Here is a 144,179-nt window from a genome sequence, read left to right on the forward strand (position 1 = left end):
GCATATGTGCAGGCAGAACACTTTATACCTAATAAATAAATAAATAAATCTTTAAAAAAAAACAATGAGCAGGATGTGGTCAGTTAAGATGCCAGGGAAGCCGGGCGGTGGTGGCGCATGCCTTTAATCCCAGCACTCGGGAGGCAGAGGCAGGCGGATCTCTGTGAGTTCGAGGCTGGGCTGGACCGACAGCCTCCAAAACAATACAGAGAAACCCTGTCTCATAAAAACCAAAAAAAAAAAAAAAAAAAGATGCCAGGGAAACTAGATGTGCGGACAAACAGCAGGTAGATGATCACAGGTCAGACAGTGTGGTCCTTCTGTCTTTCTTTTTTTAATTATATTTTTTCAGTAACTTTTATTTATTCACTAACAGTCATACATGTACACTATACATTTGGGTGATATACACCCCCAATTCCTACCAGAACCCCCAACATATTGGCCACCTCCTAATTTCCTGTCTTATTTATTTATTTATATGTTTAGTTTGTAGCCCACCAAGGAGTAATTAGCCTTATATGCTGGGATGTTGGCTGACATCGCTGGCTTGATCTTCGGTAGGCCGTATGCAGTGCGTTGATGTACAGCAGGTATGTCATGTCCAGAATACAGCATTTCACCACAAGTGCCCCCATCCTCTAGCACTGTCCTGGTTAGATCTTTTCATCAACTTGACTCAAGGTAGGGTTGTCTGGGAAGACAGAAGTTCAACTGAGAAACTATCTCCACCATATTGGCCTGTAGGCAAGTCTGTGGGGCATTTCTTGTATTAATAATTGGTATGGGGGACAGCTCAGTGTGGGTGGTGCTATGCCTGGGCTAGTGGTCCTGGGATCTATAAGAAAGCCTGCTAAACAAGCCATGGAGGGCAAACTAGTAAGCAGCACCCTTCATGACCTCTGCATCAGCACCCGCCTTAAGTCCCTGCCTTGGTATTCCATTATGAACCAAATAAATCCTTTATTCCCCAAATTGTTTTTGGTCCTGGCCTTTATCACAGCAATGGAAAACAAACTGAGACAAGCCCTTACATTCTTCTAACTAGCATATATTAGTTGTACAAAATAAAGCATCTCATGACATCTCTATATAAGCATGTGATGTACTTTGATCATATTAACCACCTTGTTCATTCTTATCCTTCTTTCCCTTTCCCTCTTCCTCTTCTATAACCCTAGTAGTCCCCCTTTTATCTTCATGTCTTTTTACTGATAGTTTCTACATGTGAGAGAAAAACATACAGCATCTTTTTATGCTCCTGGCTTATTTTATTAACAGGATGCTCTCCAGTTCCACCCATTTTCATGCAGATGTTATAATTTCATTTTTTTGAGCTGAGGACTGAAACCAGAGCCCTGTGCTTGCTTTGTTCTACCACTGAGTCAAATCCCCAACCCCATGATTACATTCTTTATATCTGAACAAAACTGTTGCTAAGTACCATTCTGATTCCAGAACGTGTCTGTTGTGAATAGCATGGTGATAAACATGAAAACGCAGGTAACTCTATAGGAAGCTGACATAGATTCTTTGGAGGTATATACCCATATGGGTATGTCTAAATCATATGAAATTTCTACTATTGACTTGAGGGGAGGTACCTCCAAGATAGAAAATCAACATACAAAAAAGTGTTTTTTTTTTCCAGGTCGACTCGCCCAAGAGAGATGACCAAGGACCAGGCGACCTGTAGAGAGAGCAGGTCCACTTCTGCTGGCACTCAGGACAGAGAGCAGAGAGCAGAGGCCAGAGAGTATTGGATTTGCTTGCACTCACTGAAAGGGAACCCTGGTCGCCTACCCACCAGGAGAGAAAGAGGCTCTTTCTACACCCACTGGAAGAAGTGATGGAAAAGAGACAATATAAGAACACACTCAGCAACTGAAAAACAAATAGGACACCACCAGAGTCTAGAGATTCTGCACCAGCAAGACCTGAACACCCCAGTGCAGATGAAAATGATAGAGACCCTCAAAGAGAATATGAAAAAATACCTTAAAGAAATGGAAGAAAAAAAAAACCAAAAAAATCCGACAAATGCAAGAAAGGGAGGAAAACACGAAGCAAAAATTACAAGAAACAATTCAAACAGTGCAAGGGTTTAAAGCTGACATGGAGACAATAAAAAACACAGCCTGAAGGAATGCTGGAAATAGAAAAACTGGGGAAATGGTCAGGTACTACAGATGCAAGCATAACCAACAGAATACAAGAGATGGAAGAGAGAATCACAGTGTTGAAGGCACACTAGGAGAAATAGATTCATCAACCAAAGAAAATCTTAAGTCCAACAAATCCCTAACACAAAACATTCAGGAAATATGGGACACCGTGAAAAGATCAAACATAAGAATAATAGGTATAGAAGAAGGTGAAGAAACCCAAATCAAAGGGGCATAAAACATATTCAACAAAATCATAGAAGGAAACGTTGCCAACCTAAAGAAAGACATGAAAATGAACGTACAGGAAGCTTACGGAACACAAAATAGAGTGGATCACAAAAAAGTCCCCTCACCACATAATAATCAAGAACCCAAGCATGCAGAATAAAAAAAGAATACTTAGAGCAGCTAAGGAAAAATGCCAAATAACATGTAAAGGCAAACCTATCAGAAATACACCTGACTTCTACATGGAAACTCTGAAAGCCAGAAGGTCCTGGATAGACATTCTATCAACACTAAGAGACTATGGATGCCAGCCCAGACTACTATACCCAGCAAAGCTTTATATAGGTGGAGAAAACAAGATGTTCCATGACAAAACCAGATTTAAACAATACATATCCACTAACCCCGCACTACAGAAAGTTCTAGAAGGAAAACTCCAATCCAAGGAAGTTAGCTACAACCAGACAAACATAGGCAATAGATAATCCCATTTTACAAACAGCCAAAAGAGAAAAGGAATGGAAATCTACACACAATTCCACCACCATCAACCATTCCAAAACAAACAAGAATAAGCAATCAAAGGTCATTAATATCTCTCAATATTAATGGTCTTGACTCACCCATAAAAAGGCACAGGCTGACAGAATGGATTGGAAGAGAGAACCCATCTTTCTACTGCTTACAAGAAACACACCTCAGCCTCAAAGACAGACATTACCTCAGAGTTAAGGGTTGGGAAAAGATTTTCCAATCAAATGGCCCCAAGAAACAAGCAGGGGTAGAAATTCCAATATCTAACGAACTAGACTTTAAACTGAAATCAATCAAAAGAGGTGAAGAAGGTCATTTCATATTCATCACTGGAGAAATCCACCAAGATGAAGTCTCGATTCTGAATATCTATGCCCCAAACACAAAGGCATCCACATTCGTAAAAGAGACATTACTAAAACTCAAACCACACATAAAACCTCAAACACTTATAGTGGGAGAATTCAACACCCCACTCTCACCACTGGACAGGACTACCAGACAGAAACTTAACAAAGAAACAAAGGAACTGATAGAAGTTATGACCCAATTGGGTTTGACTGACATCTATAGAACATTCCATCCAAACCCAAAAGAATATACCTTCTTCTCAGCGCCACATGGAACCTCCTCAAAAATCGACCACATACTTTGCAACATATAAAACCTTAACAGGTACCCAAAAAAAATGAATAACTCCATGTATCTTATCAGACCACCATGCTTTAATGTTAGTATTCAACAACAACACAAATTGCAGAAAACCTAAAAACTCATGGAAACTGAGTAATGCACAATTGCACCACTCCTGGGTCACAGAAGAAATTAAAAAAAGAAATTAAAGACTTCCTAGATTTAAATGAGAATGAAGACACAACATACCCAAATTTATGGGAAACTTTGAAAGCAGAGAATGGAGGAAAGTTCATAGTACTAAGTGCCCACATGAAGAAACTGGAAAATAGTCACACTAGAGAATTAATAGCACAACTGAAAGCTCTAGAACAAAAAGAAGCAAACTCACCCAGGAGGAGTAGACGCCAGGAAATAATCAAATTGAGAGCTGAACTCAATAAAGCAGAAACTAGGAAAACAATACAAAGAATCAATGTAACGAAGAGTTGGTTCTTTTAGAAAATCAACATGGTAGACAAACTCACCAAATGGCAGAATGAGAACATGCAAATTAACAAAATCAGAAATGAAAAGGGGGACATAACAACGGACACTGAGGAAATCCAGAGAATCATCAGATCATACTGTGAAAACCTGTACTCCACAAAATTCAAAAATTTAAAGGAACTGGACAACTTTCTGGATAGATATCACATGCCAAAATTAAATCAAGAACAGATAAGCAATATAAATAGACCTATAACCCCTATGGAAATAGAAACAGTCATCAAAAGTCTCCCAACTAAAAAAAAGCCCAGGGCCAGATGGCCTCAGTGCAGAATTCTACCAGAAAATCAAAGGTCAGCTTATACCAATTCTCCTCAAAGTATTCCATGCAATAGAAGCAGAAGGGTCTTTGCCAAACTCTGTTTACGAGGCTTCAATAACCTTGATAACCAAGCCACACAAAGACACAACTAAGAAAGAGAACTTCAGACTAATATCCCTCATGAACATTGATGCAATAATACTCAATAAAATTACTGGCAAATCAGATCCAAGAACACATCAGAAAACTCATCCACCATGAGCAAGTAGGTTTCATCCCAGGGATGTGGGGATGGTTCAACATACGAAAATCCATCAATGTAATCCACCATATAAACAAGTTGAGAAACAAAAATCACATGATCATCTCACTAGATGCTGAAAAAGCCTTTGACAAAATCCAACACCCCTTCATGATAAAGGTCTTGGAGAGATCAGGGATAACAGGAACATACATAAACATAATAAAAGCTATATACACCAAACCAACAGCCAACATCAAACTAAATGGAGAGAAACTCAGGGCAATTCCTCTAAAATCAGGAACAAGACAAGGCTGCCCACTCTCTCCATATCTCTTCAATATTGTACTTTAAGTTCCAGCCAGAGCCATAAGACACCAATAGGAGATCAAGGGAATACAAATTGGAAAGGAAGAAGTCAAACTTTCACTATTTACATAAGTGACCTGAAAAACTCTACCAGGGAACTCCTACAGCTGATTAACACCTTCAGCAAAGTGGCAGGCTACAAGATTAACTCAAGAAAATCAGTAGCCCTACTATATATACAGACAATAAAAGGGCTGAGAAAGAAATCAGAGAAACATCACCCTTTACAATTGCCACAAACAACATGAAATATCTTGGGGTAACGCTAACCAAACAAGTGAAAGACCTGTATCACAAGAGCTTTGAGTCTTTAAAGAAAGAAATTAAAAAAGACACCAGAAAATGAAGAGATCTCCCATGCTCTTGGATAGGCAGGATCAACATAGTAAAAATGGCAATCTTGGCAAAAGAAATCTACAGATTCAATGCTATCCCCATTGAAATCCAAGCAAAATTCTTCACAGACCTTGAAAGAACAATTCTCTGCTTTATATGAAAAAATAAAAGACCCAGGATATCCAAAACCAACCTGTCCATCAAGGCAACATCTGGAGGCATCACCATCCCTGACTTCAAGTTCTATTATAAAACTATAGTCCTGAAAACAGCTTGGTATTGGCACAAAATAGACAGGTAGACCAATGGAATCAAATAGAAAACCCTGACATTAACCCACACAATATGAACACTTGATTGTTGACAAAGAAGCTAAAATTATACAATGGGAAAAAAAGAAAGAATCCTCAACAAATGGTGCTGGCATAACTGGGTATTGGCATGGAGAAGACTGCAGATAGATCCATGTCTATTGCCTTGCACAAAACTTAAGTCCAAATGGATCAAAGATCTCAACATAAATCCAACCACACTGAAACTCTTAGAAGAGAAAGTGGGAGATACTCTTCAACGAGTTGGTACAGGAGACCACTTCCTGAACATAACACCAGTAGCACAGACACTGAGATTGACAATTAACAAATGGGACCTCCTGAAACTAAGAAGCTTCTGTAAGGCAAAGGACACAGTCAACAAGACAAAAAAGGCAGTCCACAGAATGGGAAAAGATATTCACTAACCCCACATCTGACAGAGGGCTGATCTCCAAAATCTACAAAGAGCTGAAGAAGCAAGTCTCCAAAGCACCAAAGGATCCAATTAAAAAGTGGACTACAGAACTAAATAAGGAATTCTCAATAGAGGAGACTAAAATGGCTGAGAGATACTTAAGAAAGTGCTCAACATCCCTAGCAATCAGGGAAATGCAAATCAAAACAACTATGAGATACCACCTTACTCCTGTCAGAATGGCTAAAATCAAAACACCAATGATAGTTTATGCTGGAGAGGATGTGGAGAAAGGGGAACTCCTCCACTGCTGGTGGGAGTCCCAACTTGTGCAGCCACTTTGGAAATCAGTATGGAGATTCCACAGGAAAATAGGAATCAGTCTACCACAATACCCAGAAATTCCACTCTTAGGCATATACCCAAAAGATGCACATTCATACAACAAGGATATCTTTTCCACTATGCTTATAGAAGCACTATTTGTAATAGCCAGAACCTGGAAGCAACCTAGATATCCCTCAACTAAAGAGTGGATAGAGAAAATGTGGTACATTTACACAATGGAATACTATTCAGCAGAAAAAAACAATGGGATCTTGAAATTTGCAGGCAAATGGATGGCACTAGAAGAAACCATCCTGAGTGAGGTAACTCAGTCACAAAAAGACAAACATGGTATGTACTCACTCATATATAGCTTTTAGACATGAATCAGGGGAATGCCAGTCTACAATACCACTGCCAAAGAGGCAGGGAAACAGGAAGGACCCTAAGACTGACATACATGGTACCCCAGAGAAAATGGAATGAAGCAAGATCTCCTGAGCAGATTGGGAGCACAGGGTGGGGGAGGGGAAAGGGCCATGAAAAAGAGAGGGGAAGAAGAGGAGGGGAGAGGAGGACATGGGGGAGCAGGAAGGTTGAGTTCGGGGAAGACTAGAGGAGAGCAGGATGAGAGATACCATAATAGAGGGAGCCATTCTAGGTTTGAGGGGAGATCTGGCACTAGTGATATCTCCAGAGATCTACAAGGATGACACCAACTAGCAAACTAAGCAATAGTGGAGAGACTACATTAAATGCCCCTCCCTAATAATGATTTTGACGACTGACTTGCGTACCATCCTAGATCCTCCATCCAGTGACAGAAGGAAGCAGAGGCAGACACCCACAGCTAAACACTGAACTGAACTCCTGGAATCCAGTGACAGAAAGGGAGGAGTGAGGAGCAAAGGGGTCAACACTGGGCTGGTGAAACCCAGAGAAACAGCTGACCTGAACAAGGGGGGAGATCTTGGACCCCAGACTGATGGCTGAGAGGCCAGCATGGGACTGATCCAGACCCCCTGAATGTGGGTGTCAGTGAGGAGACTCAGGCAATCTATGGGGCTTTGGGTAGTAGATCAGTATTTATCCCTGGCACACAAATGGATTTTGGGGATCCATCCCACAATGAGGAATGCTCTCTCAATCTGGACACTTTGGGGATGGCCTGGGCCCTCCCAGGAACGAAATGACTCTAGAGATCACCCATAGAGGGCCTTACCCTCCCTAGGGAATGGAGTGGGGATTGGGTGGGGGAGGGGAGTGGGTGTGGAGGGGAGGGAGCTGGGACTAACATGGGAAGCAAGCTTGTTCTGAATTTAAATATATAATTAAAAAGTGTAATAAAAGTGGCTTTTTTATATATCAGCAATTAGCTCACTGAAAAATAAGTCAGAAAACTAACCTTATTCACAATAGATTTACCTAAGCACAAACATAGCCAAAAATGTTAAAGATTTGTACAATGAAATCACGAATGCATGAAGAAAAATGGCAAACTGGATGGCACAGGCTGGTGAACCCAGCTATTTGGAGACAGAGGTAGGTGTACCATATGTTTAAGGCCTGCTGGGTTAAAGAGTGAGTTCAAGGCCAGCCCGTGCAATATAATGAAATTCTACCCTCAACTGAATAGAAAGAGAAGAGAAGTGGATGGGTAGGGGGAGGCAGAAGGAAGGTGAGAGGAGGGACTGGGAGGAGAGGATGGAGGGGAAACAATTGTCAGAGGATCTAAAATACATTAATTAAAAATAAATATATTAAATTTGAAATAATTACAAGACTTAAAAAATATCTAGGGATATAATTCGGTAGTTGTATATTTGCTTACCATGTTTAAGGTCTGAAGTTTAATTCCCAATACCAAAATTACGTTGAAAACCATTAGAAAACCGGAAGATATTCCATGTTCTTGTACCAACAAAGTAAATATTGTTAAATTGGTCACATTGCCAAAAAGTATATATATAATCCTATCAAAGTTCTAATTACATTATTCACAAAAAGCTATAAAATTAGTATGGGAACATGAATGGTCCCTGAACAATCAGAACAGTCCTGAGCAAAAGAGTAATCACGATGCCTGGTTTCAGACTACACTACACAGCCACACAATCAAAAACAGCATGGGGGCTGAAGAGATGTCTGTGTGGTTAGGAACACTTGCTGTTCTTGCAGAGACCCAAGTTTGGCTCCCAGCACCACATGACAGCCCACAACTATCAGTACCTCTAGTCCCAGGGGATCCAGTGCCCTCTTCCTGTCTCTGTGGACACTGCATGCACGTGGCACACAGACATGCAGACACTCATAAGCATAAAATAAAATCTTTCTTCAAAATCAATTTGGTGCTGAAACATAAACAGACACGCAGAGCAATGGAATAGACTAGAAAAACCTTTAAATAAGCCCAAGCAGCTTTAGGTATCTGATTCCTCACAAAGGTGCTGAAATGTCTTAGTGGTGCTGGGAAAACTGGATATCCACGTGTAGAAGACTGAAACTTATCTCTCATTGTACATAAATCAGTTCAAAATAGATCAAAGACCTTAACAAAAGGTCTAAGTTGCTGAAGCTACCAGAAGAAAACATGGGGGGGGGAAACACCCCAAGACGTAAGCTTAGGCAGTGATTTTTCTAAGAACAACTCTACTACCTCAGGAAATAAGAGCAATGGTTGATGACTGAAATTGTACAAAATTAAAAAGATTTGACACAGCAAAAGGAACCATCAACAGAGTGGAGACATCTTGTAGAACGGAAGAAATTATTTGCTGAATATTCAACCAACAGAGGAGTAATATCCAGAAAAAATATGAATAAATCAAAAAATTAAACACCAAAAAGCAAAATATGCAATTAGTCAGTGGGCAGGGTAAATGAACAGATGCTACTGCAAAATGGACAGTAAATGCATGACCAGAATGTTCAATTGCATCAACCATCATGGAAATGCTAATTAAAGCTCCATGAAGAATCCATCTCACCCCAGTCAGAAAATCCAAACCAACAAAAGCTAGCAAGAATGAGGGTCAAGACCCTTACTCGCTGCTAGTGGGAATATGAAATTAATTCAATCTTCTACTTGAAATATTTTTAAAATTTTTTTTATTTATTAGTGTGTGCATGCTTATGCCCTAGTGCACACATGGAGGTCAGAAGACAACACTCAGTAATCAGTTCTCTCCTTCCACTGTGGGTTCTGGGGATAAAATTCAGGCTACCAGACTTGCATCCAAGTGTATTTACCTATGGGAAGCCATCTCACTTTGCCTCTTAAGGAACAGCAAACATACAAGGGTTAGAGTTGGGAAAGATAGGAACAGATAGCCTCAAGATGAGACATGGAAAATAGGCAAAAAGGGACCACACTGGTAAGGCTTCACATGCCCTGGGAGTGTCTTAAAAATATCACAGGGCCCCAAAAATTTGGGGGTGGAAATTCTAGATAAGGTTTTTACTTTCGTCCGAGAATATACTGGAAATGGGGAAGTTGTTGGGAAGCTACCAGAGTCCTTTAGGTAGGAAATGATAGTTAAGGCAGACAGCAGTGTGCATACAGAGTCCAAACTATTTAGAAAGTGGGGTGTGATGGATTGCCTGTAGAATTTGGGGGTTGGCAGACAGCTTGTTCTCATCTCATCTTCTGCCGTAGTCATGAGAAGACATGGGAGAGAAAAGTCTTTACAACCAAAGGCTTGATTAAGACTTATGGATGTCGAGGGTATTATTGTATATGAGAAAAAGCCTATTTCCAAAAGCTACATAATATATTCTTCTGTGTATTGAACATTTTTGGTGACAAAAGTATAGAGATGGAAGACAGTGATAGCCAGGGCTTAGGGCTGTGAGGTTGAGGACTAAAGCAGATGGAATTATATGAGAGTAGCTCATGGGAAGTTTTGCGGTGATGGGGTAGTTATACATATTGATTAGCTGGTACTCAGCTCATAAAATGTGCGTATATTAAACCAGTGTCAGTTTCCTGGTTCTGATATTGTCCTGTAGTTATGTAACATTTAACCCTGGGGACAAATGAAGGCACATGGGAAACTCTATTCTGTTTTCATGGCTTTATGTTAATCTATTCTTTATTATTTTGTTTAACTTTATAAAATATATAAAACGTGATTTCTGGTATATAGAAAGCATTCAACAAAATGCTCCTATAATTAAAACCATATATGTCCCCTATGTTTTCAGGAAGTTTTTTATTTTTCTTTGTAGGCAGGGAAATGAAGGACCTGTACTTAGGGTGACTTGTGACAGTGACTTGGAAAAATAATGAATACTAAACAGGGGACTAGAGGAAAGAAACAAATTAATAATGCAAAAGAAACTAACTAGAAGTTGGAGTAACAAATGGAATACTATGGAATGTCTTTGAAAGAGTAACCTGAGTATTTGAATTTATTCAGATTGACACCAGCATACAAAGAATGACATGGAAGTTTATTACTAATTCTGGAAGTTCAACCGTAGCTTAGGCTTGTCCCACTCCCTCTTACAACTTACATTAACCCATTTATTTTAATCTACTTTCTGTTGTGTGACTTGTCACCTCGTCTGTCCACACTGCCCATGCTGCTTCCTCTGCCTCTGGCTGATGACTCCACCTTCTTTCCAAAGTTCTCTCTCTGCCCAGAAATCCAGCCTATACCTGCTGTCTAGCTATTGGCTGGTCAGATCTTATACCAATCATTACAATACATTTTCACACAGTGTACAAATATCCCACAACACAGTGAGAAACCCTTCAATGCACATCTGTGTTCTTCTAGTAGGTCATGCCTCCACTTCTGAACAAAAGAACTTTTTTAAGGTTAATAGAATATTTGGAGAACAGATTTAGTTTTACAGCATGACTGGATAGAAGATCCGGAGGTTTCACATATCATCCCCATTTCCCATATAGGCCCAATCTCTCAAGATCAAATCCTCACCGGTGATACATTTAAGTTGGTGAATCCACACTGACACATCATTCCTACAAAAAGCCCATAGTTCTCACTGGTGATATACAAATACACTACAAAACATAGGTACTGCATAGTATCACGCAGGGTAGTTTCACTGCCCTAAAAATCCCTCATGTTTACTTGACCAAAAGAAACTTGGGGACAAGGTGGTTTCAGTTTACAACTCTTAGGTCATACTCCATCACTGAGTAAATTCAGTTTAGGAACTCAAGGCAGGAACTAAAGCAGAAGCCACAGGGAAATGAGAGTTACATGCTCTGTTTGCTTTCTTATACAACCCAGGACCAGCTGCAGAGAGTGGTATCACCCACAACGAACTGGGCACTCCCATATTAATTCTCAATCAAGAAAATGCCCTACAGACTCCCCTCCAGTCCAGTCTTATAAAGCACTGTTTGCAGCTAAGGTTCACTCTTTCTAGATAACTATATTGTGTGAACTTTGAAAAGAAAAAACTGACCGGGCCAGGAAGTCTCAGAGAAATATTTATGTTTTAAATTATTCCTTCCAAAGTTCTAATAGATAGTATGATAAACAAAAACGAGTTTCTGTTCTAAAATTGAATTTCAAGTCTTTATACAGAATAAATATTAGATTTTGTGCAAAAAAATCCCTCATGTTCTACCAGTCCATAACCACCTTACATTTAGCCCCCAGCAACCATTGATCTCTTTGGTGTCGCCACAGTTTTGCATTTTCCCAGAATGTCATTAGTTGGATCTATAAAGTAGTTTGTCTTTTGAGAATATTTTTCCACTAAGCTTCCTCTATGTCTTTCCATGGCCTGACACCTGTTTTACTTTTGAGTGATGAATATTCCATTTTCATGATAAGCCCCACTGCTTATTTATCCATTCGGCTTTTAGAATACCTTGGTTGCTTTGAGGTTTGAACAATTATGAAGAAAGCTGCTATCAACATTCATACGCATGGTTTTGTGTGGGCACAAGTTTTCAGGGCATTTGGAACAACACTAAGATATGCACTTTCTGAGTCATATGGTAATATATTGGTTTTGCAAGTAATTGACAGACTGTCTTCTCCCAAGGCTACCCACTTTGAATTCCCATCAAACAGTGAGTGCCGGTTCCTACTCCACATTCTCACTAGCATTTGCTGTTGCCAGTGTTTTAGATTTTGGCTTTTCCGATGAGGATATGGCATTGCCTCTTTGTTATTCTAACTTTGGGGGTTATTATTTTTTTTTGCAATTCTGGGAATTAAACCCAGGATCTCATACATGCTCAGCCAGCACTCCACCACCGACATAGTCGCATCATCTGTTAATTTGCCATTACCTAATGACATCTGATGCTGTATTCTTTGTTTGTGAATCTTCTCTGGTGGGTGTCTATAGAGATCTTTGGACCATCTTCTATTGAATTGTCATTTTGGGCTTGCTGTTTTATGAAATCATATATACTTCAAGTAACAGTGTTTTATCAGACATATCTCTGAAAATATTGCACCCAGTCTGTGACTTGTCTTCACATTCTCTTAGTCTTTTACAGAAGAGAAAATTTTTACTGCAATCTGATCCAAGTCAGCAATTCTTTCTCTCATGGTGGCCTCCTTTGCTGTTGTATCCAAAAACTTATTACCATAGCCAAGACAGCAGAGATTTTTTTCTTTTATGCTGTATTCTGGGAATTGTATTGTTTTGCATTTTACATTGAAGTCTATGATCTAGTTTGAGTTTATTTATGTGAAATGGTGTGAGGTTTGTGTCTAGTTTTTCTTTACATGGAAATGTCCAATTTTTCTAGCCCTATCTTTGGGCTAGAAATGTATTGTACTGCATTTATTGCTTTGTTAAAGGTCAGTTTACTATATTTACGCGGCTCTGTTTACAGGATCTCTAGTCCATTCAATTCACATATTTTTTATGTTCCTTCATTAATACCACACTGTCTTGATTATCATAGCTTTATTGTATCTTGAAATCAGATAATGTCAGCTATTGTACTTTGCCCCTGTTCTTAAATAGCAACTTGGCTCTCTTAAGTCTTTCACTTCCTACAAAGTTTAGGATCGATCTCACAGCCTTCCTTTAGCTTCGGGCTCTCCCGTGCCTAGTGTGGAGCAGGGCCCTGGTAGGTCCTCATAGAACACCAGGTATGGTTCACATGCCATGGCGTTTTCCACAGGGAAGTGCAAGTGTATTCCGTTTGGATAGAGACCTTTAATGGATGCGGGGCTGAAAAGAGGTGAGTAAGTTTCAAGGGAGCGAGCCTATTTTCAGATGAGAAAAGTGCCGAGGAGCGAGCCTGTGCTAAGATGAGGGAAGTATTGGAGGCACTCTGGATATGCTACTTTTGTGAAAGGCTCAGAGAGGTAAAATTGGTCTCTTAAGATAACCAAACACAGCACTCGGGAGGCAGAGGCAGGCAGATCTCTGTGAGTTCGAGGCTGGGCTGGACCGACAGCCTCCAAACAATACAGAGAAACCCTGTCTCGTAAAATCAAAAAAAAATATAACCAAACAAGTTATAGCTCTGTATGCAGAGAAAAGCAATAAATGTAAAGCTAGGCACTGAATAAATGACTAGAAGTCAGACTAGCTTGTTGATTCTGGGTTGTGAGACTATAGAGAGGGATGAGGGAGGGTGGGAGGGAGGGAGGAAGGCAGGGTGGGAGGAAGAGGAGGAACGGAGACAGAGACAGGGCGGGGGTGAATCCATAATCATGTCAGTAAAGATTAACTGTGAACTTTATCCAAACCACAGAAATGGCTAAACGTCGCCCTCTCCTGGTTAATATGAGTGACTGCTTCTTCTTTGCCGTTTGCCAATTGCCCCTTTAAGGTTGCTCTCATTCCAGACACTTCCTCGAAATGCCCTGTCAGAACTGGCCCTGGTTGCGGATAGAATCCAAACTAGAGCAAATCCAGAATTTGTTAAACCCTCCCCAAATCCCAGAATGAAAGCCCAGCTTCTGTGCTTTCAACTGGCCTTTTCTTGAAATGACCGTGATTGCTGCTGGTAAGAGGAGAGAAGGAGGGTTTGGAGAAGGGAAACTGTTTTTCTGCATGATTTAGTCTTAGTTTCAAATTTGTCTCTTGACATAACAATGAAGCCTTGGTTGGATCTCTGAATGACAGTGACATCTCATAAATTGAAACACACACACACACAGAGAGAGAGAGAGAGAGAGAGAGAGAGAGAGAGAGAGAGAGAGAGAGAGAGAGAGAGAACCATAACCAGAGAATGTTTTTTACAGGCAATTGTCCCAAAATAAAGTGAGCAAAGTAGGAAGCTGATCGTCTGAGTAACGCTGGTGAGGAGGCAGTTTGTTTAGTTTAAAATAGCTTTGGTTTTCTAATTATGTACTAATTACTTTGTCTTATCTATTCATTAACAAAGGTCAAGGAAACCTCTAGTTAGTCATAGCCTGTTAGGTGTTTGTGCAAGCTTAATGTTTTACTTGAAAATGACTTAAAGAAGCATATAAATCAGACTCCTTGCTATTTTAGGAAGGGCACAGTTTGAGAGGCGAGGAAAACAGCTTCTGATTTCATGCCACCAGGGGTCTCCAGCTCTGGCTTCTGGGTTAAATAGTTGGCCAAGAAGGTAAATGGAAAATAAGAATATAGTTTGGTTAGCAAACTGAAGGAGGAAAATCCCAGGAGGTGGTGGAATTCTTAACCGAGGCTGGGCGGTGAGGGGAGGGGCCCCAGAGGGTATGGAAGTAGAGTCAAAGAAAGAAAGACAAATGAGAATTGTCAAGGCAAAGGCTGCCCTGGACTGGGTGGAGCTAGAGCCAGTGAGGCGAGGGTCTAGAACAGCTAGATGAAGCTCCATGGTCTGTGTGTGGCAGGAGGTAACAATTCCAAGTTGTTAGGTATTTCCCCAGCTTCAGGAGTGGCCCTGCAACTCATGCAAGCAGAGCAGTAGATGGGGCCTTGCTCATGAGAAGCTGAAGACAGTATCCTTTTTGAAAGGTGGCTTTTAGCCGGCCGTTGGTGGCACACACCTTTAATTCCAGCACTTGAGAGGCAGAGGCAGGCGGATCTCTGTGAGTTAGAGACCAGCCTGGTCTACAAGAGCTAATTCCAGGATAGGAAGGCTCCAAAGCTGCAGAGAAACCCTGTCTCAAAAAATCAAAAAAAAATGTAGCTTTTAAATTGTTCTTTGAAAATTACACACACACACACACACACACACACACACACACACACAATATGTTTTGGTCAAACCCGTCCCCCAGTCTCTCTCCTCCAACTCCAATCCTCCCAGTTCCCCCCACCGTATCTTCCCCCCAATTCTATGTATTCCACCGTTTCGAACCACAGAATTCAGGCGGTGCTTCTGGTATATATATGGGACCATTAAAGATGGTCTTGCTTATCTTGAAGGACTGTGAGTCATGTAACATTCCCAGAATGCCACATTCCCTTGGATTGCCACATAAACAAAATTCACTGGGTCATAGTATATCATCAGTGAGTTTTGAACCTTCATTCAGAAAGGATTCAGCCCAGTAGTTTTACTGATTTGGTAATGTTTAGGGTTGTCTGGCTTTGTTATCCAGTGAATGTTGCTCTCATAAGTGAGTTGAGAAGTATCAACACTCCTTTTTATGAAGGAAAATAGGTAGAATTGGTATTTTCTTCTTTAAGTGTTTTAGTAGATTTCACCAGTGAAGTCATTTGGGCCTGAATGCTTGCTTCATTCAGTGCTTCAGAATGCCAAATCAATTTCCTTTATAATAATAGTGAGACAGGATTTTTTAAAATAGAGAAAAGTAAGGTGGCATGAGGAGGGAAAAAAGCCCTTAAAAGCCCTTCAGTCAGGGTTAGAGAGATGGCTCAGTGGTGAAGAGTATTGGCTGTTCTTCCGGAAGTCCTGAGTTCAGTTCCTAGAAACCACAACCATCCATAATGATGTCTGATGCCCTCTTCTGGTGTGTAGGCATGCATGCAGACAGAATAAATAAATCTTATTTTAAGCCCTTCGGTCTCTTAGGTCTGATTTACATACCTCAGTAACTTAAAGTCAAGACTTTTGATATAATTGATCTAAACATTGCAAAGATGCCCTGTAAAATAACTATATATTTTTGAGAACTATCTCTATACTTTTGAGAACTATCTCAAGTAAGAGTTTGAGCACAGCTATGTACATGTATGAAGTTTTCATAAAGAAATTCATTATTATGCATAATCAATACTGGCTAATACAACATTAAAGCAACTCATGAATGATACTTAAGGCCAAAATATATGTCCTTAAACCCTTGTGACCTTTGATTTTTCATATTGACAGTACAATTTTATCAACCATAAATCTGTTCAATGTACCTTATAAACCAATTTACAAACTCATTTATGAAGAAGTTTCTTAAGATAGAAGAAAAAGTAAACTAGCTCACTTATTCTTAATCTTTACAATTGGCTGTAAATTACATCCACAGAGTAAAGTTAAGCTTGTGCGTTTACTCACGCCTACACTCTCTTCCACTTCCTTGAGTGTGTGCTTGCCTTTCATTAATAAACCCTAAATATACTTCAAACTGACTTGTCCTAATTTCTTTTCTGTGACATACAAGGTCCCAGCTGCAACTGAGTAGAAGCCTCTGGAATGAAATCCTCAGAGCAACATGGAGCTGTAACTCCTTCTGTTGAAGACTGTTGGCCTACTCAGAACACTTAATTCATATTCAATACATGGGAGCAGCTTGTAGTCTGAAGTAATTGACTCGATTCATTTAAATGGTCAAATATATGTGCAGAGCAATTATAATTAGTCCCTACTGTTCCTTTGGTATATACGTTGTCCAGACAGATATAGTCTGCTTCATTTATTTATCTTTTTCTCTGCTTATCTTGAGAGAGTGAGGAGCTTATGTTTTTCTTGGTTCTTTAAACAAATACTTGGGTCAGGCCGTGGTGGCACACGCCTTTAATTCCAGCACTCCGGAAGCAGAAGGAGGTAGATCTCTGTGAGTTCAAAGCTAGCCTGATCTACAGAGTGAGTTCCAGGACAGGCAGGGCTGTTATACAGAAAAACCCCGTTTCGGGGGAAAAATTGTTTGTTTGTTTGTTTTGTTGCCTTTTCCTTTTGTTTTCTCTTTTTCATTCCATTAATTTTTGCTCTTTATTCTTTCCTTCTTGCCCCTTCATGCAGGTTTGTTTTACTATGTTTTTTTGTAGCGTTTTAAAGTAGAAGCTTAGTTTGCTGGTTAAAAAGCTTTCTCTTCTGGAAGCACCTGATGATGCTAATGTACATCTCTAGATGGCTTCCAGTGCAGCCCCCAAGCTTTTCTCCTTTAGAGTGTCCTCGCCACTAAAAATACCCCAGCTTCTTTCCAATGTTTGACACATGACTTACTGAGAAATAAATACACTACTCACTTTTGAAGCACAGGGTTTGAGGGTTTCAATTGTCTTTCTGTTATTGATTCTTAGTTTGATCTCATCAGAGTCAGAGAACACGCTGTGATTTCAGTTCCTTTGGTTTATTGAGACCCGTTTTATGACTCAGTATATGGCTTCTTTAGCAAATATTCAGGTGTACTTGAAAGGGCTGTCTTTGTAGTGGGTGGATTGTCCTTTAAATGAGCATTAGATCTGCTTGGCTGGTGATACTGTGCTCACTATAACCTGGCTGATTTGGTCTCAGCTATGTTTTGAATCAGATTCCTGGAAATGCAAGGGCTGATGAAAACTAGACTTCAGAGACACCAGCTACGAAAGTTCTTCATAATCCCAAGTCTTTCTCAGACATAGATATAAAACTTAGGGGTTTTAGTCACCCAAAATTCATGTTCACTGGGAGGAACGACCTCAAAGACAACATATTTAGCCGATTCTTTTGCATTCATAGAGTAGGCTGTTGAGAAAAACTGGCCTGCAAGAGTGTTTAGATAGGGAAGACAGGAGGGAGGGCCCAGACAAAGAAGTGGGGTATGGAAGCGTCTATTACAATTGTTTCCTTGCAGTCTAGCTTAGGGCCAGTCTCCAGTCTTGTAAGTCCTGGGGGCTTAGCATGAGTGAAGATTCTCAGAATGTTGGAACCTCCTACAGAACTCATGAAAACAAAGGAACCCTTAATACCCCTCCTTTTGCAAGGATCTAGCATCTTCTCCATGTTGATCCTACTCAGCCTTATGATCATCAGCGCCTGGGCAGTTTCCTTAGAGGCAGACAGCCATGAAGATCATCAGAGACCATGTTTCACTCCCTGGGGCATCACTGGCTGCAGCTTCCTGCAGACGTTCACTTGTCTGCTCTTAGCCAGAGGAGCACATTGCCTTCTCCGCCCACCTACACCTTCACAAGGCTGCTATATGTCCCTAGCCCGCTCTGTCTGCCTGAAGTGTTCCCACTAAGAAATCAGGTGGGGGCGCAGATGTGAGGAGGCATTGTGAGGGGATACATGAAACCTCCAGGTTCCTTGAAGCACATCTTCTCATTCCTCCTCTCCCCTCCCTACAGAACAGCTAGAGCACAGGCAGCTGGTCCCAAGTGGGCTGGGAAGGGGAGATGAGAGAAATGGAAAGCAGTCCAAGATGGTGGTTCTTCATCCCCAATCTTAGGCATTTGATAAAATGGTTTTGATCATCCTTCCCAGTTAAAAAAAAAGAGCCGGGAGGTGGTGGCGCATGCCTTTAATCCCAGCACTTGGGAGGCAGAGACAGGTGGATCTCTGTGAGTTCGAGACCAGCCTGGTCTACAGAGCGAGTTCCAGGACAAAACAATACCAAAACCATACAGAGAAACCCTGTCTCGAAAAACCAAAAAAGAAAAAGAAAATAAAGATGCCCTTAAGATGGTCTCGCAGTTATTCCTTCAGTTTTAGGGGTGTTTGAAACCTGCAAAGGAGAAGCCCTTGAGCCCCATTTTTAAGACCATCTCAATTAGAAGCAACAACCTATGCAAAGCGTCACCTCTGGTTTTTGGTTTTGTTTTCTTTTGTTGTTGTTGTTTGAAAGATTACACTATGGAGCCAGTCTTGCATAGACCTCTCCATCTTTCCTCCTCAGTCCCCAGAGTGTTGACTACAGGCAAGTGTCTTATGCAAAGAAGAGACACAACGACAACAAATACCAGGCAGTTAGGTCATAATACTAGATCTATTCATATTTGCTTAGAACTAGATCACCTCTTAGCTTTTTACCTTTGTATCCATTACCCCTCACTGGATCTCATTGATTTATACTTCAAATCTCTAGCAATTTGGATTATCCTGAAGGCATAAAAATCATTGATTTTTCTGAATATAATTATGTCTAGAAACAGAGTGTAATGTCTAGGCATCTTGGGTGATTGCCACTTTATGCAAAATATAGGAGATAAGTCACAAGGGCAAGAGACAGCTATAACAAAATATTTTACTTGGCTCTCCTGTTCCATCTAGTCAGCTATCCTGGAAAGGGGTGTGTGTGTGTGTGTGTGTGTGTGTGTGTGTGTGTGTGTACACGCACGCATTCCTGTCTGTACAGGGGTGTGTGCACATGAAGGCCTTTAGCATCATTCCTCAGACATCTGACCTATTTTTGAGATATGGACTCTCAATGCTTTGGAATTCATAAGTGATCCCAAAGAAATACACATCTCCACTTCCCTAGAGTTGGATAGTTAAAGTGAGACTGGGCCAAATTTGCCTTCATTTCTTAACATGTCTGTATCCAAGGGCATTCAGCACCTGTTAACCCAGACATGAGGCTGGTGCTAGGCCCCAGCCTCCGAATGATGGTTGACAAATAATTCCAGTTCCTGTGTCTACAGGATACCTCTTAAGACCATAGATGAATCCACTTTTCTGAAGATACACTAGATACTGGGTCAGATCTCTGTCTGTGTATTTCCACCACATATGGGTTTCTGTGCTCTAATGACAAAGACTAGGGTCACCTTAAGGGAGGCAGCTGGATACTGAAATGCCTTGGAATGACTAAGACATATGCTCAGCTCCTTCAGGTCCTGGTGTTAGGCTCTAGAACAACAGGAAAAGATGCAATAGACTCTGTTTCATAGGGTACAACAAATGAAACCTTTTAAGGAGGAAAACAGCAACAAGAGAAAAATCATACCCACCTATATCTCAGTCAGCTATGCAATTTTTCTTCTTCTTCAAAAAAGCTTCATTTGTTTTGTAAGTTGTTAAAATCCTGCCACAGTCCAAACTCAAAAGGTACAATAAGCCACTCAGGGGTAGACCTCCCGCCCTTATCTGTTCCCATCCATCCATATTTTCCCTCTGCATATTCTGTTTCGTTCTCTGTTTTATTACCGCCCTCTCAAAGTTTGGATTTGGATTTTTGCAGTGTTTGTGATCTTCTCCTGCAAACACAGAAGTGTTTATTCTTCCCTTAGAACAAACGGATTGCAGAAGAGCTCTTACCGCTCCAAAGAACAAGGCTTGGTGACTTCTTAGCATGCTTAAAAATTCTGATTCTATCTCACTGGAACTAATGCGTTCCATTTGGGGTTTTGTGTGAGTGTCTCTTGTCACAGCCCTGTGGCAACCTCTTTGTTATTTAGGAAAACACTACTAACCCATCTCGAACAGATGACTACAGCAGATGTAGTGCAGGGAGAGTTTGGGAGACTGCCTTATGGAAAAGCTTTAAGTGTCAGGAGGGAGAGTTTGACCTCAGTACAGTAGCTCTTCACCTATCCGGTGGTTCAGTCTCTTTCTAGCAGAGTATATCTTGGCTTCAATGCAAACTCTGTCCCTTGATCAATTCTCTTTAATTCCCCAAGCTCTCTTCCCTCCCTTGTTATGTAAAGATACTTACTTCCTCCCAGGAATTAGATGCAGGTGGTGACCATGACAAGGAACACAATACCTTTACCATCAGCCATACCTTTGATTACCCCCCCTTAATACTGCCTTGTAACAAAAGTTCTGGGCCATTCTGTTTAAGTATTAAGTAATACTGGGTGAATAACTGGAGCTGGGCTACATGCTGATGGCTGTGGATATAAACTGGGAGGCTTCCGCTGCACCGTACTACCTGGTAAACAGTAGTCCCAGGGTCTGCATCATGATTCCAATATCCCCCTGACATTCTGCTGGGCACTGAAGCCTAGATCTGGGGAGAAAGTCATGCCCTTAATTTATGAATTTTCATGTTCTCATACCTCTGGTCTGTTCCCAGCTTCTCTGTTATGATGGCCTCTTCTCTTTTATTTGTTTCCTAGGAGATAATGTAGACAACAGTGCTCAAATAACAGGGCACATTGCAGGTGCACCATTTAGAGATCAAAGAGACCACATATATTAGTCCACTGACATGAACTGCAGGCAAGCACACAGAGATGGAAGACAGATTAGTGCTTGCCAGGAGGAGGTGGAAATGGAGAGTGATTGCTAATGGGAACAATTTTCTTTGGGAGTGACAGAATGTTCCAAAATTATGGTGCTGATGGATGAATAACTCTGTGAATAGACTAAGAAATCCAATGTATTATACACTTCAAACGGTGTGAATGCTATGATGTGAGAATTGCATCTCAATGAAGCTACCATTTTAGAAAGTGATCAAGCATATTTCTTCATCCATGTCTCTCCTATGAGGCATGAGCATGCACACACACACACACACACACACACACACACACACATACACACACAGAGGAAACCACTACAGGGGCTGTAATTTCATTGAGGAACTGCTCATATTATTTAGCAACAGCTTTCCATCTCCTAAATCTTTGTTTTCTAAGAATACACCACATTGGAAATGAGGCAAAGATGCGTGTGTGTGTGTGTGTGTGTGTGTGTGTGTGTCTGTCTGTCTGTCTGTCTGTCTACATGCAATTTTTTCAGATGATTGGGTTACAGGGTGGAAAAGCCTACTAAAGCAAAATATAAGAGCCAAATCACCCCCATGAAAAGAGGCCAGGGCACATCTTTCAGATAACCCAAAGTTTTAATGCACTGCTTGGGAGCCGTAGCATTTGAAGAAACTATGCTTATGGCATTTCTTTTAGATTCTAAGTGTGGGCAAGTTTTTGCTCAACATTTGTTAGACATTCAATTCATCTTCCCATTTTGAATGAGCTATGAAGGGAGCTCACAATGCACGGCCCAGAACACATCTTCTCCCACGCTTCAGTGAATCAGTTCCCTTCACAGATGTCTAAAATTCAGTACAATGAATGTTCATCATGTGCCCACCAAACACAGTCACCATAAAAGAACAAGACAGCCTCTCAGGGAGTCTCTCTGTTGTTGTGCAATTGCTCCTGGGAGCAGGGTTTTGTTGGGTGTCAAAACACTCCAGGAAAGGGAAAACGTATGCTGAGTATTGTCCAAGTCCAGCTTCATTTCTGCCCTGGGTTAGCTCTGCTGCTGAGTCACACTGAGAGGCCTTGACAATCAGTGAAGCAATTCCTTGTCATGTTTTCCAAGCTCCATGACGTTTTACATCTGCACTGCCTGTGTGCTCTGTCAACATTAGAGCTGGTCTGCCTAAAGGATCAAGAGAACTAATGCAGGACTGTATCCACAAAGCCCCTGAGTCCTAGGCATGGCTCTGTCACAGACTCAGCCTACCCCCTGCCCTCTCTGAAAAAGCATCTTTTGTAAAAATAAAGGAATGAATGTGACCTATTGTTATGTAAGACACTTTCCAGTTTGGCTATCTTAGAGTTTATAGGAATGTACCTAATGGAGTGCATTAACTTGGAAGGACAGATATGGGAGGAGGAAGAGTAATGTGGAGAATCAGTCAGCAGGATACTGTCAGAGGCAAAGAAAAGAGGGCTCTATCGTGAGAAGTCATGGGCAATTCTTTTTCGAAGATGTCAGTGATTTGTGATTTGGGGAGTGTTAATGCCTTCCCTGAGTTAGGAAGCAAACCAGGGGACTAGATAGATAGATATGTTGACAAACTGCTTGTCATGCAAGCATGAGCACTCAAGTTTATTCCATGTGAAAAGATGGACATCGTAACATACATTTGTAATCCAAGTGGGTCCCAGGGGCCTCACTGGACAGCTGATCTCAAGTTTCCAGTTAAAAAAGGGGGTATTCTAAATGTTGAACTGTGTGCGTATATGCACATGTTCGCAAGTACATACACACACACCTGCACATGCACACACACATAATTTTAATGAATTAAATACTTTTTAAAGATTTATATTTTTACTTTATGTGTGTGTGTGTTGTGCCAGCATGAATGTCTGTGCACTATGTATATATAGTGCTCAGAGAAGCCATAAGACAGCATCAGAACCTCTAGGACAGGAGTTACAGGCACTTGTTCACCACAATATGGGTGCTGGTACTTGAATCCAGACCCTCTAGAAGAATAACTTGTGCTCTTAACCACTGAGTCATTTCTCCAGCTCCATAGATGAATTATTTTTAAAAAGAAGCCAAACATGAAAGTAAAAGGGGGACCACAAGGGAAAGAAGGGGTGTTGAAAAGGGGGGAGGGTAACCCAATAGTTGTAACATGAAATTGGAAAGAGGGCTACTGGGTGTGGAAGGATACAAGGAAGTGGAGGCAGGATGGAGAAGAGGCCAAAGGGAGTCAACAAAAACAAATTCTGTTTGAAAATGCCTATACTGACCTCGACCTCCTGGACTACGTCTTAAGTAGCCATGGCTACATATTTGAACCACTACATCTGACTAAAATTTTCTTTTTAAGCTGTTCCATAACAAAGGAATGATTTTTCTCTCACAATTTGTGGATGACATTGAGAACACCTTTAATAATTTTGTCATGCTTCCCACAAAGACCATCTTTACTCTCTGGAAAGCAGAAGGAGAGCATGTGACTTTCTGTGCCCAAGCCTCTTCAGTGCCAGGCTATGCCAACAGTGTAAACAAATGGGCAACTTCTCTAGAGAATACACACAGAGACATAGACACACAGACACAGACACAGACACAGGCACATGCACACACACACACACACACACACACATACACACACACACACACACACACACACACACACGGAAGGAAGGAAGAAATCAGTGTGGTCCAACCTGCCCCCTCTTCTGCTGGAGCCCCAACCCCAAACACAACCACTGCAGACTGCCCAGCCTTCAGGCACAGAATGTTCTTTCCATGACTGTGCCTTCACACCGACTGTTGTCGTGGCTTCCCATCCTCTCCCCTGTCTCCATCAGATAAGTCCAATTCTGCCAAGATCTAAATCAAATTCTGTCATTATGTCTTATGAACATTCAACCCACATGGAGTGGCCAGCAGAATTGATTTCTTTCATTTTTCCCTTGTTACCAAGGGCAACGCTATGGTATAGCACGGCATAGTCTGTTGATGTGTGACAGATCTCTGGCTAGCTTTATCTCTTCAAGTATGCAACGCACATTTACATCCTGTGTGACGACATCTCATAAACATAATAGAGTATTGTGATTAGGGAGATGAAGTCAGGATCCAGACCATCTGGTTTCCAGTCCCAGCTTTGTCACTAACTGAATGAACAGGTCCTTTGGAAAACATGAAAACTGTTACTCAGCCATCTCTGTAAAATACAGACAATAATAATCATCTCAAAGGGTCATTTTAGAAATGAGGTGAGCGTGCCAGCTCACAGCACAATGTCTGATATACAGCAAAATGCTCAGCATGTTGGTAATACCTCATATTAGTTCACAGAGCCTGGCGTATAGCACACTGATAATTCATATTTGGATGACTATTTAAATGCAGCAAGGCTTTTGGGGCTCAAGTTACTGGGAAGTTGAGACCAGCTAGGTTAGTCAAGGAAGCTGCTGCCCTTGGCCACATCATTGCCTCTCACTGTATCCTATTTTTTTCTTTTAGGACGTGGCTCACTACATGTAATTTTACATGTATTGTTGACTTATTTGGTATTGGTGTTTCCCAATAAACTAAGTTCTGCAAGTGGGCATTTGAACACTTGGTTACCAGTTGGTTGTGCCGTTTGGGGAGGTTTAGGAGGTGTTGTTTCACTGGAGGAATTATGTATTGGGTGTAGACTTTGAGAATTGAGGGTCTTACCCTCTTAGATGTTTACTCTCTGTGCTTCAGGCTCGCAGGTCAAGATGAGAGGTCTCATCTTGCTGCTCCAGCTGCCACTCCTGCTGCTTGCTGTCATGTTTCCCCTCTGTCATGGACTCCAAGTCTCTGGAGCTGTACACCCAAATCAACCCTTTCTTCCATAAGTTGCCTTGGGTATGGTGTTTTATCACAGCAGGGGAAAATAACACAACAAGACAAGAAACTGCACATGCTTTTGCCACGCCCCCAACCTGGACCAGTGCCAGCAAGGAGGTGGTCAAAGAGAGTCAATTAACAAATGAGTGAGAGAAAATTCAGAAATAAGGACACATTATTTGGGTGGCCTTGAAGGATTTTAAAAATTGAAAGTGAGGGGTAAAATCACAAGCCTTTAGTCCCAGGCATTTAAGAGGGACGTTGAGGTAGGAAAGTAATGAGTTCAATGCCAGCCTGAGCTACAGAGTGAAAATTTGTCTCAAAAAAATAGTCCATGAATTGATTGAAGAAGTAGACCAAAAAGTGTCTAAATAAGAAAAATCCTGGGTAACTCCAGCTTGAACAACACACTTAGTGACAGGCTGGAGAGGGAAGATGGTAGCCAGCAAGTAGATTTGCTTGGTGAGAAGAACGATTTTTTGTAGCTCAGTTTTCAGGAAAGAGTACTGAGAAGACTTATAGACACAGGTGGTGAATCCCTTGAATAACAGGCCACTTAGGAATCCATACTATTAGTTGTAGCTTTTGCTTCTACTATTATTAGTAACGTGCAAATAGTGCTAAAAAGGTATATATTCATAGTCAAGTATAATTGAGAAAAATTAACTGCTATTTGCCTCACAGAAAATTCTGCAAAAAGGGAAAGTGACCATTCCAATGGTCTGCTAAAAGGAGAAAAGGGTGCCCTCGAGACTGTTAAAAGTATGTCAAGAAGAAGATGGTGAAAAGCCTTACCCATCTCCAGTGTTCCTGAACCTGAACTCCAAACTACTTAGAGTTTGCTGCATTCCAGAGATCTACAAGGATGACACCAACTGGCAAACTAAGCAAAAGTGGAGAGACTACCTTAAATGCCCCTCCCTGATAATGAGTTTGACGACTATCTTACATACCATCCTAGAACCTTCATTCAGTGACTGATGCATGCAGAAGCAGACACACACAGCTAAGCACTGAACTGAACTCCTGGAACCCAGTGACAGAGGGAGGACTGATGAGCAAAGGGGTCAAGACTGGGCTTGTTTAACCGACAGAGACAGCTGACCTGAACAAAGGGGAGCTCTTGGACCCCAGACTGATGGCTGAGAGGCCATCATGGGACTCATCCAGACCCCCCTGAATGTGGGTGTCAGTGAGGAGGCCTAGGCAATCTATGGGGCCTTGGGTAGTAGATCAGTATTTATCCCTGGCATACAAATGGACTTTGGGTGCCCAACCCACATGGAAGGATGCTCTCTCAGCCTGGACTCTTGGGGGGGGGCCTAGGCCCTGCCCTGGATGAAATGGCAGAGTCTGGAGATCTCCGATGGAGGGCCTCACCCTCCCTGGGGAATGGAGTGGGGATGGGGGGTGGGGGGGAGCTGGTGAGGGGGTGGAGAAGGAGGGAAGGGAGAGGGAGCTGGGATTGACATGTGAACCAAGCTTGTTTCTAATTTAAATTTTAAAATTTTTTGAAAATTAAAAAGGAAAGTATATGCTGTAAGTGTGGATGTGTGTGGTATGGGAGGGGTTTGGATCACTGTTCACATTTCTTTGTAGGTTTGCTTATCTTTCCTATGTCTATTTGAATCACTTGGGTAATACATGTTTTACCTACTTCAACCCCCTAAATGCTGGGACACCAGCATGCACTATCACACCCAATTTGTCTTTATCATTTGTTGCATTGAGTTCAGGTGTTGGGGCCTCTAGGGGCCCCTGGGTCGAGGTTGGAGAGGGTTGAGGCTGTCCTGTAGCCTCCCTGGAACCCAGAGACAATCAGACGCAACAGGGAGTCGAGTCAAGCATGATCTCATTTATTGTTTAACAGTGAAGCCCCCTCTTAAAGCTAAAAAAAAAAACCCTACAGGTCGGGAAAAGTATTACCCAACAGTTTTAAAGGTGTTTCTATTATGTATCTAGTGTCCTATCCCCTCTTGGGCACAGTCTGTTAGTGTGATGACCTCATCTGGTGTGAGTTTTGGCAGCCAATTGCTTTTAACCTCTGTAGCTTCCTCCCTGTGTCATCTTGTAATGGCACTGGTCGTCAGCTTGGGCCACTCCCCCTGGCAGGACATGATCCGTGCTTCTCCACATTCAGGGAGTGATTTCCCCATTCAATACTGTTTGCTATTTCTTAATGTCCAGAAGACTTAAGTTTTATATAGGTATGCCAATCATTTTCTTCATTCATGGCTTCTTTGAAATACCTTCTCAGGTAGATAACCATCCTTTAAAAACTTAACCTTTTATGCATGTAAATTTTATTTCTATGTACACTGTGACTTTTTTCCCAATTGAAAACCATTTTATCAATATTTATTGAATAATTTTTTCATTGCTTTGCAACCTTCCTTTTACCTCATGTTTTCATGTATGTGATTACAATCTCGGTGTTCTGTTTCTAGGCTATCTATTCTCTTCTATTGATCTGCAACATGATGCAAAAGTGTTTTAAAGTTATCCCACAGTACATTTCAATGGCAATACTCTTCTTTTTCAGCTTTTTCTTGGATATTTGTTAATTTTTCCAGTATAATCATTTGGTAGGTAGCTTCTTCCTCATTCAAGTTATACCTTTTGGGGGCTAATTCCCCAAATTCAGTCGTGAGATAAACTTGTTTTAATTTTTTTATTTTATGTGTATGGGTGTTTGGCCTGCACATGTCTATGCACCACTGGTATGCCTGGTCCCATAAAGAATCCAGAAGAAGGCATCAGATCTCCTGGAATTGGCATTAATGTTGGTTGTGAGTAGGTATATGAGTGCTGGAAACCGAACCTAGGTCTTCTAGAAGATTATCAATTTTCTTAACCACTGAGTCGTCTCTCTAGTTTCAAAAGACAACATCTTTATAAAGAACTCCTGACTTCATAATAAGTCAATATCCTGTACTTTCATACCATTATTACCTCCTAAGGAGTAGATAAAGAGGGAAACTATTTTGGACGTGTTGTCTGAAAAACTGAAATAGAAAGACATTATTCACCATACCAACCATGCTCCATCTCTATTTTTCCATATCTCCAAAGTAGAGTTACTCTGTAAGGTGACTTCATTATTTTTATCTATTTTTTAACATTAACATCATGGAATTACATTTTGAAAATTCTTTCAATTTTGTCTCTGTCTGTGTATGTGACTAATTACTTAACCGCTCTGTTCTTCACTTCCCTCGGATGAAAGATGACAGTAATGACTTCATTCTGCAAAATGCCTGGCTCTGAATCTAGTTCACAGTAGGTAATCAGTAAATGAAAGCTGTATCATAGTTCAGAGAAGCATAATTGCCACAGCCAGTTTTCTTGGTTTTAAATCTTCATTTAGTTTGTTTTTTTTTCTTGTTTGGTTTTTAATAAAGGTCTTGCTTTGCCGCTCCAAACACCAAATTCTCTGAATAAGAAATACAAATAGCTATGAAACATTTTGAAAAGTGTTCACCATTCTTATCCATTAGAAATGCAAATTAAGACTGCTTTGAGACCATCTTACCTGAATCAGAATGGATAAGATCAGAACAAGAAATGAAAACAAATGCTGATGTGGGTATGGGGGATGGGGAATAATTATTCACTGTTGGTTGGAGTACATATTGGTCTGTCACCATGGAAATCAGTGTCAAGGTTCCTCAGAAAGCTAGAAATAGATCTCCTGCATGATACAGCAGTGCCACTAGCTGTGGGATAATGCTCTTTTTCACTGTAAAGATTTGTCGCTCATATTGTTTTAATAAAACACTGATTGGCCAGTAGCCAGGCAGTAGCCAGGCAGGAAGTATAGGCAGGGAGACCAGACTAGGAGAATTCTGGGAAAAGGAAAGGCAGAGACACAGTTGCCAGCCAGACACAGAGGAAGCAAAATGAGAATGCCTTACAGAGAAAAGGTACCAAGCCATGTGGCTAAACATAGGTAAGAATTATGGGTTATAAGAGCTTGTTAGCATTAAGCCTAATCAATAGGCCAAACAGTTTATATTTAATATAAGCCTCTGTGTGTTTATTTGGTACTGAAAGCCCACAGGACCAGGCAGGACAGAAACCTCCATCTACAAACACTCCTGGGCATGTACCCAAAGAACATTATTGACCTGTTCATCCATGTTCATTGATGTTCTATTCACAATAGCCAGGAAACAGAAACAACCTAGATGCCCATAAACTGATGGATGGATAATGAAAATGTGGCACATATACATAATGGAATTCTACTCAGCTGTAAAGGAAAGTGAAATTATGTCATTTTCAGGCAAATAGATGGAAATGGAAAACATTATTATACTGTCAAGGTAACTCAGACTCAGAAAGACAGAAGTTACATGTTCTCACTCATGTGGCTTTGTGTCAAATCTTTATATGGACACTAGAAAGAGACCATGGATGGGGAGGAGGAAGAAAGATCTTATGAAGGGAAAACTTTCTTTTAAAAAATAGTATTTTCTCCTCTAGGGTCCATGGCCTTACCAGTCACAGTTAGTTGGCTAGGTTTACAGTACATACCAGAATTCTCTCCTCTTAAATGAACCTTATGGCCAATTAGACTGTTGTTGGCTACCCCTGGGATATAAGCACACTATTGAACCTTTTTAACATATCTTGATATTCTGGACATTGTTGTGGTTTGTAGGCTTTATATTTGAGTAGAACTGCTGATTGCTTTTCTCCTTTGGCAGCTTACATAGCTCCTTCTGGTATCATTAAAGCTAGTATTTAGGAAGGAGGTGTCCAGGCCAGTTTCACCTTGATTACCTCCAAGTTCTGTATCTGAAATGTGTGGTCTTTAGCAATAGGGTATTACCTTCAATTTCTGGGAGGCAACCAAGGGCAATGGCAATAACCTGTATGTTTTTGAGAGTCACTTAGGCTCACCTGACCAACAACAACTCAACATGTTTCCCATGCCTGACATTAGGATTTTTGTTACACAGTCTATGGCTTTAAGGAGGGTAGCACTCTGTCTCTCTCTGTCTCTGTCTCTGTCTCTCTGTCTCTCTGTTTCTCTCTCTGTGTGTGTGTGTGTGTGTGTGTGTGTGTTATATGTTCCTGTATGTGCAGATACAAGTGCATATGTGTATATGGAAGCCAAGGGTGATTGTCAGGGTGTCTTCCTCCATCTCTGATCATCTTAAAACTTTTGAGACAGAGTCTCATTGAACCTGGAATTCACTGAGTTAGTTAGACTGGATGGCCAGCAAATCCCCAGTATCCTCCTAGCTCAGCCTCCCAGTAATGGGACATTAGGCATACCTGACTTTTTAATGTGAGTTCTGGGAATCTGAACTTAAGTATTCATGCTTCTGTCAAGCACTTTGAGTGTTCCATCTCTCCAACCCCAGGGCCTGATTGTTTATGGACCTGTAAGTTACTGAGATATACTTTTCAGCCAAGCCCAGAGGATGGTTTCAATAAACCTACTAAAAAAACATATATGTGTATTAAACAGGCACAGACTTTTGTTCTTGTCATTCTCCCCAAAATCAGTATAATAACTACTTAGTATACATTACAGAGTTATTATTCATAAAATAAAATAGAAAATAAGCCTAATTATGGAGAATAAATCAAGGTAGACACATATAATGCTATATTCTGCAGTCATTAAAATTATGTTTATGAGTAATTTTAGTTACCCAGAAAACTCTATCAAAGAAATGTTCAGAGATTAAAATGCAGGATAGATAATTACATGTGTAACTTACTAGTTGTGTAACTTACTGGGCTGTTTGCCCAACTCTTCTCTACCTTAGTTTACTCATTTGCAGGATGGTATAATAGTAAGGATAATTTAATAATTGGACTTGGAATAGTGCCATATAAACATAACATATATTAACTGGCATGAGCATATGTATATTAAACATATTAACTGGAGTGTGTGTGTGCACATGTGCTCCTGTGTGTGTGCTCCTGTGTGAGCATATTGGTGAGAGAAAGAGGGAAAGAAATGCCTGTGATCTACCCTGAAGTTACCACATCTCATCACTCATGTCATGACTATTAGGAGGCAGTTTATGACCACAGTGGTGGGTCAGCTTCTCGGGAGTGCAGCTCTGGCGTTCTGCTCTGGAAGTCAGTAGACTCCTGGTTGCTCAACTTCCTGACTGGAGACAGAGGCTACTTTGGGACCACTTAGGGACAGAGCCCTAAGGATCATTTGTAATATGAGTTCTAATAGGTTTTAATATAAAAGTCCAGAGTCAGATATTAGGGGGTGAAAGCTGAAAGATCAGAGAAGCAGAGCAGCCAGCCACTAGAGCTCTTATTTCTATGAAATCCTCAGATTGAAAAGAGACTGAGCTCCTGTCTCCTCCAGCCTTATCACTTCCTCTCTCCACCCAGCCATCTCATTTCCTGTCTGTCTGTACAGACTTCCAGACCTCTATGGTTGACTAGTGGCTACCTCTGCCCTCTGATCTTCGGGCAAGCTTTATTTGTCAGATTATAAACAAGATATCATGGCAATCATTCCTGCATCCAGAAGATATAGTTAATTTCCCAGCCCCTCCACTAATATTTATTTCTATTTATTGATTGATTTCTTACGGTACAGAAGATCTAACTCAAGTCCTTGCACATAGCACCAACTTTTGTAAAACATTTAAGTCTCTATACTACATCCTTTTCTACTTGAAATAACCAAACAGTTTATTTCATACCACTTAGGTCTAAATGACAATGTTAACCTCCAAGCAAGGCAAGCACCTTCAGGAGCAACTTCTTCCACTGACTCAACTTCATGGTCCTTTCTTTTTCTTTTCAGCTAAAATTTTGACATGGATACAAGTTGAACATACCCATAGGTATTCCTATGTGAAAAATATGTGTTCCATGCCATTTAGTAAGCATAAATACACATCTGCCATCTTTTCTTCTTAAATAATGACCTGAGCATGCTCAGGAATGGACCCACCCCTGAAATATTTTTCCTATATTTAAATGTCTAGCCTCCCAAAATAAAAACCCCATGCTTCCTTTGTTCAGAGAGAATATTGTAAAAATGACTCCATGCTCTCCTTACCCAGTGCAGGTAATAAATACTCCTCTACCCTTTGATTTCAAGATTATCCTGGTTTCAGCTTTACACTCACCAAAATGTGAACCTGTTGCCTTTATTTTCAATAATTGGGATGAAACAAATCATTGTTTGCTATTTGTAAAATCTTGATGCTTTTTGGTCTTAAGTGTAAGTGATGCATTTAGGATATGGACCCCAGTAGTAAGACCTGGGCAAAAAGTTTAAGTAATGACTCATACATATATGAACAATATGCGAAGCCACAGAGACAAATGAAATTACCTAAAGTAACAACCAGAAAAGACGCTGTCCATTAAGGTACACCTGGGCCACTATAACACTTGCCAGCCTAGAAAATGAAGAGGAACTTGTGGAAGTGGTTAATGAGAAGTAGGCAGAGAGAAAAGAGAAAAAGATTCCAGAATGTGGGTGCCAGGAATCAACGAAGGAAAGCACTTCGAGGCAGCATGCTCAAATCTTGCCAAATGATCTTGAGAGACAAAATTAAAATGAGGCCCAGGCGATTGAAACCTAAAGAATACTTGTGGAGAGGCAGCAAGAGAGCAAAAGCCTCGTGGCAGTGTGGGTGGAGGGAAAATAGGAGGACAGGTGTGGAGAAGATACATATACATGTCCCTTTGTAGACATGTGGAACAGAATAGTGGAGCAGCAGCTGGAAGAAAGACTTGGGGGTCAGAAGAAGGTGTTTTTAAAAGAGAAATACTTGAGCATGTATCTGCATATAAATTTGATGAAGTAAATATGATGGAATTAATATATGGAATGGAAAGAGGATACCCTTGGGGCCATGACTTTGAGCATATGTGAAGCAAATGAATGTCATGGAAGGAGATCATTCCCTGTAGTGTGCCCAGAAAGAAAACAGAGATCATGAATACAGATAGAGTCAGTAGTTTGGGGGGGAGGGAGATACTAGAAGATCTTAATGAAGGAAAATCTGAGGGGGGGGCACAATTGGAGATTTGAAGATTGTGGAGATGATGCAACAGAGTCTTCTTGCAGAATGAGGATGAGAGAATGAACTACAACCATAAAGTACAATTATTAGACAGCAGAATCCACTTTTGAATTATGGTCAGATATTTTCAAGTGAGTCTGTCTTTGTTAGGGTTTTTTATTGCTTTGAAGAAACACCATGACAACAACAACTCTTATAAAGAAAACATTTAATTGGGGTGGCAGCTTACTGTTTCAGAAGTTCAGTCCATTATCATCATGGTGGGAAGCATTAACATGCAGGCAGACATGGTGCTGGAGAGGCAGCTGAGAGTCCTACATCTTCCAGGCAACAGGAAATCTACTCAGACACTGGATGGTATCCTGAGCACAGGAAAACCTCAAAGCCCACCTCCTCAGGGATACCCTTCTTCCAATAAGGCCACACCTACTCCAACAAAGCCACACCTCCTAATAGTGCCACTCCCTATCAGATAAACTCATTCAAGCTACTGCAGAGCCCCTCTCTTCATTTCTTATTCCTGCGCAGTCGCTGATCTGCCTGGGTAATTGCTGATGTGCATCCTGGAAATTTTAAATGTTTTCAGGTCCTTTTGTGTATGTTTTACTATTTCCTTGTTTTAAATGGTTATAAGATGTGTTGTGGATATTTTCATGTAAATTCTATTTCTTTTATTAAATTGATTTTTACGTGTACGAATGATTTTTGCCTACATGTGTCTCTATGCACCATGTGCATCCTGGTGCCTACAAAGGCCAGAAAAGGGCATTAGATCCCCTGGGACTAGAGTTACGGATGTTTGTGAGCTGTCATGTGGGTGCTGGGAATTGAACCCGTGCCCTCTAGAAGAGCAATCAGGGCTCTTAACTGCTGAGGCATGACTCCAGCTCTTTTCTTATAACTTTTAAATTAATTATTTGAGAATATCATATGTATTTTGCCCATATTAGCCCCACTGCCCAATGCCTTCCAGGTCCATCCCCTTTCCCTATACACTCAGCTTTATGAACTCCTATTCATCCTCCTACTTCTTCCAAATCTAAACCCATCAAGGACAAATTTGTGCCAGCTGTACATTCTCAGATGTGTGCCCTTCCACTGGGGCAGAGTCAGCTTACTGGGGGGTCATACTCCTAGTTAGTTAGTTAGCTAGTTAGTTACTTAGTTAGTTTTTTCAAGACTGGGTTTCTCTGTGTATCAGCCCTGGTTGTCCTTGAACTAGCTCTGTAGACCAGGCTGGCCTGAGGCGGTAGGTGTGGCCATACTCTTAAAGAAAACTATATCTAGCTTTTTGAACCTTCACACTGATTTCCATAGTGGCTGCAGTGATTTGCACGCCCACTAGCAGTGAATAAATGTTCCCCCTTGCCCCACATCCATGCCAGCATATATCATCAGTGTTTTGTTTGATTTGTTTCTTATGTTAACCACCCTGACTGGGATAAGGTGAAGGCTTAAGTCGTTTTAATTTGCAGTTCCCTGATAACCCAGGATGTTGAACTTAAAAAAAAAATGTTCCTGGACTATCTGTATTTTATCTTTTGTGAACTGTGTAGTTCCATGCAGCATTTTTAAAAATTAAATTTAAATTGTTTTAAAACTTCATATATGTAAGATGGTGGTCCATATCTTTAATCTCAGCACTCAGGAAGCCAAGGCAGGCAGATCTCTGAGTTTGAGGCCAGCCTGTGCTACAGAGCAAGTTCTAGGACAGCAAGGACTGTTACACAGAAAAATCATGTCTCAAAAACAATCAGAAATTTCATATAAGTGCACTGTATTTACATTTTTTCCTCATTTCCTCTTCTTTTAAACCCCTCCCAACCTGACTCCCACTCCCTCCAATTTTTAATTGAGTTGTTTGTTTTCTTGATATTTAGTGTTTTATTTTGTTTTTTGTATATGCTGGATATTAACACTCTTTCAGATGTAAAACTGGTAAGGATTTTTCCCCTACGTATAGGCTGCACTGCAGTCGCGGTGTCCTTTGCTGTAGAGAAGCATAGCATGAGGTCTCATTGTTGGTTTAATTCCTGTGCCATTAGAATCCTGTTCAGAAAGCCATTTTCTGTACCAAAGAGTTCAACTATACCTAATTTCTCCTTTATCAGATTTAGGGTATTAGGCCTTATGTTGAGATCCTTTATCCGTTTGTACAGGGTAAGCAATCAACAATAAAGGAAGCAATAAGCATTTTATTGAGTCATCTATTCCTGAGCTGTTTATACCTGTCTTTCCCTAGACTAATGAAGATACTCACTGTATGCCCAATGGAATACACTGTATCCAGTCTGACCATTTATTGAACACATTGTCTCTTCTCCAAAATGTATCATGGGCTTTTTAGTAAAAAATAATCAGGTGGCTATAGGGGTGTGGGCTTGCATGTGGGTACTCAGTTCTACTCCATTGACCAATGTGTCTAATTTGAAATCTAGGATGAAAATTGCTCCCATGGTTTTTTATCTTGCTGTTGTTGTTCAGTATTGTTTTGCCTATTCTGAATCTTATATGTTTCCATAAAATATTTAAGTTTCTTTTCAATCTCTGTGTTGACTCTCCCCCAACCATGTTGGCATGTCAATGGTATTGTCATTATGTCAGTCTTGTTCAGGCAACCATAATGTTGAAAGTTCCTGGGTACATCCTCCCTGTATTTTCTGGGAAAACTCTGCACAGCAGCAATAACTCTATAGCAGAGAAAAATAGTTGAGAGTTAACTAGGTGCTTTGGTGATCCAGCCACAAAAAAAGAATCAAGAAGAAATATTTCTCTTCTCTTAACGCTAGGTGTTTCCAGTTGGTGGGCGTATTAGTCAGCATTTTCTTGTTATTATAACAAAATACCTAAAATAGGCATCTTATAAAGAAAAGATGTTTATTCAGAGGTTCAGAGCTTGACTACATCACATAGTGGCAGGAGTGTGTGTGTGTGTGTGTGTGTGTGTGTGTGTGGTCTCTCCCTCTTCTCATGGAGTCATAGGGTTTCAATTATCTGAGCTCTAACTCAATGACCTTACCTTAATTACTCCCTAAACATGGGGGGAGATAAAGTTTCTATCCTTTTAATACCTTAAAGTGGGAATTAAATTTCAACAAATCAACCCTTGGGAGACACTCAAATTGTTTACAGTACATATGAGTGAAATTGTGGCATCACGTATATGCATATGGTATAGAGGCACACTGTCTCTGTGTGTGTGTGTGTGTGTGTGTGTGTGTGTGTGAGTGAGCCTGCATGCTTGCACTCATGCATATATGCGTGTACCTGTAGAAACTCACAGAAGCACTAGGGAACTGAGAAATTTGTCTTTGCACCATACTGCCTGCTACTTCTTTGATGTTTTCTCTTGTTTTATTTAAGTCACCTATTCCTAGGCAATTCCTACCTGTCTCTTTCCCTTAGTCTACAGAAGATGCCCACTGTGTGCCCTATGGTACAGAAATCTCTATACTTGCTTCACTACCTACCAGTTCTATTTTTGATAGCAATGGATATGAATGGGTTAACATAATTCAAAAAGGTCCAGTATTGCTTTAGCAAACCGCTGTGTTTCCTAGGCAACACAATGCCCGCATTTCTCCTGTTTGTTCTTGTTCATAAAAGTCCCTATGGAGGGAATGGTGAAAATATTAACATTGGCTACCACTCAAGCTCTTGCTCTTCCCTTCCCCCTCCTCCTGCAATTGACCTTTGCCTCCTACTGCACAGCAAATGTTGAGGCAGTGAAGTGTGAATTCTGTAAACCTTAGGGATCTCTCCTTCATTGGAGGATAATCTATAATCCTTTGTCTCATCCTTTGATTTCTTTCTCTCCTGTCACATTTTACACCACGGGGCTGAACATTACCTCCCCCGCCCCTTTTCCTGTGTATTTAATCTCTAAGCTTCTAGAAGCCATGCTTCTGTAGCCTAAATCTATTACAGCTTTCCGAAAAACAAAAATCAAACCACAAAATCTATCTTCCCTCTCACCCCTACCCACCCCACCTCCTTTAGTTAAGAATGTAGTTCATTTATGCTGCTATAACAGAAAAACACACACAGAGTAATGTATAAATGACTGCAATTCTGGAGGCTGAGAAATCCAAGACAGAAAAGGTCTGAGTCATCCCATTGCAGAAGGGACTCAAAAAGAATCCTGTGATAAGAAATCCACTCGAGTGGTAACATTAGTCCGTTTGTGAGAGTGGCACTGATGTGATCTAATTACTTCTAACTAAATCCCACCTTCCATCACCATTACATTAGGGATTAAGTTTGGGGCACACATTCAAACCAACATATCAAGAAATAGTGTCTTCCAGACATGGCAGGGCAGGTGCATCCATGAACTCCCAGCAGCTGTGTTTTCCTACAATGTCAAGCCAGTCAACACTCCAGCATGGACAGGGAAGGTGCTCACAAGACAGCTTGTGAGTAAGTAATGAATGTCTATTGAGGGGAGGTAAGTCAGATGGCTAGTGCTCCAGTGAAAGACCCTACATCCATTCACACATGCGGTGCTAATTGGACTCTGTGGGCTATTTGTAAAAGAAATAAAAGACATGATGTTGGAAGGAAGATGTGGGAGGATCAGGAAGGAATTGAAGAGAATGAATATGATCTGACTATGACCTATTTCTGTATGGGATTACCAAAGAATGTGTAATGATAGCAAGATGATTTCTTTAAAAATCACACTATCAGACTTCCCCAACCTAAGTTTTAGATGCAGGTCTCAACCTTTGCTTTCCACTCACTCCCAGAGTCCCCTCGGCACCGGGCTTTTGTCCATCTCATATCACATGAAAATTTGACTTTGACACAAGTAACCTGGGCTTCTTAACTACCTAGAACATCCTTTTCCGGGCCATCTTTCTTACTTCATTTGCACAACACTTTGTTTCTGTCAAACCACATCTCCTGGAGATGGCTCAGTGGTTTAGGAGTACTTATACCTCTTGCAGAAGCTCCAGGTTTGAGTTGCAGCACCCATGTACTGACTTACACCCAAGGATCCTACACCCTCTTCTAGCCTCCATGCACACTACATAGAGAACAAAGACAAACATGGAGGATAAACATCCATACACATAAAATAAAAGAAATCCTTAAAACAAGATGTCATCTTGGTCCTTTTGTGTCCACAACCCACTAGCAACCTAGAAATGCCTGATAATGGGCATAAATAATGCAATCATGATACAGTGTATGCTGGAATTCACAAAGAAATAAACCTGTCTTTTTGAGACACTAATCTTGTTCTCTTTCATTTTCTATTATAAACAGTCCTGAGTACAAAACAAAAGCAAAAACATTTGAGTATCTACTTAATTATACTATTAACCAAACAAAGGAAATGCAATAAAAGACAATAAAGATAAGTGAAATTCCTTAGGCATACCTGGGAAAGGAAGCAACTGTTGCCATACATTAATATAGCAGCAGATTCTGCATCTCCCACCGCCATTTTATTCTGTTGAAATAGGGGTATGCTGTGTTGTAGCCCAGGCTAGCCATAAATAATACTGCCTCAGATTCCCAAATGCTGAAATTACAGGTATGGTCCAGCTCCATTTTTAGGACACATTAGAAATACAGGTTTTCTGAAAAGATCTGAGGTTCACATGTTTATGTAAAGATGTGCCACCCCAAACTGTTGTATTACTTAAAGAGGAAACTACTTGAGAACTGTAAGTCCAGAAAAAGGCCATCTGACCACTTGTTTTCCTTCATGCTGCAAGCCATAAATGTTCTTGAGGATGTTGTGAATGGTGGTACACACCTGTGATCCCAGCACTCAAAAGGCAGAGAAGCAGGAGGATGGTGGCAAGTTCAAAGCCAATTTGGTCTGCATACAGAGTTCAAGGTCGTTCACAGCTAGAATAAAACTTTGTCTCAGGAAAAAAAAGCAGGGGACTAGAGAGATTGATTAACAGTTAAGAGCACTAACTGCTATTCCAGAGGTACCAGGTTCAAGTCCCAGCACCCATGTTATGACTAACAACAGCTTATGGCTCCACTTCCAGGGCATCCGACACTGTCTTCTGTTGCAGGCATCACACATGCAAGTCATGAATGGTTATAAATGCAGGGAAAACACGATACACATAAAATAAAATAATGTTTAAAAGCAAAAAGAGCAACAAAATCTTTGCAGAATGGTGTCCTTCCCATATAAAGGCCAGAAAATAGCCTTGATCACCAGAGACTGGTGACTGGGGCTGCAACAATTCGGAATTAATTTTTTAAGTTACCTTTATCTTTCATTCCCCAAGTATCTGCAGTAACAACCCTAGAATTTATTATCCTAACCCAGAGATTCATTTGTCCTGCCATTGTGTCACCCATTTATTCTATTTATTCTTTTTGGTGTGAAAACAGACTTTTGGTACTCACATTCATGATAGTCCTCTTGTACAATTCTCTGACCTGAATGCCCCTCCCTGAGGACTAGCTTTTGTGGTACCAAAGAGTATCATGCAAGCTTTCAAAGGAGGGAGTCAACCAACAGTCCTACATAAGTACAATTCCATATGAAGCACATCAATGACCAGCACGCCGTGATAGCCCTAAGGGTGCAGTTGTGGAACATATTCTTTGAAGACAATCCATAGCTCTCTAATTGGACTTAAGACACACACAGCAAGAGGGATACCACACCTGATACTGGAAATCTAACTAACTACAGAGCGCTAATGAAATCAGGGGAGAATCTACAACTGATTTACTAAACAACATAATCCTTAACTGAAATCTAAGCATTTATCCTTTTACCCAAGGATAAGTTCAGGCTTCTCCCCTCATCAAGAGAACTCTTTACCACAGACAGAGACCACTACAGAAAACCACAACCAATCAAAATGCACCCACAAAGCACTCCTATAGGGAACATTACAGAAGAGGAGACAGAAAAAAAAAGTAAGAGTCAGAGGATCCGGTCATTTGCTGCAAGATTGTCTCCTAGCAACATCAGAAGCTATACACACAAAGTCTTTCTAACATGACTACCTACCTAAACGTGAGCTGAACAAAGAAAACGCCAATGAACATGCCAAACTGAATGGTAAAAAGCACATAAGGTCTCAATCCTACACAAAGAACTCTAGGCAACAGAGCAAATCTGGGAACAGGAGAAGTAGTCCTCCCCAGAGAAAAGCACACCAATTAAGTTATCCAGTGCTAAATGCTCATCCCAGAAAATATACATACAAGTAACATTATGTGGAGTGAGCAAGTTATACATAGGAATATATATGGCTATATAAACACATATATGCATACAATAACAATAAGTGAATAAAAAGCCCACGGATTTGAAGTATATGGTGGATATATGGGAGGGTTTGAGGGGAGGAAAGGGAAGGAAAAATGTTGTAATTAATTATAATCTTAAAAGTGTTGCTGGGAAGGAGAGGTGCCTTGGAGGTTAAGAGTGCTTACTACTCTTCCAGAGAACCCGAGTTTGGTTCCCAGCATCCAAATTGGGCAAATCACAATCACCAAATTGGGCACTTAGGATTGACACCCTTTTCTAGTCCCTGTAGTCACCTTCACACACATGGTAGCCTCTCTCTCTCTCTCCCACCCCCCATCTCTCTCTCTCTCTCTCTCTCTCTCTCTCTCTCTCTCTCTCTCTCTCTCTCTCTCTCTCTCTCCTTTTTCTCTCCTCTCTCACCTCTCTCACACACACACACACGCAGACAAATAAAAAGTAAAAAGTCTAAATATATTAAAATAAAAGTTTTATACCTTTTCCTTTTTAATCAGCTCTTATATTAATTAGTTTTTCTAGATACAGATAAAAATCCCATAAAAGAACTAAGGAAGAATAACACAGGATCTTTCTGTTTCCTACTTATTAATTAAATCCTTTTTGTTAAATTCAAAGAACTCGAAAGTCAAATAAACACATGTTGATTCAGACCCAGCCACCAAGGCCAACAGTTTTCACCCTTGACTTAGCACAGAGTGCAATGAGCCTTGGAGAGACCTCTGCCCTGTGTTCTCTTAGTTCTTCCAGTTCAACACCATTGACTACACCTACCACCTACACAGGCTCCTAAGACCTATCTTTGTTTCTCCAAACCAGACCTGTGCCTGAGACACAGCCCAAATACCTGCTTGGAAGCCTTATTAGATGTCTTCACCAGGATGCTCCTGCTGTGCTTGTTAAAGCATGAGTTTATACGTGACTCGTCTCAATGCTTGGTTAAAATGGTTATTCGATTCAGTAGGTTAGATATACTACACCAAGGTCTTGCATCTCTAGTAAGCTTCCACATAAAGCCAATGCATGCCATTGGTGGCCCAGGAACCATGCTTTGAGATACAGCTCCACTTCATTACAAATTCCCTTCTGAAAGTCCCTTGTGTACTTTCTAAGTCCATTCTAAGCAGCTTGTACCTTAGCTATCATGGACTACAGATCCCCCACTCTCACAACCTTGATGTGAGCCTTCATTCCTGCCTGTGCTAAGGCTCCTCACTAATGTCATTCTCCAGTATCTACCTCTCTGATTGCAGCCTTAGCTCCTGCCAGCATGACAGTTCCAAACAGGGAAAATGATCTGAGAGGCAGGGAACACAGGCTCTGGAAGTAGACTACTAGAGTTAAATTCCTCTATTACCTCCCACTAACTATGCCATTTAGGGCAAGAAAGTCCTTCATAGCCGGGTGTTGGTGGCGAATGCCTTTAATCCCAGCACTCGGGAGGCAGAGGCAGACGGATCTCTGTAAGTTCAAGACCAGTCTGGTCTACCAAGCGAGTTCCAGGACAGCCTCCAAAACAATACAGAGAAACCCTGTCTTGAAAAACCAAAAAAAAAAGAAAGAAAGAAAAAGAAAAAGGAAGTCCTTCATATATGATATTCTCACTTGTAAAAAACCAAGATGGTTGTGAGTTCGAGACTAGCCTGGTCTACAAGAGCTAGTTCCAGGACAGCCTCCAAAGCCACAGAGAAACCCTGTCTTGAGAAACCAAAGCAAAACAATAACCAAGATAGTAATGTAACCTAACCTGTGAGAGGGGCTTAGATAAATAGAGTGTTTATAGCACTCAAGAGCTACACATTCTCTGGGATGTTGGAACATCGAGTGTAAAAAGGAAGTAGAAGAGAAGTGAACAGGCCCGATCAGGAAAGCCTGGCTTTCCTGGGAAACTGATGGAAAGCAGCACATAGGAAGCTGATTGATAGGTATCTTCGGCATCTACACCTGACAGGGAAGGAAAGAAAACACTAGGCAGATGAAGAAGCTTGTCCCGGAGTGGGGGTAGAGAAAGAGGCTGCATACCTCAGTTTTAAGCATTCATTACCTACAGGCTGCACCGAAAAGGAGGTGCCACTTGGGTAGGAAGGTCTCTTCAAGCCAGTGCAATCTCAGAGGATCAGTTTTCAAACTCTTCAGCTGCCAACACTTGGAGCAGTTGAGCAACCAGAACCTGAGTGCTTAGATCCTGACTGGAGGTTGAAGGTGAAATCCGAATAGGGCACCAGTTAGGTAAACCTTGTTTCAGACTTTGGACTGAGTTTCACTGTCAACAGAGTTTTTCCAGAATGGGGCAAGCTACGTCGTCTCTTTATGCCTTCACTCAAATAATATCTTCTACATAATTTCTTTAGAAATGATTTGAAATCACATGGGGGTGTTTTGCAGTTGTTAGAAAGGAGATATAATAGCTCAATAGTAAACAGATAACATTTAGATCCAGGCTGGCTGTATGTTGAATTATGACTTACCAGTTGAGTGACATTAGGGAAGTTCCCCCTCTTCTCTCTACACAAGTATCCTCAGTTGTGAAATGGGGATAATATAACCAATATCCTTATGGTGTTTCATGAGTAGTACAGGCGCTAATCCATAATGTATTTAGGATATTACATGGCACCATAATCCATGCTCAGACAATGTTAGCTATTATTAAAGATGCCCAATTCCCAGGCTGTCCTAGTTTGTTTTTTCTGTTGCTGTGATTAAACACTTCAAAGTCAACTTGAGGAGGAAAGGGTTTATTCCATCTTACAACTTCTCAGAGGGAAGTTGGGGCAAGAACTCAAAGCATGAGTCTGGCAGCAGGGACTGAAGCAGAGGCCATGGAGGAGCACTGGTTGATTGCTTGTTCTGTATGGCTTGCTCAGCCTGCTTCTTTACACAACTCAGGACTACTCGCTCAGGGGCAGCATCACCCACGTTAGGTTGTACTCTCCCTCATCAATCACCAGTCAAGAAACTGCACCACAAACTTCCCTACAGGCCAATTTGATAGAGACATTTTCTCGATTGAGGTTCTCTCTTTTCAGGTGACTGTTTAGATAGATAGATAGATAGATAGATAGATAGATAGATAGATAGATAGATAGACAGACAGACAGACAGACAGACAGACAGACAGACAAATCCCCAACCAGCACATAGGCTTTATGCAATATACATTCCCAAACTTTGGAGGGAATAGAGATTTTAAAATGTCTCCTTTTTGGCAGATTCTGTTGATCCTCACAAAAAATGAAACACCAGTTCCCTAGAGATGCCATCTGTAGCCACATGATAAAAATGAAGTCTATCGAAATATGGTTTTCTATATAAAATCTCCATAGGTCACACTTTCCCCAACTGCATGTCCACCTCCTCCTTACTATATCTATAATGAGTTATTTCCTTTAGAGATAAGGGCTTTGCATCCTAGCCAGGACACAGCGCCTCACAAGAAGCGAACCTCAAAAGAGACTAGTCAAGTGGAAGGAGTTGGGCAGATTCTTTTGGGAGTCCATCATGAAAGCAACGACTACTGCTCCTGTCTAGAGACTCAGTACCTAGCTAGGAGCTGCACCATTTTGTTTTCTGTTCTTTACATTTTCAACTTTTCTTTCACTTTTTAACAATAATAAAAATAATGTATGCCCACTAATTATGAATAAAGCAAAAATAATCTCATGCTCAAAGACAACTATTATTAGCCTTGAGGTGTAGCTCTTCAAGTTTTCCCCCCATGTGAGGTTCTATAGTCAGATAAATTCAATTTGACATTTACTGAGTAACTATTATATTTCTGGCACTGTTCTAGCTTTTAAATTTTATTTTATGTGCATGGTGTATTGCATGTATGTATGTCTGTGCACCACTTGTATCCCTGGTGCTGGGGGAGGCCAGGTGAAGGTTGTAATGTGAGGTCTTCTTGGCCCAGCTAGGTCCTGCCACCCTTCACTGCCCCAAAGAAACTCACGGACGCTATATTAGTATAAATCTGTTAACTGCCGACCTGGGTTTCTTATTCTTTACCCATAACTACTACTCTATGTATTTTCATGTGGTCTTGGTTTACCAGACCTGTAACTCCTTTGCCTGCTACATGATGACGGCTGGTTCAGTGGCTCCACAGAGAAAAGAAGAGAAGAAAAGAGGTGATTTCCTGTTTGTCCCTGCTTATATTCTGATTCTCCACAGCTACACCACTTCCTGCCTGGCCAATCCGTGTTTTATTCGTTAACCAATAAGAGAAACATATACACAGAAGAACATTCCCCATCAGAAGGTACTAGATACTCTGGTTGTAAGCCACCATGTGGGTTCTGGTAATCCAACATGGGTTGTCTGGAAGAGCAGTCAGTGGTCTTAACCACTGATCAATCTCTTCAGTCCCCAGGTACTGTTCTAAATACAGGAGAGACAGCAGTAAAGAAAATGGACATAATATGTGTTCCTGCATAACTTATATTAAAGTCAAAGAAATTAACAAAAATGAGAAAGGGCACTAATATTCTTAGTAAGTGATAAATGTGATGAGGTAAAGTAAAATGAAACTCAGGGGTAATGGAGGACATTTCTAATTCCAACACTCTAGAGGCTGAGGCAGAAGGATAAAGAGTACAAGCTCAGTCTGGGTTACATAATGAGTTCTAGGCCAGCCTTGGCTACATAGCAACACTATGTCCCAAAATGAATGAGTGAGTGAAAAGAGAAACGAGATGAAGAGTGGAAGGGAATATTTCAAGAATGGAAACTGAGGGTGTGGCCTATGATGGAATCTGGAAAAGAACATTCCAGGCAATAGGAATTGTGAGTAGGATCTCTGACTTAAAACTGCACCCAGTTGTTTAATGGATATTGGAAAGGTCACTATAGCGATGCACAAGCATCTGAGGAGGCAGTGGTAAGTGAGGGACTAGAGCTCTAAAGGCAAGTGTGGCTTTGATGGAGCAGATTCTCCTGAGCCTTGCATGATACTGCTAGGACTTTTTTCTATGAGATGAGTAAACCTATGGGGATGTTTAGGTGGTTTGCATGTTTCCAATCATATATCATGCTTTCTAATTTTCCTACATCAATCTGTGTCCAGGTTTTTGAACATGACCTTAGGAAAAATCCCTAGAAGTTATTGCCTTTATAAAATGTTGGGAATAATTTGAGGCATTTGTTGCCTATTGCCAAGGGGCTTTCTAGAAAGTCTATACCCAGTTACAACATAAGTGAATTCAATAAACATTTGACTGCCTACTATGTATCAGACATAGACTAGGGACTTGAAATAGGTTAGGGAACAAAACCAATCTTGCATTCTAGCATATTCCTTCTTGCCAGCGCATGTCAAAACACTTGTCACGCTCTATGCCTGCCAACTCCAAGTATTTCCATTTTTTTAAAGTCCAAGGGAAGTTTGAAAACTGATACACTGCTCCTTTGGATTTGATTAGCACTGTGGTTGAATTGTTTCCTATACATTTTCTAACTAATCAGCCAATTGCCCTAGCTTTCTTCAAAAGTTCTTTAGAACCATTAAAGATGATTTACTGGAGGAAGCAGTTTGAAATGGTTAAAAGACTTAACACGTATCTTGGGTCAAGTACACAGAATCTAGGGATTGCGTCCCAGTCACAATCACATACAATGGAAGTCTGATGCTATGGGGAGGGTTTTTAAAGTAACAAACATCCTTGGTTATATCTAGATAACTTGAGAACTGCCATCCTGAATGATGCCTGTCCATCCAGAACCAGTTTGAACAAAAGCGAGAAAGGTTGGGTACTTTTGAACAATCTCAGTGTCTCCCATGTTACCAGTAGCCAACTTCATTTAACATTAAATCAATGCATGCATATTTTAAAACTGTACCACTAGAGGTTTTAGAGTGCAGGTTTTCCACCCTCCACATAAAGCAAAACTTATTTCCTGAGTCTGGAAGACAGCTGCAAGGTTAAGAGCACATGTTGTTCTTCCAGATGACCCTGGTTCAGTTCCCAACATACACATGATAGCCCACATCCATCTGTAATACCAGTTCTAGGGGATCCAATGCTATCTACTGTATCTGTGGGTACAAGGCCCGCATATGGTGTACATAAATGTGGGCAAAACACTCATATACATAAAATAAAATAAATATTACAAACATTTTCTTTTAAATTTAAAAACCTCATTACTTTTAATCCATCCCTTTCCAGAAGGACACTCATGTGAATAGTGAATCTCCAGCCTCCATACAATTCCTACACCTTTAATAGTCGTCACCTTGGAGGAAAGAGAATGGAGAGTGAGGAGAGGGGATTTAGTTTTCTCTATGGTTTTCCATAGTTTGAAGTTTAGCAGTCTTGTTAACGTCAAGACAGCCTAGGATCGTCTTGAACTCAGATCCTCCTATTTCTACCTAAAGACTGCTGGGATTAAAGGATGTGCCACCAAAACTGGTGCATAACCAGTTTTTTTCTGCCCCCCCCACTGTGTCTCAGTGTAGGTGCACACCTTTTGATTAGCCAACATTTTAGGCATGTTCTCCCTGCTTTCTTTTTTTTATTATTATTTATTTTTAAGTTTAAATTTAGATTAGGAACAAGGTTGCTTCACAAGTCAGTTCCAGGTCCCTCTCCCTTTCCCTCCCCTCCTCCCGTGCCCTCACCCCAACCCCCCCCCATTATCCCCTCATTTCCCCAGGGAGGGTGAGGCCCTCCATGGGGGTGTCCATAGTCTATCATTTCATCCAGGGCAGGGCCTAGACCCTCCCCCAAGAGTTCAGGGTGAGAGTGCATCTCACATTGTTGGATGGGAGTCCAAAGTCCGTGTGTATACTCGGGATGAGTACTGATCTACTGCCCACGGCTCAATAAATTACCTAGGCCTCCTCACTGACACCCCCATTCAGGGGGTCTTGATCAGTCCCATGCTGGATCCCCAGGCTGATGCCTGGGATTCAAAAGTTAACCTTTGTCAGGTCAGCTCTTTCAGGGGGGTTAAAACAGCCCAGTCTTAATCCCTTTGGTCATCAGTCCTCCCTCTCTGTTACTGGCTTTCTTGAGCTCAGCTCAGTGCTTAGCCGTGGGAGTCTGCCTCTTCTTCCATCAGCCACTGAATGAAGTTTCTGTTTCCCAGACTCTCTGGCCATGGGATTGTAGGCTGGCACTCCCCAGATCTATGTCTAAAATCCATATATGAGAGAGTACATGCCATGTTTCTCTTTTTGTGACTGTGTTACCTCACTCAGGATGGTTTCTTCTAGTGTCATCCATTTGCCTGCAAATCTCAGGATTCCATTGTTTTTTCTGCTGAATAGTACTCCATTGTGTAAATATACTGCATTGTCTCTATCCACTCTTCGGTTGAGGGGCATCTATGTTGCTTCCAAGTTCTGTCTATTACAAATAATGCTGCTATGAACATAGTGGAACAGACATCCTTGTTGTATGAATGGGCATCTTTTGGATATATGCCTAAGAGTGGAGTTGCTGGGTCTTGTGGTAGGGCATAACCAGTTTTTAACCTCAAATATAAACTTTTAAAAGTCCTGGCAGGAGTTATCTGTGGCACCTAATGCCTTACTTTTTTGCTTTTAAAAAGTGGTCTTTATGGACCTCTGAACATTTCCCTAGTGACAGATTTCCCTTTAAACCTATAACAGCTCCCTCTATTAAGGTATCTCTTTTCTTGCTCTCCTCTATTCTTCCCCTGACTCAGTCTTCCTGCTTCCTCATGGCCTCCTCTCCCTTTCTCTTCTCCCCTTCTCTTTTTCCTAACTCCCTTCCATCCCGTGCTCCCAATTAACTCAGGAGATCTTGTCCCTTTCCCCTTCTTCTGGGAACTATGTGTTTTTCTCTTAGGGTCCTCCTTGTTTCCTAGTTTCTCTGGTGGTGTGGACTGTAGACTGGTAATCTTTTGCTCTATGTCTAATATCCATATATGAGTGAGTACATAGCATGGCTGTCTGTGACTGGGTTACCTCACTCAGGGTGGTTTCTTCCAGTTCCATCCATGTGCCTGTGAATTTCAAGATTTCATTTTTTCTGCTGATTAATACTCCATTGTGTAAATGTACTACATTTTCTCCCAACTAAGAATCTAGACAGGAGTGGAGAGGCCATGTTTGATGCCCTTCCCCTATAATGAGATTGATGACTGCTTTAATTACCATCCTAGAGCCTTCATCCAGTAGCTGATGGAAGCAGAAGCAGAGATTCACAGCTTACCACTGATTCATACTCCTGGAATCCAGTTATAGAGAGGGAGGAGGGATGAGCAAAGGAGTCAAGACCATGCTGGAGAAATCTACAGAACCAGCTGACCTGACCTAGTGAGAGCACAGAGACCCCAGTGGTAAAGCTGGGGAACCAGCATTGGACTGAACCAAACCCCCTGAATGTGGGTGCCAGCTAGGAGGCCTGGGCAGTCTATGGGACCTCTAACAGTAGAGCCAGTGTTTATACCTAGATCACAAATGGACTTTGGGAGCCAGGTCCCTATGGAGCCCTATTGCAGCCCAAATACATGGAGGGGACCTAAATCCTCCCCCAAATGATGTGACAGACTTTGATGATCCCCAGTGGAAGGCCTCACTGCCCTTGGGGAGCGGGTTGGGGAGTGGGTTGGGGGAGCTGGCAGGGGGCATAGGAGGATGGGAGGGAGAGGGAACAGGGGGATTGATATGTAAAATGATTGTTTCTAAATAAAAAATTCAAAAAAGTGGTATTTGTATTAGAAAAGTGTAGTTCAATATTTTGTTACTTGAAATTTCTTCCAATAAAATTTGTGTGTGCCTGAGTTTCATTTTTGTTATTGTTTTTACTCTATGTATTTAGGTACTTCTTAAGTTTGTTATAGGGAACATGTATAAGCATTCTTTCTTTCTTTTTAAAAATAAGCCATTTTTCCCAGTGCTTAATGTGACATGTGCAGCCGGACTTGGTGGTACAGAGACAGGCAGATCTCTGAGTTTGAGGGATGCCTGGTTTACCGAGAAAGTGTCAGGACAGCCAGGGCTACACAGAGAAACACTGTCATGAACCACAACAGAGAAGGGGGAGGGAGAGGGAGAGGCACAGAGAGAGACAGAGAAAGAAAGAGACAGAAAGGAGGGAAGAAAAGATAGAAGGAAGGAAATGTGTGCAGCTTGGGAAAAATTAAGAATAGCTTTATGTTTGTTTTCAGGCTTCCCTTTATGCGTTTTTAGGGATACCATCAAATTCATACTGTATGTAGTTTTGCAAGCTATTTTCTCTCCTAAGACTGAAGAATAAATATTTTCCCATGATGTGATAATGTTTGCATAGTCTAACTATGATTTTATCACAATACAAAGTAAATTAGTCACTTTATTTGAACTTGGACATTTGGGTTGTTTCCAGTGTTTCAGTAGTAAAAACAAATGTGTGATGAACATCTTCCTAATGAAATCTTTGTCATCATTATAAGCAGGATGGATTCCTAGAAATGAGATTACTAAGACAAAAAAATTGTACTTCTATAAGTGGGTTTCACAAATAGAAAAAACATTTATGGATGACAAATAAAATTTATGCCAATGTTTACTACGTCATTGATGTGTGGGAATATCTCCACTTTCTTACCAGTATGTTATCCTTTTCTGCTCTTTAATCCCTCCTATAAAAGGTGGTAGGTAGCAATGTCATCTCCATTTTTTAATTAATAGCAAAACAACATTTTTCATATGCTTCTTCACCAATGACTTTCTTTCATTTTGACTAGAGCATTTGACTAACCACTTTCTTTTCTTTTCTTTTTGCCATATATATATATATATATATATATGCATGTGTGTTATGTGTACAGGCATACAGGTATGTGTGGGAGGATGCATTTGTATGGATGCCGGAGGTTGCAGTGTAGTGTCTTCCTCAATTACTCCCTACATTAAATATTGAGATAAATGATAACCTAGCTAACCTGTTTCCTACTCCCCAGTTCTGGGATTAAAGGCCAGCTGCCAAACCTTCCATACTGGCCCTTGTATGAGTGCTGGGGATTGGAAATCTGGTCCTCACACTTGCATGCCAAGTGTTTTGCCCACTAAGCCATTTCATTAGCCCCTTAAAGATTTTATCAATTAAAATGAACACTTAAAGAGAGAATTTTTGTCATATTAGTTTCAAATGAAAATATTTTTCTTAGGTTTGCTTTTTTAATGTTTTTGTTGCTCATAATTCTTTTTAAGGGGAATAATTGGGTTCTAACCATAGCTGAGTGCTCTCAGTTTGAGCTTCTTTCATGATGATTAAGTTGAAGAGTTCTGACAAAAGATCTGGAGGGGCCGGTTCAGCTAATCCTAAATTTAGCTCTGGGAAAAAAAAATGTGTGGGCTGGATATAAAGATTATTTCCCTCATTACACCTTAAGAAAATGCTACAGAAGGGATTAAAGCACTTTGCCAAAAAATTTTCAGATTTTAGCCAATTCTCTGCACAAATTGCTTACATGGTGGTGGTGGTGGTGGTGGAGGTGGTAATGGTGGAGGTGATGATGGTGGAGGTGGTGGTGGTGGTAAACTGTGTACAAGCAAACAGAACTCTATGGAAAAGTACTGCTCTGGTCTGCAGATGTGTGCATGGCTTGGTTTTAATTATTCTCCTCTTCTGTTACCCTTTCCCAGTAACAATAAAAAGGGTAGCCAGATTAGTTCTCCAAAAAGTAGGGACAAGGCTTGTTACATATAGGTTGGTTCCCATGCATCTCGTTAGCACATCAGAGGCCTAGGTATCTAGGAAGGTGAAAGCTAGGATCCTTCCAAACTCCAGCATTTGTCAGGGGTTATGCTCAGGGTTACTATGACTGCCAAGGGTAGCTACGACAGACTTCAAATAGAAGAATACTGCCAAGTGAAAAAACTTTGAACATTATTCTGGTAATTTTATAAGGAAAACAAAAAGCTCAACAAGAGAATGCAATTTGCTGATACCTTGTGACTAAGCATAATCGATGGCTGCAAAAGGAGGAAAAATTAAGAACAAACACAAAATCTGGCGATCTGAGCCCCAGATTTTGAAGAGTTAACAGGCCTGTGACCTGACTGCCTGTTTTTTGGGTGTCAGCCCCTCAGCTTTTAGCCAAGAAGTGGAGGACCAGGCCCAAATGCATAGTCTCAAGTGAAAACAAGGGGTCTGTAAGGAAAAGGAGTTGAAGGCATGATTTTTCGAACAACTAAGTCAGATTCCTGGTCCTGAGGGTACTGCCAGGGGAGGTTGTATGAGGGGCTTTGAAAGCGGGAGCAAAAGAAACAAGAAGCTAGAGAATGGCGGCCCCATTTTAACTGACGTCATTTGCGCCGAGGAGCGGGCCTCAGAGGCCTTCAGAGGCAAGGCTCTCCCAAAGGGTCGGCGGGAAGCCACCCACGTTACCCTGGCGACTGCACTGTGTGACGTGGAGCCGCACTACGTTCTAGTTCTAAGGGAGCCGTGAAACTGAGGCAGGGGCCCAGCAGGTACTGTTGAGAGGTGGGCTGGGCTCTGTGACAGGTCATTGAGGGTGAGAGAAGCCGCCAAGACCCCGCGGCTACTTGGGGGGGGGGCCTAAGCCGAGGCCACGCCCATCAGAGCGGGGCGGGGTGCTTAGGTGGCCGCGTAGGGGGTGGAGTGAGGCTCCGCCCCCTCTCGGCCCCGCCCCCTCGCGAGGCTTTTCTGCCTCCGCCACCGGACACCACACGCCACTGTTCGCTCAGAGGGAGGAGAAAGCGGACTGTTCCGGAGCTCTGTGTAGCCGGGCCCAACCTTTGCTCCAGAGATCATGGCTGCCGAAGATGTGGTGGCGACGGGCGCCGACCCGAGCGAGCTGGAGGGCGGCGGCCTGCTGCACGAGATTTTCACGTCGCCTCTCAACCTGCTGCTGCTCGGCCTCTGCATCTTCCTGCTCTACAAGATCGTACGCGGGGACCAGCCCGGAGCCGGTGGCGACAACGACGACGACGACCCGCCCCCGCTGCCCCGCCTCAAGCGGCGCGACTTCACCCCTGCCGAGCTGAGGGCTTTCGATGGCGTCCAGGACCCGCGCATTCTTATGGCCATCAACGGCAAGGTGTTCGACGTGACCAAAGGCCGCAAGTTCTACGGGCCGGGTACGGAGACAGGGCCGGGGGGTCCCCCGGAGACAAAAAGGGGGGACCCGGGCGTGGAGCGGGGTACAGGAAACACGGAGGGAGGTGGGACGCCCCAGAGGGAGGGACACAGGGAAGGCGGGCGGTTCCCTGAGGGGACCCGGGGCGCTGTGGGGGAGCCTACGGCGGGGGGGGGGGTGGCGGGGGCGTCTGAGGACGCTGAGGCTTGGAAGCCGCCGGTGGGAGGAACAGCGAGGCTCGAAGGCCCGGGATCTTGGGGAAGTTTTCGAAGGTAGAGGGCTTTGGCGGGTGTGTGGGTGAGGGGAGGGGGATCCTGAAAAGACGGGGAGACTTCGGACTTGAGAAAAGGAAATGAAGGTGTCTCCAGAGAGGAAGACCTGGAGGCCGAGGACGCCGGAGGAGCCATTGTGGAATGTAAGGGTGTGTTGAGAAAGTGGAGAAGGGGATTAGTGTCAGGTAGAAGCATTGTTCCTGGCAGAGGGGCGGGGGGGACGACAGACAGACACAGAGAGACACAGAGAGACAGTGTGTGCGTGTGTGTGTGTGTGTGTACACTGTGTGCATGCGCGGTGAGTGCGTGTTTGCTGGGCACCGTTTGGCTGGTGGGAGTGCGCTTGGAATGTGACATGTGTTTGGTATGTGTATGTGCGTGCTGTGTTGGGTGGACTGAGAGGCTGGAAGATGAACACGCGAGCCAGCTTGGTGGAGAGGAGACGAGTTAAGGATGCATTAAGAGCAGAATGGTGGATCACAGTAACATGGCAAGCTAATCAGAAACACCATATTTAGTGTATGATGGGGAGGAGGTACTGGGAGGCAAAAAATATTTTTTTTAAATAAAAATAAATGAAACCAGGGGTGGGAGGGAGAAGTGGGAGGGTCCTGAGAAACAATAGGTTAAGGCTGTGAAGCCCGATGGGTGGGGGGATTTCAGGAAAAAACAACCAGAGGGAAAACGGTATGGACGACTGCTGAAGTCTTGGAAAGAATCCCTACAGATGAGGTTTTTACAAACCGGATTGCCTGTCAGAATCACCTGATGCTTATGAAAAAATTCAGATTCCTGGCCTGACCAGCCATAGCCACACTTACCTGGGGGTGGGGGGACAAAAATCTACATTTTAATACTCTCCTGTAGGTGAACTTGGGATCAGCCAGATTTGTTAAGCCCTATTTTCTAGAACATTTGGAGAGGAAGAAGAGGTTTTAGCTCCTCCAATATGGATTCCTGTAAGCACTAGGAACTCAGGGGGGTGTGTTCACATGCTCATTGGTCTGAGAAAGAGAAGAATAGCCAGCACTAATCCAAACCAGACGGTTCCCACTCCTTTAAGTCTCCAGAGTCCAGCCAATCAAAATCACATGTGCAAAAGGTTCTTCAAGAATGCTCACCCTTCATTTTCCCTTTCAGACATTTTAGAAAATCTATTTTCTGTAGGCATGTAACTGCAAAATGATATGAATCTATATATTTGTCACTGTAGTAGTACATTATCAATAACAATCATGTAAATACCTTCAATTATTGAGTGAAACCATAAAGTAGTCAGAACAAATGTATGAGGCATCATCATGTGGTTGTGGTTTGCAAAATCATCACAAGGAGCCTCCATGCTTTCACTGAGCACAGCTGAGAGTCAAGCTGCCTCCATTCCAAACCAGGTAGGTCGTAGTTTGCAGAGTCATCGTGAGGAACATCCGATGTTATGCACAGGAATAACTACAACTACGAGACAACCTGCATTCTATATTCTAGCTTAGCTGTGGTCAGCAGGTCCTACAGCAGGCTGTAGGACCTGGTACAATGCATGGTTATTGAAGGGCCTGTTTTCCCTTGGAAAAAAAAAGCAAACACAGCCTGATGTTTCCAAGCCACTGCTCCCCATTATTGACTGGGCTCAGGAACAGTGATGATATATATATATATCAGAGTGGAAATATTTTCTGTTAACAGAGTACACCTAAAAATTATTCATTTGAGTGCCTGGGCTAGCAGGTAACAGTGAGCAGAACACACAGCATCTAATTAATATGCTTTGTAGTGAAAAAACCATTCTCCAAAGACTATTAATATTTGCCTCACAGTTAAGTATACATTACCAGCCCAGGAACCATAATTTCTAAAATGGTGGAGTCCAAACCAAAATCATTGGTTTTTAAACATAAGGTGCTACTATTACCATTAGCAGTACACATTTGTGGAGAGCATGTGAAGTTATTTTTTTAAGTCTCTAATAATGATGACTAAAACAACCCATGTTTTAGAATCTTAATTGCATTTACAAGTTGACCATAAGGGTTTGAAGTATGTCTCAGCCGTAAAAATCCCCAATCCTACCAAAAAATGGATCATAAAATTTATATAATATGTAAAAAAGAAAAACAGTTGTGTCGATTAAGGTTTCAGATGACCACACTGTAATACAATATGGTTCAGTCTCCTCGTTGGCATAATAATTATAAAGTCAGTTATTATCCAGCTTACTTTTGGGAAAACAAGGCATTGTTTAAAAGTGCACCGAATTCTTTTTATTAGCGTGTGCAATATTTAAGTCTAAATAATCACGTTAGGTGAATACAAAATGATCCACTGCTCTCAGACAAATCTTGGTATGATGTTATACATAAGAGCATTTTCCAGGTTTTATAGATTATTTGGAGACACTAGTGGTAGCCTTTATTCAGTGAAAATGTTAGTGTTTTCACAACTCTTTATTCTTTATATTTAAAAACAGTACCAAAACTGGTCTCCTTTGGTTTTTTTTTTTTTTGACAGTGGTGGTTACATAACGTGTGAATAGATTTTTGAACCACTGATATTTGTAAAATGATTTCGTCTGCAGATGCCTCAGGGTTTGAGTCTTGCAACCAAAGATCATTTAAAACATATCAGAATACATTGATAAGGAATGTTTTCTTTACACATTCCTTAACCACATTACAGTGGTTAAGAAACTTCAATTGGCTTGGCTCAAGCACCTAGAATAGAGCCAACCTGTAGATACAAAGTCCTCAAACTGAATTCTAACTTACTGACTGTATAATTACTCCCTACGAAGGCCACCCCTAAAAGAATCACTTATGCTTATATTAGCTATGTGAAAGTCAGGAGATTACAGATGCTACACATTTTTATTTAATTTTCCTTATCGAAGTGACAGTCTTTCGGTGTCCCTTATGTAATGATCAAAGTATCAGAATACTTGTAGCTTAAGAATGGAATTTGAAATTTAAAAGGACGCTCTCAGTGCTGAGAGCAAGGAAGCCATCTTCTGTATATGAGCCACAGTGAAATGTATTGTCTAGTAAAGAATCTATCTTTGGTTTCATTTTGTTTTTCAAGAGGGGCCATATGGGGTCTTTGCTGGAAGAGATGCATCCAGGGGCCTTGCCACATTTTGCCTGGATAAAGAAGCACTGAAGGATGAGTATGATGACCTTTCCGACCTCACTCCTGCCCAGCAGGAGACCCTGAGTGACTGGGAATCTCAGTTCACTTGTAAGCATTTCTTTATATTTTACTGGGATCAAATTTCTACCAGTAATGCAGATTCATGATCAAACAATAGTTATTCTTAAGCACCCTGAAACATGAGTGCATTTTAATAGGCTCCTAAATCTTGGATTGATCAAGTTTATGGCATAAAGTAATGGTAGCAGTGCTGAGCCATTTGTTATGATGGCATATCAATATTTAGCTTGTCCTCTACATAAACTTGGGCTTCTGATTTTGATGTGTAAGTTTTCACATAAAGGTATATAGATTCCATATTTCCATATTGGGTGTATAGGGGAAATGACAATGGCCCTCTTGCCTATGGGAAGAGAGATTTTCATAAGCCCTCTCTTGTAGCCCTTACTGTTTAAAAACAGCCCACAGCTCAGTTGAAGAATCGGAATCTTGTGTTCTTCCAAACAGCTTCTTATTGAGTCTAATTTAGCCTAACTACAAATTAGGCCTCATCTATGAATGCTGCCTATAATCTGCCTGGCAACAATGGTGCCTGCATTTTTTTAATTAAAAAAGGAACACTTGTTTCAGGCTTATGCTGTGTATGGGAGGGGGTAAAGTCTTTAAAATTAAGGTAGAAATAAGGGGTTAAATTCAAATAACAATGCAGGGGTTAGCTTCAATAGTAAGTTCCAAGGGTTAAATTATCATTTTACTTCACTGCCACAGATTTGAACTATAGTACACTTTGCCAGATCTTATGAAATGTAAGTGAAGATTATGGTCACTCTGAGGAAGATATTTTGGGGTGGAGGGGAAGTTTTTTATTTACTGATCCCCACAATCAGTTAAATAACACATGCTCTTTTGGCTATATCCAACCATATTTTTCAGAATAGCCCAAGAAAGTTCTTGGTTAATAATTAACCAGATGTGACACTACCTTTTGAGTTTGGATCTCGGTTGGACAGACCAAGCATAGCTTTGAAGTCAGTACCAAATCTTTGGACTTTGAATACAACCTAGCTGCCTGACATTGTCATTAGATTTGCACCCCAAAAAGCCTTTGTAATCATAGTCTTCTATATGAAACTAATGAGTTGTAATTTATAATCCACCAAGCTCTGTGTTTCAGAGCTTTCTGCCATCAGTGAGAAAGAGGTGATTATTTTTCTTTTGCCCACCACCCCTTTCACCTAGGACTAACGCAAGATCCTACTGTGACGCATCAGCTACACTCAAAGTCATTGTGGATTCCCCTTAGGTTGCCACTTGACTTTTATTTATCTTGCATTACCACCCGCTTTATGCTATGTTCAAATAAGAGGAGTTTCGGGTGTTCCCTATGACTATTTCACATAAAAGCAGCTTTGGTTACCTGTTTAGGCAGGTTAGTTACCCCTGTCATTCCTCCCATTTCAGAAAGGGAATGGGCATTAGCCCTGTAATCACTTGCTTATACTGGAGCTTGCCCATTCTGATTTCACACCTAGCTCTCTTGCCTCCAACATCTTCAACCCCCCCCTAGTCCCTTGCCATTCCTTTAACTACCCATAGCTTTTTCCCATTCTGGAAAAAGTCTGTCTCCTGCTGTCCTGCCTGTCTACTTAACCATTATTCTACCCCATTACTGTCAAGCACCCACTTTCTGCCCATCCTCCTATAGTGACCTGTCCACACCTGGATAGAACCTGATTCTTCTCCAGTGCTAATTTCTCATCTCTGACTCCTGTGGGTCTCCTGTCATGTGACCCTCCAGAGTGGCTCCCTTTTTGCAGTCCTCATTTGGGTTCACAAGCTGTCCACTTGCCACTTCATTAACAGGTGTTTCCAGTTTTGTTTTGTTTTGTTTAAAGCTATCATCATATCCTTCCCTTTAATTCCTAAGGATCTTACCCTACATCTTGCTCTCTTCTTTCACATCTGGTTCTGCATACCAGCCTCCTGGTCACCCTGCTCAACTGCCCTTACTGAAATCTGCCCTTCATATCTTACTGATAACGTTGCCAGACTACTATTTTGCTGTGTCATTCTTTCTCATAAACTTTCAGTACCTTTGCCACTTACAGGTGAAGTTCAGGTTTCTCAGGCTGGCTTTTCAGGTCTTTCATAATATTCCCACACACTGATCAGTCAGACTTATCTCCTACTATTTCCAAATACCTGTTCTACTCCTGATGACATGTTCTTACTGGCTTCCCAGATATGTCCAGTCTTGCCTATGTACCTTTGAATGTGTTTTCATTTTTCTGGACATATCCTTCACTCGAAGTCCATCCATACATTTTCCAAAGCATGTCTCTCTTCCATGAAGTGCTCTACAACCCCCTAATTCATAGTAAGGTCTTACTACAAATACTCCCTCCAGGGTGCTCAGTTCATTTTGATACCACCACATATTGCTGTTTTATATTTTTCTGTATTTTAAACAGAACTCTTCATTCCATTTTTGGTGAAGTATGATATAATCCTTTTATATACTCCAAGAAACCTAACATGTTGCTAAGTATACAGTTTAGACATCTCATAAATGCTTTAAAATGAAATGTAGTGGGATTTTTGGTAAAGCATGAGGATGACCATTTGTGTTTTCTTCTCTACCCCTCCAGTCAAGTATCATCATGTAGGTAAGCTGCTGAAGGAAGGGGAGGAGCCGACTGTGTACTCAGATGACGAAGAGCCAAAAGATGAGAATGCTCGGAAAAACGATTAAAGCATTCTGTGGAAGCATATCTATTTTTGTATTTTGCAAAATCATTTGTAACATTGCAGTCTGTCTTTAAAACATGGTGATTTCAATATTTAGAAAAGTTTTGAACTTGCTGTAAATTTTTTTTAATTAACATCACTAGTGACACTGATAAAATTGTCTTAGCATGCATGAACGTTTGTGTCACAAATCCAGAAAGTGAACTGCAGTGCTGTCATACAACTGTTAGTGCTGTTTTTCTTCTATCTGTAGTTAGAACAAGCTGAATTGTAGTTCGATTTTCCTGAGAAAGAGCGAAGACTTGGTTATTTCCACAAACTAGGCAAAATGGTAAATGTACACAAACTGGTCCAAATGGTAAATGTAATAAAGAGTGCAGAAGGATCAACTTCTAGTTATGCTGTTCTCTGAAAACAAGCCCATTTTCCTCAATTGACTTAACTGCATGATTTCTGTTGTATCTACCTCTAAAGCAAATCTGCAGTGTTCCAAAAGCTATGGTATTGATTCAAGAGAGAAGTCTAGTAACAAAATGAAAATTTTATGTTTGGCTTAATTGGGACAAATACATTTCCTGTGTTTCTAGGCTGATTTAACTGTCCTTGTCCTTGTATGGACACTCTCAACACAGTAACTCTCTCACATACACAGTAATTGACAGTTGGCACTAAAACAGCATCTGAAAAATCAAAGTATAGAGCTTTGCAAAAACAAAACAAAACCCCTAAACACATGAAGATCATAGGTCTGGCTTCCCAGTTATGTTGCTTATATCAGGGTAATGGTTATGTGGTTATTTGACCAAATGTGAAATTTGAGAGGAACATACAGGGAAGGAACAGGTGTGTGCTTTTCAGAAAGTCTCCATCATCTCTGAAGAATGAGAAAACACTACATGGCATTAGCTGAGTGATTTTTAAAGGAAAATACATTCCTAAAGTAACAGGTAAATCCTTCTGTTACAAAATTGTAGTCACTTCGAAAGTAGTAGTCAAGTGTCTAGGTCTTGGATAATACTCTTTTGGTTAATACTAAACCTAGCTTAAGTAGACTCTACAGTTGTATAAATTTGTAAAAGTATTATATGAACAACTAGTGAGGTTCCAAACTGTTGTAATTGTAGTTAAACAGTCATTGTATTTTCTTGTGAGCTGTGTTTAATGGTTTTACCTCAAATCAGAAAACAAAATGAAGTGCTTGGTTCAGTTAATAAAAAGGTTTTACGCAATCTAATGTGGCTAGCTTACTTTAGTATTTGTAACCCTAAGAGCTGGGTGACAGGGGTTAGTGCTATGTAATGGGGAAGAGTGCTATGGAATTCCGTCTTCTGGACATGACTGGCTATTGCACTCACGAACTCACAGCAGCTGTGGTCAGCTGTTTACCAGCTAAAATTCAAGCACCAATTAAAGAGGAGCTTTTGGTAGTTGATGGCAACTAAGGTGGGCAGAGTCAGTTTTCTTTGAAGGTGTGGTCACTAGTAGATTACTCATGCTCCAGTACCTTATACCCACACGCATACAGGCAGAACTAATTAGATGTAGTGGGATATTAGTTTTAAAGACTAGGGGACATGTTCCAGAGGGTCCAGGAGAGTTGAAGTTTAGATATGGTCATAACACATTGTATACATTTGTAAAATTCTCAAAAAGATAAGTTTAAAATTTTAATAATTAAGTTAGATTTAGTCATTTAGCTTAAAATTGAGTTCAATTTTTGGGTGTTAGACTTCTGTATATAGTAAGATGAACAACCATGTAATCCCAGCACTGGGAAAATGAGGCAGGAAGATAATAAGTAAAAGGCCTGCCTGAACTACATAGGAGGGAAACAGAGACAGAAGAAAGGAAACAAGTTGTGAAATAGTGAGCTTGAATTCTGTGACTTGTCAAATGCTGCCTCTGAGTCAACTCTCTAAACTTAAGTCTGTAACAGTGTTAATTAAGAAATATTACTACTGAAAAAAAAATACTACTGAAGGCACTGGGGTTACCAAGTGTTAAGGAAGTTTAGGGGGTTTATGGCAGGAGGGGTGTTTGGCTTTTATTGTCCTAACTATTGTTATTCTTTGAGAATCTCATACATGCAATGTGCTTTGATCATATTCACACACACCCCACTTTACCCCTAACTCCTCTTAGACTCCTCACTCCTATCCCCTCCCAATAACATGCCCTCTTTTTTTCACAAGCAAGTTCAATTTATGCTGCCCCGTAGGCAAGGGCCATCTGATTAGAGTGTGATCAACTTACCAGGGGACATGGATTGTTTTTTTATTCAGAGCAAGCATTCATACAGTCCTTAATGTTTCAGAAAGAGCTCGTGAAACCCAACAAGGAACATTACAACTCTAAAGTGCCCAGAGTTAAAAGTGCAGTCTATCTTCATTATATAATACTTTGAAGCAGTTTGCTACTTTATATATAGATACAATTAACTCTCGAATGATCAAAGACAAATTAGGGACCTAAGCCCTTTGTAGTAGACTCCCCATTCCATGTCCATTTATTTTTGGACATCTATAAATTTTTAAGTTTCACACACAACTGAGGGAATGAGATGAAATGAAATTCCAGAGTCAATTTTGCTACCATTTAACAGCACTGGTAAACCATACTATGTTAAACATGGCGGCACACACCTGTAATTTCAGCACTTGGGAGGCCGAGGCACATGGATGGGGAGTTCAAAGCCAACCTGGGTTTCTAGTGAGACACCCTGTCTTGAAAAGATGTATTGTGTGTTTATCCTTTAACAAGACATCTATATTAATCCTACCCATCATCACCACTAAGGTTCAAGGGTCATCACTTAGGAGGCAGAAAGAACCTAAGAGCCAGAGGATGGTGAAGAATACTGAGAAATGCTGTCTTCTGGACATGACATAGCCATCACTCACATGCACCCAAGCAGCTGTGGTTACCCGCCTAAGGTAAAGCCAGTCAAAATCCCAGTATAGATGATAATTGTGATCTCCAGGCCCCACCCTATACTGAGGAGCTATTCGAAATGGATATTTGCTTGGGGAGGAGGATCATTCTTTGAGGTTGTGGCCACTGGTAAGTTTCCCATGGTTCAGTGGGAACCATGCACATATGCAGAGCTCTAATAGACATAGTAGACTATCAAAAAATAAAAGATTAAGTTGGAAGGGAGTGTATTAGGAAAACAAGGGAAGATGGAGGACAGAAATGGGGGGCAGATTAGAACATACTTCATTGTATACCTGTATGATATTCTCAAAAATAATTTTAGATGTACCTAGAGAAGGATAATTTCTAGTCTAAATACTATTCCAGTTTATCCGAAATGAAAAACAACCTGGCTTTTAGTTCTATCAGCTGACAGAATCAGTTCCTATCATAAAGGAGAAGTAGAATTAAAATATTGAAATTGGTTAGAAATGTTATGGGTATGCATCAATCTAGCTAGTACAATGATAAGTCCATAGTCACTGTTGTTACTATTGACAATTTTATTTTTAAATATATGAAAATTAAAATACGCATCATTTCTCTAACAATGCAAATAAGCAAAAAGAGCAACATTAGTGCAACATATCATACTACAGATAGAAACTTCCCCCAAAGTGGAATCAATCACTGTTATTAAAAACAACACGTTCAAACAGTTTTGCAACAAAAACACATTGATTTGGTTGTGTTTTCAAATTACCTAGGTTACATGGCTTTCTACCTGAGAAATTCAAACAAATGAACAAAGCACATTTACAGACATCTCCTTACAGGATTAGCAGCACATACAAGGAAAGCATACGAAACCCCTATTTAATAAAAACAACTCAGGCCCTTGTTTGATAAGACAAAAAGAAGATACGAGAAAATACTTTTCACAACTTAAATAATATCGAGAGATAAAGTAGTCGTAACAGTTAGTTCCATTACATTCTTTACTAAGCCACCGAGTGACAAGCACAAAGTAAGCTATTATGTTTCTCCCGTAAGGCCTACACCAAAAAAGGGGTTGACACAAATCTACAATGCATTACCACAGACATATACAAAACTCCAGGGTTCAGCAAAAGCGGGATTTTTACTTGTAGACCCCAGGAGAGCATTCAGCAAACAAATGAAATGGGACAAAAGTGCTGCATCAAAATGATTTAGCACCACATCTAATAAAGAAAACACTTGCACATGCTGCTGAACTCTGCAGTTTGATTTTTAATTCTTAGTGAGCAAAACTGCCTAAAATCCCTCATGAAAAATTCACAAATGAGGGAAGAAATTGAGTGGGTCTTGTTTGTTTGAAAACAATCAGTTGCTTTCTATTACAAACCCATAATGTTTTTGTTTGTTTGTTTGTTTCAATGGAATAAAACGGGGAGGGCAGCCGGGCAGTGGTGGCGCATGCCTTTAATCCCAGCACTTGGGAGGCAGAGGCAGGTGGATCTCTGTGAGTCCGAGGCCAAGCTGGACCGACAGCCTCCAAAACAATACAGAGAAACCCTGTCTCGAAAAACCAAAAAAAAAAAAAAAAAAAAAAAAAAAAAGGGAGAGGGCGCAGATTTTTATTGGAGGAGAAGAATATGTTGCCAGAAAACATTTCGAAGGCTACTTTGGGCAACAGTACTTTGAACATGAATAGTCATTGCTAGTTCTCAAAAAACGAAACAAAAAAGGCACTCTCAACCCGTGAGCAATCTTTTGGATTGGGCAAGTCAAACCTAGCTTTACTAGTGAAACCGCTTGAAAGTGGGATTGAATGAACACGAGAGGCAGCACACTATTCACTTAACATTAGTAACACATGTGAATCTGTTATATTCCTTTCTGAACTTTTACATGGTTGATCATACCTCTCTCCAAATAGGAATATGCAGACCAATAAAACAACCTGTGGCTTTTATTTCAGGTAAATCATAAGATTTTGTAAGCACTTCAGACACCAGGTTGCTCAAGAAGCAGTTTATGGGCACACAACGTGAGACCCGATAGTAAGTAACCCCACCGAATGGCATCCTAGATGCCCCTACCAACAGATGCTTTCCTGAAGAATGTCCAGTTAAGACTGAAATGAAATTGCTGCCCTTCGCTGATACTGTGGATTCCAAACAAGTATTCCTGTTGCAGGCAGTCTCGAATTTCACTCATCACCAATTGCCAGGTCAGGTATAGCTTTGTTGGGAAAAAGAAGGTCAACTAACTGCCCTGAGGTCCTGAATCCAATGTAAGGCAGAAAGAGTCGGCCACACTTTCTACAGAACATGCACTGTGTTAAGGGGTAAGTCTTCAGAAATCTACAAATATCTCAATTTAAAAACATATTTAAGAAGTCCAAAATGAGTCGGCAAAAAGATAAACTGCTTATTTAACATTGTTTACAAATTCTGCACAGATACAATTTTTCCACAGCTAGAAAACTATGGACTTTTCTTTTAATTCTTCCTAACTCCATGGCATTGTTAAGGGCAGAGGAGGCACTTGCTACTGTTTTATAAAAGTCAGTTTGGGGGATATTCAGTGACTTTTTACAAACTGATGTCACCCAACCCTGAGTGAAAGGATTACATAGCCTGAAATAGAATACTGTCACAACTTTTCTTCCCAAGTGCCATTATTGATACTCCAGGATTTGTTGGTATTTCCTTTTGCAAATCCCCCTGATTTTATAAATTCAATCCGGGTGCTTTATTTTTATTTGGAAAGTGATGGGATTCATAAAACAAGCAAGAAAAATTCTAATGGTCCCATCTATCTATCAAAGGGCAATCGGCCCCTTTTAGATTCTTCTTTGAGTACTGGGAATATATTCATTTCTTTCTGGTGGGTATTCATGAAATTCTAAAGCCATGAAATCTATCATTGATTCTAGCCTCTGGATCTCTCCTTTATCTAAAATTATTATGAAGTAAAATTCAGGAAAGTTTGTTACCATACATAGTGCTTCTGACCAAATCTAAGAACACAGCAAAAGATGCCTTTTTGTCCACTATTATTCTCTTTGAAGACAGATGATGCAAGATGTTGTGACAGCAAAAGAGCCATAGAAGGATAAGTCAGCCTTCTTAATGCTAGTCTGCTTCCTTTACTGGCACCAAATTAAAGCTTAAAATAAAATCTGTCCTTGGACCATGAAGTTTTGCAATTACATTGTTTCCCCAAGCTTCAGAACCTACAGGTTTTCTATTTCCTTGCTGACATGCCTGCAGTCATTTTGACCCACACTTGAAACTTTGGCAAGAGGAACAAGATTTTGCACTTGACCCTCTTCTAGTTCTTGCTCTGTGGTTGCTAACAACATAACTATATTTGGTTTGAAGTTTTTCTTTTCATCAGTTGTTTCCTGTAAATAAAGGTGTTCCTGTTCAAAGTGGCCATCAGAACATTTTAAAATACAAAGAGCCAGAGTAGCTGTCTCCTAAGTAGCTTCCATACTCAATGTGCTCCTGGTTGTCACGACTAACATAATAATTACCAGAGTCAAGCATATAATCTTCAGAACTTTCATATCTTTTAAACCTTCTTACATCCTGGTTATATTCTGCCTTCCAAGGATTCTGTCTTTTTCTGGAGAAATATCCCAAATAGAAAGCTCTAGCACGTTTTGGTGGCATTAATGGCATATGAATGGGTCTATAGTTCACATTCTGGCCAAACATACTGCCAGTAAGTCTCCTCCTCTTTCTTGTGATGCTTTCTAATTCATCACTGGAACTGGATTCATGGTAGTAGCCTTCATCAAGCATGTACTTGGGAGCTATTTTTTCTCTAGTTTTGCTTATGTTCTTGTCAACTTGAACGGAATCACATTCATCCTCAAGCCACGAATATCTCAGTTCATACTTGGACCTTTTACCTGGTGCCCTAACCTTGTGTTTAGAGTATTTTTCCTCAGTGTCATGTTTCCACTCTGAATACAAGGTCTGCTGACTTGATCTAGTTTTCTGTTTGCAAGTAATGATTTTGTCAGTGCCAAGAGGTCTTCTTTCAGGGGAGCTATTATAGACAGCCACAGACCTTTCTTCCTCCTCTTCATTTATGGTAAGAGTTTCACTGAAGCACTCAGAATCACTACTAATTTCCTCCAAGAAGTCTGCCAATGGCAAACCTACATCTACTGACCTTAGGGATGAGGAACCTGGACTTTTTCTTGTGTTTTGAGAATCTTTGACTCGTCTATGAATCTTTTCCACTGGGTAGCTTTCACCATCAGTTGGGGACAGGTGATCTTCAGTTTCACATGCTATGTCCTTGCAACGGTTTTTAGATTTCTTAGTAAATTCTTTGGCATAATTGACCTTCTCTGTCTTTTCTGACTTGCTCTCAGGAGCCTTCATATACACCTTTGGCCAGTCCTGCTCGTGATCCTGTTCTTTCCCCTCCAGGCTCTCAACTTCACTCAGACTGGTTGAGTGGCACCTGTGCTTTCTCAGATTGACCTGAAATCCATCCCCCTTGGCGTAGACATCTCTCTGCCACTGACTTGCGCTTGTTAGGTGACTCGCTTCCAGGCAGAATCGGGCATATTCTGGAGTCTGATAATAGTTTAATAGATAGTCAATAAATTCATCTGTTTCATAGATCTTCTGTTTCCTACCATGGTTTAGCACAACTTGTCTAGAAGAATGTGATTTGTTACAACTTCCGTGGTCTTCTTTTTCAATGGACTGGTCTGGATTCATTGTACTCTGCAAGGAATTCTGGTCAGAGACCAAACTGTAATCGCACCCATCAGTTAACACTTTTCCAGTTTCCTCTTTTCTAGCTGAGTATCTTACTTGTTTCACCCCAGGGCTGTGTGAAGACTTCTGTAAGTGGGTCTTAGTTCTTTTCTTTGCTTTTTGTTTTTGTTTACCGTCAGACTTGGGAGCCTGATTACTTGGCATTTCTTCCTGATCTACAAGTTGCAGTGTGTTTAATTCTTCTTCCTCTGGAGGTTTCAATGCAGCCCCTGGGACATGATGAGCTTCAGGCTTCATAGCATCAGCCTCCTGTGGGTTACACTGTGTGGATCCCTTTAAAGAGAAAAGATTTAATGGTCACTCATGAAAACCCAAATAGAGTCAGCAAGATGGCTCAGCAGGTAAAGATGCCTGCTTGCTAAGCCTGATGACCTGAGTTCTAACCCAGGGACACACATGTGAGAAGGGAGAGAAGTGACTTCAGTTCTCTGAAGTTGTCCTCTGACACACTCACACTGTGGCATGCTGCTGCTCCCTGCTCACACACAAAATAAATAAATATAAACCAAAATTCAAAATAAAACACCAAGATTGAGATTTTCCAAAAGCTGAGCCAGTGCTGCTCTGAAGAAACCCAGGCTAGTTCCAAATTAGGAACAATATTGTACTGAGAAAACTACTAAATTAAATGTCCTGATATAATATGAGCTGTTTTTACTAAATCTGTGAGCATTCTTTTGGTATGGCATTTGCTCAAAAACTGACAAGCCTACTGTTTTATAACAGGAATGCTCTGTAGCCCTCACAGGTAATCCTAGTACAAGAAAAGGCACGTGGGTGAAACGTCCAGCAACGTCAACTGAATTAATAAACTGTCCCTCCATTTCGTATTCCAATCTTCTTTCTATGGATTGCAAGTTGAAGATGCCTCTGAGTTGAGCCACCTGGCCTGCCTCATCAAGGGGAAAGATGTGGGGGGACCAGAAATGCAGTTTAGTGGTGGAACACTTATACCTTACAAAGTCAGAAAAGAAAAGCAAAACACCAAGTAGAAAATGTAGCTGTGCCCAAAGATTTGTCTGGTGCCTGTGGTCCAGTCTGATGCAATCTGTTGTGCACAGCTGAGGAAGAGGGGAACAATGATGCCTGCATCCCCATCCACAGGAAGGTTTGCAGCACGTTTCCCCTGATGTCTGTCACACGTCAGAGCACAGCACCCCCCTTTTAACTTGTAGTCAGTGTAAGTATTAATGGGTTCCAGTATTAGGTTCCATGCCCATTTAAAGAGGTGGAGTCTGCAAAAGAGTCCCACTTGTACATCATTAAGGTAAACTAAAATCCAATACAGCTGGGCTTGCTGTCAATAATCCAAGTGTGAGATTATTTTTCCTGATCCTGCTTTCACCAAGTTTAGCTATCTTTAGTAACAAGCAAGAGATCAACATGGCAAATAGACATAAAATTCACTTGATAGACTAGCAACAGCTGTCATTCTTCCTATTTAAAAACACTGCAAATGGACTTCTAAATGAATACTTTCAAAATTTCTCTGGATTTTATTCTAAGGTATCTGTGATTCTGACAATCTGTAGCGGCCCATAAAGGGAGAGAAATATCTTAGAGAAATGGAAATCTTTGAAGAAGATAATCAGTCTGTGAGTTTAAAAACTCCTTACCAGATAGCTCAGGACAAGGCTAATTTGAGCCCTGACAAGACTCAAGATTCTTCTCCCTTTACATCCAAACCTGTTACAGATGGATGGATGAATAAAGTTAATAGAAGGCTACAGATCTAGCACCCACACAACACCCGCCCCTTTGATCCCTCTGGTACGTTCCCATCATATGCATTAGGAACTCAGAAGAGGACAGAGCAGCTAAAGTGTTCTGAATACTATCCTAAAGTTTAGAAACATGGAGGGAGGGCAGAGCTAACACAGGGCTGTTTTAGAGACTGGTTTTAGAACTCCATGGTTGGAGCTATGTGAGAGCAAGCGATTGAAAGGAAACCCCTATGAATGCCACAAGTCTGCCACACAGTTCACTGTTAGTGCGACAGTACTTGAAGCCAAAGGCCGGAGTTCAAAAACACTAGTATCTACCAAAACTGAAGAGAATAACTGGGAAACAGCCTTACTGCAATTTTCTTCAGGAGGACCCGGAGCAAACGAAGGGCTTCAACCCGCCTCTGAGCCAGCAGGCACTTCCTCTCTCCCCACTCCTCCGTAGAGTCCAGCTCCTGAGTAGCCTCAGTCTTGGCTTTCACTTTCTCCTTTCTTTGTCGGTGTCTGTCTCTTTCCTTCAGAGCTCTCCTCCTGTCCCTGGCCTTCTTTCTCTTCTCTTGGGCTTTTCTTACTTCATCTTTTCTTTTTCTGGACAACAATTAAGATTCATCATTCATTCAAGCAATAATTATTAGCCATTGGGTCTCACTCCCATCCCCCCACCCTGGAGAAGTAACCACTTAGGCTTCCCAAAAACTATGACTGGTAACCTTGGGATTAGAATTGACAATTCATGGTAAAATAATAATCAGGGGCTGGGGAGATAGCTCAATCAGGAATGTGACTGTATAAAGACTGAGTTAGCATGGTGTACATATCTTTCATCCCAGTGCTGGAGAGGTAGAGACAAGTAGATCCCTGGGATGCACTGACCACAAAGTCTAATATATTTGGCAAGTTACAGGCCAGTTGAAGACCCTTTCTCAAAAAACAGATGGACAGCATCAGAGGAACGACACCTGGGGTCCTCTGGCCTACACACACACACACACACACACACACACACACACAGTTTGTACCTACTTCTGTACAAGCACACACATACAAAAGAAATAAAACACATGCCCCCTAAAGTCCACAAAACATCAGTCAAGGGAAAAGACACAATTTTCTTGGTAAAATACAAATGTATAAAGTATACCTTATGAGCAGGGAAGGGGGAGGGAGGGAGAGAGGGATGGAGGGAGGGAAGGAAGAGAGCTTTGGCACTTTTATGTGATGTCATGAAGGAGAACAGGCAAGGAAATAAACAACAGATTCTATTCTGAAGGCAGAATAAAAGAGGATATGGTCTGAAGTCACGAAACTACAACAGCTGAAAGGCTCAGAAAAACAGGGTTTGAAAGCAGTCCACCCAGCTCCCTGGCAGGGGACGGGAACCTGGAGTCTCAGACATAGTAAGCCCTGATAAAACAGGGATGGTAGTCACAGCCACAAGACAAGGGTACAGTTCTTCCTCAGGAGCCTTAAATCCAGGTGGAGGATTTAGTGTGACAGTGATTCCTACTGAAAGATAGATCGGCCATGCTACATACTTTGGAAGGTTATACTCAGGTGTCATCTTGAGTGGCGGCCTACCATTTGAGACTGACATGCCATGCTGAGAAGTTCAGGCAGGACAAGACTCAGACTGGCAATGTAAAAAGGGGAAACCCCTAAAGTGAAAGTAGATCCAATGAACAACTGGCCTTGACAGGGCTCAACTCCTGCTTGTACAGTATAAAGATAGGAGACTTCAACTCTGATATGAGAGGATCTAGAAAGAAGCTGCTCCAATAGGTTACCATTATTTACTCATTTATGTAATGCATATGGATATTTTGTCTGCAGGTATGTCTGTGCACCATGTATATGCCTGGTGCCTTTGAAGGCCAGAAGAGGGTGTCATATTCCCTGGGACTGGAGTTACAGACAGTTATGAGCTCCACATGAGTCCTGGGAATTAAATCCAGAACATCTAGAAGAGCAGCCAATGCCCTAAACCACTGAGCCGTCTCTCCAGTCCCCTCACTTTAAAATGTTAACTTTTTGCCCACTTTACTCTGAGATTTTTATATATATTTCTTCATGATGGAAAGAGGGCCTATAGAATAAAAGAAAAGTCTTTCTACCTATGTATCTGAAGGAATTAATATGCAGAATATATAAAGAACTTTAAAAATTAATCATCAAAATCAAATTATCCAATTAATAAGTGAACAAATGAATTAACAGACAATTCTTCAAAAGAGTGCAAATCAAAAACAGGGATATCAGACAACCTCTAACAGCTGTCATCATGCAAGTGGAAACTACAGTAAGAGTGGGATAGACAGATGGCTCAGCAGTTAATAGTACTGGCTGCTCTTACAGAGGATCCAGGTTCAGTTCCCCACGCCCACATGGCAGCTTACAAGGGTATATAACTTCAGCTCAAGAGGACCTGACATCATTTTTGGCCTCCACAAGTATGAGGCACACGCATACTACATATACACACATGCAGTCAAACACATACATAAAAAATTTTAAATGCATCATAAAACTACACTAAGATTTCATCTCACCTCTGTCAAAAGAAACAAATAACAAATGCTAGAGATGATACAGGGACTAAAAGAACCCTATAAACTCAGATAGACCCCCATGAAAATATGGGAAAAAATAAAAGACTAAAGGACAAAGGATTATTTATCTAAAGGGGACCTGGAATTTGAGAAAGAATAGTATCTTGAAGTGGCTAAAACTCTGGCCTAATTTCCTGGATCTGATGAGGCAAAAAAAAAAAAAAACATGACGGACATGTAGAATGAGGTCCTTAATTTTTTTTAAAACAGTATGATTTATATAAAAAAATATGGGCCAGAAGTTTAAAAAGATGGGCTATCAGAGTCCTATGAAGCTGGTATCTGTCCTTTCTTGGCAAATGTTTGGTAATGGTCTAGCTAGGCCCAAGCTCCATGATGGGTAACTAATGGTAAAACTGAAGAAAGAAAGCAGAAGTATCTCGAATTCACAGTAAAAGTTCTGGCCAACAAGAAAAAATGGCCCCAACAAATCCACGATTATGGGTTACTTTGATTCTTGATCATTTTAAAGAAAGAAAGCTTTTTCTAAAACTATGTGGTTTTTTAATTTTAAATTGGGAGGTTAGATAATATTGGTAAAGTAATAAAATTTTTGAGTCAGGTTAGGATAATCTCTACAATTTTGGATCCTGAATACAGCCCACAAGCCCACAGGTGGGATGCTTGTCTAGCAAGTGCAAGGCCCTGGGTTCAAACCCCAACCCCGTAAAAACAGCAGTTCCTTGTTCTCTCTTAAAATCTCTTTCCCCCAGATTTCTTAACCTGGCTAGTCTCATTATCCCTTACTACTTGTTCTCACTTCCTGGGATGCCTTTCCAGTTTCTTGCTTTCACCTGTTTTATCATCTGCATTTTCTAAGACTGTCTTTGATGGAGTTTTCCATCTGCACCAAAGCCTGCCCTCACCTCCATGTTATCTATTGAATCTAGCTATTCACCAAAATGAATTAATCCAAAAAATCAAAAGGAAAAATCTCGCCATTGTTAAAAATCGATCTACTTACCTTTCAGCTACTTCCTCTTCTCTCTTCTTTTCCTTTTTCCTCTCTTCCTCCAGCTCTTGTAATTTTAGCCTTTCCTGATTCCTCCTCTGTATAGCTCCTTCACTGAAATGCTGGCTTGTATCAAACATAACCTGCTCCCAAAACAGATGAAAGACTTGTCAGGGGACTGGATGAATCCCAGACGAAAGAGAGAGAGGAAGCTAAGATGGCACACAGTAATTTAAAACCAAAGAATTCAATATGCCCTTTGAATCCCAGCCACGCTGCACTACTGCTTATGGGCCAAGAGCTGACTAGTACTTGGAGGTACTAGGATGTTCTTTGGCAAACCTTTGAAATAGTATATCAAACTACCATCTTAATTTGATATATTTATAGCAATATTTTTAGTTATTTTTCAATTCAGTTTTGGACACTGTCATATATATTTGTACTGTATTGTGAACATAATCCCCTCCTTGCCCTCTCTTATTACCCTCCCACTCCAACAAATACCTTCTCCTTCCCAAATGGTGCCCCTCTTACTTTCATGTCTTAAATTTTTTGTGTAGGAAATTACTTTACATATGACAATGGGTAGCATTACAGGGCAGTCTAGGAACAGGTCAGAAATATATTACCTCTAGTAGCCATAATAATCAACTAGATTGATGTGTTGTTGTTTTTTACGTCAGCAGAGATAAAAATAATGAGCATGGCAAGGAATGGGGTAGACTGGCAGAAAAGCAACCTAATGATATCACATTATAAACCTATATTTATATCATGAAATATGAGTAAGTGGGATAAATAGATATGCTTAAAGACTAGAACAGAGGCAGATGTTGTGTTAGCTCATCAGTATTTAGGAGGTCTCTAGTTTGATGCCCACCATGAATAATAACAAATAAAGAGAAGGAGAACTAGTCATTGAAATGTACACAAGGGAACTGGAGATTGTATCCCAGTGGTAGACCACTTGCTTGGCATTAGCAAAATCCTGGGTTGTATCCCCAGTGCTGCAAAAAAATAAATAAGTAAATATGCATGAAAACAATATATTCACAGCCATGGTTCCTTTTAACACAAGTAGCTACACACACACACACACACACACACACACACAAACACACACAAACACGAAACTGAAAGTACAAATTCAAATTCATGCCGAAGACTGATTTAGAGAAGAAGAATTTAGCTGCGTCTTTTCCATTGCTGGGTTAGGACTTCCAGGTGATAATCGATGTGCCTCCTAGAGATAGCTACTCAGGTCAGCATGTGCTGATGCCTGTGCTGCTGGTGCAATCCGATTGGCTAGTGTACGACCAATCCGGAAATGCAGAGTTCTTGCTTGAGTACCCCAGCTGGTCCAGGGGACTGAGCTTATTGATTCCATGGCAGGTATGAATCAGGCCACAGCCCTTGTTCCCAGCAGATGGTTTGCAATAAACCTGCTAGAAACCTGCTGAATGCCTAAAGGCTGTTGTACTTCTGCCTAGGCCAAGTGATGCAAGGCTTCTGCTGTAGCTCCGAGCAGCTGGGTATTGCCACAGCTAATTTTTCCAGGACAAATTTCCAGTTTATATGGTCCACTGGCACTTATTATTGTTTCTCTGATGTTGGAAATGGGAATGCCCATAAGATGGTGGTGAATATAAGGCTGGAACCCATAGTGCAAGAATGTGACAAAGTCCATAGAAGCACATATCGTGCATGCCTTCTCAGAGGACTTTTATGAGGAAATCCTCAATGTGGCCATTGTCGACTACCTCGGCCAAGAAAAGAACTTTGATTCTTTAGCACCACTTATTTCGGTAACTCATGAGATTGAAGAAACAACTAAATGACTAGATTTACCAGAATATTTACAACTCAAAGATGAACATTTCTTCCAGGTTTCTAAAAACAAGATTATGAATGGCCATGGATGAAAAATGACCTTATTTCTTCATCCAATGTTTCCTAGTATTTCGCTGTTCATAAGCTATGTAGTCTCATCTTGATTGTATTTTAAAAGGCAAGCATTTTTCTACAGCTGTGAATTAAACAATATGATGTAGTTACTCTACTGTGATTTGGTTGCTAAATCCAATGCATCCTACTTTAGTACTAAAATATTCATTTAAAATTAAGATGCTTTCAATGCAGTATGTTGATTAAAATGAATCACTAGAAATATAGTAAATGTATTATAATGAAAATAAAATGATGTATACAAAAAGTAAGTCAATGATTTGAGATAAGAACCAACATTATTACGGGGAAATACCAGCATGTATGTACTTATATAGCATATGCTGTTAAACAGGGGAAGCGTGAAAAGTAAATGTATTAACAGAAGTTTGATAATTCATTCCAAGTCTAAGAAGGAAAACCAAAACTGTAATTCTTGCTATCTTGTGCATTTATATATAATTACAGGCAGGAGGACTTTTACAAATTTGTTTTACTGATTTTCCTTGTGAGGGCAGTTCATTGTACTGTCTCCTCCATGTCTGTGTGGTATGTGTCCTCAATTCCAAGTGGCCTAGATTCCCTCTGCCTATCAGGGGGTTTTGTTTGTTTGCTAAAGACGGGTATTTTTCTGTTGTGCAGATCTTGTTTTTGTGTTTTATAATACATCTTTCTCCTTTTCAAAACAGTAAATATTCTTTTCCTTCAATACTGTTCTGTTTGGTTCTTTCTAGCTTGAAAAGACTGTCATTTTTTCCCATTAGGAACAGCCTGCAATTGTACATCTAAAAGAATTCGTGTATAATGTTCTATTCCTTCCCAATATGAATCATGATTAAGTGTGTGCCTGCATTGCACTCCTATGATTCTGTAGTTTTTAAATGAGGACACAGGCCATGTGTGGTGACACGTGCCAGAAAAGCCAGCATTTAGAAGACTAAAGAGGCGGACTACAATCTTGAGTCTAGACTTTAGCTACAACAGCACGGGTTTCAGGCCTGCTCATCTCAAAACAAAATAAACTAAATAAATACATAAATGCAAACAACCATCCATTTAGATGAATCAATTCATTAACACTAATTAGTTATTTATCCCCTAAAAATACTAATAGCTAATTAAACTCTGAAATAATTAGAAGGCTGTTTATTTTAATAAGATTATATATTCCAGCAACCTTAAGCCATCCTAGCTGTCTATGCCCAATATAATTTAATGCTAGACTAGAGAGATTTTTGTAGCTTGAGATATAAAATTTTAGTTAAATACCTTATGTTTTCTTCTCCTACTAACTATAACTTTTAGCCAGTTGGGTTCTTTGGTTTGTATAAGCAGAAACCTTGGGATATTTAGGAGCCGTGTCAGATAGCTCCTTATATTCTTGTTCATTTCAGCAACAGATTTTTCTGGTGGAGAGTCAGTATGGGAGGGTAGGGAGTGAAGTATATAGAAGGTAATTTTAAAGATATCACATTAAAAATAATTTCTGAGATGCAAATAAATTATAATTACTGATGGAAGTAAGCACTTATAAAATCTGTAGAAGAACATTAAAACTCCGAGGACGGGAATGAAGTCATGGAGAAATTTGGGTGGATTTATACAAATTCTATATACATAAACAGAATATGAACTTCGACTATATATATGTACATGTTTGGTTTTGTATCTATGTATTTTAAATACAAAAGGTGAAAAAGCAATAAGCTGCATTATCATAAGCTCATATACCAAAAAGTATGACAATCTACCCAGATTTCCTCATGGAACCTAGGGCTTTGTGGATGTTAGACAAGTACTCCAGCAGCCCACTTTCATTCACAGTACAAGCTACTGTTTTCCTGGAGACTTGAGTCTCTCAGTGTCCAAGCTGCTTTTGAGTTTCCGATCCTCCTGCTCCCATGTCATAAGTGCTGTGATAAAAGACACACTGCCATATCTAGCTGAAAATATAGTGTTTAATGTTATAAATCCCCTATCTAAAAGAAGGCTCAATTATTAGTGGCTTTGTGTGACAGATTTGGAAGTCAAACCCAGAATGGATAAAGCAGCTTTATGCTTGTTCCTAACTATGTTCTCATTTAGCATGTAACACTTTTGTTATTTTATATGTACGGGTATTTTGCTTGCATGTATGTCTGTGCACTGTCTGCATGCCTGGTAATTACAGAGGCCAGAAGAGAGCTTCAGATCCCCTGGAACTGTATTACAGATGTTTGTGAGCCACCATATGGGTGCTGGAAACCAACTTGGTCCTGGGTCTTCTGCAAGAGCAGTCAGTACTCTTGACTGCTAAGAAGCCATTTTTCCAGCTCCAGTTTTTTTATATTTTATTGGCACCTTATATTTTATTAAATATCTATCATTTTTAAAATAGTATATTATTTAGTACTTGTTAAGTGTAATAAGCATATGAACTAGTTCCATGGGAGGCATGAATAATCCTTTAATGCCCTCCCAAAGCTTGGGTAGAGACCCACATGATAAAAACCACCACTTTAAAATGCCAGCGGGTGGGCTCCCTGATTTCAGAAGATTGTTTTTCTTCCTAAACAAGCATGTATACATGATAGCATGCATCTCTGCAGCACCGATTGATCAGACCCTAGTGGAACCTAAAGACATTTAATTGAGATGCTTCTTTTCAACTCAGTCTTGGGATCACTCAAACAATGAAAACTGAAGTCTGGATCCTTCTTACCTTAATGTTACAAGCCAGAGCCTTGCCATCATCTCCTTTAAGCATGAGCTTCATTCCTCGAAGGGATTCCATGGCTTTTATAAAGTCAGTTGACTCCTGATATTGGATAAAGGCTTCAAATGTTTGCAAGCCAAAGTTGAAACCCCCAAAGCTCCCACCTGTCATCACTTCTCTGTAGGGGTCAAGCATGGGGATATCCACATTCTTGATCTTCCCAAAACTCTCAAAGACTACTCGAAGGATCTCTTCACAGGGCTTCTCTCCACTGGAACCTTTAGGAGCAAACCATTTACAGGGCAAGCCTTCAAAATAGATGGAATCTGGGCTCTTATCATGGTCTTGTTCTTCAGCTCCCGCAGTCACTGAGGCCTCTTTCTCTTTGGGGAAGTGTTCCCACTCTCCCTGGGCATCTGTAGCCACTACTTTTAAGTCAGTTTTCAAACCATTTAGTTTGATGATCTTCCCATGTAACTTCGCTTTCAGAATCTGAACCAAACTTCGGGTTTCAGCCTCACCCTCAAATCGGATGAAGTCTTTTGTACTCTTGGAGAGTCTCACTGTGGTGAACTGGTCAGGGCAAATGAGACTTTTCAGTTGGTCAAGAACTTCCCAGTTAGAGAAGGGCCTCACGGGTTCTATACACTCTGGGAGCAATACGTTGATCATTAATTTTGCTATAGGCTTGAGGTAGAGGTGCTGAGCAGCACAGAGCTCTGTTGCCTCAGAGTTATCATAAACCACTGTGACTGTCATGGTGTCGTCACACCACCTTAGAGGACAAAAGAGAAAAATTTAATACAGATGGAGCAAAACACAGATTGGGACTGTGAAATGCTGTTAGCATTGCTAGACTGAGATCCAAATGATAGAGGGAAAATATACTGTGAGCAGAATTACAATAGTATCTTTTAGCTCTTGAATCTAATAAGCCATTATAGTAGGATGTAGGATGTAAGGTTAACCAAAAGAGCCAAAGGCATGCCTATATGTCAGCAACAAACAAGCTGAATTAGAGATTTAAAACATGATGCCAATCCAAGTATGGTAACTCACGACTGCAATCCTAGCACTCTGGAAACAGAGGCATGGGGAGTAAATCTTGACCTAAATAGCTCCAGATCAGCCTGAACTACAGAATGAGACATTGTCTTATTTACCCACTCCCAACAACTACAAAAATGATGCATTAATAATAGTATCAAGTTCATGAAATGCTTAGGTAGAAATCTAACAAAAGTATGCATAAAATCTTACAAAAGAAACTACAAAACTCTGATGAAAATATCCAAGAACTAAGTATATGCAGTAAATCAATAAGAAGGCTCAATAAGCTGGGCATTGATGGCACACTCCTTTAATCCCAGCTCTCGGGAGGCAGAGGGAGATGGATCTCTGTGAGTTTGAGACCATCCTGGTCTACAAGAGCTAGTTCCAGGACAGCCTCCAAAGCCACAGAGAAACTCTGTTTCGAAACCAACCCCCCCCCAAAAAAGAAGGCTGAATATGTCAGTTCTTTCCAACTAGATCTGTATATTAAACATAATCTCAATAGAAATCTCAAAAAGTTGTTTTCTCAATCAAATATAAATTCTAAGTCCAGTGCATAGTGGTGCACACCTTTAAGCCCAGCACTTTAGAGGCAGAGGCAGGCAGAATTCTTTGAGTTTAAGGTCAGCCTGGTTCATACTGAGGGATATAGGCCAGCTAGAGCTGTATAATGAGACTGTATATCAAAAAATAAAGATTCTAAAGTTTATATGGAAATACATACCCAAATTAACCAACTCAGTATTTAAGGTCAGTGGGGAAATGTTAGTGACACTCTCTGACTTCAAAAGCTATATAACAGCACAGTCATTAAAATAAGATGGTACTCATCAAAGAAAAGACAAACAGATTTATGGAATGGGATAGAAAACTCAGAAATAGATTCACATATAGTCTATGGATGTATAAAGAAATTAGCAAAGAGAATCTTTTCAATGAGTAATTCTGAAACAATAGACATCCAAACATTCTAATCTAAGTATGGGCCAAAGTGGGCTGGAGAGATAGTTCAGATGTTAAGAACATGCATTGCTTCCCAGCACCTAGTTCACTTGGCTAAAAATGGCCTGTAACTCCCCCTCTGGGGGATATGTACGACACCCCCTCTGGCCTCCATAGGCAACTGGACTCCTGTACAGATATCCCCACACATGTATACACATAACTAACAACAAAAGTTTTAAATGCACCAGCCAAACAGATTTGGGGATGTAACTGAGAGATAGAGCATTTTCCTACCATGTATATGGTCCTAAATTTGACCTCAACAACAACAGAAAACTAGACAAAAAAATCTTAACAGACATCTCCCCCCAAATTATACTGAGAACAAAAAGAATTTTAAATGGTGACTTTCATAGATTAATTTCAAAGCATAGGTTCCATCCTTCTAAATAGCATTAATGGAGATTAATTTCTAAATTCTTTTAGCACAGATTATTTTGTGGTGCTGGGGAATAAACTCAATCCCTTGCACATGCTAGACTAGTATTCTACCACAGAACTACATCCTAGCCCCTGAATCTGATATTCATAAATCATTAAAATGGCCTAGAATCAAAAATGTTTTGGAAAAAAACTGAATGACTATAAAGAGCAACCCGGTTTTCCCAAGAAGATCGATTGTCAATGAATTTTTATTACTTTATGTGTATGGGTCTTTTACCTACATGTATGTCTATGCACCATGTGTGTGTAGTGCCCGTGAACCCCAGAAGGGAGAGTTAGACCCCCCAGAACTGTAGTTACAAACAGTCGTGAGCCATCATGTAGATCCTCAGAATCAAATCTGGGTCCTCTGGGAGGGAACCAGTCCTCTTAACTGGAGCCACTTCTCCAGTTCTGTGTGAGTCACTTTTTATATGCCTGCTAAAAACCTCAGCTAAAGCAATTAAGCAAGAGAAAAAGATAAATATCCAGTTGGAAAGAGAAATTCAAATCACCAATTTGCAGAAAATATTACCTTATATACACAAAAGTCTAAAGACTACCAAAATGTGTTAAAACTGATAGACAAGTTATAGAATACAAAATCAATATACAAAAGTCAGTGCTGGGAGCTAGAGAGATGGCTCAGCAATTCAGAGCACTGGCTTCTCTTGTAGAGAACCAGGAGTTTGGTTTTCAGCCCCCACATGGCATCTCACAACCATCTGCAACTCCAGTTCCACAGGTTCTTGAGCTCTTTTTTGGTCTCCACTAACACCAGGCATATATTTGGTGCACAGACATACATGCATACAAAACACTCACACACATAAAGTAAAAATAAATAAATCTTTTTTTAAGTTTTAAGATAAGGACTCACTATGTAGGACAGGCTGGCCTGGAACTCACTATGTAAGCCAGACTAACCTTGAAATGCTTAACTCACAGAAATCCACACATCTAGTTTACATTTCTATGCAACAATGAAGTAACTGAAAAAAGAATCAAGAAGGTGATCCCATTTGCATCATCTATAAATATACCTATAAATTAATTTAACCACAGAGGTGAAAGAACCCTACAATAAGATCTATAAAACACTGATAAAAGAAATTGAAACACACGCACACACACACACGCAGGGAGTTGTGGGGGAAACAGACAACAGCATCCTGGAATGATGCCTTATGATCCTGGACTAGAAGAATCCATACAGTAGCGTACCTATACTATGCAATGTAATCTATTGATTCAATGCAACACCTATCAACACTAGTGATAACCATCACAGAAACAAGAGAAAACATTCTTAAAACTTGTATGGAAACACTAAACTGAACTCCTGGAATCCAGTGTCAGAAAGAGAGAACTGATGGGCAGAGGAGTTAAGACTGGGCTGGTTTAACCCACAGAAACAGCTGGCCTGAACGAGGGGGAGCTCTTGGACCTCAGATTGATGGCTGTGTGGAAAGCATGGGACTGACCCAGGCCCCCTGAATGTGGGTGTCAGTGAGGAGACCTGGGCAACATATGGGGCCTTGGGTAGTATTTATCCCTGGCATACAAATAGACTTTGAGTGCCCATCCCACAATGAGGGATGCTCTCTCAGCCTGGACTCTTGAAGGAGGGCCTAGACCCTGCCCTGGGTGAAATAACAGACTCTGGATATCCACCACGGAGGGCCTCACCCTCCCTGGGGATAGGAGTGGAGATTGGGTGGGGGGACTGGGGAGCCTGGTGGGGAGGGCTGAGGAGGAGGGGAGGGAAAGGGAGCTGGAATTGACATGTGAAACAAACTTGTTTCTAACTTAAATTTTTTTAAAAAGTGAAGAGAAAAAAAACTTGTATGGAACTGCAAAAATGTCTGAACTGCCAAAGCAATTCTGAGCAACACAACAAAGCTGGAGGCATAATATCGGACTTCAAAACATGCCATATGAAATTGCTGTAGATAAAACAGCATGACACTAGCATAAAACGGATATATTGACCAATACAAGAGAATAAAGAACCCAGAGATAATGAAAATTTTTAAAAGAGCACCAAGAACATACATTGGAGAAAGTGTCTTCAATAAATGGCACTTAGAGAAATATATATAATATACTGTATGATATTACATCAACATTGCATTATCATTCTATATGACTGAAACTAGATCACATACAAAAAATCAACTCTAAATAGATCAAAGACTTGCATGTAAGGCATGAAACTACTGGGAAAAATCATAGGAGAAAACACTTCAGGGTACTGGTTTAGGCAAAACAGCATGGGGCTCCTTAAAACACTAGAAATAGAACCATAACTGGAACATGACCCAGAAGTCTCCTAACTGGGCATATGTCCAAAGGAAATGAAGTCAGTATGTCAAAAAGACATCAACACCCCCATGCTTACTACAGCATTATTCCCAATAATCAAGGTATGGAATTAACTTGGGTGCTCATAGATGAGTGAGTGGATAAAAAAATGTAGTATATAAGCACAATGGAATATTATTGAACCCTATAAAGATAGAAAAGTGGTTATTTCCACAACATGTATAGAGCTAGGAAATATTATACTAAGTAAAATGAGCCAGGAATGTAGTGACAAATATTGCAGAACCTTACACAAAGCAGCTGAAATCTGTGCTTTCATAGAAATGGAGTGTAGAATGGTGGTTCGCACAGGATTAGAAGAGGGACAGGAGAGACACTGGTTAGCGTGCATACAGTACAGTTGACTAGGCAAGATAACTGCTACTATTCTACAGAACTAGAGATAAGAAAAAAATGTATATTTCAAAATACCTAGTGGGTCAGGTTTTAAATATTCTCCACCCAAAGAAATGATGCATGTCTGAGGAGATGGGCATATCAAATACTCTGATTTGATCATTACACATTACATATATATTGCAATGTCAATTTGTGTCCCATAAATACATATAATTATTTTTTGGTTTTAAAACTATGGGCCAATTAAAATTTGTAAATTTTAAAATGGCCCCCTTTCAAATTGTCACAACTTGGACTCTCAAATTCCAATTTCCCTATGACTGCAATAACAAAAACAGTTGTTCTTATACCTTCTCCAGTCAGTCATAGTCTTTAGATCTTAAAATGAAATGCATGTGGATATTTTATCTTAAATTGCTTTCCAAGAATAGAGGCTAATTTTCAATTACTGTCAAGGACCTGGTGCATACCAAGTAGTCAGACATTTGCATATATCACAGTTTCCGTGCTACAGCAATGCCGTGGACAATTAGTGCAACACCTGGCACATAGCTGCAAACAATCAATTCCATTGAGGCACCTGTTCCTCAAGGATGCCTGAGACATGCCGAGGGTGGAGAAAAGCAGAGGGAGAAAGAAACAGACACACAAAGAGAAACAGGGGCAGAGAGACAGAAAGAGACAGAGAGAAGCACAGGCATACACAGAGAGATCATAGCCCTGCTTGGGTAGGCACAAGGGGAGGATCTGGGAGGAGCTGGGAGAGGTCAAACATAAAATACATTTCTGGACAGGACTTTAATTAAAAATAAGGAAAAATAAACAAGGAGTGGAAAGACAACAAGGGGAAGATGGAATTTTAAAAAAAGAAGGAAGAAAGAAAGGGAGGGAGGCATACTTGCTGTTAAAATGGGCTACCCATGAGAGTTTTTAGAGGAAAAATGTTGCAGAATATGTCACAATATAGTTTCACAAATGCAATATAATAAACTCATAAAATAATGTAAAAGGGTTTGTATGTCTATAAACATACATTACATAAAGTCTGAAAAGATACAGTGTCTAGGAAAGGGTCACAACAAGTGAATACAATAACAGTCCCCTTCCACCACCAATGCAGCCATCTTTGTGCCATCCCTGGCATCTGACTCCATCACTGAAGGCTGTATGAGTCATGAATGAAGCCTGGGAGATTAGAGTGGGAGTCTGAGGAACAAAGGATCACACAGCAACTGTGGTGCTAGCTGGATCACAGGTTGCAGAGGTGAGTTTTGAACACTGCTTCATTGAGTGGGCTGGGAATGCTGCACAGCGGTAGCAAGTTTGTCTAGCATGCAGGCAGCCCTGCGTTCCATCCCCAGTACCACGCAAACATAAAACTGCTCTATTGAGACATGACTGATATGTAAGAACCCATTTTTATAGCATAAACGGAACAAATGTCAACAGTGCACATTTTAATAAGTCTTGACGCATGTATACACACCACAGAAAAACTATCACCATGATCAAGATAGTAGAAAAAACCATTATTTTCACAAATTTTCTTGTGTGTTTTGTAATGCTCCTTCTGCCTTTGGCAATCACTCATCTTCCTGCAAAGTATTTAATTCACGGCACAATTATTTTGTAGTATAATAAAAATAGACATTTCTTTAAAATACTTATATATTAATAAACTAGCAGGTGCTTTCCTCTAAATCAGAGTGCTTTCTCAGTTCCAAGGTCAATGCCCCAATCCTTAGTTAATTAAATCTCTTAGAGAGCCCTACTTTATTCTTAAAAATTGGTCTAAAAACATTTTTGCTTTCTCCTCACATAATCTCTGTCTTTTTTAATGATCTCTAGTTATGTGTGTATATGTGTGGGGGTTTTTTGGTTTTTTTTCAAGACGGGATTTCTCTGTATTGTTTTGGAGCCTGTCCTGGAACTCACTCTATAGAACAGGCTGGCCTCGAACTCACAGAGATCCCCTGCCTCTGCCTCCCCAGTGCTGGGATTAAAGGCGTGTGCCACCACCACCCAGCCGATGTATGTGTTTTTTTAGACAGGGTTTTTCTGTATAACAGTCCTGGCTGTTCAGGAACTCATTCTCTGTAGACCAGGCTGGCCTCAAACTCACAGAGATCTGCCTGTCTTTGCCTCCTGAGTGCTGGGATCAAAGGCCACCACGCCTAGTTTAATGATCTCAGTTTTTAACCCTGTTTAAAACAAACAAACATATCTAAGATAATTGGTTATATATTAATCAAAATACAGATACCAAGACAAGTGGAATGTCTTTAATCAAGTTATTAGGCTACTTATAATACTTAAAAATTTTATAGTACTTAAAAGTGACACTAAAAGTTAATTTTGCATTCCAATTTTGTGTTTTAAGAAGCTCATGATTGTCAATATTATAGGATTAACCTACCATTTCCCAATTGCATTTAAGTTGGCTCACTGGGATGAAATCAATGCTTGGTACTGTCAACTGGGCCAAGAACCTGTACTTGGGGGAGAACTTATTACTGTTTCCTAAGTCAACACAGTAATCAACTGCCTCCTAGGTTCTTATCTTCAAACCCCTGGATTAGTGCACTTCCCAACCTTCAACAGAGAAGCTTCTTTTTGCTGTAGATGAGTATTAATGCAGAGACCTACAAGTAGTTAACATGCAGGGAAGCAAATGGTGAGTTCAGCCCTAAAGGGTGTACCTGTATTATACCTTCTTCTCCTAAGGCTCAAGAATCATCATAAGAGCTAGATGAAGTGTATATTCGCAGTGAAATAATATTTTCTGAACATGACAGCTCTATCACATACATGAAATCACAGCCATTGTGACAGCACACATAAAATCCACCCAAGATGAAGCCAAACAAAATCCTAGCATGGAGTAGGGAGGTGGTCGGTAAACCATCATTAGCTCCCTTAGCAATTGATAGCCGCTGGGGAGATGGTGATTCTGTGTTCTTAGGGGATGTGGCCCCTGAGAGGCCACTCATGCTCCAGTAGATGAGCCTATATCCATGCACATACTGGCAACACTAAGCAGATTCAGTTGGCTAATAAAAAAATCACATGAAGTTAAGTGGGAATATTGGTGGGAGACTTTGAGGAAAAATCAAGAGAGGAAAGGAATAGGGTAGATTTGATGTTTTACTTTTAAAACATAAACATTAAATTTAAAAATAATTTGTTGAACAGAAAAGATTCAATTGACAGTAACAGCAGAATTAATTAACACTATTCTCATGATTTTCATCAATCACAGTCATACCCATAGACCAGTTACTCAAAAAGGTTTAACAGTCTAGTATAAATCACATTCTCACACAAAGGAGGTTGTAATTAGAATCTCCATGAATTAGCAAAAGTTCCAATTTAAAAAAGTAAACTATCCTCATTGTTCTAATTTGCCTTTCTGTTGTTATGATAAAATACTTTTACAAGGTGGAAAGGGTTTATTTGGTTTACATTTCCAGGTCATAGTCCATCATTGAGTTAAGTCAGGGCAGAAACTCTAACAAGAACTCAAGCAGAAACCATGGAAAAATGATGCTTACTGGTTTGTTTATCTGCTTACACTCAGATAGCTTTTTGTTACCTAGCCCAGAGGAATGTTAGCATTCACAGAGGGTTGGGTCCTCCTACATTAATTAGTAATCAAGACAATACCCCATATATACGCCCATAGGCCCGTCTGATCAAGCCAGTTCTTTAATGAATGTTCCATCTTCCTAGGCGACTCTAGGATGTGTTGATTTTACAATCAAAATTACCCTGGACAATCTATTCCTTATCAATTTGACACATGAGCATATTTCTGTTAAATCATAATATTTCCTCCCTTGTTTGTCTTCAAGATTCATGTTAATATCATAATACAAAATAGAGTACATTTTTAGGACTGGAGAGATGGCCCAGCCATTAAAGGCTAGGCTCACAACCAAAATACAGTACAATTCTAAAACTCCTCTAGTATTTAAAAAATTCCAATGCTTTAAAAGTTCAAGGCCTCCACTTTGGAAATACCCACAGAAACAGCTGGCCTGAGCAAGTGGGAGCTCAGAACCCAGACTGATAGCTGGGGAACCAGCATGAGACCGAACCAGGCCCCCTCAAAGTGGGTATCAAGTTGGGTGGCCTGGTCAGTCTATAGGGCTGATGGCAGTGGAACCAGTATTTATCCCTAGTGCATGAATGGGCTTTGGGAGCCCATTCCCTATGCAGGGATATTCTCTCAGCCTAGATACAGGGGAGGACCTTGGTCCTGCCCCAAATGATATGACAAACTTTGATGATCCCCCATGGGAGGCCTCACATTCCCTGAGGAGTGGATAAGGAGTGGGATGGGGAGATGGGGGGGGCAATGGAAGGACAGGAGGGAGAGGGAACTGGCATGGGTATGTAAAATAAGATTGTTTTAAAAATAAAAAAGTTCAAGGTCTCTATTCAGTGGGCTCTTGTAAAATTAGAAACAAGTCAAAAAACTTATTCCAAAAAGGAAGAACCAGAGCATCAGAGCAATCATACTTAAGCAAGACCAAAATCCACAGTGTAGCTCAATGTCTGACATCTGGAACTCACTCATGATCTGCTGGGCTTCAAAGGGTTTGGGTAAACCCACTTAAGATCTGCTATCTGTAGAACACACACACACACACACACACACACACACACACACACACACACAACCTTGTTTTGTAGACTTAGCCAGATTTGACACTTTCTACAGCACTTGGTGGACATTCCAGAACCCTGGAATCTCTAATATTCTGTGGTCTCCCCTGCATCTGAGACTTAACCCTCACCAGTAACCTCTCAGAGTTTTACTGGAGCAACTCCAAACCTACCAGAAGGCACCAAACCTTAGCTACTCTCCATGGCTCATTCATGCCTTCAAAGAAATACCATACAGATACTCTTACACCCTGACAAGTTCAACTGTCAGCTTGACATGCCAACTTGGCTCCCCTGAATCACAGCTTTTTTGTTCTGATTGTGAGAAAATACTTGCCAGAAGATTTCACTTCAATTGTACGGATCTCTTATAAATCACAACTGAGTCTTCAGCCCCAGCTGGCTCACACCCATTGTCTCAGTGAAACAGGTTTCACCTTAGCGAGACTGGTCTCTTGTTAATCACAACTGATTCTTCAGCCCATCTGACCAGCAATCACAGATTCTTAATCCGAAATATCACACAAATGGCCTCAATAGTATTTGCTTCCTTCTGAAACCTCACAATCCAAGTCTCTATGTCTGCATGTCTCTCAATATTCATATCTTTCAAGCCCCCCCAAAAAGAGAGCTCTGAGTACTTAATTTTTTTTCAGTTTAAAGTTCCCAAATTCTCCTCAGTCCTCCTACAAAATAGTCCAAAGGCACAAAAAGCCATATGGTCAGGTTCATAATGGCTACCAAACCACTCCTGATGCCAATATATGTTCTACTTTACTTTTCTGTTGCTGTAATAAAACTTGGACCAAAAACATCCTGTGGAGGAAAGGGTATATTCAGTTTACACTTCCAGGTCACAATCCACCATTGAGTAAAGTCAAGGCAGGAACTTAAACCTGCTGTGTGACATTTTCGTTTGTGAGCTAATTAAAATAAAGTTAATTTATTTGTTAAAATAAAGAGCTTATGATGGTTCAACAGTGCTTACACAGCATGTATTCTACCAGTATGTTTTTGTTGTTGTTGATGTTGTTGTTTTGTTTTTTGAGACAGGGTTTCTCTATGTAGTCCTGGCTGTCCTAGAAATCACTCTGTAGGTCACACTGGCCTTGAAGTCACAGAGATCATCCTGCATCTGCCTCCCAAGTGCTGGGATTAAAGGCGAGCACCACCACACCCCACTTGACCAGTATCTTGTGTCCAGAGCTGTATTAGAATATTTCACACACATGCTTCCAACATCAGAGTGTGTCTGGGAGAGTCCCAGGAAAATGTCTGGGAGAGTCGCAGGAAACACAGCTGCTGTCTGTACTCATTGAGTAGCAAAGCTGGCTAAATATCAGCAGATTAAGAGCTTAGGGCTGAGGAAACAGACAAGAGATGTTCACAGCCCAAAGTCAACTCAACAATTCTGGAGTCAACATCCAAAGTCACTCCAGTCCTTTCCCTCATTTGAGGACATACTAGAGAAATTTATCTGGTACTTCGTGGAATATAAACAATTTTTAGTGAAACTGGCTTTGAAAGATTAAAAGCACTTGTGTCATAGGAAAAATAGACATCAACAGCCAATCCTTGTTTTTTCTCACTCTCTGTAATTTGCAGTCAGAATATCGACAAGGCCCTTTGCAAAAAGTAAAAGCAGGAAAAAAATGGGGCGATCTACCCAACTGAATCCTGTCTGAAAGTAGTTCTTTGTTGCCTTTCTTCTCCAGGCTTTTGAACCTTAATGTTGTCATTTTGAAAGTGTCTAAGACATATAAACTTCTACCAACACATTATGGAAGTCAGCAGGACAGCCAACATTTATTTGGGTCAAGCCAACCTAGCCCCATCTCTAATCTTCTGGCAAATACAAAAAAATCCCCAGGAAACCTTGATCAAATATAAATATACCACAGCTCTTCGTTCAAGATGCTCACTTATCCAGACACATCATTATCCTAAACATGATTTCAAACTTGAGACTAACCAAGTGCTCTGATCCTTGAATAATGTCAAAATCACATCATTAAACTGAGCAGCACTCAGTTTTGCAATAGATTTTGGTGATTTAAAAGAATTCATGTAAGACACTGAAGCTTTCTGGGAAGAAAATAAGAGGACTTTTAGAAACCTGTAGCCATTCAGGAATGACAGATTTGTAATAATGAAGTTCAGAGAGAGAATCTCTTCTCTTCTGGCGCTACTCAGACTCAGTTACAAGGCAGAGTTCAGTGTGGGGAATTATAATCTTTGAACAAAGAAAACTGAGCAGGCATGATGGCACAGGCCTTGTCAGCTCTGTGAACTGGAGGTAGACACAGAAGGATTTCTAGTTCAAGGCCTTTGTAACAAGATCCTGTCTCAAAACCAAAACCCAAACAAAGGGAATAGGAGGGGATGGGAAGCAGAAGGGAGAGAACCCAGAAAAGGAGAAAATCAGGCTCATTAATGTGTCTCAGTGCAAATTAAGGTCCTGTTTTCCTTATGTGCAAAGCCCTGAGCCTCATCCCCAGCATCACATATACCAGGGATAGTGGGCATAAGCCTGTCATCCCAGTATTCAGGACACAGAGACTGGAGACGGGAAGGTCAGAAATTCAAGGGCATCCTTGAATACATAGGGAATCTGTGGCCATTTGAGGCCAGCCTGGGATTCGTGACACCAAGTCTCAAAAACAACCAATAAATAAGTAGGTAAATAAGCAATGAAACAAAAATAAATGCTGTGTTTACAAGACTCTGTGTGTTATAAGAGGGAACCCATGAGAGCAGAGGAGGAAGCTAGTTAAAAACTATATGCAAAAGCAGCTGTCAGACCTGTCTGACAAGTCCTTTAGTCATTTTCCCTTTCTTTAGCACTTTATTGGGAAACACCTTCTCCCAAGCACCTCCAGCTAAGAATGCTGCTTTCTACCTTGGATTAGTTTACCACAATGCTGCAAACTTACTGCTTTCTCTCACATGAAACAGGCCATCAGGGATTTAAAGGAATGTGGCTGAGTATCTGCCAGGCTCTTGCTTCACTCCTTGAACGATCAGAGTATCATTCATGGGAAATGCTTATCAGGACATTGGCAGGGTTTTGCAGCTTCTAGCTTCAGGCTGAAAATTACCAGCCAAATTCCAGACTACCAGTCGCCACCTAGAGGGGAAAAGCAACCTTTACACTAGAGTGTAGCCAGGATTTTTTAGAACCTATCTCCCAACCTTTCTAAAAACCCAAAGTGAAACTATTTGAATCCAAGTCCAATGAAATAGGATATATTACCCAATACCTTATGTGGGAAATGTGCCAAAGAAGGGAATATCACAAAGGCCACGATTCCTGGGAAGTCTTCATGGTGAGCACTCACTGTGCTGTGGCATCCTAAGGCAGGGCCACTGTCAGAGAGAAATAGGTACAAAGTCAAAAGTGAATGAAGTAATTTACAAATAAGTAACACAACTGTTTATCATGCTCACCATGGACAGCTTGTGAAGTTTACACAGTTATACCCACACATTGCCACTCTCCCAGCTTTGTGCCTGCTCAACTAACAATCCCAGGTATTGGTATGTAAAAAATACATACAGAGAGATTCTATATGGGGTTTCTATAGCTTTGGTAAGTGTCCTAGTTAGCTTTAACTATCAACTTATTATAACCTACGGCCATGTGAAGGGAAAGCATCAATTGAGGAGTTACCTAGATCATATTGACCTATGGGTATGACTTGGGTGATTAGTCTTGATTAGTAATTAATTTAGGAGGGACCAGCCCACTGCAGGCAGCAGCATCCCTAGGCAATAGGTCTTGGGTTATGTAACAAAGCTAGCTAAACATAAGCTTGTGAGTGAGCTAGCAAGCGGCATTCCTTTATGGCTTCTGCTTCAGACACTTGCCTTGGGATCCTGCCTTAATTTCTGTAAATAATAGATTGGGACCTGGAAGTAAGTCAAATAAATCCTCTCCTCCCCTAAGTTGCTTTCTGCCATAGTGTTTTATCACAGCAACAGAACGAACCCTGAGTGGTTAACTATCCCATCTCTTTAGGGAGTTCTGTTTTTCTTTTCCCCTGAAAGAATCTCCCTGTGTAACCCTGGTTAGCCTGGATTTACTATACAGCCCAGGCTGGCTTTGAGCTCACCATTGTCTTGCCTCACCCTCTTAATTATTGGAATTACAGACCAGAGCCATCGTGCCTGGCTCCTTTTTTTTTTCCTCAAAGAACGTTACCCTTTTAAAAAGAGTATTACTCTAGACTATTATAAGAATGAACACTTAGCATGGAAAGCTCTGTACAAGGCTTTTTAAAATATGTTTCTTCAAAATATACTATGTCAAAGGTCAGGAATAATGGTATACAGCTACATTAACTATTGTCAAATTGGTCTCCTGGAACACCAAGCCAAAGAATCAGGCCATCAGCAGAATTGCCATGCCTGATTCCTTTCCAGCCCCGTTCACACTGGATCATTATCATTTTAGGTACGATGCCTATGCTAGCATATTTTGGCACCCCGAAGCACCTTTAATTTGCATTTAATTTTATGTGCGCTGAAACTCTGCCAACCTGATATTCATATTCAACTGTCTATTCATTGTCTCCGGTGGAATTTTTCCTTGGCATCTCAGCCAAACAAGTGTACCCGAATTCCTAATTCCCATCCCCAAACCTGCCCTCTACTTCACACTAGCTAGCTCCTTCCCACCCAGTAATTATCATTTCCCTGAGTATAGGCACCTCCACCCAGGGGATCAGGCTGAAAATCTAGGAGTTACCCTCCCTTCCTCTCCATTCAGCCCCTTCACTTCCAATACATATTCCAACACCAATTCCCCACTGCTGTTACCTCCTAGGTCTAATCCCTCCTCACCCTAGCCCAAATCATTTTGGAAGCTTCCTAACCAGTCTTTCTTCTTCTATCCTTACCCTAGATAAGTACCAATTTGATTTAAAATCAAAACTTTTACATATTTTTTTGAGATGGGCATGCACACTGTAGCCCAGACTGGGCCTAAAATTCATGATGTAACCCAGGCTGGCCTCAAACTCACAGCAATCCTCCTGTTCACAGTAATGCCCCTTGAGTGCTGGGATTTCATATGTGCCACCATGCCTGACTCAAAACACCCTAAGCCTAATCATGTCAGATATCTATCTGCTCAAAATCCTCCAGTGGCTTTAAAGGAAATCTAAACTTCTTACCTTTGAAATATGGCCTCAGTCTGCTTCCTTCAATTCATGTCACCTCCTTGTCCCCTCCTGAATTTCCTCTTCATCTCAGTTCCATTGGCCCCTTTACTGGACACAAGTGCAGTAGGTATACTGCTTAAGGCTTTTGCACTGTATCTCTTCTTTAGAATACATTTTTCCCAACCAAGATGTCTTCCTGCCTGACTCCTTTGCTTTTTGGATTTGACTCAAATGTCTAATCCCTGACTCAGAGACTCTATCCCTTAACAGTCAAAAGAGCACTGTTATCACAACATCAATGCTACCCAACCATATTGTGTATTCAACAAGTCGAGTTTGTATCCCCTTTTCTCCCTTCCCCCCACTGTAAGTTTCATAAGAGCAAAAACTGCATGTCTGCTTCACCAGTATTGCCTCAAGAGCCTGGAACAGCTGGAAGACAGGAGAAAGTCAATAAGGCTAGAGGTAAATTGGCCTGACAACTCCTTTCCAGAGGTATTACTTCTGTATTTAGCATGCTGACACCAGGATTTCAAGGCCAACAGTGAGATAGTAATGCAGGCTAGCATGCTCTTTTAGACTAGAACTAGTAACACTAATGAACGCTGAGGGTAATTCAGGTATACCTACCAATCACCTATTCAGTTAGAGACATTGGGGGCTGTAGAGATGATTTATAATGAGTTCACCCTCAAAGAACTGAGTCTAAAAAGAAACAGATATTTGGACAAATGACTGGACTCTGATGGCAGAAAATGCCATAAGAGGACCAGAACACTTTGTGCCACAGATTAGCAATGATATTATTAACATTTGTTCATAGGAAATGACTGTTAGACTCAAGACTATGCTTTGTAGGTTTTAAATGTGCCACCATTGCTCCCTTCAAGAGCAATAGTATGTGCATAAGAACAATTTTAGTTGTCATAACAATTGCCATAGGGAAGAGCATCATCACTATTTGGTAAGCAGAGAGTCACTAATGCTAAATGCCCTGCAGTTCCTGGACAGACTTGCATAATACTGTCCAATGCCAATCCCCTGAATGTGGTTGTCAGTGAGGAGGCCTAGGCAATCTATGGGGCTTTGGGTAGTATATGCCCCTGGCGTACAAGTAGACTTTGGGTGCCCATCCCACAATGAGGGATGCTCTCTCTGCCTGGACTCTTGAAGGAAGGCCTAGACTCTGCCCTGGATGAAATGACAGATTCTGGATATCCACCATGGAGGACTTCATCCTCCCTGGGGATCGGAGTGGAGATTGGGTGGGGGACTGGGGGACCTGGTGGGGGGACAGGGGAGGAGGGGAGGGAGAGGGAGCTGGGATTGACATGTGAAGCAATCTTGTTTCTAACTTAAATTTTTAAAAAAGGAGAAAAAAGAAGTGGCATATACCTATCTGGAACATAGAGTGTTTTCAGGGCTAGGAAGATGGCTCAATGAGAAAGGTACACAAGTAGTGAGGATGTGAGTTCAGATCCCCATAATCCATGTACACCTGGACAAGTACTATGTGTCTGTAACCCCAGTGTTCCTATGGTGAGATGAGACATAAAGGCAAAAGACTGCTCAGAAGCTAAGGCCGGATACCTGAGGTTGTCTTCTGACTGTCACACATGTACTCTCCTGTCACACACATGAACAAACATACATCATACACATATACACACAAAAGATTTGGGTCTTTCAGAGATTTCTAGATTGATAATTTTAGCATGCTGTTCTTTAAAATAATTTTTGATTTTTTGAGGTTACAATATAATTACATCATCCCCTCTTCCCTTTCTTCCCCCGAACTAGTATGTTATTTTTAATTGTTTTTCTTCTGTTTTTACCCTGAACTGGTTTTTTTTAAGATTTTGACCCAGATCCTATATTCATTCAGTATGTAACAGAAAGAAAGCGGGAGTCTAAGAAAAGAACGGAGAATAAAGATTCAACAGAATGTGTCATAATCTAACGAGGCCTTCGGAAAAGCTGCCCATGGATGATGCTCGGTTCCCGATAGGCCACTCTTCCACAGTGCTATCTGCAGCATCCCTGCAAGCTACAATTATGTTCATTTCATATAGACGGTGCTGTGGGAGGCCGGCCGACAATTTCCTCATTACACGGTAAGGCAAGAAGATAATCTTGAATTGGAATCTTCCCAGGTAGGGCTTGTTTCCCTTTGGCAAAAGTCCAGGGACTACAGAGCCACCACGAATAAGGTACAGAGACTGGGCAGGAGAAACAGCACTCAGCTCCCCCAGCTACACGAGTCCATTCTGGAAAGCTCTGTCTTTTGTGGGTGAAACAACCCAGACCTTGTAGAATTTCAAAATAAGCTAAAGATCTTGGTTTTTACTGAGACCTTCAGCTTTTCAATGCTGACCCCCCTCCCAATTCATAGCATAGGCTGCTGGACATGGTAACTCAAACCTTTAATCCCCAAACTTAGAAGGCAGAGCCAAATGGAGCTCTGTGAGTTCAAGCCCAACCTGGTCTACATGTTAATGCTCTGTATCAAAAATAAAACAAAAATCAAGTAGTATGGGCTAAAGCCTACTTATTAAGGCCTGGGTTTAATGCAAGGCTCCTAGATTCCTCTTCCTGTAGACTAGACCCAAGAATCTGCTCAATTGTATATATTTGGTACTCCCAAAGGGTATTGGACTATCAAAAACAATAATTAAGTATACTCACACCTGAACAAGACCCTCAAAAAATGGAGGAGAGAGAGACACACACAGGCTCAGGGACCCAGGTAGGTCCCACCAGATAACTGGGTTTACTTTTGTCATATTCTTCCTTGCTCAGAGTCTCAACATGCCAGGATGAGGAGATTGCATAGTAAGTGGGTAAAACATTTGCCATGCAAAAGTGAGGACCTGAGTTCAGATCTCTAGAACCCACATAAAGCCAGGTGTGGCATCACATGTCAGTAATTCCCGTGTCCCTGAAGGGAGCTAATCCCTGGCAGTGCTCGGGTTAGCTAGCCTGGCATGCCCAGGATTGAACAACAAAAAGACTATCTCAAACAAGGTGGAGGTGAGCCCAGATAACTGTGGTTGTCTCCTGGACTCCACACATTTGCTGTGACATGTACCCATGTTCATGCACAAGATAAATAATTCCTCAGCATCCCCAATTACTGTATCAAATCACAAATTCTCCTCAAGACACTAAAAACAATACCCTCCCCACCTCGGCAGCCCTAACTTGTATGCTCATTTCCCTGCTCTAGTTGAGTCAGTCTTCACGAAACCTTTACTATGACAGAAAAAAAAACATTACTACTTCCAAGTAAAAGTAGCTCTGAGTTTAAATCCCACCTCTGTCATTGAATAGCTAGGGGATTTTCTTGGGTTTGCTACCTATGTGGAGTATCCCTTATCCAAAGAGTTTGAGATCGTGTCTATATATAAAGGAAACATCTTGAAGGTGAGACCCGAGTAGAAACATAGCTCATTCATGCTTCATGTGCATGTTTTATGCAAGCCTCAAGGTAATTTTACACAATATTTTGGATGTAGCTTCATTTTACAGCAGCTTATCACATGAGGGCATATGTGGACTTTTCCACTTGTGGCATCATGACCGTACTTATACTATATGATTTTTGAAGAGTCACATGAAATGATGCAAATCAATTACTTAACCCCAAGCAAGCACTCAATTAATAAGAGCCCTTGTTGTTATTATTATTATGGCTACTCAATTTTCACTCGCCTTCCTTCTTTATGTGCCCCAGTCCTTACACTGCCTCTTCTGAGAAATACCCTCTGGATTCCATGCGGTCCATGTTTGTGCCAACTGTGGCCCAGGTATTAGCCTGTCTCCATCTGCAACTGAGCTTAAAAGCTTCTTTAAAGGCCATGAGTATGTTGGAAGCACCAACAACTCGATAGACCTGAATGGACATTGAATCAGAATTCTTCAGTGCCTACCACCTCTAAAAGAAGTCAACAAAAACCCTTCTCTTTGCTACTGAGAGTTAACGGCTTGGGGGGGGGGGGAAAGAGTCAGCTTTCTTTAAGCGTCTACCATGCTCCAGTGGACGGTCCCAGTCATGAATATTTAGGTAGCACAGACTAGACTATATCAGTTATTTTTTATAAGAAGATAAGATATTGGGGGGAATCAGAAGATCTGGGGGGAAATATAATTAAAATGCTTTGTATGCACTATGAAATTCTCAAAGGATTAATAAAATATTTATTTTAAAGGATTATATAATTATAATTAAAGTAAGATTGTTTTCCATCCTAAAAAAAAAGTTCCTTTCTCTGGCAAAAGCAAGGGTGCATGCTGGGAAAACAAATGCATTGCTAATCTCAGCAGAAAGCTGCTTCAATTTCTCTCTCTCTCTCTCTCTCTCTCTCTCTCTCTCTCTCTCTCTCTCTCTCACACACACACACACACACACACACACCATTTTGTATTGCCTGATCTTCAAATCCACAGTCCCTAAGTCCCAAGCCTCACCACTTTTCTGATGCTGGAGATGACACCTGAAGCCAACAAAAGGCTACACTTTACCTGAATGTATGAGAGCAAAAATAGACAAATGGGCCACACTTCGGGTGTGACATTTGGCTAAGAATACATTGAAAACCTTGGGTTTAGCTACTGCAGAAGATACTCTCTGAATGCCCTACCGTCTCCCTGATGATTCCTCTCGAGTCAGCCCCATCCATCCTCTCATGTGTGTAGCAGCTGCCGTTCCCTGGGCACTGGTGCCTGGGGGGGGGGGGGTTATTCCACTGTTCTGTGTGCTTTACAAGAACTGAAGTAAAAAATACTTTCATGTAAGTTACTCCATCCTTCTAGTTACTCCATCCTTTTGAGAGAACACTCTCCACACACAGGAATAAAACAGAGCACAGAAAAAAAATGTGGCTACTGGAATCTTTAAAAAATGCTTACAATTTTTAAAAGAAACCGAATTTGAGAGCTCCCAACTACATCTTCACAAATGAAAAGTCATTCCTAACAATTATATTGCACAATCTTACACTCTTTCAGCAATATGAGATTACAAAGTCAGATCTGAGACAGGAAGAACACCAGGCAAAATGGGCACCATCTTAGAGACCCTGTGGCAAATAATAAGACCCGGGTGGCCCCAGTGCTGGATTCCAGGGTTCTAATCAACACAAGTCACCCAAATTAGTGGCATTCGAAAGTGCTCAGGTAATAATTGGCTTCAAGTCAAATCACAATAAGCAGGTGATAAATGTAAAGGCACCAGTCCCAATGGCCAACACAACACGCTCTGGGACAGCACCATTCACAGCATGAGTCTCCCTGAGCCTCTGCCCATCTATCTACCCAAGCTCAACACCGCACTCCAAAGGCTTGGAGGGTGACCCTGCTTTCTTGGTCAAATTAGAAGCAGTTTAATTCCACCCACACTAGGAACCTCAAGCTCAGATTCAAGCCCCCAGAGCTAAGGCCCTGGTGGTCATCAGAGGGCAGAGACGACGGTTAAGTGGATGAATGTTATGAGAACAGGTTGAGAAGCTGAGCCCTTGGCTTATGCATCCAGCAGGGAGGACATCCTTCAGCCTTTCCTAAGCAATCTAGTGCACCCTAAGGGAAAGCTTCCAGTGACCTCAGCTGCAGTATCGGCCACAGCGCCCCCTAGTGCGGCACCAATACCCGAGCGAGCAGCCTGAGGGACCCAAGGGGAAAGCCAAGGAACATCTCTAGAAAACCTGACTCCAGCTAGAGCAGGCCTGGCTACCCGGGTCCTCTAGAAAGCCCATCCCCAGTCCTCATTCAGGGTCCCGCGCGGCCCTGCTGCCAGGTGCCCCACGACTCTGACAGGCCAGGGTGGCCGGCCAACAGGGACGCAGAAGGACGCGGCCGCCTGGTCGATTAGCAGAGCTAGGTGCATTTACCGGGCGCCTCGGCAGCCACTGTACCTCCGCGCTTGGCTCCACTGGAATAGCGGAACCGCCACTGCTCCTGCAGCCACCTCCCTCCAGGCGCCGCAGTGTCAACCATCAACGCTCCTGGTCGCTGTCTGCGACTGCTGAGGGCGAGGCCAGCTGTTGAATGGCTCAGGTCGCGACACTGAGGCGTCCTCCCCGCTTTCGAGACAGAGACGCAGGCGCGCCTGCCTGTGCCAACGCCCGGTGGGCCCCTCGCTCCGCTGCAGGCCCCTTGAGCTTCCTGGTGGATGCTTCCTGGATTCTGACTGGGGGCTGCGGGGTGCGGACTCACACGCTTGCCAGCTCGCTCCCCTAGGTGGGCTCTTGCACGGAACCAATTGCCTCCCCTCGTGAGCTCCGCCCCCTTCGCTGCCATCCCTCAACTTGCCAGCAGAACCAATAGCAACCACCGACTAGACCCGCCCCTTGGATTTCCCCAAGGCCAATCGCCTTCTCCGGAGCAAATACTCACGTAACCCCCACCCCCACGCCCTGTGCAGCAAAGCTGAGGCCAAAGTTAATACCATAGCAAGGTTCTGACCAGCCCAAGGTTTTGTACAGGTTACTCACCCCCCAATTATGGGATTTAGAGACTGTAAACACTACCAGCAGCAGCACACCAGCAGCAGTACCAGCACCAGCACCATGTTATTTCTTTCAAAGAAATTAGTATAAGAAAGCTAGCCAAGACTGGGGAGATGCAAGAATGAGGACCCAGATAGATTCCTGGCACAGATGTAAAAGCTGGAATGTGGCAAAGTGAATCTATAATTCCATTGCTGGGGGAATAGGGATAGGACGGAAGGAGGAGATAGGTGACTTCCTGGACTTTGCTAGTCAGCCAGTGTAGCCAATTGGTGAATTTCAGGTTCAGTGAGAGACCCGGTTGTTGAATATTATTTTAAGATATGTTACATTTGCTTATGCTGTGAAACATTTGTTTAATGATGCAAAGATGTGTTGCATTCTTTTATGTTGCATTTGTTTAACTCTGTGAAGCTGTGTTACTATGCCTGTCTAAAACACCTGATTGGTCTAATAAAGAGCTGCAAGGCCAACAGTGAGGCAGGAGAAAAGATAGGTGGGGCTGGCAGGAAGAGAGGATAGACAGGAGGAGAGTGTGAAGATGGAGGACTTGGAGAGAAGGAGAGGAGGACTCCAGGAGCCAGCCACCAAGATACACAGCAAGCCACAGAGTAAGAAGTAAAGAGAGGTATACAGAAAGAAAGGCAAAAGTCCAGAGGCAAAAGACAAACAGGATAATTTGAGTTAAGAAGAGCTGGCATAAGCCCGGCGGTGGTGGCACACGCCTTTAATGCCAGCACTCCGGAGGCAGAGGCAGGCAGATCTCTGTGAGTTCGAGGCCGGGCTGGTCCGACAGCTTCCAAAACAATACAGAGAAACCCTGTGACATAAAAACCAAAAAAAAAAGAAGAAGAAGAAGAAGAAGAGCTGGCAAGAAAGAAGCCAAGCTATGGCCAGGTAATAAACAACTTCCATGTGTGATTATTTGGGAGCTGGGTGTCACCCCCCAGAAGAGTAAAGAGAAAAAACAGCAAACAACACACTGTCTCATAAAATAAGGTACAGAGCAATGGGAAAGACAGCTGACACTGGCCTCTGGCCTATACACACTTGCACGTATGTACACATTTTTTAAGAGAAAAAAAAACAGCCTGGAGAGAGTGTTCCCCCCCATCATAGCTGAGAACCAGCCACTCACTTGAACATACCTTACCCAGCAAAAAGTCAGCAAGGACCTGAAAGGACTTGCACTGACTGTGTTTATTTTTCTTGTTGTCCATTGTCCCAGTACAGGAACCCAGCCCTTATAAGCTGGGAAACTTCCAGGGACCAGTCACTAAGACTCTGTGGCTCGGTGATGGCTACTTGGGCCTCTGACAGTCTGGCTTGAGGAGAAACAAGGCCAGCTTTGCCTATCTTTCTCTATGGTGATCTAACAATCTCAAGACTATTTTCCTGGCCCACTGTTCCAGGCTCTGTTGTTCAAAGACACAAATTAAGGGTCTTCTCTGAATGCAAGCCAATTGCTATAAATCTTTGGAAAGTAGGCACCACGAACTGGTTTGCCCTCCCTCATTAGCTCCAGGCATGGAGAAGGCCAGGGTGGTCACAACCCTTACCAAGAGAACGTTTCTTCAAGTTCTCCAAATTGGCATTCACTTTCTTGAATGACAAGTCACAAAGCTGACATTTATTAGATTTATTGTCAACTCTTTCCCTGGGGGAAGTTTTCACAGCAGCAGCTGTCATGGGGCTGTTTTCTGCCTGATTGCCTGGTGTGTGTGTGTGTGTGTGTGTGTGTGTGTGTGTGTGTGTGTGTAGGGGGGTAACGTTAATTTCACTCTCATCTGTCAAGACCCCTGCTGCTCATTCTGTCCTAAATAAATCTTCACCTCTGCTTGATATTCCGACTCTCATCCTCTTTACACAATTACCACAGAGCTCCTGAACTGGCCAACTTGCCTCTAAACTTGTATGCTCCTGACTAGGAAGGCTCCCAACACCCCTTTCCTTGTCCATTTCACAGCAGAAGCCACAATTCTAAAATATCACTGCATCCCAACTTAAAAGACTACCATAGCTGCTAATGTTTTTCCACTCCCCTCTTGCCCCCACTGTTCTTAGAATAAGGTCCTAACCCACTGCACTGCATGTAAAAGCCTGGTAATCTGGCTTCACATGCCCAATTTCATTCCTACCTATTCCATTGCCATCTCAGAACACTCTATACTTTAACTAAACCAAATTTCCTGTTGTTTCCCAGTGAGCTACATAATCTATCATGCATTTTATACAAAGTCTAGACTAACTTGATCCCTATCCCCCTCTGCCTAACCTATAACTCACAGATGTGTCTTTTTATTCACTGTTCGAATATGCCATGTGTACTCACCATGTGTCAAATACTCAGGGGTATAAAATGTGTAAGATTAAAATAACATATAGGATTTAGAGTTGAATATGCCCCATGTCTTAGGCATGTAGTACATTTTGTGCATTGCTTTTCTTGTAAGATACAAATACAGCCGGGCGGTGGTGGCACATGCCTTTAATCCCAGCACTCGGGAGGCAGAGGCAGGCAGATCTCTGTCAGTTCGAGGCCGGGCTGGACCGATAACCTCCAAAACAATACAGAGAAACCCTGTCTCGTAAAAAAAAAGATACAAATACAGATTGTAAGAGTAGATGCCTCCACTAGAAGCCCCTGAGTAGAGTGTAAGTAAAAACCCTGCTTCCTTAGCACTGACAAACAGACATCACGGCTCCTAATTAGTTTTGGCTGTTGGGGGCTGGAAATTCAACTGAGGACTTCACACATGCCAGCCAATCACCCAACTACACACACACACACACACACACACACACACACACACACACACACAGAGAGAGAGAGAGAGAGAGAGAGAGAGAGAGAGAGAGAAAGAGAGAGAGAGACAGAGACAGAGAGAGACAGAGACAGAGAGACAGAGAGAGACAGAGACAGAGACAGAGAGACAGAGAGAGACAGAGACAGAGACAGACAGACAGGCAGGCAGGCAGGCAGAGTTCATTTGGACTTCAGATATGACCAAATGAATAAAAAGTTGGAGAAAATAAAATGGTTTTTCTTTCTCCCTTGCTGAGTACCACTGAATGGTATTTAAATTCATTTCACTAAGTTTGGCAATTTGAAGGCTAGGGATTATGGCCATTTTTTTCTTATGCAGTTTAAACTTTAAAATTCAACTTATTAAAATGTTGTGTGTTGCTTTTTATCTCTTTATGTGTATCATATCAAATAAGAAATTGATAACATGCTGTAGCAAATACATGAATGGAAGTGTATCTTGTCAAAATGAACCAACTGCAACCTTGAAATTACAGAGCTTTGGTATCAAATAAGATTTTAAAATTAATTTCATCAAAACTCAGATGCTTAAACTACCACTATGTGGTAGATTTTCACGTTCCTTACAAAGTTCTTAGTTCTTTGGCCTCTAAAAAGCATACCTTATTGTTATTGTTAAAACAACTGGAGTTGCTGGGCAGTGGTGGCACATGTCTTTAATCCCAGCACTTGGGAGGCAGAGGCAGGCAGATCTCTGTGAGTTCGAGGCCAGCCTGGTCGACAGACAACCTCCAAAGCAACACAGAGAAACCCTGTGTCGAAAAACCAAAATAAAAAAATAGAGTCTAAACATCTGGAATAATTTGTGGGTTACCCCAGATGTTCCTCTGTCCATTCTTTTCTTCTCCATAGTTTGGAATGTCTTTTTTCCATATTCAAATCCCACTTAGAAGAATCACATTGTAACATTAGCTAATTATTAACATTTGCATAAGGAAAGGTACATGGCTTTATGAGAAAAAATTAAAGATGCTTGTACTGAATAGGCAGCTTTCAAATGTTTTTTCACTTCTTTTAGCATATTTTATCTACACAATAAGCTATGTAAATACCTTGCTTTTCATTTTACAGGGGGAAGCTACCATTATTTAGATTATTGGAACTATTGTTCTGCTATTAACCTTGGGAAGTGTGACCATGGCATTCTAGGATTCAGTGTCTCTTAAAGGATCTTTTCAGGTTGCATATGTTCCACTCCCTCCTGTCTCCTGAGATAGAGACACTGGGACATGGGGGTGATTAGACATTTTAATGGGGACAGGAAGTCATTCTGGTACCAGCATTACTTCTAGACAGGACAGGTGCTGGTAGAATGCTAAAAAAGACATCACATAAGCAGTGAAAAGCAGTAAAGAACATAAGAATCTCAGACAAGAAGCTCTGAACTCAAAATTCAGCTGTCCCACTTCAAATCTGATCCCAAAACTACAACTTGTTTGCTTTACTGACCTAAGAGTCTTCTAGGAAAACTTTGATTCAAGAGTGCTTTGGAAAACTATTTGATCATCTTCAGACAAGGGTAATCAAAACAAATTATATCTAGCTATCTAATGAGTATCCCCTACTTATTTTGTGTAGCAATGAGAACAGATAAGAAATCAAATACTCAATAAAATACTAGCAAATGAGATTCAAGAACACATCAGAAAAATCATCCACCATGATCAAGTAGGCTTCATCCCAGGAATGTAGGGATGGTTCAACATTAGAAAATCTATCAATGTAATCCACCATATTAACAATCTGCGAAAGAAAAACCACATGATCATCTCACTAGATGCTGAAAAAGCCTTTGACAAAATCCAGCACCCCTTCATGATAAAGGTCCTAGAGAGATCAGGGATAACAGGAACATACCTGAACATAATAAAAGCAATATACAGTAAACCAACAGCTAACATCAAACTAAATGGAGAGAAACTCAAAGCAATTCCTCTAAAATAAGGAACAAGACAAGGCTGACCACTCTCTCCATATCTCTTCAATATTGTACTTGAAGTTCTAGCTAGAGCAATAAGACAACAAAATGAGATCAAGGGGATACAAATAGGAAAAGAAGAAGTTAAGCTTTCACTATTTGCAGATGATATGATAGTTTACATAAGTGACCCGAAAAACTCCACAAGGGAACTCTTAGAGCTGATAAACACCTTCAGCTAAGTGGCAGAACACAAGGTTAACTCAAAAAATCAGTGGCCCTATTATATACTTATATACAGATGATGAAGTGGCTGAGAAAGAAATCAGAGAAACATCACCCTTCACAATAGCCATAAACAGCATCAAATATCTGGGGATAATGTTAACCAAGGAAGTGAAAGACTTTGAGTCTCTAAAGAAATAAATGAAAAAGGATACCAAAACAATGGAAAGATCTCCCATGCTCTTGGATTGGTAGGATCAACATAATAAAAATGGCAATCTTGCCAAAAGCAGTCTACAGATTCAATGCAATCCCTATCAAAATTCTGGCACAATTCTTCACAGACCTTGAAAGAACAATAATCAACTTTATATGGAAAAACAAAAGACCCAGGATAGCCAAAACAACCCTATACAATAAAGGAACTTCAGGAGGCATCACCATACCTGACTTCAAGCTCTATTATAGAGCTATAGTCCTGAAAACAGCTTGGTATTGGCACAAAAAAAAGACAGGTAGACCAATGGAACCGAATTGAAAACCCTGATTTTAACCCACACACCTATGAACACTTGATTTTTCACAAAGAATCTAAAATTATACAATGGAAAAAAGAAAGAATCCTCAACAAATGGTGCTGGCATAACTGGGTATTGGCATGAAGAAGACTGCAGATAGATCCATGTCTATCGCCTTGCACAAAACTTAAGTACAAATGGATCAAAGATCTCAACATAAATCCAACCACACTGAAACTCTTAGAAGAGAAAGTGAGAGATACTCTTAACGAATTGGTACAGGAGACTGCTTCCTGAACATAACACCAGTAGCACAGACACTGAGATCGTCAATTAACAAATGGGACCTCCTGAAACTAAGAAGCTTTTGTAAGGCAAAGGACACAGTCAGCAAGACAAAAAGGCAGTCCACAGAATTGGAAAAGGTATTCACTAACCCCACATCTGACAGAGGGCTGATCTCCAAAATTTACAAAGACCTCAAGAAGCAAGTCTCCAAAACACAAAAGGATCCAATTAAAAAGTGGGGTACAGAACTAAATAGAGAATTCTCAATAGGGGAGTCTAAAATGGCTGAGAGACACTTAAGAAAGTGCTCAACACCCTTAGTCATCAAGGAAATGCAAATCAAAACAACTCTAAATGGCTAAAATCAAAAACACCGAAGACAATTTATGCTGGAGAGGATGTGGAGAGAGGGGAACACTCCTCCACTGCTGGTGGGAGTGCCAACTCGTACACCCACTTTGGAAATCAGTATGGAGATTCCTCAGGAAAATGGGAATCAATCTACCACAAGACCCAGCAATTTCACTCTTAGGCATATATCCAAAAGATGCAAATTCATACAACAAGGACATCTGCTCCACTATGTTCATAGAAGCATTATTTGTAATAGCCAGAACCTGGAAGCAACCTAGATGCCCCACAACTGAAGAATGGATAAAGAAAATGCGGTACATTTACACAATGGAGTACTGCTCAGCAGAAAAAAACCAATGGAATCTTGAAATTTGCAGATAAATGGATGGCACTAGAAGAAACCATCTTGAGTGAGGTAACCCAGTCACAAAAAGACAAACATGGTATGTACTCACTCATATATGGATTTTAGACATGGATCAGGATAGTGCCAGTTTGCATTTCCACTGACAGAGAGTCTGGGAAACAGGAAAGAACCTAAGAGAGACATACATGGTACCCCAGAGAAGAGGAATGAGGCAAGATCTTCTGAACAGATTGGGAACATGACGAGGGGTGGGGGGGAGTGGGAGCTGGGAAGAAGAGAGGGGGAGAAGAGGAAGAGAGAGTAGGTCATGGAGGAACAGGAAGGTTGAGTGGGGGTAGAATAGGGGGAGAACAGGATGAGAAATACCATAAAAGAGGGAGTCATAGGTTAGAAGACAGATCTGGCACCAGTGAGACCTCTAGTGATCTAAAGGGATGACACCAACTGGTAAGCTAAGCAATAGTGGAGAGACCACCTTAAATGTACATTCCTGATAATGAACTTGACGTCTACACTATATGCCATCCTAGAACCTTCATCCAGTGACTGATGGAAGCAGAGGCAAACACTCACAGTTAAACACTAAACTGAACCCATGGAACCCAGTGCCAGAGAGAGAGGAGTGATGAGCAAATTGGCAAAGAATGGGCTAACAAAACCAGCAGAGACAGCTGATCTGAACAAGAGGGCAACCTTGGACCCCAGACCAACAGCTGGGAGGCCAGCATGGGACTGATCCAGACCCCCTGAGTGTGAGAGTCAGTGGGGAGGCCTGGGCAATCTATGGGTCCCTGGGCAGGAGATCAGTGTTTATCCCTGACATACAAACGGACTTAGTGTGTCCATAACACAAAGAGGGATGCTCTCTCAGCCTGGACTCTTAGCGGACTGCCTGGACCCTGCCCTGAATGAAATGACAGACTCTGGATATCCCCTATGTGGAAGGAAGTGGGGGTAGGGTGGGAAGCTAGGGGGGATGGTAGGGGGTGCAGGAGGATAGGAGGGAGAGGGAACTGGGATTGACATGTGAAGCAAGCTATTTAAAATTAAAGTAATAAAAAAAGAAATCAAGGACTTAAATTGGCCTTCCCTGTAATCAGATTAGTGACTATCCTAATGGTCATCACAGAACCTACATCACAGTAACTGATGGAAGCAGATGCAGATGGAAGCTCAGCACTGGGCTGAGCTCCTGGAGTTCAGCTGAAGAGAGGGAGGAGGGATCATATGAGCAATGGGTGTCGAGATCATGATGGGTAAACCCACAGAGACAGTTGACCCAAACTTGCAGGAGCTCATGGACTCTGACAGCGGTGACTGAACCAGACCCTCTGTATGTGGGTGACAGTTGTGTAATCTGGTCTGTTTGTGGGACCAGGATCTATCCCTAGTGCATGAGCTGACTTTTTTTTCACCTTCAAAGAAAACACAGGTTTTTTCAGCAGCCTCCAGCACTTAAAACGAGAATATACAGCATACTAGTTCAACTAACTCAAAATATCAATTTCCAACCTAAGCATTGTAAACGATTTGCAGAAAAAATTATGGCTATGATTTATGGCTTAATTAAAGTAGATAATACATTAATACTTGAACAAATAACAAGGTTGTAGTAGTTTGTTAGTTTGACTTTGGAATTAAACAGTTGGAAGTTTTTGCAGAAATATTTCAAGATTTTTTTTCTGGCTATTTGCAACCCCTTTTCCCGTTTCTCTGGCCTGGAAACTTCCAGTCTATCCTGCATCTTTATGCATTTCCGTACGTTGAACATTCATCTAAACTGGATTGGGCACTCAGTGGCCTTCTGGGTCTGATTTCCTTTATGTGGCAATGATGAATTCAAGGCTATCCATGTTACTATGTGGATCAGTGATGAGCTGGCTTTTTGAAGCCCATTCTATATGGTGGGATGCCTTGCTCAGCCTTGATGCAGGGGGGAGGGTGTTGGTCTTGCCTCCGGTGAATGCCAGCCTTGGTTGACTCCTCTCTGAGGAGTGGATGGGAGTGGGTTTAGGGAAGGTGGGAAAGAGGGAAAGGAGGGGAGGGAGGGGAAACCGTGGTTGGTATGTAAAATGAATAAAAAATAAAATAATAAAAAAGAAATCAAGGCCTAAGCAGCTGGTGATATGGCTCAGTGGGTAAAGATACCTGCTGCGTCAAGACTGAAGACCTGAGTTCCATCACAGGACTCACATGGTGGAAGGACAGAACTGACTTCCACAAGCTGTCCTCTCTCTCTCTCTCTCTCTCTCTCTCTCTCTCTCTCTCTCTCTCTCTCTCTCTCTCTCTCTCTCTCTCTCTCTCTCCCACCCTCCCTCTCTCTCTCTCCCTCCCTCCCTCCCTCTCTTTCTCCCTCCCTCCCTCCCTCTCTCTCTCTGTCTTTCTGTCTCTGTCTCTGTCTCTGTCTCTGTCTCTCTCTCTCTCTCTCTCTCTCTCTCTCACACACACACACACACACACACACACACAGTTCAATAGGAAAAAAGAGAGAGACACTTCGGCCCAAAGTCTTCATTTGGAAGGAATATCAGTAGGTCAATGTTACTTTATATAAGTCTACAGGTGATAGACACTTCCTCCTCCATATCCACTCATTTACTGAGAAGGTTAGAGGAGCCTTAAGATGCAGCTAATCAAACACAATATATTTGCTTAATCTTACTAAGAAAATATAGTGTTTATGCCGAATATAAAAGGAATCCATGATACCATGTGAGAAGGGCTTTTCATACTGGTTGGACCAGAAATTGAAAGCTAATTCCAAAAATAATAACCCTACTTAATCGTCTGTTCTTTTGAGAAGTGATTAAAAACATGTTTAATTATAGCAGAATCAGTTCTGGCTTATACATATTTAATCACTTTGCAGTAAATGGCTTTAAAGTCAGAACAAATAACGCTAACCTACTTCACTGAGTTTTTACAAGGATTATTTAATTAATATTAAGAATCTCACGTGTCTTCTTTAACAATGGCCTTAGAACTCTAGAGACTCAAGTTTTAGCCAGGTTCTGCCTGAAGAGGCTGTGTGACCTACATTGATTCATTTAACTTCTCTGGGCTCAATTTCCCCAATTGTAAAATGAGGGAGAATTGGGTCTACTTTTGAGTCTAGTATTCTAATACTCTAGAACTCATCATCACCATCATACACATCTCAGTAGCTGAGAATGGCAAGGATCTTTTCTAGTGCCCCAAACTGGGATTCCTGAATATTTGCCCAGACTGTCTTGTCATCCCTAGATACAGTCAGTTGAACATATTGACCTCAGCAAAACTGTCAAATTAAGAGTAGAGTACCGAGAGGTGAGCACGGGGTCCCTATCTTAGACAGGAATTCCTCCCACTAGCCCTCTCTTGGATCCCCTGGCCTGGGGACCACACCCAGGTCGACTTGCCCCTGGACAGATGACCACATGATCAGGAGCCTGCAGAAAGAGCCAGTCTACTCATGTCTGCAGTCAGGGCAGAGGGCAGAGGACAGAGAGAAGAGGCCAGAGAGTACTGAAATTGCTTGCAACCACTGAAAAGGCAACCCTGGTCGTCTACCCACCAGGAGAGGAAGAGACTCTTTCTACAACCACTGGAAGAAGTGATGGGAAAGAGGCAACATAAGAACACACTCAGCAAAAGAAAAACAAACATGACACCACCAGAGTCTAGAGATTCTACACCAGTAAGACCTGAACACCCCAATGCAGATGAAGCAGAAGGGAATGACCTTAAAAACACCTTCATAAAAATGATAGTGGCCCTCAAAGAGGATGTGATAAAATCCCTTAAAGAAATGGAAGGAAAAAACAAACCAAAAGTTCCAACAAATGCAAGAAAGGGAGGAAAACACGAAGCAAAAATTACAAGAAACAAGCCGGGCGTTGGTGGTGCACGCCTTTAATCCCAGCACTTGGGAGGCAGAGGCAGGTGGATCTCTGTGAGTTCGAGGCCAGCCTGGTCTACACAGAGAGTTCCAGGACAGCCTCCAAGACAATACAGAGAAACCCTATCTCGAAAAAAACAAAAAAAAATACAAGAAACAATTCAAATAGTGCAAGGGTTGAAAGCTGAAACAAAGACAGTAAAAATAAACACAGTCTGAAGGAATGCTGGAAATAGAAAATACTGGGGAAATGGTCAGGTACTACAGATGCAAGCATAACAGAATACAAGAGATTGAAGAGAGAATATCAGGTGTTGAAGATACGCTGGGAGAAATAGATTCATCAATCAATGAAAATCTTGAGACCAACAAATCCCTAACACAAAATATCCAGGAAAAAACCAAACCTAAGAATAATAGGTATAGAAGAAGGTGAAGAAAACCACCTCAAAGGGGCATAAAACATATTCAACCAAATCATGGAAGAAAACTTTCCCAACCTGAAGAAAGGCATCCAAATGAAGGTACAAGAAGTTTACAGAATGCCAGATAGAGCGGGCCACAAAAAAGTCCCCTCGCCACATAATAATCAAGACCCCAAGCATACAGAATAAAGAATACTTAAAGTAGCTAAGGAAAAAGGTCAAATAACATATAAAGGCAAACCTATAAGAATTATACCTGACTTCTCCATGGAAACTCTGAAGGCCAGAAGGTCCTGGATAGGTATTCTATGAACACTAAGAGACCACAGATGCCAGCCCAGACTACTATACCCAGCAAAGCTTTCAATAAATATAGATGGAGAAAACAAGATATTCCATAATAAAACCAGATTTAAACAACACATATCCACTAACCATGCCCTACAGAAAGTTCTGGAAGGAAAATGCCAATCCAAGGAAGTAAACTACAACCAGAAAAACATAGGCAATAAATAATCCCACTTCACCAACAACAAAAACAGAAAAGGTGTGGAAATCCACATACATTTCCACCAAGAACAACCATTCCAAAACAAATGACAACAAGCAATCAAAGATCATTAATATCCCTCAATATTAATGGTCTTAACTTACCCATAAAAAGGCACAGGCTAACAGAATGGATTCGAAGACAGAACCCATCCTTCTGCTGCATACAAGAAACACACCTCAGCTTCAAAGACAGATGTTACCTCAGAGTTAAGGGTTGGGAAAAGATTTTCCAATCAAATGAACCCAAGAAACAAGCAGGAGTAGCAATCCTAATATCTAACAAACTAGACTTTAAACTGAAATCAATCAAAAGAGATGAAGGAGGTCATTTCATATTCATCACAGGAACAATCCACCAAAATGAAGTCTCGATTCTGAACACCTATGCCCCAAACACAAAGGCATCCACGTTCATAAGAGAAACAATACTAAAACTCAAATCACATATAAAACCACATACACTTATACTGGGAGACTTCAACACCCCACTGTCACCACTAGATAGGACTACCAGACAGAAACTTACAAAGAAACAAAGGAACTAATAGAAGTTATGACCCAATCGGGCTTGATAGACATCTATAGAACATTCCATCCAAACACAAAAGAATATACAGTCTTCTCAGCACCACGTACAACCTTCTCAAAAATTGACCACATACTTGGCAACATATCAAACCTCAACAGGTACAAAAAAATTGGAGTAACTCCATGTATCTTATCAGACCACCATGCTTTAAAGTTAGAGTTCAACAACAACACAAATTGCAGAAATCCTACAAACTCATGGAAATTGAATAATTCACAATTGCAACATTCCTGGGTCAAAGAAGAAATAAAAAAGAAATTAAAGTCTTCCAGGAATTCAATGAGAATGAAGACACAACATACCCAAACTTATGGGACACTTTGAAAGCTAAGGGGAAAGTTCATAGTACTAAGTGCCCACATGAAGAAACTGGAGAATAGTTACACTAGAGAGTTAATAGCACAACTGAAAGCTCTAGAATAAAAATAAGCAAACTCACCCAGAAGGAGTAGACTCCAGGAAATAATCAAGTTGAGGGATGAAATAAATAAAGCAGAAACTAGGAAAACAATACAAAGAATCAATGTAACAAAGAGTTTGTTCTTTGAGAAAATCAACAAGATAGACAAACCTTTATCCAAACTCACCAAACAGGAGAATGTGAACATGAAAATTAACAAAATCAGAAATGAAAAGGGGGACATAACAACGGACACTGAGAAAAATCCAGAGAATCATCAGGTCATACTTTGAAAACCTGTACTCTACAAAATTCGAAAATTTAAAGGAAATTGACAATTTTCTGCATAGCTATCGCCTGCCAAAATTAAATCAAGAACAGATAAGCAATTTAAATAGACCTATAACACCTAAGGAAATAGAAACAGTCATCAAAAGTCTCCCAACCAAATAAAGCCCAGGGCCAGATGGCTTCAGTGCAGAATTTTACCAGAAATTCAAAGAACAGCTTATACCTATTCTCCTCAAAGTATTCCATGCAATAGAAGCAGAAGGGTCTTTGCCAAAATCTTTTTAACAGTCTTCCATAACCTTGATAACCAAGGCACACAAAGACACAACTAAGAAAGAGAATTTCAGACCAATTTCCCTCATGAACATTGATGCAAAAATACTCAATAAAATACTGGCAAATCGGAGCCAAGAACACATCAGAAAACTCATCCACCATGATCAAGTAGGTTTCATTCCAGGGATGCAGGGATGGTACAATATATGAAAATCTAACAATGTAATCCACATATAAACAAGCTGGGAAACAAAAATCACATGATCATCTCACTAGATGCTGAAAAGGCCTTTGACAAAATCCAACACCCATTCATGATAAACGTCTTGGAGAGATCTGGGATAACAGAATATACCTCAACATAATAAAAGCTATATACAGCAAACCAACAGCCAACATCAAACTTAATGGAGAGAAACTCAAGGAAATGCCTCTATAATCAGGAACAAGACAATGTTGTCCCCTCTCCACATACCTCTTCAATATTGTACTTGAAGTTCTAGTTAGAGCAATAAGACAACAAAAGGAGATCAAGGGGGATACAAATTGGAAAGGAAGAGGTAAAACTTTCACTATTTGTAGATGATATGATAGTTTACATGTGACCCAAAGAACTCTACCAGGGAACTCTTACAGCTGATTAACACATTCAGCAAAGTGGCAGGATACGAGATAAACTTAAGAAAATCAGTAGCCCTACTATATACAGATGATAAGAGGGCAGAGAAAGAAATCAGAGAAACATCACCCTTTACAATTTCCACAAACAACATAAAATACCTTGGGGGTAATGCTAACCAAACAAGTGAAAGACCTGTATCACAAGAACTTGGAGTCTATAAAGAAAGAAATTAAAGAAGACACCAGAAAATGGAAAGACCTCCTATGCTCTTGGATAGGTAGGATCAATGTAGTAAAAGTGGCAATCCTGCCAAAAGCAATCTACAGACTCAATGCAATCCCCATCAAAATTCCAGCACAATTCTTCACAGACCTTGAAAGAACAATTCTCAACTTTATATGGAAAAACAAAAAACCTAGGATAGCCAAGACAAACCTGCTAAACAAAGCAAGATCTGGAGGCATCACTGTTCCTGACTTCAAGCTCTATTATAGAGCTATAGTCCTGAAAACAGCTTGGTATTGGCACAAAAAAGACAGGTAGACCAATGGAATCGAATTGAAAACCCTGAGATTAATCCACAAACCTATGCACAGCTGATTTTCGACAAAGAAGCTAAATTATACAATGGAAAAAACATAACATCTTCAACAAATGGTGCTGGCATAACTGGTTATTGACATGTAGAAGGCTGCAGATAGATCCATGTCTATCGCCATGCACATAATTTAAGTCCAAATGGATCAAAGACCTCAATATAAATCCAGCCACACTGAACCTGTTAGAAGAGAAAATGGGAGGTACCCTTGAATGAATTGGTACAGGAGACCACTTCCTGAAAATAACACCAGTAGCACAAACACTGAGATCAACAATTAATAAATGGGACCTCCTGAAACTGAGTAGCTTCTGTAAGGCAAAGGACACAGTCAGCAAGACAAAAAGGCAGTCCACAGAATTGGAAAAGATATTCACTAACCCCACATCTGACAGAGGGTTGATCTCCAAAATTTACAAAGAACTCAAGAAGCTACTTTCCAAAACACCAAAGGACCCAACTAAAAAGTGGGGGACTGAAGTAAATAGAGAATTCTCAATAGAGGAGTCTAAAATGGCTGAGAGACACTTAAGACAGTGTTCAACATCCTTAGCCATTAGGGAAATGCAAATCAAAACAACCCTGTCAGGACGAATGGCTAAAATCAAAATCACCAATGATAGCTTATGCTGGAGAGAATGTGGAGAAAGGGGAACACTTGTCCATTGCTGGTGGGAGTGCAAACTTGTACAGTCACTTTGGAAACCAGTATGGAGGTTCCTCAGAAAAATGGGAATCAGTCTACCACAAGACCCAGCAATTCCACTCTTAGGCATATACCCAAAAGTTGCCCATTCATACAACAAGGATGTCTGTTCCACTATGTTAATAGCAGCATTATTTGTAATAGCTAGATCTTGGAAGCAACCCAGATGCCCCACAACTGAAGAGTGGATAGAGAAAATGTGGTACATTTACACAATGGAGTACTACTCAGCGGAAAGAAACAATGGAATCTTGAAATTTTCAGGTGAATGGATGGCACTAGAAGAAACCATCCTGAGTGAGGTAACCCAGTCACAAAAAGAGATACATGGTATGTACTCACTCATCTATGGATTTTAGACATGGATCAGGGGAGTGTCAGCCTACAATCCCAGGGCCAGTGAGTCTGGAAAACAGGGAGGTTCCCAAGAGATATGCATTGTATCCCAGAGAAGTGAGCAGATTGGGAACATGGGGCAGGGGAGAGGGAACCAGGAAAAAGAGAGGGGAATTAGAGGAGGGTAGAAGAAGACATGGGGGAGCAGGAAGTTGAAGCTAGACAAGTCATAGGCCCTAGGAGAGAACTTACTAACATTATGCTGCTAAGTTGACATAATATTAAGCTGACATCTAATAACTTATCATTATACCTATAAACTAATGCATCTCTCAACCCTCATCAAAGAAGTTTCTATTTGCAGTAGATAGTGATAGGCACAAAGACCTGTAATTGTTGAAGGTGTAGAGTATAAAAAAGAGACTGCAGAATATATACACAGACATACACACACACTCATACACTAAGGTTCAGGAATCATTGTGGAAGAGAGGCAGAAAGAGTGCAAGAGCCAGAGGTGGTGGATGACTACAAGGAAACATTGTCTTCTGGACACAGCAACAGGGGAAGTTGGGTACATAAGCCATCCCTAGCTGTGATGCTATTGACAATTGTTATCCTCTGGGAGAGAGAGAGTTTTCTCTAAGAATACAACCCCTGGTAAATCAACAATACTCCAATGAAAGATCATACATTCAAGAAAATTGGTCTGGAAGGATTTTTTAAAGGGACACAAAGTTCTTTAGGTAGGGAAGGGGGTATATATGGGAAGAGTTGGGAAACAGGTAACTATAAAAACATGATGAAAATACATTGTACAAAACTCTCAAAATACCAGTTTTAAAAAGATGACCTCCAGTGATCTCTGCTTCATACTATTCATCCACTTGTGTAATCACCTCCTTCTAAGTGTGTGCTGAATCTATTGACTCACTTCCAATCAAAGACTACAGTAAAAACATGTGGACCCTTCCTTTCAGAATTAGGTTATAAGAAAATTGACCTTTGTCCATTTGGTCTCGACCTCCTTCTTCTACTCTTCCTCCTCCTTCTTCCCCTTCCTCTTCCCTGCCTTCCTCATTCCCTTAGCTACCCTTCTGCATTAGGTTCCTAGCCAACAGCCATTGAGGAACTGAGGTCTTCCATCAATAGCTCTTAAGGAAATAAGACACCTACAGAAACACACTTGGAAGAAGAGTCTTCCTCAGTTCAACTTTTGGACTGTAACTTCATGGGAACCTTTGGCAAACTGTGCAAATTCTACATACACATGCACGCACGCGCACGATTTAATAAATGTCTTATTTAAAGATGCCAAATTTTGAGATCTAGATAACTAATATGGCAACCAGTCTTCCATCTCCATTACCACTTCACCCTGCTTGAAGCCTCTGGTTCTGTATAACTGCTCCCCTACAAGGATTTCCTCTCCAGTCTGCTCAGGCTTTAATTCCCAACATCACCACTCCCACACATGGATGCCCTCCACATCCCACACAGGTCTGAGAACCCAGGCCATGGGCTGTCTTTGTCAGTCTCCCCTCACTAGCATGCCACTCCACAAGGATGCCTTCATCAACCAGCTTGATTTTAACTCCTCCTAGCAGCACCCTCGACAAAAACACCCTTCTCTCTCCTTAGTTGCTGATATTCTAATCTAGCTGCCTCTCGCTGCTCCCACCATTGTACGCTGCAGGTGGCTTACTAACCCTGCCTCATCTAATGGCTTTAGGACTGAATTGTCCAATAAAGAATGGGAAACTGACTGGGGGGTGTGTTTTTAATTTTTACATATGTGATATATAAGACTCTCTGAGGACCTTAACATCTGTTAACACTAGGAACCTCACTCTCCCATTGCCTTGTCTCTAGGGAACTGATTGATTTTCCTTTCCAGTATTTATTGTTCCTAGGTCTCTTCCAAAGGAAATGTCAAATGTCATAACTTTCTAAAACATATCTTCTGAGCTTTATTGACATAATTACAAGGAACATTCCTTCCTTAAAATGCAAATCTCTTTCATGTTCGCTGATAGTCATAGAGCTTATATTCTTGGTCTGGAAGTGGTAATACACAGAAGTATAAAAAGGAAATGGGTGGAGCTAGAGAGATGGCTCAGCAGTTAAGAGCACTGACTGCTCTTCCAGGTGATCCAGGTTCAATTCCTAGCTCACAACTGTCTGTAGTCCAGTTCCAGGGGATCCAACACCCTAACACAGACATACATGCAGGGATAAAACACTGATGCACATTTAAAAACAAATAAAAACATTTTTTAAGGAAAGGGGTTATTTGTTTACAAAGACCATCAATATGCTATCCTACAGTTTGTGACAAGTGTTTTAATTGGGCAACTACAGGAATTGTTTTTCAAAAAGAGTACCTTACCCTGTGTTACACTGGATCACTAACAACCTGACCTAGAAGGCACTCGTTTCTCAGCCCATCACGTAGTTTGAAGGTTACAATCTATGCTTGAGAGTATGTTTTACTCTACTCTGGCCTTTTGTTTCAGTCTCTTAGGGTAATACTTACTAGTAATATTCATCAAGCATATTGTATTGTGGGACTCTCTTAACTCACAATCTTCATAGTGGCATTTTGAGTTTGATTTTTTTGCCCTTATATAACACATAAGGAAGACCTGTACCTCTCTGGGGATGACTCACCAAGGTAAGTGAGTGAAAAAACTGAGGTTGGACTGCAACTCTCTTGATGCTAGATATGAAATCTTGTCACAGTCTTCTACTGTTTCTGAGTGCTTCCCTTAAAAGCTTTCCTCAGTGGACCTAGAATAGGGAGAATCCTCTGTCTTGGTCTGCCTGGCAGGCTATCTTTGTTCAGGCCAGCTCTTTAAAAGTGATTAGCACTTGGATTTCCATATAGCTCTTTATTGTGTCATCAAAATACAGTTTTAAAAAATGTTTGGGGAATGCAAAGACAAGTGTTCTTACTAGAATAAAAATGAAAATAAACTGGCATGCTCATCAAAAGAAAGCATCTGCAATGTTCACAGTGACACTGTGTTGGCTGATGATGATTTTCCTGTTTACTGACCTCTAAAAAGATAAACTAGATGCCATGGAAACAAATTAAATGTGCTTCAAAGAGGATTGCTTAAATAAATTGGAGTACTGGAAAACAAAATATATGTTCATTTTTTAAAAGACATGAAACATAAACATGTACTGATGAGTGTCTTCTAAGCCATATCGTTAAAAGAATACAAATAGATATTTGAAGAACACTGTGAGCAGCATCCTATCATTTGTGAAATGCACACCTATATACGCAAGTGCATCAATGTTCATATTGCATAGGGTAGTGGACTGTCCCTGGAGGGATACAGAAAACACTGAAATAGCGGATGCTGCTGTGGAGCAAGGGCATAGCAAAGGTGGGGAGGAGAGTGACTTTCCACCAACTGACCCTTTTCTTCATTTCTTGATACCCTTTGAATTTTGATATGCTGGTATTTTCTCTTACAATATTTTAGTTGTACAGCACTTGACTGTCTTAAAAGAATTCACGCCACATATGAGTTTATGGAACATACATGCAACCCAAAGCAGTATATCTTATGCCGTTATCATGGAGACCTTCAAATACTTCCAACCTCCAGTCTCCTTTTCAGCTTGCTTTCTGCCTCTCCACTCCCTGCAAGCTCCTGCCACACCTTACAGAAGATCAGTCTCTCCTTTCTCTCTCTCCCTGGCTGCAGGGCCTCCAGCTCCACTCTCTCACTCCCTTCTAATTAATGTAACTAGGCATTGTGTTCCCATAATTACAGGGTTTGTCAGTGAAATCAATAGTTGCCTCCCTTGTGACAATGACATTTTAGCTCCATCAATCTCCCCAGAGCCCAGTGGCTTCTCTAAGCCAAGAAAACTCCCAAGATGATTAACATGTGTATTTGTTCTCACTCACCTTAATGTATGAGTATATAGCAGTAATATTCAATGCACATAATTTTATATAGCCAGATTATGACTATTTGGAAACAGATTGATAGCCAGGTGTATATGTTAATAGTTTTATCAAGGTATAATTTACATACCACAAAATCCACTATGTATGATCCTGTGACTTATAGTAAATACAAAAAAAACCTATGCAAGCTCAAATATATGTGATTGTGTTGATCTTAAGGACTTAACTTAAAATATCCAAATATCCAAAATCATAATATATTTCTGATACCACTCAGTTTCTCTCCACTGACCTCAATTTCAAAGTATTCCATACTCTACTCATTAATGGAAAAGTTCTGGAATCATTGTGTCTCTAGAACCATAACAGCACGAGCCAGGGATGGCACACACACACCTGTAATCCATTTGGGAGGTGCAAGCAGAAGGATCAGGAGTTCAAGGCCAGCCTGGAATACATAGTGAGACCCTTTCTCAATAATAAAAAAGAATGAATTCCTGGTATTTAGTTCTGCCTCTGCCATTCACCTGTTATATAACTTGCACAGATCATATAGATTGTATGCCCTATCTCGGTCAGTTTCTCACCTCTAACTGGCTTCTAAGGGCCTCTTTATACTTACATGAAAGAGTTCTTCTCGTTTTTCTTTGTTGTTTTGAAAAGGGGTCTCACTCTGTGGGCCAGGTTGGTTGGCCTAAAATTCATGGTCCCCCAGAGTGCTGAAAGTACAGACATGAGCCACAATACCTGTCTAAAAACCAAACACACGCACACACACACACACACACACACACACACACACACACACACACACACACCCCATCACAGAGCCTCTGCTCTCAAGCATTGCTGGTGTCCTGGAAATCAGTCAGTCAACATCCATCAATTCACCCAGCTTGGTTTGAGGGTGAGTCTAGATACCAGCTAGGAAACATGACCTCTTTCCTCTACATTTCTTTCTCAGATTTTAACACAATTAACCAAGAAGGCAAGTTCTTTTCTGTCCAAAGAAAAGCTTCAGGTTACCAGTCTATAGTGTGCACCATTATTTTTACCTTAATTATTGTACTATTCTAGCATATGTTAGCAAGAAGGGAAGGAGTCATAAATTGTAGCAGATGGAAACCATATAGGCACTGCTTCCTGCTTTTAACAAAAAAATTGTACTAAAATTAGGCCCTATTCCCCAAGGATTTGAGCCAGGGAAAGCAATTTAAGTTCTCATCTTGTTTTTCTAGCAATCAGTATGTAACGATTAAACAACTGGTGACAAAGAGAGTGTGTGATGGGACCAGAAAGTGGTCTCTGCCATCAACTATAGTGGCACTTGGTGTCATCAGAGTCAGAAGGGGCAGGTCAGAAAGAGTTTTGCAATGTTAAATGTGATATTCTGAACTAAATATGAAAATTCTCAAATATACAGATTGATGTGGAATCTCTGGCAACTATTTTCATATTTTATTAGCTATTATACCTAGCTTTAAAAGGATAGGTATTTTTCAGTAATTTTCATTGTAAGAATGTTTCCTCTAAAAAGGCAAAGAAAAAAGCATGGTCAAAGCTATTTACCACTTTTCTTTTCTTTTCTTTTTTTGACGCAGGATCTCTTTACATATAGTCCTGGCTCTCCTGAAACTCACTCTATAGACCAGGCTGACCTCAAACTCACAGAAATCTGCCTGTCTCTGCCTCCTGAATGCTGGGATTAAAGGTCTGTGCCACCACCACCACCTAGCAAATAATTATTTACTATTATTTTTTATGTTCATGAGTGTGCTGCCTGATCTATATCTATGCACATGTGTACCTGGTGGCCACAGAAGCCAGAAGAAAGAATCAGCTCCCTGGAACTGGAGTTACACACAGTTGTAAGATGCCATATGGGTGCTGGGAATCAAACCTGGGTCCTCTAGAAGAGCAGCAAGTGCTCTGAACCACTGAGCTATATCCCTAGACTCTATTTCTCACATTTTCAAAGACAAATAAAAAACATGTCAGTTAGGGCTGTGAATTGTTATAACCATTTTAGAAAATAATCTGACACTATTTTATTTTTTTAAGATTTAGTCATTTTCAAGCTAGGCAGTGTGGCATTGGCCTTTAGTCCCAGCACTTGGAAGGCAGAGGTAGGTGGATATCTGTGAATTCAAGGTCAGCCTGGTCTACAGATCCAGTTCCAGGACAACCAGGGCTACAGAGAAACTCTGTCTCGAAAAAAAGATTTTTTTCATTTTCATTTTATGTAGATCAGTGTTTTGCCTGCATGCATGTCTGTGTACCATATCATATGCATGCCTGGTGCTAGAAGAGGCCAGAAAAGGGCATCCGATTTCCTGAAACAGGAGTTACAAATGTTTATGATCTGCCATGTGGGTTCTAGGAACTGAATCCAGGCCCCCTATAAGAGCATTAAGTTCTGTTAACCATTTTAATTGAAAGCAAGTAACACTGGAGTCAACTAACTTTGGTAATCTACCTTACAAAATATAAAAGACCAGTTATCTAAGATTATAGGTTCAAAACTGATTTTTGCTCAAATATTAAGTTACAGAACAATGCATTTAATTTGATACCATCTTCATACAAGTAACTGATCTTGGCAGAAGAAATGCATTCCTGCTTTTGGTCCTACCAACCCTGTGATTACAGGTAATAGTCTCACTCTCCAGAGAGGAAACTTGGCCTCAGAATTGTACACACAGCTGCCAAGTTTCTACTCAGGTCTATTTATCCCCAAAACCAACATGAGTGATAACTTTCAGGTTAGAATACTTGGAAACCCCTCAATTTGGGGGATGGGGCAGCAATCTTTTGGTATACCATTTTTTAGAGTTCTTCCCATATCCCCAGGAAAAATCATTCAACATTCAGTTCCTAAATAGGAACACAATAGAACCAAAGATGAATTTGGAAGATGTTGCACTGTTTCTGCTGTTGGTTATAAGATATGCAACTGGAACTAAGCCATGGGCCAGTCCCAGTATGTCTGCCTTTCTCCCTGTCATATCGGAATGGTGTGCCTCTTTGCTATAGTAGGTGTACTGCAACTAAGATCAACCTGTCTGCCCAGAGGGAAATCCAGGATGGAAAATGTGAGAGAAATCCCAGTGAAGCAATCTTCTTATATACCATTTTTTCTTTTTGATGGGGGTGAGCTTCCTTGATAATGTGGTCTGTCAAAGGATATGGGACATCCTGAAAATGGCTGACATGCCACAGAATATGCTGCAATCCCTTCAAGTAGCACTGTGGTGGTTTGAATAAGAATGGCCCCTATAGTTTCATATATGTAAATGCTTTGGGAGTGGAATTACGTGAAAGGATTAGGAAGTGTGGCCTCGTTGGACAAAGTTTGTCCCCAGGATTGGGCTTTGGGATTTGAAAAGCCTAAGCCAAGTCCAGTGGCTCTCTCTTCCTGCTGCCTGCATTCTGGATATAGAGCTCTGCCATGCTCATCATCATAATGGACTAAATCTCTGAAACTGTAATCGAGCCCTGAAGGGTTTAACCTTTCCCACTTTTACAACTAAATGAGAGAGACAAACAGGTGTCTCTCCCAACAAAGGGTCACCTATCAACAAGTTACATTCAGGGACAAGGGAGAGAACACAAACAAGGCCTGAGTCAGCCCCACAATGTCTCAAGGAAAGTTCCTTCAATCCTCTTGAAACTTACTCAAGCATGTCAAAAGATAAACCTCAGCCAATTAAAAGTATGCTAATGTAACTGCAGATTGCTCAACCAGTTATGTATGAGATGACCTAACTGTTCCTGAAATTCTCCTAGCTGTGCTTAAATAGAGCCTGCATGTTCCTCTTGGGGTCATTGCCATTTTGTACAGGTGAACTACCCTGCACACATGCTGGAATATTAATAAACACTCCTTGCTCTTGCATACTATTTAAGTCTGGGGTCTTTCTTCAGTTTTTCCTCTGATCCCAACAGCCGCAATTAAATGCTTTCCTTTATAAGAGTTGCCGTGGTCATCATGTCTCTTCATAACAATAGAACACTGACTAAGAGAAGTACATATGGAATGTGATTGTAAGGAAATCATGGCAGAAATTGCATTGCCACTGCTGAGAGTGATAAGGTTAAATATCATCTGACTGCAGAAAGAGTGTGCACCTAAGGCTAGAATTATACACAAAAGGCATGTCAGTGGCAACCTAAATGCTATTTTCTGACTTGACAGGTAAATTGGTTGAAGAAGAGGATGAGATCGCAGTATTGGCTTGCTATTTCTTTTTTTTCTTTTTATTATTTTTTTTAATTTTAAATAGCATTTTTACATGTCAATCCCATTTCGGCTTGCTATTTCTTATGTCTGGATGGGGAGTCATATGAAAAACAGTTAAAATTAGATTTATGCCACATAGTCCCTCCTGGGATCCAATAACTTAGAACTCAGGAGAACAGTGGAATAATGAAGAGGGAGAAAATACAATAGAAATAAAAGTGAGGGTACTGGGCACAAGAGAGGTGGACTGTGTTCACAGGAGAGTATAGAAAGAAGCTTAATTCAGAGGGGACTTCAGGGTTGGCTGGGGGCTTTTGTGACTTTGATAAGCCTCATTGTGTATCAGGATCATTACTGAGGCAGGGGAGACTCTGGGAGATTTGAGTGACTTAACCAAGCATGTAAATTTGGGGCATAATGTACTAAATCAATCAAAAAAAGAGGAGAAGAGAAGGCAGATAAAGGAGCCTGCCTAGGTCAGTTAACAGCAAATGTAGCAATATCTGTGCCAAATCAGGTTCCTAGGGAAATACTTTATGTAATATCAAATGGTGAGCTTCTGAGCTTCTAGAATGCCTTGATCTTAATGACAGTCCATCAAAGGAGTGGACAACAGGGAGATTTTTTGTAAAGGAGGGACCACCTTAGCAGCTTCCCTAATGGGATAGGCACAGTTGTCCACAGGTTAGGATCATTCAGAGCAACCAGAGGCATCTCCTGAATTGCAGATTATTTGGTTCCCTCTTAACATGCAGAATATTTGCTTTGGGGTAGATGCTGGAGCCACATGTGTCTTGGTTTCTGGTGGCCCCCAGGAGAATCAGTGAATGGGCGCATCAATGGACTTCTTTTTATAGCAACTAGTGGTTATTGCAGAGACAGAACTGATCAGGCTGAGCCGGGCATTGGTGGCGCACGCCTTTAATCCCAGCACTCAGGAGGCAGAGGCAGGTGGATCTCTGTGAGTTCGAGGCCAGCCTGGTCTACAGAGCGAGTTCCAGGACAGCCTCCAAAGCCACAGAGAAACCCTGTCTCAAAAAACCAAAAAAAAAAAGAACTGATCAGGCTGACGAGAATAAAGGGATAGTTGCTATATGGGCATTAATGCCCATCCAAAAATGGAATAAAATAGCCAGACATCTATATAACTTCCTCTAAGTCTCAGGAAACATAGCAATAAAGAAAATGGAAAGAATATATGAGATGGAGTAAGGAGTGGGGTATTGTGGAACACTATCCTCTGGACATAGCCATTGCCACAATAATCAGAAAGACTGTGGCTACCTGAATGAGACAGTCACATGATCAGACCTGTTAACATTCCATCATCAATGGAAGGTGGGGAGGATCATTAAACCTTTACCTGAGATTCCAGCCACTCATTTCTTCCTGCTACCCACTCCCAGGAATATGTAATTTTGCATCACATACTCTCTGGAGGTACAGAAGGTTAACTGGAGGGGAGAGTCCATCTATGCACGTTTTGGGACTTTTGGGTGATATAGCTGTTTTTAGATCATTAATTCTCCTAAGAAGTAACCTTTAACCCATGTCCCTGTAAGTAGATCCAAGAGTTCATCAGTTCACCAAGTTGGACTTGGATATATTGTTCCTTTGGCCTGTCATTTGTGACAGATCTGGAATGAGTAGACATTTACTTACATCTCCCCAGGAAAACATCACAAAACCAGAGTGTGGGATCAATTCGTATTTCAATGAAAGGGGTATCCATTTCTGATGGACATGGTTAAAGGAATATTAACAGTGAGGGAAATTGATCATAGGGAACATAAAAATTCAATAAATCAAATTCATGTACTTCTTTGTGTGACAAATATTTATTACTACTTAATATGTAACAGTCACTGCTTGAAGCACTAAGGGATTTGTCAATTAACAAAACAGATGAAAAATCCCTGCCCATGGGGATTAGAGTCCAGAATGAAGCAGACAATTCACAAATTAGATGCAGATATATAATATAATGGCAGATGGTGAGTAGTACTATGACGGAGTCTCCTTTCAAACTTAACGTGGCTGTTAGCATCTGTAGAACTCATGGCAGCTTGCTTCTTTAAGGCCAAGAAAAGAGAACAGTTGTCTGTTCTCGAAACTTCCTTGATTTACCTCTACATGTACCCCATACATAGTTCTGGGTCTCATAGGGACAATTTCAAGTATCAGAGTCCCTTTTAAAAGAAGTATGATTCAGCCGGGCGTTGGTGGCACACGCCTTTAATCCCAGCACTTGGGAGACAGAGGCATGTGGATCTCTGTGAGTTCAAGGCCAGCCTGGTCTACAAGAGCTAGTTCCAGGACAGCCTCCAAAGCCACAGAGAAACCCTGTCTCGAAAAACCAAAAAAAAAAAAAGAAGTATGATTCACTCACTTTACTGGGTCAGGCAGAAAATTTCCCAGTGGATTAACTCAAAATTAACTTTATGTTAGGCACCTTAATTGTATCTAAAAGTGCGTCTTGAGCTCCCATTTGGTCATGCCTTTTTCCTGATGGGCAGTCAGGAGAAAGAGGTGGGCTGGGTCATGTAATTTGTCCCAGCTCATTAAAAATGGTACCCATGGAAACAGCTTGAAAGCGGTGGTTGGAAGAAGTTTTCCTTCGTGTTGCAATCACAACAGTGAGGGTCCCATGTCGTGTCATGACTAACATGAAGAATCTCCTAATTACAATGAAGGAGAAGTATTGCAGTCAGTTGCTGAACACACTAACTATATCAGCTTTGAGTTCTCCATATGTAGATATGTTGACTTCAAGTCAGAGGACAAGACTCTGAAGGTGCTGAGCTGTTTCTTTAATTAATTTAGAATTTCATTCATGTATATCAATGAATTTTAATCAAGTATATCACCATCCCTCCCCTCCAAGTCCTCCCTGTTATGATTAATTTTAGGTGAACTTGATACAAGCTGAAGTCATTTGGGAGGATGAAACCTCAATTGAGAAAATGCCCCCACCAGACTGGCCTATGAGCAAGCTCCGGGGTATTTTCTCCATTTTTGATTGATGTGGGAGGACTAAATTCACTTACTCCTGCTCTCGTCTGGGCTCTAGACAAAAGTGTAAAGTGGCTGAAGAGATGACCCAGCATTTAAATGCACTTGCTGCTTTTCCAGAGGACCCAAGTTTAGGTCCCGGCACTCACACTCAACAGCTCACAGCTACCTGTCACTTGAGCTCCAGAAAATCTGACGCCCTCTTCTGGCATCCACAGTTATGTGCACATGCACACAAAGACATACATATAAAGCTAAATAGTCAAATAAATCTTTAAAAGTTTGATGATTTGGCTTTTGTCCTCATTAAGTCAGCTGCCTTTGGAAATCGTGGAGCCAGCAGCCAAGCAAGTTTGCTGTTTTTGGTGCCATCAGGACTGTAGTAGAACACCAGGGACCAGGGAGACCAGTAGAAGCTCCTACCCTGCCAGTGAGAAAGGCTTTCTAGAGGACAGTATCTTCCATATGTATTTAATGACATTGTAAAACACCTCTGTTCGTTAATAAGGAAAAGAACATGATGAACAGGTATATCTCTGTGAGTTTGAGACCACCCCACAGACAGTGATATACTTCTTCTAAGTCATGGGAGAGGATGATGAAGGTAGCCCTGACAAAAGTTGTTAGGTATGGTGGTTACAGTAATAGCTTACCAAGATTGTGTTTAAGAGAGAAAGGAAAAGAGGAAAAATTGGAGTTGTCAAATATACACAGGTCTTTCAAGGAACTTGGTTATAGAGAGGAGCCAGGAAATGAGTACACTTGTTAAAGGAGGAAGTTAGATCAAAAGACTAATTTTACAATGGATAAAATAACATCGTGCTTATACTCTAATGGAAATTTTTCAATTATGTGTTGGTGACAAGGATAGTGGGGGGCTGGAGCAATGATGCTAAGGAGAAGAAATGAATAGGGTACAGAATACAGATGGATGGGTTGTACAGGTAAGATATAGATAGAAATGTGATAGAGGGCAGAATATAAGCAAAGATTCAGGCATCTGATTTGAAAGCCTATAAAATTGTCTTCTTATACTATTTTAGAGCCAACTGGAAATGTCACCTGTATTCTTCCATACTGCTCAGAGGGTCAGTATGGGTTTACTTGTATGTGTTTCCCAAAGTATGCTACTCCACAGCTTATATAACTGTAGGAAGGATTTTAGTACTTTTTGTTGATTACATTATCTACCATTAGGAAGCATATCCAGTACACCTAGCCAAGATTTTCAGATATAATCTAAATGTAAATCATAAATGAATTACAAGAAAATTTTTAACTAAATTACAAGGGACTGTAAAACTTTTAGATTATTTGCAACTGACCTTTGAGAAAAACCGATTAAGGCATTGATTCTGCTGGAGGCCCGGTAAGGGCAGACATCTATAAGATAATACATTTAGCTGGTTTTACCCCTGAAATTCTACTGTCAGTTAGGCCCAGTTATTTCAGGACTGGAAGGAGTGCCCTCTCCTGGGTTCTCCTAGTTTATGTTTAGAGATAGAGAACTCACTACCACCGAAGACAGAGACAGTTCCTGTCATTCCCAAGGAGCCTCTGAATAAACTATAGATAATGGGTCTGTGTCTTAAGCCACTGCATTTGTGATAATTTATTAAACTAGCAATGAAAGATTACTGGAGAAATAATGTCAGCTTTGAGCATAAGACTGAGAGAGACTCTTTGGGAAAGCCCTCAGCTTCTATCTAGTCTCTGAATTCCTGGAACATAGGAGTGGGAGAGATCTCAATCTACAAACTACTTTCTATACTAGTCCTATGGCTCTTAGCATGTGTTTTCTGTATTAACATTAATTATTCTCCCATCCTATATATGCAGCTTCTGTGAGTCAGCACAAAGTACAAAGCCATACTCAACTAACAGTCAAGAGTAATGATGCTTTGCAACTGCACAATGTACTGCAGCTCCTCTGGGGTTTTCACATCAACCTAAATTGAAAACAAGACAGCAAGAATCTTAAGAGGTGTCATGGAGAAAGGAGGACTCCAAAAGAGACTGTAAATGTGACAAGCTGAAAGAGAAAGGGAGGCAAAGACTCCCCAGGGAAGAAAGTGAACTTTAATCTCTAGCCAAGAAAAAAAATGGGGTGTAGGCTCACTTTGACTCTTAACTTGAAAACAAGCCAAGAAACCCATGCAGTACAGAGGGAAGTCACAAATCATTATGTGGCCCATGAAAGTAGATGAGGTCAGTTCTCAGCTGAAGGTCTAGCCTAGCTTTCTGACCTCTGTTCTGATCCCGGGCAGTGTACTGGCAGCAATGGAAAATGGATATTACCTACTTGACTCGTGGTTTCGTAGTTCCTGTGTTAGGCAGCTGCCTAGACCCTGGGGAGGGTAAAAGCTACGTAACACACTTGAGGTTTTGAAGAGAGCCAAACCCAGGCAATCTAGACAGAACCTAGAGAGATGGATCACATCCTCAAATTCAAATGCTAGCTAAGAAGAGTAACAGGCAAGGTGATGGGGTGTGTATTTCTTAAGCTAGATAGTAATTCTGCAACTCCAGGTGCTCCTGTGCCTTGATATTTTATACTTTGTCCAAGTATTACAAGCTAACCTACTGGACCTCCATTGTTGTGTACTTTCTAAGACAATTGTAGGAAGAGTGACTACTCTGTGAAGTTGCTAGGTCAGCCAGTGTTTTTACAAGAAACTCCCATAATTATCAGTAATAAACTACCCATTTCAAAAAGTTAGAAGACAGGATTTGGACATTTTACCATAAAGAAACTGTACACATTTGAGGACATAAGTATAATTGCTATGATTCCAAATGTGTACAATGCATATTGTGCTAGTCATCACATCTTACCCCATTTATATATACAATTTTTATGTTACTTTAATTCAATTTTTACCTTTTAAAGAGTTTTATGCACAATTTCTGTATTTATATTGTTTTCAACCCATCACCTCCAACTCCCACCCCCCCACTCTCACATTCATGACCTCATCGTTATGTTCTTATGTCATTAATTAAAAATAAATGCAATTTAAAATATTGGGGCAGAGTTATTGTCGAACACTCTCAAAGCTTTGAGTTTGATCCCTAGCACTAAAGAATAAAATAAAATGAATACTAAAACATTCAGTTAGAAAATAGACAAGGCAGGGCTGGAGAGATGGCCCAGAGGGTAAGAGCACTGGCTGCTCTTCCAGAGGTCCCAAGTTCAGTTCCTAGCAACCACATTGTGGCAGCTTACAACCATCTGTAATAAGATTTGGTGCTGTCTTCTGGCATGTAGGCATGTATGCCAGAACACTGTATACATAATAAATAAATAAATCTTTAAAAAAAGAAAATAGACAAGTCATGCAAAAAAACATCCTAAAATCAAATATTTGGTGAAAGGGTTATATCCAGGTTATAAAAACATTACACACACACAAAACTGCATAGATCCTAAATTACAAATTACATAATATGATTGAAAGACAATCCAAATATTTTAACATAGGAAGAATATTTTAATGGAAACTTCATAAGTTTTCAAAAACCACACAGGTTTTTATCAAACAATGAGATAGCAAGGCTTGAAATGGAAAAGAAAACCTAGGGCTGGGGAGGTGGCTCAGAGAGTAAAGGTGCTTGCCCCCAAGCTTGACCACTCACTCTAGTTTGATAGCCAAGCCCTGCATGGTGGAAAGAGAGAATCTATTCCCACAAGCTGTCTTCTTACCTCCACACATGCACTGTGGCATGTGCAGGCCCCCTCAACACACACATAAAGGGGCACACACTCACAAATAAATGAATAAACAAATAAATGCAATTTAAAGGGGGACCATGAATTTTCCAGGAGTCCCCAAAATGTATAAGTGATCCCATTTCTGCACAGTTTTACCAGCATTTGGTGCTGTCATTTTTCCTTTGTTTTCTAACAGATATGTAGTGATATCTCACTATGATCTTCTTTTGTACTTGTTGGAAATGTTGAGCACCATTTCCTATACTTACTTGCCACCTGAGTCTCCTCATTCAAAGGCTTCCTCTTCGTGTCTAGAAGTTCTTAGTAATTCTTTATAAACACACAACAGGCTTTTGTGGTTTGAAAATACTCTCCCAGCTGATTGCTTTCTCTGAATGCTCTTAATAGGGTCTTTTACAGAGCAAAGGAGAGTTTTCTTTCAGATTTGAAGAAGCCCAACATATCAGCTTTTCCTTTTAAATTAATGTTGAGGGGGAAAATGGTCAGGAATTAAAACCAGGTGAACAGCTCGAAAAGGCAGCTACGCTAACCACTACACCACCAGTGCTTCAGCTCAGCTTTTCTTCTCATGAATTGTGTTTCTGATGTCAAGTCTAGTGACTCTTTGCAGGTCCCAATATCCTGGAGACTTTATCTTGTGCTTTTATTCTAAAAGCTTTAATTTTATATTTACACTTAAGTTCATGATCAATTCTGATTTCATTTTTGTGTAGGATGCAGTATACAATATGTAATCAAGGGGAGTGTGTGTGTGTGTGTGTGTGATTGATTGATTGATTGATTGATTGATTGATTGATTGATTGATTGATTTCGGCAACATGTATGGAAAAATATTTCCTCCATCAAATTTCCTTTGCACTTTTGTCAAAAAAACATTTGATGTGCTTGTGGAAGTTTGCTCTGCTTTCTGTGCTCTCTCCCACTGGTCTGTGACTGTCTGTCCATAAGCACCACGCTGTTGTAGCCATCTGCATAAGTAGCTCCACTTTGAGGCACCAGTCTATATTAGCCATCTGTAGCAGCCCCACTTTGGTAGGCCTACGTTGTGGTGTCAGTCTGTATTAACCTGTGTTCCTGCCTGAGAGGGGGAGTGTGGATTGAAAAAGGGCGGGTGAAGATACTAAGGAAGACACAGAGATGCAGGATAGAGTTGGGAAGGCAATCCAGTGAATACTGAATGCTCCAAGTTTATTCAACATTCTTAAATACCCCAACCAAAAAGGGGAACATGGCAAAAGATTTCTTTATCAAGATACAAGGAAGAGACAGACCTTCTTTCCTAATTCTCCAAACATTTGGTAAGCACACCAGACAAGTTTCTCATTATCTGGCTGGCCTTGAGGATTAAGAGTAACCATACCTCAGAGCAAGTATCTTGTTATTTAGATAAGATATCCACTACCAAGATCAAACAGCCTATAATAGCCACACCTTAGACCTTTAGGTCTTATGACTTTAACCTCCGAAGAATAAGGATAGTTTTGAATTCTCTGACCTTAAGGCAAGATGAAGTGAAGCCGTTTTATGGGCCCTGACACCACACATTCTTCATTTCCATAGTTTCATAGCAATTCTTAACACAAGGTAGAGCCATGCCATGAACTTCAGTTTTCCCCCTACAACTTGGTCACGTGCTGATTAGTTTTTGCCAACTTGACCCAAACCTAGAAAAAGGAAAAGAACCTCATTTGAGGTACTTCTTTCACTGTTGAGCACTTTTTTATGAATGATTTATGTGAGACATCCCAGATCACTTCAGGTGGTGCCACCCTGGGAAGGTGGTCCTCGGCTGTACAAGAAAAGGAACTGAACAAACCATGAGGAGCAAGTTTGTAAGCACTCCTCCACGGTCTCTGCTTCCATTCCCGCCTCCAGGCTCCTGCTTTCAGTTCCCACCTTAGCTTAGCTGTGAGCAAAATAAGCCCCTTCTTCTCTCAGACTGGTTTTGTCAATGTTTTAGCACAGCAAATGAGAGCAAAATCAGACAACCCATTGATTAATTAGAAGTGTGTTGTTTACTTTCTAAGTGGTTGGGGACTCTCATAATTCTGTTATTATAAGCCAGACTCATTGGTTTATGCCTGTCACTCTAGCACTCAGGAGGCCAAAGCAGGAGAAATACTGCCTGGTTTACAAAACAAAACCCCATCTGAAACAAAAACCAAAATTCTGTTACTAAGTTGTACTTTGGCTAAATTGTAATAAAACAATACAGTTCTTTTAAATTTGTTCAGATCTATTTCATGGTATGATTTATGGTCTTATTCTTATGTATGTTCTGAAGTACTTTTAAAATGGGTAGAGTGTCTATATGGATGCGTTTAATTTTGTAGTTAGTGTTACTGTGAATTTCTCCTACATTTTACTTGTTTTCTGTCTAGTTGTTCTAATAACTACTGAGAAAGGGATGTTGATGACTCTGCTATCATTGTGCATTTATCTAGTTCATTTTTCCATTTTATCAGGGTTTCCTCACATGTGTTATAGCTTTGCTGTTTGGGGCATACACACTCAAATTTTGATGTCTTTTTAGGTAAACTGACCCTTTCTTCATCAATGTCCCTGCAGCTTTCTTTACTCTGGTATCTACTGTATCTCTCACTAATGTAGTACCACCTGCTTTTTCTTTAATGTTTGCATTAGACAGAGAGATGGACGATGGACGGACAGACAGACAGACAGACAGACAGACAGACAGACAGAAGATGGCACTAGATCCCCTGGATCTGGGGTTACAGGCAGTTGTGGGCTGCCTGATGTAGGTGCTGAGAACTGAACTTTTGCCCCTTCTCTGTCTCTTATAAATGTTCTTACCATGTTCAGTATGCAGGTGATTTGACTCCTTGGTTAAATTTATCCCGTGCTTATTTTCGTAAATGCGGGAACCCAATCTATTATAACAGTCTCTGTCCAAGAGTTGAACAGGTTTTTTTCTGCCACATACTCCCTGCTCTTGCCATCTAGCTACTGCCATAATAGGCCTAAAAGTAATGGTTCTGATCAGTCATGGACCAGAACCTCAAAATATATCTCCAAATCAATCTCTCTCCCTCCCCTTTTTCATCTGTATGTTGACCAAACTAGTATCTAACTCTGTCCGTCCTCCTGCCTCAGCCTTCCCAAGACTGGAACTTCAGGTTTGAATTACCTTTTTTCTTTTAAATTTTCTTACCTCTGTGTGTGTGTGTGTGTGTGTGTGTGTGTGTGTGTGTGTGTGTGTGTGTGTGTGTGTGCAGGTGCCCTCAGAGGCCAGAAGAGGAGCTGGAGTTCCAGGCTTCCCAGTGTAGAACTGGACCTGGGTGCTCTAAAAAAGTATAAAATGTTTTTAATCATTTCTCTAGGCCATCTTTTCTCTTTATAAGCTAATTCTCATGCATTGTTTTAGTGACATAAAGCTATTTAAAACTCGAGTATATCTTTTTTCAATCTGGGGATTTTCCTGGTTCTTGGCTCAACAAGTGAACCTTGACATTTTGAGTATGTCTGAACCATATTTAATCATGAGGATTTGGCTGCTTTTTGTGATGGTTGTGTCACAGAAAAGGAAAAACAAATACACTTTCCTGCTAGTTTGTGGTGAAAGTTCAGGTTACCCTCTTGACTCCCTTCCACATCTGAGGAAGAGCTACTGAGTAGGAATGAAGGTTGTTGGTCCCCACACAAGCTTCCTCAATACTTCCCTGGCTTATAGAACAGCTTCCCAGTCTCCTTTCTATAGATTCTACTGGCATCACAGGGGGAAGTTGCCTCTTTTCTTCTTGGCAGTACTGAAAGCCCTGACTCTTTTCCAGGCATCTTCTGATACCACTTGGTGGGAGGACTGGAATGTGTTGTTATAACCTTGTGTGGGTAAAAATCTAGGCTCCCTGCTAGAGTGTTTCTGTAGTGTTTGGCTGGAGTAGAATTCTGTCTAAAAATGTGCCTTTTGAGACTACCCTTTTCTGATCTTTTGGCGAGGGAAAACACACTTTTCTGGGACCTTTTCCTCTTTGAAATCATTAGCAATTCCAGATAGATGCCTTCTTAACTCCAATTCTAGAATAGATAATACATAAAGAAAACCCAATGAACCTACCATTATGACATTTTTTAGGCTCTAAGACTTCTAGTTCACTTTCTCTCCATTATCACAGTATTCCTATTTTTGCCTTTAGTAATGTCAAGAGTTTTTAGTTGTCATTTGTGGGAGAAATAGTAAATGGTGTATGTGTCCCACCTTCTCAAAAGCAAAAGTCCTAGACTATTTTTAAAAGATTCATTCATTCATTTGTGTATATGCACATCACACACACACAGAAGGCCCATGAAGATCAGAACATAATTTTGAATTCCCTGGAGCTTAAGTTACAGGCAGTTGTGAATCACCTGATATGAGTGCTGAACACCAAACTCAGAGCCTCTGGAAGAACAGCAAGTACTCTTAACCACTGAACCAGCTCTCTGCTCCCAAGACATCTTTTAAAAATATATATCAATATATATTGATATAATTTGAGAGTGTCCACTAAACATTCATGTGCTGGAACCCAATGACCTAGTATAAGAATGTTGTGAATGAGACCTAGTGAGAGGTATTTAGGTCATGGAGCCAAAGGCTTCATGAATGGATAGTACCCTTCCTGCATGAGTGAGTTCTCAGTTGTGTGACTGATTAGTTAGTACAAGAGTAGGTTGTTATAAGACAAGTCCATTCCTTACATTCTCTCTCTTCTGCAGGCATTTGATTCCCCTTCTTCTTGCCTCCTTAAGTTGAAACAGTATGGTGCCTCACCAGAATCCCAGACGATTCCAACCCCATGCTCTTAAATATCCCACCCTCTAGAACTGTGAGACACAGTAGACCTCTATTTTTTACAAACTAGGTGCTCTGATGCAACAACATAAAATAGACATGGACCATGGTAAAACGCATCTTATTTCTAAGAAAACTGAAGCTCAGTGGTAGAACACTTGCCTACCATGCACAAGGAACAGGATTCAATCCCCAGCATTGCAAGAAAACAAATTATTGCCCTCTTCAGAACCTCGAAAAAGAGAGTACAACATTAGAGATTTGAAACCTACATTTCTATCAGTCATTGCCTTTCCACCAAGATATTCTAATATACCCTAATCTTTGAGAATTCACAATCTAAGTCATCAATAAAATTGTCAAGGGTAAAGATTTGCAACAGGACCAGAGATTGCCCCTTGGGAGCCTGTCAGCATTATCCAGAGCTCTCTCAGCAGATTGAGCAACCAACCATTAACTCCACCCCCTAAGTATCCTCACAACCAGTTCCTATTATATTGTGTTGCACAAATAAAAGTATGAACATCCTCAGGTGGTGTTCTGCAAATGTCACTAGCTCTCTATCCAATCTCCCTGAACTTGCATGCTAGTAAACTTATGACAGATAATGAAACTAGTCTGACAACTTTTGTTCCCAGGGAGCCCCAGTGTACATAAGCCATTTTATCAGTCCGTCCCCTGGATTTGTATAGTATATTGAGCTATCCATTGGCACTTCCACCCTCCTTTCCATTCTAAAATCTATTACCAAACTTGTATGCTTTTAGTACTTCTCCTAGTCTTCAAACTGATAAAATAAAATTGTGTGCAATAGTAGTTTAGTTGTCTCATTTGCTCCTCAACATTTTGAGAGATATAAGTACGTTTTTGTAGACCATGGACATAAACCTGCTTCAAGCAACAGAACACTTTCATAAGCATTTTACCCAACTTGGACTTTTCTTCCTTTATCAGTATCTGACCTAGACTCTCACTAATCAAGCAAGGTATAGTTAAGTACCACTATCAGCAGCAGTAGCAGCAGTATCATCTCAGAGCTTATTAAAAATGCAAATTCTTCAGACCCACCAAATCCCCATGTTTGGCACATACATGTTAAAGTTACATAAAAACTGAGCCAAGATTTTCAGTATAAAAATTTCTTCTTGACTAGGAAACAAGGCGGACCTCAAGAGAAGAACACACGGTCCCCTGAAGAAGGGGAGGAGGACAAGAACCCCTGAGTAAATTGGGTGCACGTGGGAGAGAGGAGGGAAGTGGGAAGAGGAGAGTGGGGTAGAGGAGGGGGAGGAGAACAGGAGGGATAGGGAGGACTGAGATGGGGAGGAATAGAGAAGGACAAGAAAGGAGATAACTTGATAGAGGGAGCCAGTATAGATCCACAGGGATGACCCCAACTAAGAATCTAGGTAGTGGTGGAGAGGCTGCCTTTGATACCCTTCCCCTATAATGAGATTGATGACTACCTTGGTTGCCATTCTAGAGCTGTCATCCAGTAGCTGATCTAAGAAGAAGCAGGTACCCACAGCTAAACACTGAGCCATATTCCTGGAATCCAGTTGTGGAGAGGGAGGAGAGATGAGTAAAGGAGCCAAGACAGTGCTGAAGAAACCCGCAGAAACAGTTGACCTGACCTAATGAGAACACAGAGAACCTAGTCGTAAAGCTGGGGAATCAGCATTGGGCCGAACCAAGCCCTCTAAATGTGGGTGCCAGCTAGGAGGCCTGGGCAGTCTATGGGACTTCTAACAGTGGAGCCAGTGTTTATCCCTAGTGCACATATGAACTTTGGGAGACCATTCCCTATTGCAGCCCAGATACAAGAAAGAGGGCATAGGCCCTCCCCCAAATGATGTGACAAAATTTGATGATCCCCCATGGAAGGCCTCACTGTCCTTGGGGAGTGTGTAGGGGTGAGTTGGGGGGTCAATGGAGGGCATGGGAAAATGGGAGGGTGAGGGAATGGGGGGACTGATATGTAAAATAAGATTGTCTCCAAAATAAAATTTAAAAAATTTCTTCTTGACAGAAAATATAGTACGAAAGTGGAATCAGGGGAGTTCTGCACTTTATCAACCATAATTATGTTATAGCCAGTTATATCCCTTTTCAAAACAGCTTTTAATTTTTTGGAATTAAAATATAACCATATCATTTCCCCTTCCCTCCCTCCAACCTCTGGGCACAGTTTACACAGGATTATACCAGCCTCCTGCATTTGTTACTTATGTTTGAAGATCCTCACCATACTTTACCTGCTACAAGATTAAGGTAAGTGGTTCTACAAGATCAAGAGTTAATAGGGTTATTGTCCATATAGGGAAATGCATTGGAGTCCAGGTAGTATGCCACTCTGGCCTCGGTCTCTACCTCTGTCTGTGTGTGTGTCTGTGTGTGTCTGTCTGTCTCTCTGTGTATGTGTGGGGTGAGTAGAGGTGGATGTTTATGCATGTCTCTTCCCCCCACAGGCTGTGAAACAATTAAATTACCAGGAGGTCCTTAGATGTCCCTGGAGAACATTGTTCTTTATTTTAGAAAAGTAGATCATTACCCTTCTGCCATTAGTAAGTTATATGTGGCTAGCAGGTAAACATCTATGGTGTAGTGAAACCATAAACCACTTTAAAGTGACTCACCACATGACATTTATTTCTAGGAATCTCACCCTGTTCTTCCTATATTAGTCAAATTTCCACCATTCCATTTTTCCTCTTGCAAGGCTACCTGGCAAACTGTTCAAATGTCTTTCATGAGATGCAAAGTCCATACCAACAGTAGTTTTCATATCTCCTTCCAAAGCTTGCAGTCCTTGGGATGCCCACATTGTTCTGGGTTAGAAGTATATCCTCCTAACTTTCTGCCACATGGGCTTTGAAACTACCATGCTTTTGCTCACTCCATCAAGGCCCCCTTTAGAAAGATCCAGCAGTGAAAGCCTCTGTCTGTTGAACCACAGATGTTAAACATCTCAAAAAGGAATCAATAGCACATTGACCCTTTGAAATTTCTCTTATCCTGTTCAAGTCCTTCTTACCACAAAAAGCTCTTCTTGGGGCTGGAGATATGGTTCAACAGTTAAGAGCACTGGCTGTTCATCCAGAGGACCTGAGTTCAATTCCCAGCACTCATATGGCAGCTCATAGCTGTCTGTAACTACAGATCCAGGGGATACAGCACCGTCACAGACATACATGTGTGCAAAACACCAATGTACATAAAATACAAATAAATAATTTTTAAAAGCTCTTCTCTTTTGTCACTGATGCAAAAGCAAATTTCCCTACATAGATGAATGAATACAGATAGACACCAGTTGGCTTTATAGGATAGAGAGGAAAGATAAGATTGGGCTCCAATTATTAACTAAGTCAGTGTACTGATACCATAGCATTTGATCAATTTCTAAAAATTTAGAGATTAGCTATCTATTTTTAAACAGGGTCTTATGTGACCCAGACTGGCCTGGAACTCACTATGTAAGCCCAAGGTAACCTTAAAATTCTGATACTTTTGCTTCTACCTCCTGTGTACTAGAATTACATGCATGCAAAGCCATACCCATCTCAAGTAATCCAATGTTTTTCTAACTGTTTAATTCTGTTTTCATTTCCTTATGCTCAGTGAGAGTACTATTTACTATTTTTATACTTTTAATTTTATTAACATTTTCTTTATGGCACAGCATTTGGTTTCTTATGGTGATAGTTCTATGTGCACTTGAAATTATACATATTCTGCTAGTTTAGGTAAGAAATAGCTATACATGTCAAGAAGGACAAGTTGGCTGATAGTGTATGAAAAACCACAAATATGTTCTATTAAATACTAAGAAAATAGTATCAAGGTTTTCAAATACAACTGTAAATCTACTTGTTTTCTGTTTTTGTTTCATGTATTTTGGGCTATTGCTTGTTAGTTAGCTGTTTGTTTGTTTTGACTTGATTTTTTATCATTTACAATGCCATTATTTTATTAGATATAAACATTTAAATTTTTCTTATGAATTAATCCTGTGGTGGTTCTGTCAATATGATGCAAACTAAAGCCTTTCTATAGAAGAGAAACTTCACTTAAGTAATTGCCTCCATCAGCTCGGCCTGTGGACATGTCCATGAGTATTTTCTTGATTAATGGTTGATGTGATGGAGGAGAACCCATTGTAGGCATTGCCACCCCAAGACAGGTGGTCCTGGTTGTATAAGAAAGCAAGCTGAGCAAGCCAGTATTCAACATTCCTCCATGGTCACTACTTCAATTCCTGCCTCTAAATTCCTGCTCTGACTTCCCTCAGTGATACACTGTAACCTGAGAGTTACAATGAAAGAAACCATTTCTTCTCCAAATTGCTTTTGATCATAGTATTTGTGACAACAATAGAAAACTAACTAAGATGGAAATTGGTGTCAGGTTGTGAACTGTTACTGTGAGTTGAGTGGGGTGGGGTGATATTGAAGACTTTGGAACTTTGAACCAGAAAGGCATTTGAATACTGTTAACAATATTGAGCAATTGCTACTACAAAACAAGATGGCTTTTCACATCAAAAAGTAGTGGCTCTAAGAGCACCACTGTTGCTGCTCCCAGGCCTGAGACATTTAGCAGATAATATGACTATATATATATATATATATGTATATATATGTATATATATATATATATATATATATGTGCAACCCCTCAAGAGAAAATCATCGAAATAGGAGAACTGGGAGGTGGATGACTCAAAGGTAAAAGCACTTACGGCACAAGCATGATGACCTCAATTCAATCCCAGGAACTCATAAAAACAGTCAGATGTGGTGAGATGTATCTGCAATCCCAGCATTCTTAAGACAAGATGAGAGATGGAGACAAGGTAATTGACTAGAAGCTCAGGGGCCACCAAGCCTAGAGTACACACATATTGATCATGACATACATACATACATACACACACATACACATACATACATGCACCCAGACGTGTGTACCATTGCATATACATGCTCCACAGACAACATTAATTAAAATAAGTAATAGGCATCATGGTAACAACAGCCAAAATTAAATGTAATACGAGTAAATAATTGGTAGAGAATAAGAAAAGAGAAAAAAATTGAACTTGAAAGTAGTAGTTTTGTCCTTCAAGTGACCAAGATAGTTGAAGATATAGGATTCCATCTTCTCCAGTGATCAAATACGTCTAATATGTGACCCCTGTGAAAGGGTTGTTTGATCCCCAAAGGGGTCATGACCCACAGGTTAAGAATCACTGGTGTAGAGCCTTAAGAAGTAAGTATCTATGACTAGTATGTCCACCATGCTCCAATGGAAGGCCACACATACATGAATATGTGGGTAGCACAAATTGACTTGATGGGGGAAAAGAGAGGAAGTGGTGTGGATCTGAGGGGGGCTGGGGTGAATATGGTTAAAACCCATTGTAAAAGTTCTCAACAAACTAATTTTAAAAGTAAAAATGAAACTTAAGTGCATTATAAAATAGAGTAAACAATTGAGCTTTAAAAAAGAAAAGGAGATACGAATCCCTTATCTGACATAAAGGAGTCAATATTGCTTATGAGAAATAAATCAATATTTTGAAATGAAAGCATCTTGCTAAAAATTATGGAAATAACCAATGAAATGCCACCAGCAAGAAGAAACAGATCATGTCATGAATGAACTATGTAAGAAACATAAACAAGTTTTTATCTTTCCACAATGTCACATTTTATTGAATAAATTCATGGGGTATGAAAGTTCATTGTCAGCAAGGTGCCAGATGCTCTCACTTTCCTTAGTAGCTCTGGCCAAAGCAAACACAGTATCAATTTACTAATGTTAATTCTCTTAGCTAACATTACACATTTTATGTGTGTCTCTGTGTGTGCTTGAGAGAGAGAGAGAGAGAGAGAGAGAGAGGCTAACATTACACATTTTATGTGTGTCTCTGTGTGTGCTTGAGAGAGAGAGAGACAGAGACAGAGAGAGAGAGAGAGAGAGAGAGAGAGAGAGAGAGAGAGAGAGAGAGAGAGAGAGAGAGAGAGAGAGAGAGAGAGAGAGAGAGAGGGGAGAGGTCATAAGGGCAGCACCCTGCTCCACCACATACTCACACAATGATATTCTGTGCTGCCAGCCGTACAAAGCAACAGGCTGAACTGCTTATGTACTGAATCCTCTGAAACTGAGCCAAAATAAGTCTTTTCTTGATTTTTCCTTTTTTAATTTTATTTAGGTAGGGGCATATGTAGCCCCAGCTGGCCTTGGAATCATTGTAGACTAGGGTAACCTTGAATTTCTAGTTGCCCTGCCTCTATCTCCCTAGTCCTGGGATTACAATATATGCCACCACACTTAACTTTCTCTAAAGTTGACTTTTTATCAGCTGTGCACAGTAATATAAGCCTGCAATCCCAGCACTTGGGAAGCAGAGGCAAAAGGGTCGTGAGTTCAAGACCACCTTGGGCTGCATAAGACATTGAGAAAAGTTGATCAGGTATTTTGTTCAGCACATTCCCCACTGCAGTGCTCATCCAGACACACATGCACAATGAATAATTGCACCAACCAGGCCTATAGGGTTTCAACAATAAAAAATTTCATCACGACTAAAAATATTCTAGGAAGGCCTATGAGACAAGTACATTTGCTAGAGCCTTATCTAGTTCCCTGCCTCTACCTGCCCCAATGCATATTTAGAGATTCTTTCTCTGAACCACTAAAATTCTCAGAGGCTGTGAACCAGTTACCTTTCCCTCCAAATCCCTGCTTTTCATTCGTATCTACCTCATCCTTCACCACCCCTTACTAGACCCAGCTGGTCTCAACCCCTTGTACCTCCACCCTCAGCATCCAATGTTGCCAAATGAGAAAGTGGAAACCAAAAACAATGGGAAGATTTGGGGGTAAGCTGCTAACTCAAGTTCTGATCCAATGTTGTAATGTGAATTCTAATAGGTCTTAATAATAAAAATTCCGAGTCAGACATAGGGGCTAATACTGAAAGATCAGAGAAGTAGAGCCAGCTACTAGTTCTTACCTCTACCCAATCCTCAGACCGAATGGGTAATCCTGTCTCTAAGAATCCTCACACTGAATGCCTTGAGCTTCTGTCTCCTCCCACCTTATATTCCTCTCTCTGCCCAGCCATATCACTCCTGTCTCTACCTCCCTAGTACTGGGACTAAAGGTGTGAGCCGCCAACACTTGGCTCTGTTTCTCTTTTAGACTGGATCAATTTTGTGTAGCCCAGGATGGCCTCGAACTCACAGACACCCGTTTGTCTCTGTCTCCTGAGTGCTGGAATTAAAGGTGTGTATCACCACTACCTGACCTTTATGGCAACTAGTGTGGCTAGCTATACACTCTAATCTCCAGACAAGCTTTATTTGTTAGAATACAAACAAAGAAAATATCACCACATCATATCACTTAGCATGTGGGGAGTGAAAGGCAAAAGAGATGGGCCCAATCCTACTTTCTTTCTTGCTTTTTTTTTTTTGGTTTTTCAAAACAGGGTTTCTTTGTGTAGCTTTGTAGACCAGGCTGGTCTCAAACTCACAGAGATCCGCCTGCCTCTGCCTCCCGAGTACTGGGATTAAAGGCATGCACCACCACCACTAGGCCCAACCCTAATTTCTTAGGCTAATCACCTCCACATAAATTGCCAACACCTGTTGAGAGTAACCTCCAACCCCCCTGTCAAAGACTATATTCTCTTTACTTCACCTACGGATACAACCAGCTGAGGTAAAACCCAGTTCTTCTATATATGGTCAGAAAATGAAATATGATAGCCATGCCTTCAGTTATGAATGACTGAGTTTCTTAAATATATAAAAAAGTAAGCAAGAAAAGCTGATGTCAAGCAGCAGATAGAGAAGCAACAGATGATAAAAAGCAAAACATGAAATCCAGCACCCAAAGACATCCTGCAGAGATGCCTGGAGTAGCTCAATTGAGAGAGGAAGCTAAAGGCAATATCATCAAACAAGGGCCTTACCAACATCCGGCACAAAACAACTTGGGAAAATCCAGCTGCTGTTTCTGACTGAGGGAGTCCTGAGTGGAGCAGACTCTCCCAGGGTGAGGCTTTCAAGTCAAAGAACAAACAGCAACGGAAAGGTGACATCATCAAACTGGGCAGTTAGAGTCAGCTAGCAGATACCAACTAGGGAAGCCCTATTGAACCATCTATGTTGGAGCTGCCAAAGGCGAGTTTCAGGCAGAGCAGAGCATGCTCTTCAGGGACAAGCACCCAGCTCCTCTTCCCCAGTATAAGCTTTTTTATGTCTCAAACCTTTTAGCTGTTCTCCAGGGCACATGTGCTTACTACCTTCAGCAACTTTCTGTTCTTCCCCTTTCCCATTACATAACCAAGGAGCAGCCTGATTCAGGAGATTTGGAAGACTCAACAGAAACATGCTTGGATCTGAGGTTCTGAAACTGGGAAACACTACTTTCAGAGCCAGCTTTTCAGAGTTCAAACAATACATGACAATCTACCCATATAACATACATTACACCAGTGAAAACCATGTTTGCCACAATTAAATAGAAGAAAAGTAGTGCAGCCTCTAAGGAGGTTTGATGAAATGGCCTTTCACAGAGATAGGGCAGGTTTGCTCCCACACAAGTCAGACCTTTTGCTTAAAGCCAGGGAAACAAATTCTAGAAACAAACCAAACAATCTAACCCCTGTAGTCTTTCATCTGTTGTACATACGGGCCACTTTAGAAGTGTGTGCATCAGGAGGGGATCCCTGGGGTTCTGCTTATACTAGAAGAGCACATTTGCAGTGTCTCTCTTCCGCTACAGGACCATCAGAAGGAAGGGCCCCATTCCACAGTTCAAAAGGAAACCATGGTCAGTCCACAACCAGTTCCTTGTGTAAATAAAGAACTGGGAACTCAGGTCCCTAAGTCAAATGATCTGGGTTGAAATCTAACTCCATGTTGCATTAACTAAGCAAATGTTCATTCACACCATATTGGGCACCAATGACAGACCTAAGAAATGATTCCTTCCAGTTCAGTCCACTGGATTATTGGCTTTAACTAGGGTTATTTACAGGAGCATTGTGAGGAGTTACTTCAGAAACTTAGGGAACTCACAGGAAATGACCCCACTGGAAAATGTCCACCTTCCCCAAGCAACTTTTAACTGCTTACATATTCCCAAGGAAGGGAGGGGCCTTGTGCATCTCTATGAGGCCTAGAGAGCCACATCTTGAGCTGCTCCTGAATCCCTTATGCACTGTCTCATGAGCCCTGTCCCCTCCACAAAGAAACATTAGTAGACCCCATATTGTGAGGGTCTCATGTGGGAAATCATGGCTGCTGTGATGTCAAGGCAACATTGGTCACACATGCCCAGAAGACAGCATCCCACACGTCTACAACTTACAATTTAAATTACAAAAAAGCTTGTGATTATCCTGGAGAATGCAAAGACTCTAGACAGCTTTCAACTCAATTTAAATCCATCTGTGGCCTTCTCTATAGCAACTATTCACTGAATCTTAGTCACTATTGTTATTCTATTACCTATTTCCCATGCTACAAAATAGAAGGGAAAAGAAAGGAAAGGCAGCATTGCTCTGAACAACTGGATGAGGCATACTGCTTCTCTGAGGTGGGGAAGTCAGGAATAGGCCTCTTATCCTCCACACAGATTTAGACTATGCTTGTTTTCAAAATCCCTGAATGTGTATCTGTTTCAGCCAACAGCTACTCTTAAAGCAGCAGGAAAGACAAAAGGCATATCTGTTTGTGGCCCTAGTGATGGGAAATATATTTAAAATGCCATAGCCTACCTCCACATGTCCTGATGCAAGGATCAGAGCAATGTGCCTGGATGAATAACTAGGATGCAGGCAAATGTGCCACTAGAGAAAGAGGTAGGACCTGACACAAAGCCAAGCCCTGCAAACAGGCATGGGTAAAATGGCACTCGGTAAAGAAAGAAGGGTAGAGCTGGATTCAAGGAAACAAGGATTATAGGATCTAACTGATGGCTTCCTCTCTGGCTATAGACATGGACAGCTGGGTTAGAAAGCCCCTGGGCTTAAACTGCTCATGATAATAGACACCTGTAGCCCTAGCACTTGGGAAGAATAGGCAGGAGGATTAGGAGAAAGGGGGGGAGGAAGGAAGGGAGGAGGAGGGAGGGAGGGGGAGGGAGGAAAACAGGAGAATCGAGTTTGAGACATGCAGCCAAGCCATATTGTTTAGTTAAAAGTGGATTATTATGAATAATGTGGTCTCATGTGGGGGAGGGGATACACACACATGCCACATACTGTAAATGATGCCAAAACTTACAGAAGGGTAAACACAATGAATGGCAACTGCAGTTACCTCTGGAGAATAGAGTTGAGAAATATGAGAAAGGAAAATTAAGTTTTTACTTTGGAGCTATATTTCTACTTTGGTTCATTTTCATAATGAAAACTAGATTTTTTTTCTTATTTGGGTATGAATTTATTCTTTTGTCATATTTTAACCTTTTATTTTGAAGTAATCACAAACTGACAAGAGTTATAAAAAACTATGCAAAGATTCCCATATACACTCCCTTATATCAAGTCTAGATAGGAACGCTTTATGTCAAACCCCAGATATTAATATTGCTATGATAACTGACCAGTTGAACAGCCCCTATGCAAAGGCTGTTAACTGCTTCCTGTGTGCTCTCTTCATGGTCTGAACTTCAAGCCAGGGAGGCTGCTGAGATGTCTCAGTAGGTAATGGTGCTTAGTATTATTGCATAAGACCCATGTTTGGTTACTAGTACCCACTTTTGATGGCTCACAAGAGCCTGTACCTCCAGCTCAAATGGATATGACGCCCTCTTCTGGCCACCTTGGGCAGTGCAAATGCCCACACAGACACATAAATAAAAATAAAGCAAATCTAACACATTTTAAAATGTTTTTCCTTCTTTGAGGGTGGGGACAGAGGCGGTAGGGGAAGGACTTCGAGGAGAGGAGGGAAGGAAACCTGTGGCCAGGACACAAAATTTGTTAATTAACTGATTAATTATTTTTTAAAAAGGGTTTTTCCTTCTCCCAGTATATGAAATCAACTATTTATTTAAATGGCCATGAATTTACCAAAAGAATGTATTGTCACAATTTAAAGTTGGACTTTTCACATTATATGTGATATGAAAAGGTTAATGGCTG

General features: G+C 40.9%; 2 protein-coding genes and 1 pseudogene across 2 annotated transcripts; 2 read left to right on the forward strand and 1 right to left on the reverse strand.

Annotated features, from left to right (window-relative positions):
- The first annotated feature begins 52,364 nt into the window (after positions 1-52,364).
- Pgrmc1 (progesterone receptor membrane component 1) lies at positions 52,365-60,200 on the forward strand. Its single transcript, XM_005083134.4, has 3 exons — positions 52,365-52,806; positions 56,150-56,305; positions 58,867-60,200. Exons 1-3 carry the CDS (start codon positions 52,479-52,481, stop codon positions 58,968-58,970), a joined length of 588 nt encoding a protein of 195 aa, XP_005083191.1. The 5' UTR covers positions 52,365-52,478; the 3' UTR covers positions 58,971-60,200.
- A 2,224-nt stretch (positions 60,201-62,424) lies between these two features.
- LOC101827186 (A-kinase anchor protein 17B) lies at positions 62,425-97,909 on the reverse strand. Its single transcript, XM_013122786.3, has 7 exons — positions 97,517-97,909; positions 89,730-89,835; positions 89,403-89,596; positions 76,603-77,371; positions 71,967-72,097; positions 68,750-68,984; positions 62,425-66,945 (listed from the first exon to the last, which is right to left on the reverse strand). Exons 4-7 carry the CDS (start codon positions 77,353-77,355, stop codon positions 65,308-65,310), a joined length of 2,757 nt encoding a protein of 918 aa, XP_012978240.1. The 5' UTR covers positions 77,356-77,371; positions 89,403-89,596; positions 89,730-89,835; positions 97,517-97,909; the 3' UTR covers positions 62,425-65,307.
- Positions 72,172-74,667, forward strand: LOC106022235 (annotated as a pseudogene).
- Positions 97,910-144,179: the final 46,270 nt, after the last annotated feature.

The sequence above is a fragment of the Mesocricetus auratus genome, unplaced genomic scaffold (genome assembly GCF_017639785.1).
Source record: "Mesocricetus auratus isolate SY011 unplaced genomic scaffold, BCM_Maur_2.0 Super-Scaffold_100003, whole genome shotgun sequence".
NCBI lineage: Eukaryota > Metazoa > Chordata > Mammalia > Rodentia > Cricetidae > Mesocricetus > Mesocricetus auratus.

Bases quoted from the DNA above. Each gene is read 5' to 3' on its own strand.
- Pgrmc1 (XM_005083134.4), top strand. From the start codon at position 52,479: ATGGCTGCCGAAGATGTGGTGGCGACGGGCGCCGACCCGAGCGAGCTG. The intron at 52,807-56,149 runs GTACGGAGACAG...TTGTTTTTCAAG, and splicing joins CCGCAAGTTCTACGGGCCGG to AGGGGCCATATGGGGTCTTT. The intron at 56,306-58,866 runs GTAAGCATTTCT...CTACCCCTCCAG, and splicing joins CTGGGAATCTCAGTTCACTT to TCAAGTATCATCATGTAGGT.
- LOC101827186 (XM_013122786.3), bottom strand. From the start codon at position 77,355: ATGACAGTCACAGTGGTTTATGATAACTCTGAGGCAACAGAGCTCTGT. The intron at 72,098-76,602 runs GTAAGAAGGATC...TTTTGGGAGCAG, and splicing joins CTCTGGCTTGTAACATTAAG to GTTATGTTTGATACAAGCCA. The intron at 68,985-71,966 runs GTAAGTAGATCG...ATTGTTGTCCAG, and splicing joins GAAGAGGAAGTAGCTGAAAG to AAAAAGAAAAGATGAAGTAA.